This window comes from Schistocerca gregaria, chromosome X (assembly GCF_023897955.1).
Source record: "Schistocerca gregaria isolate iqSchGreg1 chromosome X, iqSchGreg1.2, whole genome shotgun sequence".
NCBI lineage: Eukaryota > Metazoa > Arthropoda > Insecta > Orthoptera > Acrididae > Schistocerca > Schistocerca gregaria.
Window position 1 is genome coordinate 277,145,185 of NC_064931.1, and position 138,926 is coordinate 277,284,110.

The 138,926-nt window shown below is 41.6% G+C and overlaps 1 protein-coding gene across 1 annotated transcript; it reads right to left on the reverse strand.

Moving 5' to 3' along the window:
* Nucleotides 1-27,717: 27,717 nt before the first annotated feature.
* LOC126299053 (RNA-binding protein 12-like) lies at nucleotides 27,718-109,085 on the reverse strand. Its single transcript, XM_049990710.1, has 5 exons — nucleotides 108,940-109,085; nucleotides 53,882-54,000; nucleotides 40,657-40,800; nucleotides 38,858-39,080; nucleotides 27,718-30,129 (listed from the first exon to the last, which is right to left on the reverse strand). The coding sequence occupies exons 3-5, from the start codon at nucleotides 40,787-40,789 to the stop codon at nucleotides 29,763-29,765; spliced, it is 723 nt and encodes a 240-aa protein (XP_049846667.1). The 5' UTR covers nucleotides 40,790-40,800; nucleotides 53,882-54,000; nucleotides 108,940-109,085; the 3' UTR covers nucleotides 27,718-29,762.
* Nucleotides 109,086-138,926: the final 29,841 nt, after the last annotated feature.

Consider the following 138,926-nt stretch of genomic DNA (forward strand, 5'->3'; position numbering starts at 1 on the left):
TCTGTAAAATATCTGGGAGTATGAGTGTGGAACGATTTGAAGTGGAATGATGATATAAAATTAATTGTTGGTAAGGCGGGTACCAGGTTGAGATTCATTGGGAGAGTCCTTAGAAAATGTAGTCCATCAACAAATGAGGTGGCTTACAAAACACTCGTTCGACTTATACTTGAGTATTGCTCATCAGTGTGGGATCCATACCAGATCGGGTTGACGGAGGAGATAGAGAAGATCCAAAGAAGAACGGCGCGTTTCATCACAGGGTTATTTGGTAACCGTGATAGCGTTACGGAGATGTTTAGGAAACTCGAGTGGCAGACTCTGCAAGAGAGGCACTCTGCATCACAGTGTAGCTTGCTCGCCAGGTTTCAAGAGGGTGCGTTTCTGGATGAGGTATCGAATATATTGCTTCCCCCTACTTATACCTCCCGAGAAGATCACAAATGTAAAATTAGAGAGATTAGAGCACTCACGGAGGCTTTCAGACAGTCATTCTTCCCGCGAATCATACGCGACTGGAACAGGAAAGGGAGGTAATGACAGTGGCACGTAAATTTCCCTCCGCTACACACCGTTGGGTGGCTTGCAGAGTATAAATGAAGATGTAGATGTAGATAGATCTTTGGTCTACAACAGGTTTTCGGTCACTTGAGTGTTGGATGTGGTTGAGTGTAGTTGTTTATCTAGTTTTGGCCATAAATATGTGTTTTTGTTACAAATAAACCGTGGAATAATGCTTCATAGTTACGATAGTCCACTGATAATTAAAAAACCCGCACCTTTTCTTGGACCCAGAGCAGCAAAGGAATCATCGCCTAGACAACAAGAAGCCACATGGACAACGCAGACTCAGCAGCATCAACAAAGGAGACATCATGGCCAGCTCTACTAAAGTACTATACACCCATTAGCCACACCGTAACGGGATCCTTATGGAGATAATTTTTCCAGCACAGTAGAGAGGGTTCATGACAAGCGACATGTCCATTCTCTTTGCTGGAGATCAATGCCTTAGGGCCTTTTAGGTGAACACCATCGGGGAATATATTCTGACAATAATAGACCATTTTTTGAGGTATGTGGAGATGGTGGCTGTGCCAAATCAACAGGCAGCAATAGTCATGCAAGCTTTAGTAAAGAACTGAATTTTGAAGTTTGGTGTACTGGAGACAATAATTACTGACCAAGGTACCAAATTCATGTCGGATTTAATGAAGGAACTGTGTAAATTGTTGAACATAAAGAAGTTGAGGATGAGCACATTGTATCCACAGGCCAACAGAAGGATGGAACGGGTACACAGAACAGTCGGGAAGATGCTGAGTTTTTATGTGGATTCTCATCACCGTCAGTGTTTGAAGCATATTGTATGCGCATATAATGCAAAAGTCCATAGAAACACTGGTTTGTCTCCACATGAGATACTGTATGAGTGAAAATTGCCGTCACCTTTTGATTTAGTGGGCTACAGAAAGGAAGGACCAGCGAATCTGTATGTCAATTCGCAACGACAATTCGGGATGTTTGGCGAATACAAAGGCCTTGGAAAGGCAGGAAGATGCAGTAAAGTGGAGAGGAGGCACAATGGGTAATGCTGTCCAGCCCCTATACGCAAAAAGGGAAAACAAAGAAGTTCCTCATGAGGTATCATGAGGATCTTCCCCATCTACAAAAATTTGGTAGTAGTAGCAAGTTGTTTTGAGTGGGGATATTTGCAGAAGCGAAACGTATAGAGCTCGAGGGGAACGGAATTTTAATCAATGGAACTAAGTGTAACATAATAGGACCAACCTTCCACCTGCCAGCATCAATTTCAGGAGTCACACAACTGAATGTTTTGCAGCCAGAGCTGTACTGTCCAGAAGCCACTTTAGAGATTTTTTCAAGGCAGAATCTGACCTTGTTAAATTGAACCTTGTAACCAGGTCTGTTGAGATCAGTAAACCAGTTCATTTTAGAGCAAGAGGGGCACATATCAGCAGAAAAGCTTCTTGAACATGTCGCGCAGTGTAGGGAAAGACTGCAGCAAATAATGATCATTTTGAGCACCTGTGTGCCAAGTGTCATTGCAGCCTTAATTTTGTTGTGTGTTGTTTCCCTTCTGATCAGGTGGAGAACTAATTCCAAAAGGTAACCAAGGGTAGTCCAAGTCTCAGTGGATTGGATACTGAGGGCACGAGACGAGTAGGTAAGGGCTTGATCGAGCAGTGCTCGTCCAGTAAGGAATTTTTACATTTTATTTCATGTCAAGGTTTTAACGGGCACTAGACCATATTTAAGTTTTCTAATAGTAAGGACCCCCCCATGAACCATGGACCTTGCCGTTGGTGGGGAGGCTTGCGTGCCTCAGCGATACAGATGGCCGTACCGTAGGTGCAACCACAACGGAGGGGTATCTGTTGAGAGGCCAGACAAACGTGTGGTTCCTGAAGAGGGGCAGCAGCCTTTTCAGTAGTTGCAGGGGCAACAGTCTGGATGATTGACTGATCTGGCCTTGCAACATTAACCAAAACGGCGTTGCTGTGCCGGTACTGCGAACGGCTGAAAGCAAGGGGAAACTACAGTCGTAATTTTTCCCGAGGACATGCAGCTTTACTGTATGATTAAATGATGATGGCATCCTCTTGGGTAAAATATTCCGGAGGTAAAATAGTCCCCCATTCGGATCTCCGGGCGGGGACTACTCAGGAGGATGTCGTTATCAGGAGAAAGAAAACTGGCGTTCTACGGATCGGAGCGTGGAATGTCATATCCCTTAATCGGGCAGGTAGGTTAGAAAATTTAAAAAGGGAAATGGATAGGTTAAAGTTAGATATAGTGGGAATTAGTGAAGTTCGGTGGCAGGAGGAACAAGACTTCTGGTCAGGTGATTACAGGGTTATAAACACAAAATCAAATAGGGGTAATGCAGGAGTAGGTTTAATAATGAATAGGAAAATAGGAATGCGGGTAAGCTACTACAAACAGCATAGTGAACGCATTATTGTGGCCAAGATAGATACGAAGCCCACACCTACTACAGTAGTGCAAGTTTATATGCCAACTAGCTCTGCAGATGACGAAGAAATTGAAGAAATGTACGATGAAATAAAAGAAATTATTCAGATAGTGAAGGGAGACGAAAATTTAATAGTAATGGGTGACTGGAATTCGAGTGTAGGAAAAGGGAGAGAAGGAAACATAGTAGGTGAATATGGATTGGGGCTAAGGAATGAAAGAGGAAGCCGCCTAGTAGAATTTTGTACAGAGCACAACTTAGTCATAGGTAACACTTGGTTTAAGAATCATGAAAGAAGGTTGTATACGTGGAAGAACCCTGGAGATACTAAAAGGTATCAGATAGATTATATAATGGTAAGACAGAGATTTAGGAACCAGGTTTTAAGTTGTAAGAAATTTCCAGGGGCAGATGTGGACTCTGACCACAATCTATTGGTTATGACCTGTAGATTAAAACTGAAGAAACTGCAAAAATGTGGGAAATTAAGGAGATGGGACCTGGATAAACTGAAAGAACCAGAGGTTGTACAGAGTTTCAGGGAGAGCATAAGGGAACAATTGACAGGAATAGGGGAAAGAAATACAGTAGAAGAAGAATGGGTAGCTTTGAGGGATGAAGTAGTGAAGGCAGCAGAGGATAAGTAGGTAAAAAGACGAGGGCTCCTAGAAATCCTTGGGTAACAGAAGAAATATTGAATTTAATTGATGAAAGGAGAAAATATAAAAATGCAGTAAATGAAGCAGGCAAAAAGGAATACAAACGTCTCAAAAATGAGATCGACAGGAAGTGCAAAATGGCTAAGCAGGGATGGCTTGAGGATAAATGTAAGGATGTAGAAGCTTATCTCACTAGGGGTAAGATAGATACTGCCTACAGGAAAATTAAAGAGACCTTTGGAGAGAAGAGAACCACGTGTATGAATATCAAGAGCTCAGATGGCAACCCAGTTCTAAGCAAAGAAGGGAAGGCAGAAAGGTGGAAAGAGTATATAGAAGGTTTATACAAGGGCGATGTACTTTAGGACAATATTATGGAAATGGAAGAGGATGTAGATGAAGATGAAATGGGAGATAAGATACTGCGTGAAGAGTTTGACAGAGCACTGAAAGACCTGAGTCGAAACAAGGCCCCCGGAGTAGACAACATGCCATTAGAACTACTGACGGCCTTGGGAGAGCCAGTCATGACAAAACTCTACCAGCTGGTGAGCAAGATGTATGAGACAGGCCAAATACCCTCAGACTTCAAGAAGAATATAATAATTCCAATCCCAAAGAAAGCAGGTGCTGACAGATGTGAAAATTACCGAACTATCAGTTTAATAAGTCACAGCTGCAAAATAATAACGCGAATTCTTTACAGACGAATGGAAAAACTGATAGATGCGGACCTCGGGGAGGATCAGTTTGGATTCCGTCGAAATGTTGGAACACGTGAGGCAATACTGACCTTACGACTTATCTTAGAAGAAAGATTAAGAAAAGGCAAACCTACGTTTCTAGCATTTGTAGACTTAGAGAAAGCTTTTGACAATGTTGACTGGAATACTCTCTTTCAAATTCTAAAGGTGGCAGGGGTAAAATACAGGGAGCGAAAGGCTATTTACAATTTGTACAGAAACCAGATGGCAGTCATAAGAGTCGAGGGGCATGAAAGGGAAGCAGTGGTTGGGAAAGGAGTGAGACAGGGTTGTAGCCTCTCCCCGATGTTATTCAATCTGTATATTGAGCAAGCAGTAAAGGAAACAAAAGAAAAATTTGGAGTAGGTATTAAAATTCATGGAGACGAAGTAAAAACTTTGAGGTTCGCCGATGACATTGTAATTCTGTCAGAGACGGCAAAGGACTTGGAAGAGCAGTTGAACGGAATGGACAGCGTCTTGAAAGGAGGATATAAGATGAACATCAACAAAAGCAAAACGAGGATAATGGAATGTAGTCCAATTAAATCGGGTGATGCTGAGGGAATTAGTTTAGGAAATGAGACACTTAAAGTAGTAAAGGAGTTTTGCTATTTAGGAAGTAAAATAACTGATGATGGTCGAAGTAGAGAGGATATAAAATGTAGACTGGCAATGGCAAGGAAAGCGTTTCTGAAGAAGAGAAATTTGTTAACATCGAATATAGATTTAAGTGTCAGGAAGTCATTTCTGAAAATATTTGTTTGGAGTGTAGCCATGTATGGAAGTGAAACATGGACGATAACTAGTTTGGACAAGAAGAGAATAGAAGCTTTCGAAATGTGGTGCTACAGAAGAATACTGAAGATAAGGTGGATAGATCACGTAACTAATGAGGAGGTATTGAATAGGATTGGGGAGAAGAGAAGTTTGTGGCACAACTTGACTAGAAGAAGGGATCGGTTGGTAGGACATGTTTTGAGGCATCAAGGGATCACAAATTTAGCGTTGGAGGGCAGTGTGGAGGGTAAAAATCGTAGAGGGAGACCGAGAGATGAGTACACTAAGCAGATTCAGAAGGATGTAGGTTGCAGTAGGTACTGGGAGATGAAGAAGCTTGCACAGGATAGAGTAGCATGGAGAGCTGCATCAAACCAGTCTCAGGACTGAAGACCACAACAACAACAACAATAGTAAGGAAACATGCGATAGGTGTCGACCCGAACAAATTAAGAACTAGTTAAGGGTCAGCCTGGGGACCGGGTCCTTATGAACTGGGGAATAATTTAGCAGCACCACCGTTTAGGATAAGGAAAGTTAGTTTTGGGCAATATTCTGAGCACACAAGTTACAGCCAGGCACGGGCTGGTTGACAGTAAGTTATGCTGACCAGCCGTTGCGAAGTAGAATGGAAGCCACAGGGTCGTCAAACTGCTGAAAGAGTAAATGCAGCAGTATGCATGGTGCCAGTTACAGGCAGAAGGGGCCCACTGGTGCAACCTAGGTGTGGTGAGTATGTGACTCGGAGTAGCACAGCTGAGTATAAGTAGGTGCCATTTTCTAACGAAAGTCATTCAAGTGTGGCAGCTCTCCTGGACAGCAGGGCATGTCACACCACCAGCTACATGCAGCAGCAGATGGGGTACCCACTTTCCAGCCCACGGTGGGTCGCCGGTTCGACCTTCTGAGGCTGACATGGGGTCCGTAGCCAGGCAGCCAGCGGCGGACCACTCTTCGGCTCGCTTAAACTTTACACTACTTTCAGGAAATGCTAGTTAAATAATGAAGAGGTACGCTATAGTTAAATTGCTGCAGGGAGCAAAAAACAACTTAACAAAATTCTATAGGTTTACTGTGGCAAAATGTAAACAGAAAATATGACTGTACGAACTTTTTTTTTTACGTTGCCAGAAGCTAAGTTTGTTTTGTTTCCAGATGATACAAACATTGCAGTAAGTAACAAGTTAAGTACAGATTTAGAAATAGCTGGTAGTCAAATTTTCACTGACATTAATAAATGGTTTCAAGCCAATTCACCATCATTAAACTTTGAGAAGACCCTCTATATGCAGTTCAGAACCTGTAAGAGATTTCCTTCCAGCATGTGTATAACATATGAAGACATGCAGATTGAATAGGTTCACAGTGTTAAACTTCTGGGATGACAACTCGATAATAAATTCAGTTGGGAAAGGTATACCACAGAATTGCTTAAGTGCCTAAATAAGTCTGTATTTGCAGTGAGAATGATGTCAGATGTAGGAGATATAAATATAAAGAGCTTGCATATTTTTCTTTCATTCTGTTATGTCATACGGGTTCATATTCTGGAGTAACTATCAAACCGAGCAAAAGTTTTTAGTGTGCAAACGCGTGTGATGAGAATTATTTGTGGTGTAAATTCAAGAACATTGTCGAGAAACCTGTTCATGGAACTTGGTATTCTAACCACTGCATCTCAGTATATTTATTCCTTAATGAAATTTGTTGCAAGTAATATATCTTTATTTCCAACCAATAGCTCAATACATAATATAAGTACTATGAATAAGAACTATCTACATAAAGACCTAAAATCACTTACCTTGGTCCAAAAAGGGTTCCAATATTCAGGAACACACATTTTCAATAAATTGTCAGCAATACTTAAAAACTTGGTTTCAGATAATGCATGGTTTAAACAAAGTTTGAAAGACTTTTTGATAGGCAACTCCGTCTACTCTATAGATGAACATCTTAACAGAGACTGTTAAGCCAGCTTAATTGAAAATGTCTGTTAGATTTCAGTTTTGACAGCACTTGGTCACAACAGTCAAGATTAGGTATTTTTTTATGATAAATTTATTAATAGTGCATAACAATGTTTCAGTCTGACTGCTTGTTAAGTCAGTAAATATTAGCTGTTCCAGTTTACCACATTGTGTTCACCTGTTTCGACAATCTCCTGACAAATGACCAGGGTTGTAAGTATTGTAATCAGATGTTTTATGTTATACTTTCTGACATGTTCCACACCCATGAGAATCATGTCATTTTTTGGGTCTATGGAATGAAAACTGAATCTAATCCCAATCAAATTGAATCATATTAGGCTTTGTAATGTGGTGTATTTCATCATGTTTGCCCATCCCTTGTAGTTGTAGTAGGTATATTGGATTATCTCAGAGCAATGGAGTAGATCACTATAAGGCGCAAACTGATTTGAAACTTACTGAATAAGTAGTTCCCATGGGCCTGCATCCCTCCTTAGAGCTAATGGAAACTCACCATCTTATATTTTATTACAAGTATATATATATATATATATATATATATATATATATATGTATATATATATATATATATATATATATATATATATATATATATATATATATAATGATGATGTCAATAAAATAGAAAGAAACTTCCACATGGGAAAAATATATTAAAAACAAAGATTCCAAGACTTACCAAGCAGGAAAGCGCCGGCAGACAGGCACAATGAACAAAACACATAAACACACACACAGAATTACTAGCTTTCGCAACCGATGGTTGCTTCTTCAGGAAGGAGAGGGAAAGACGAAAGGATGTGGGTTTTAAGGGAGAGGGTAAGGAGTCATTCCAATCCCGGGAGTGGAAAGACTTCTCTTAGGGGGGAAAAAAGGACAGGTGTACACTCGCGCACACACACACACACGCACACATATCCATTCGCACATACACAGACACAAGCAGACATAGAGGGAAATATTCCATGTGGGAAAAATATATCTAAAAACAAAGATGATGTAACTTACCAAACAAAAGCGCTGGAAAAGAAAGTGTCTGATTTAGAAGAGAAGCTTTTAAAAGAAAATAGCCAATTGGCTAAGGAATTCTTTAATGAATGTTCAACTATCAGATCGGAACTGAAAGAGACGAAAACCAGTTTGGAGGAGCGAACAGACGAAATTGAAGATAGTGTAGACAATGTGGAAGATAAACTCAATAAAGTCGAATTAACAATCAAACGGGAAGTGGAAGAAACCGCGAAGGATTTTGAATCATTTTCGAATGAGAGCAAAATTAAAGATAGGGAAATGATTACCTGAATTGACTTACATACGAAAAATGTCGATGACAATTTGTCATTGTTCGAAAACAAGGTAACAGAAAAAGTGAAAATTATTGAACATAATGTAGATTCTTGTAACAATGTAATTAAAGACAATGAGCATGAGGTAGTTCGACTACAGAAACAATTAAATGAAATTCGGGATAATTTAGCTATGAAATCGGTAGCGACTTCATTTAATGGATTTTGGCAGGTACAAACGTGCGTAATTTTCCGGGAGACGGAAAATTACACCCAGTTGATTTCATTATGAACTGTCGTGACAATTTTTCATTCGAAATGAGTGACACTGTAAAGGTCAAATTTGTTAAAAAACTCTTAGATGCAGAAGGATTGTCTTGGGCTAATCTAACCGCCAGTTCTGATTTAACCTATAGTCAATTCGAAAAAAGTTTTTTGAACAAATTTTTCTCAACGTCTGTTCAGGCCAAAATCAAAAGCGATTTTCTTATAGGGGCTAATTATAAAGAATGTGATGGTACAATGAGGGAATTTTGCGAGAAACAGCTAAGAAAGTTGGCGCATTTAGACAGACCTTTTGATGAACTAACGCAAATAGACGCTCTAAAAAGGAGGTTACCAAATAGAGTTCAGTGGGACTTGGTATATGGGCCAGATGATTCAGTTGAACAATTTTTGAATTACGTGGAGAAATTGGATCGTGCATTAGAAAGAAGCAAAAGATTTAATGGGCATCATTATGAACAAAATCATGGAGGGTGGAACCAAAATTCTAATAATGGGAATAATGGTAGGCGAAATAATCATAATGGGAATAATCAGCAGGATCGTCAAGGTAATTTTCAGGGAGATTTCAATAGAGGAGAGAATAGCAACTGGCGTCAACATGAGAATAAGGGAGGTAATTATTATGGTGGGAACAGAAATAGACAATGGGAAAATCCAGATAGAAGACAAGATGGGAATGGGCAAGGCCGGTTAAACTAAGAGCCGTCCCAATGAGGGCCTGTCAGTTTGGGACGAACAGATATAATGTTAGAAATCAGGCTAAGTGCAATCAGAATAGGTATGGGCAAAATGATTACAGAAAAAGACATAGTAATAACATGACAAGAGCACCGGAAATTGATAAGAGACCATTTGATAAACAGTTTTGGCAGCAAGTCAGTGAGAAGGCTATGAGCACAGATAATTCTAGACACATTAGTAATGAAGATTCAGAGGTTAGTGGGGAGATAATGAATAATTTGTTTAGGCAGGAAGAAAGTGATGTGAGGGGGGATGTAGGTGGTTGTTCCTATGTTAGTAATAGTTATGATGCCTTCAGAATAAATGCATTAATGTATTCTGATAAAATTGCAGTAAATCAAGATCTGAGTGATGTAAAAACTTCTGTGGGTGAGAATGTCAATCAAGTACTGAATAATAAGGTTGTAGAATTAGAAGAAGTAGAATGTGATGTTGATGTGAGAAGTCGTGCTGAAGTAGCTACGGTTAGGGAAGTTGAGTCAAATGGTGAGATGTTAAATGATGCTGAGGAAGAGGCAGTTGATTATAGTGATGATATGGAATATAGGAGTGAGATAAGAGTATTTGTTGTGATTAAGAATGATGCAGATGTAGTTATGAAGGAGGAGGGTAATAGTGTTAGAGAAAATAATCATTCAGTACAAGAGGATCAGGTTGCAGTCATGTGGGTTAATACATCACCAGTAATCGAGGGGATAGACAGGGATGACATTAATGTTGTGAATGAAGAGAAGGTAATTATTAACTTAGGAAACCAGGGACAAGAGTTCATTTGTAGATTGTGGGACAGCCTTAATGAGGCTAATAAACATAATATGTTTTGGATACAATTGTTATCCATCTGCGAGAAGGTATATCCTATTTGGTGGGAAAAAGCAAAAACAGGTATAAAATGTAAAGAATTGCCTATGATTACTGATAATAATAATGTGTCTAATTATGTTCGTGTTGAGAATCCTAGTTGGCTTCTGCTCAATGTGCAGACTGAAAATAGTTTAGCTTATGTCAAACAAACTGATGATCTGAATTTTAAAAGCGTAGAAGATGACTTGATGCATGAAGATGTTGGTGAGCAGGAGAGTGAAATTGTAGGAAGCTCATACATGCAAATTTGTATTAATGATTGGACAGGTTATTGTCTGATTGATACTGGAAGCCCGATATCAGAAATCAGTGAAAAATTGAGGGATCGGATAAATAAAAACCATGAATTTGCAGAATTACCAGTAGTTGGGGTTAAAATTAGGGGAGCGACAGGAAGATTCAGTAAAACAGTAAAATGTCAAATTCTTTTGTCTTTCAAAGTTGGAGATGTGGTCTTTGATCAGGGTTGTCTTGTCATTCCGAACCTGAGTGAGGACATAATTCTAGGTATGGATTGGATAGTAAAAGTGGATATGGGATTTAATTGGAAAAATAAAACAGTCAAATTTAGGGAACCAACAGATAAAAATAAGTTGTATACAGAGAGCTTCATTGAGAAGAATAGTAGTAGTCATAAGCAGATCAGGGGGGGTGGATTATTTAGATGATGGGAGATGCACTGATCCTTTTGAAAAACAGACTTCTATTGATGACAAAGATTATCAAAGCATAGTAGAAAATAAGATTGCTGAAGTAGAGAGTTTAACTAGGGAACAATAATCTGATCTCATGGAACTTTTATGGGAATATTCTGATGTATTTAGTGACAGACCAGGGAGAGTGAAAGGGTATGAATGTAAACTTGTACTCAAACTGCATGATCCATTTTTCATTAAACCTTATGGGATTCCATTAAGCAGGAGGAAAGCTGTAGTGAGGGAGTTGAAAAAGATGCAGACTTGGGGGGTTATTCAGAGGTGTAATAGCGAATATAATAATCCTATCATAGCCATTGTCAAGAAGGATAATGGTGTAAGACTTGTCCTAGATTCTAGGTTCCTCAATAAATTATTATGTAGGGAAACTGATCATCCTGAAAACATTGATGAATTACTACACAAGTTTTCTTATATAATGGAAAATGTTATACCTTTACTGTAGTACCTTTTGGGCTGAATGTATCTGTTGCAGAGTTTATCAGAGCTTTAGATTATGTGTTGGGAAAGGAATTGTTACACAAATTAACTATATATGTTGATGATATTTTGGTATCCAGTAAAAGTTGGGAAGAACACATAGGGCTACTTAAGGAAATTTGTGAGGAGTTTAGAAAAGGAGGAATGTCACTGAAGTTATCAAAATGTAAATTTGCAGTGAAACAATTAAAATTTTTGGGGCACATTATATCTGACAATTGAATTATGCCAGATGATGAGAAAATTGAAGCAATTGCAAAGTTTCCACCACCTAGGAATAAGAAACAGCTAAAGTCATTTCTCGGACTGTGTGGATTCTATAGGAAGTATTGTGCTACTCAGGCTCTTAATGCACCTTGTTTAGGGAATTTGCTTAAAAAGAATACTATATGGGATTGGAATAAAGATTGTCAGATTGCTTTTGAAGAGATTAAACACCAGTTGGTAAATAGTAAAATCTTATGTAGGCCAGATTTTGGGTTGCCTTTCTGTATTATGACTGACAGTAGTAACTATGGTTTAGGGGCACACCTTTTCCAAGTGAGAAGTCAGAATGGGGTGGAAGAACTTAGATCTATTGCTTTTGCCAGCAGGACATTGCAGAAACACGAGAGGCAGTACACCATTACAGAAAAGGAACTATTAGCCATTCATTGGGCTTTCTCCAAATTTAAGAATTATTTATTGGGTCACGAGGTGATAGTCTTTTCAGATCATAAAGCACTATCCTACTTACAAGAATGTAAATTATACCATAGTAGAATCACAAGATGGGCACTTTTTCTTCAGCAGTTTAACTACACCATCAAATATATTAAAGGTGATGAAAATTGCATAGCAGATGCTCTTTCAAGACATCCTTTGGGAGAATCTATTGGTGACAATGGTGATGAAGGAGGGAATGAATTTTAAATTATGTATTTAAAAGGGATAAATGAGGAGAAAGATGTCGTGAAAATCTGCAGTGACATTAGACGGTTTCAGAATCATGATGAAGAGTGGAAACTGTTGAAAAGTTATATTGGAAAGAAGGGAAAAGAAAAAGTAGGGCAGTATTACAAAGTTCATAGGGGAATATTATTTCGGAGGATGAAGGAAGATAGTGAGGTATGGAACTTATGTTGGCCATATGAATTTGTCAAATTACTTGTAAAATATACCCATGACAGTTATGGTCATTGTGGGGCAGCAAAATATATACAAAAGATTCAAGAAAACATTTACTTTTACAATATGGCGAGGACTGTGAGGAAAATCTTGTCCACTTGTGACTTGTGTCAGAGAGTCAAGGTAACCAATCAAACGAGTAGAGGTCAGATGCAAAGTATACTTCCGAAACAGCAGCTTGATGTTGTAGCAATTGACTTGTATGGACGACTGCCAACCACGAGAGGAGGGTTTATGTATGTTTTTGTAGTGGTGGACTTATTTTCCAAATTTATTAAGTTGTACCCATTGAGGAATGCTACTAGCAAAAACATTATTTCATGTTTTACCCGTGACTATTTTAAATGTGTAGGTGTACCCAAGGCAATTCTTAGTGACAACGGATCACAGTTTACATCCAAAAGTTGGGAAACATTTATATATAGAGAGGAGATCAACCACATACTTATTTCAGCTTATCACCCATCCAGCAACCCAGCCAAAAGATAGATGCGTGAAATTGGGAGATTATTTAGGACTTACTGTCATACTGACCACAACACTTGGATACATTACATTAGCAAACTTGAAGATGTGATGAATAGCTTACAGCACAGTTCAACAGGATTCTCTCCACATGAGATACTTTATGATAAAAAGCCACCAGATCTTATTAGTGAATTGATTGAGTTTCCAGCATGTAACAGCTTGTCAAAAGAAGAAAGAGAGGAGATTGTAAGGAACAACATGAAAAAGCAAGGGGAAATTAGGAAAAGTAGACATGATAAGAGGGGGAAAATGTGCAAGTTTAATGTGGGAGATTTAGTCCTAGTGAAAACAGTAGAAAAGTCAAAATCATTGTGTGGGGAACTTAAGAAATTCTTTGATATTTATATAGGACCATTTGTGATATCTGAGAACCCACATCCAAATGCCTATAGGTTGATCTATCCTGAATCTAGAAAACTTTTTGGTCTACGTAACATCACTGAGTTGAAGCATTATAAAAGTCCAAGCTAAGTTTACAGTGTCACAATTTTGAAAACTTGGGACTCTGTCTTGATCTGTATCTTTGCTGTTTAATCTTGCATTTTGCTTTGTATATATTTATGGTTATTACAATGAATATCTTATGCTCTTGCCTTGCACGATGAGTGCAAAACTTAAATGTTTCTTTATACTCATGTGATTTGAAAATATAAATTTTTAATCTTAGTATCATTGTGTTAGTGTAAGTTGATGAGGCCATATTTCATCTGTTTGAATATGGCTATGTTGTGCTCAAAAGAGCTTATTCATTTAGACATTATGCTTAATATCTTTGTTATTGATATTTATTATACACAGTGTAAACTGTTTGTAACATTTTGTTACTGAAGATCCTTTATGAACCAGACTTTATGAGTAACTGACCAACACACTCTTATGCTAAGTATTTTTGTTGGGGAGAGAAGTTTTCATGTTTCTATTCTTGTTTATGCTTATGGAGTTTTAACTTTTGTATTATCATTTTTATTGCATAACTTTGTCTTGTCCAATAACTATGGACTTTTAACGCAGTATTGGGCCATGTTGCTTCAAGACAGATCACTAGTCTTATCTTGTTTGAAAACATGTGCACTGTGCACATAAATAGATACCTGGACAGGCATTTACTCTTGAACCAGTGAAACAATTATCATTTCTGTGAGAAACTTACCTGAACTATAGTTTTAGAACACTTATATATGCTATACATTGTTTTTCTTGTTGAGGCATAACTCACAAAATATGAGTACTTAAGTATAATAATTTTTACCATTGCCTGTTGTGAGGCTTATCTACAATTACCTCAAGTATATATGGATTTAATAGGATACCATACCCTTTAGAAATGTACATTTTGATTTACTGATACCTAACATAAAAACACAATGATAGGACTGGAGAGAAATAACAGTAGATGAGATTTTTCAGTGGTAAACTTTTATTCGTGAATCCTTTTTATGTAATATTTAAATTTCTTTATGCCTTGCATCATTAATTAGTCAAAATTCCGGAGGTGTGACGTTTGTTCTGTACCACTGAGACATCCCATTCGAAACTTACCTTGCCACTGACAATGTTGTGTCTGTAATACACAAACACTTAGGTAATTCTGTCAAGATTTGATTCTGAGATCTATGAAATAACTGTGAAAGCAGTCTATATATGATAAAACTGTACACTCTAAATGACATTAGAACTCTGGAATTAATCACTTACTGAAGATATACATTGAAACTGCAGATATCAAAATGCCGACTATTTCACTTACTTATGCACAAAGCTATGAAACTTTGGTTTTGTTGTGTGGTCAGCTCAGTAGGGGTTAATGAAATGGGTAGTAGACGTCATGTCTTATGACATAGGCAACTACACTAACCACAAATTTACACGTGTGAAGTGACTTATATGCTACGATATGGATATGTGACTGCGAGAAGTTATGACCAGAGTAACCTGTCTTTACTACAAACTATGTGAGTTGAAGTATGAGGATGAAAAACTGCAATTAATCTTGAGTGAACCAGCGTTCATACTCTAATAGTGATAGTGATCCTGTTTTGCCACAGTTGTGTATACTATGTGGTTCTCATGGAGACACATAGACACCGTGCGCCTTGGTACTGGTTGGACTTCTGCATACTGTTTAGTCTTGCATCCTATGCATATGGCCAAGATTGATTGAAGGCTGAGTATTGGTGGCAGAAGTTGGATGATTCTGCAATATAATTAACTAATCTACATGTTTTATGTGACAAAGGAACTGGGTATGGAGAGAGGACTACACTTTACATGATTACACATTGCCTATGCTATGAGTAGAGGGAATTTTCATATATATGTATTTATATTTTCTTTGAATTTTAGGATTAGAAGTGTGTTTGCTATTTTATTATCTTATATTGAAAAACTGACCTGACCAAGCAATTGCTAGCTTCTGTTCTGATCAGTTGAGAAAACAACAACACTTTTATGTGGATGGAGCTCTGTATCTCCTCAGATTTATGTTTTACTGACTAACTCTGAAAGAAATTGATCTTGTATAGACACAGAATATGAGATCAGGGTAGGTTGGATGAGTGTCAGCATGGAGTGGATTAGGATTAGAGGATAAAGTACATGTAGGAACTGACAAACACAAAACTTTGTGTAGTATTTACAGGTATTCACTTTATTACTATTTAATTTATATTTGTGAGAAAAGTATTTTCCCACTACATTTGACAGGGTTTACAGATTCCCATTGCAATGCCACCTCTGAATTTGTACATTTGAATTATTTTATACATATGTACAAGTGAAGCATGATACCACTGATGATGGTTGGGTTAACATGATCCCATTGCACTGCCATGTCTAAACTCTCACTTTTTAGCTATTTTACATTACATTATGGAAAACTTATTGATATGAGGATGCTGAGATGCTTATTTAACTGAGATTGTTCAAACGATACTCTTTACATAAAAAAAATATATTAGCCACATATTTCTCAGTAGATGTCTGAACTAAATTGAAAATAACCTTTTTAGCTGATGTTAAAACCAAGTCAATATAAGACCACATTTATCTCTTTTATGTCTTACTTTTAGTGTCTAATATATTTGTACAATCATTATATCAATATGTAAGTGAACTCTGGTAATCAAACCCAGTATGGTAGGGGAGAGGCATCCTAGGTGAGATACCAATGTATTTATATGTGACTAATTAGGCGTTGTATGATTTCAGGAAAATTACCATGATATAATTTGACAGATGAGACGATTAAGGGGACAAATTCAAGAGGAGAAGACCAGTAGAAAGAGACGAGAAGACAACTATTGAAGATTTAAAAAAAAAAAAAAAAAAAATAATAATAATAATAATAATAATAATAAAAAAGTGGTTCTTTGCTTTGCGTATCTGTCGAGATCTCTTGCAAAATACTTTTGCATGAAAACTCGAGGGGGGTGTGTAATGTAACGGACTACTGAAGAGTGCGATACCACCCTTATAGTCGCATCTGTCCTTGCAGGGTCAGTGCTCCAATTTCATAACTATGATGTAGTATTTAATTTTGCCCAAATCTTTTTTATTATATTATTCTATAATGTGAACTTTATTTGTTTATTTCTGGAGAATATGTTGGCACCAGTGTGAGCCAAAGACATTCGTGTGTGAAAGGTAGAGAGTCGGACATTGTTAAGGTGACTGTTGGAGTGAGTTAGTTGGACTGTTGTGGGGAGAGTGTGGTTCTGTGAGGTGGACTGTTGATGGGAGTATGGAAGGAAGTCTGTCGTCTTATATAGAGAGTATCTACAAATAGTATGTGATATGAAGATGGAAATTATTGTTAAAAAGTTAAATTAATAAAAAAACAAAAAGCGAGTACCAGTTTTCATTAGCACACAAAGACCCGGACCTACTATTAACAATGTTAGATGGATGGAACGCACCATGGCGAGAATCAAGACAATGAGACCAAATTCAGCATCTAAAGGTAAGGTATTTTAATTAGTTTTTGTATTCTGTGATGTATCATTCTTTTGTCTAAATATTAAGCTTAACATCGTCTGTTGTAGATACAGACCACCCAAGCTGGCGGGGTGTCGTCAATTGATCATCATAATCTCAGGGTTTGAAATAGCATTTAAATGAATTGAAAGTTTGTCGCTTGATATTTGATTTTCACTCCAGACGAAAGAGGGTACATTACACTGTGAACAAACTAAGACTGGCCCCTGGAGCCTTTAGAACAAGCCCCCTACTAAGCTTCTGCTCTGAGCCTTGACCGCAGGTGGTTACTTTTTAGGTGCAGACCTAATAAGATGTCAGACAGACCATCAGCGACGGAGCACCTCATGTTCCTGCTGCCAATAAGGTGAGTACACCATTTGTTTGTTGTATATTTTTACGAGCTTCCAACAGGAGTGACTTATTTACAGATAAACTATGTGATCAAAAGTAATTGGACACCTGGCTGAAAATGAGTTACAAGTTTGTGGCCCCCTCCATCAGTAATGGTGGAATTCAATATGGTGTTGGCCCACCCATAGCCTTGATGACAGCTTCCACTCTCAAAGGCATACGTTCAGTCAGGTGCTGGAAGGTTTCTTGGGGAATGGCAACCCATTCTTCATGGAGTGCTGTACTGAGGAAAGGTATCTATGTTGGTCAGTGAGGCCTGGCACAAAGTTGGTGTTCCAAAACATCCCAAAGGTGTTCTATAGGAGATTCAGGTCAGGACTCTGTGCAGGCCAGTCCATTACAGGGATGTTATTGTCATGTAACCACTCTGACACAGGCCATGCATTATGAACAGGTGCTCAATCATGTTGAAAGATGCAGTAACCATCCTTGAATTGCTCTTCAACAGTGGGAAGCAAGAAGGTGCTTAAAACATCAATGTAGGCCCGTGCTGTGATAGTGCCTCACAAAATAACAAGGGGTGCAAGCCCCCTCCATTAAAAACATGACCGCATCATAACACCTTCACCTCTAAATTTTACTGTTGGCACCACACACGCTGGCACATAACATTCGCCATACCCACACCCTGTCATCGGCTTGCCACATTGTGTACCGTGACTCATCACTCCACACATTGTTTTCCAGTGTTCAGTCATCCAATGTTAACACTTCTTACACCAAGTGAGGTGTCATTTGGCATTTACCGTCATGATGTGTGGCTTATGAGCAGCCGCTGAACCATGAAATCCAAGTTTTCTCACCTCCCGCCTAACTGTCATAGTACTTGCAGTGGATCCTGATGCAGTTTGGAATTCCTGTGTGATGGCCTGCGTAGATGTCTGTCTATTACACATTATGACCTCCTTCAACTGTTGGAGGTCTCTGTCAGTCATCAGACGAGGTCAGTTTGTACGCTTTTGTGCTGTATGTGTTCCTTCACGTTTCCACTTCACTATCACACCAGAAATGGTGGACCTAGGGCTGTTTAGGAATGTGGAAATCTTGTGTACAGACATATGACACAAGTGACACCCAATCACATGACCATGTCTGAAGTCTGTGAGTTCCATAGAGTGCCCCATTCTGCTCTCTCACAATGTGTAATGAGTACTGAGGTTGCCGATATGGAGTGCCTGGCAGAAGGCGGCAGCACAATGCACCTAATATGAAATACGTATGTTTTTCGGGATGTCTGGATACTTTTGATCACATAGTGTACCTGTGTAGTTACTAGTTTATTTTTGTAATTTCTTCCATGTTTGAGTGCTTACTAGGCACAAACTTTTATTTTAATAACAGCGTAACGTACAGTACCACTGTTGTTATCGACCCTTGTATCATACAGGCTTTTGTTTGTGTTGGTTAGTGTATCTCAGTGTTGATTAGGTCACCAGTGAGAGAGCACTTTGAATTCCTGCTGCTAATAAGCTGAGTACGCTATTCATTTGTTACATATTTTTACGAGCTTCAAACAGGAGCAACGTAAGTAATAGATAGGAACAGAGATTGCTATGTACAGATGAGAGCTAAGTTGGTGACCCTTCACTCACAGCTCAAGTCTGTGTTGGCTTCTGTCACACAGCTTGAGGCTGCTGCCAAGGGGCATCAATGTGGGGGGTGGGATGCAGGGATGCGAGAGATGTTGAGCACATCCCACATGTCTCCCAATTGGTCCACTGCTGTGGTTGCCCTGGCTACTGCCTACACTGAAGTTGGTCCCTCACCTGTGGTTGAGTGGGAGATCATTCCGAAGTCTGGCAGGCATTCCAAAGTCTGAAGGATCAATTGTAGGGCCTCCCCAGTTTGTTTGATGAACAGGCTTCAGGTGTTATCTATGGCTGGCAAAGTCTCTAAGCCGGTTGCAGTCATCCACCCTGTTCCAGAGAAAGCTTCTCGGCCCACAAGGTCTGGGCATTCACATAGGGTGGGTTTGCTGGTAATTGGGAGCTCCAACATTAGGCACGTAATGGGGCCTCTTAGGAACATAGCTGCCAAAGAGGAGACGGAAGCCAGTATGCACTCCCTGTGCATACTGGAGGGAGTCATTCCGGATATGGAAAGGGTGCTTTCGGATGCCATGAAGAGTACAAGGAGTAACCAACTGCAGGTGGTGGCTCATGTTGGTACCAATGACATGTGTTGCTTTGGATTGGAGGAGTTCTCTCTGGTTTCGGGTGGCTAGCGGAAATGGTAAAGACTGCCAATCTTGCTTGTGAGATTAAGGTAGATTTCACCATCTGCAGCATCGTTGATAGAACTGACTGTGGTGCAGAGCTGAGTGGAGGGTCTGAATCAGAGGCTCAGGTGGTTCTGCGACCATGTAGGCTGCAGATTCCTTGACTTGTGCCATCAGATGGTGGGTTTCTGGGTTCCGCTTAATAGGTCAGGAGTCCACTACACACAAGAAGTGGCTACACAGGTAGCAGGGGCTGTGTGGAAGGGACTGGGTGGTTTTTTAGGTTAGAAGGTCTCAGGAGACCACAGAAAGGGTGTCATTCTAAAAGGGGGCAGGTAAAACACGGTAAGGTAGTTGTAGAAATGATCGGTATTGTAGTGGTAAATTGTAGTAGCTGTGTCGGGAAAGAACCAGAGCTCCGAGCCCTAATAGAAAGCACTGAAGTTCAAATAGTTATAAGTACAGAAAGCCAGCTAAAGCCAGAAATAAGTTCAGCTGAAATCTTTTCAAATGATCTAACAGTGTTCAGAAAGGATAGATTAAATACAGTTGGTGGTGGAGTATTTATTGCTCTCAGACATAGTTTACTGTAGTGAAATTTAAGTAGGTAGATCCTGCAAAATAGTATGGGTAGAAGTCATACTTGACAATTGGACTAAACTATTAACTGGATCGTTTTACTGAGGCCCTGACTCAGAAGATATAGTTGCTGAACAGTTCAAAGAAAACTTGAGTCTCATTTCAAAAATGTACCCCACTCATAAAATTATAGTCGGTGGTGACTTTAATCTACCCTCGACATGCTGGAAAAATTATATGTTTAAAGCTGGCAGTAGACATAAAACATCATCCAAAATTGTACTGAATGATTTCTCAGAAAATTATTTTGAACAATTAGTTCATGAGCCCACTCAAAGCATAAATGGTTGTGAAAGCATACTTGACCTCTTAGCAAGAAATAATCCTGGACGAATAGGAAGAATCATGATGAATACAGGGATTAGCGGCCACAAGGCAGTTGCTACTAGGCTGAATACGATAACACCTACACCCATCAAAAATAAACACAAAGTATGCCTATTTAAAAAAGCTGATAAAAATTCTCTTAACTCCTTTTTAAGAGACAGCCTTCACTCCTTCCAATCTGATCATGTAAGCATAGAAAAGATGTGGAATGATTTCAAAGAGATAATATTAATGGCAATTGAGAGATATATGCCACATAAATTAATAAGTGATGGAACTGATCCCACATGGTACACAGGTCAGATCACTGTTGCGGAAGCAATGCAAAAAGCATGCCAAACTTAAGAGAAAGCAAAATCCCCAAGATTGGCAAAGTTTTGCAGAAGTTCAAAATATAGCATGTAGTTCCATGTGAGATGCACTTAATAATTTCCACAATGAAACACTGTCTCAGAATCTGGCAGAAAATCCAAAGAGATTCTGGTCATACATAAAGCACACCAGTGGCAAGACACAATCAGTACCTTCACTGTGTGATAACAACGGTGAAGTCACTGATGTGAGTGTCACTAAAGCAGAGTTATTAAACACGGTTTTCAGTAACTCATTCACCAAAGAAGATGAAGTAAGTATTCCTGAATTCCAATGAAGAACAACTGCCGTGTTGAGAAACATAAAAGTGATATCTTTGGTGTAGCAAAGCAGCTTAAATCACTCAATAAAGGCAAGGCCTCTGGTCCAGATTGTATACCAGTCAGGTTCCTTAAGAGTATGCTGATACAATAGCTTCATATTTAGCAATTATATACAACTGCTCGCTCCCAGACAGATCCATACCTAAAGATTGGAAAATTGCTCAAGTCACACCAATACCTAGAAAGGGAAGTAAGAGTAATCTGCTGAATTACAGGCCAATATCACTAACACAATTTGCAGTAGGGTTTTGGATCATATACTGTGTTTGAACATTATGAAGTACCTCGAAGAAAACAATTTATTGACACATAGTCAGCATGGATTCAGAAAGTATTGTTCTTGTGAAACACAACTAGCTCTTTATACTCATGAAATAATGAGTGCTATCAACAGGGAATGTTAAATTGATTCCATATTTTTAGATTTCCAGAAGGGTTACGACACCATTCCTCACAAGTGTCTTCTAACCAAACTGCACGCTTACGAAATATTGCCTCAGCTGTGTGACTAGATTTGTGATTTCCTATTAGAAAGGTCACAGTTCATAGTAATAGATGGAAAGTCATCAAGTAAAACAGAAGTAATATCCAGCGTTTCTCAAGTAAGAGTGATAGGCCCTCCATTGTTCCTGATCTATATTAATGACTTAGGAGACAATCTGAATAGCCATTTTAGATTGTTTGCAGATGATGCTGTCATTTACCACCTTGTAAAGTCACCAGATGACCAAAATGAATTGCAAAATTATTTAGATAATGTATCTGTATGGTCGAAAAATGGCAGTTGACCCTGAATAAAGAAAAGTGTGAAGTTATTCACATGAGTACTAAAAGAAATCTGCTAAATTTCTATTACATCATAAGTCAAACAAATCTGAAGGCTGTAAATTCAACTAAATACTTAGGGATTACAATTACAAATATCCTAAATTGGAATAAAAATATGGCATTTCTGTCTTTTGATCGCTATTTTCTTTTATTATTTTTTTTATTTTTTATTTTCAATGCCCGGTTTCAGGCTAGCTGCCCATCTTCACATAGTTAGCTATGACAAAGAACCGATAGTTCTATAGTGACAGCTTACTATGTAACTGCAATATATGACCTTAAGATGGGCAGCTAGCCTGAAACCGCTCATTGAAAATAAAAAATAGTGATCAAAAGACTGAGATGCCACATTTTTATTTAATGAACGACTGCGAAAATCCCATTAAGACAATCATGTCTAATTTTGACTAAATTGCAATGATCACATGGATAATGCAGTGGGTAGAGCAAACCAAAGACTACAATTCATTTGTAAAAAACTTTGAATGTGCAATAGGTCTGCTAAAGAGACGGCTTACATGACGACACTTGTCTGTCCTATCCTGGAGTATTGCTGTGTGGTGTGGCATCCGCAACAGGTGGGACTGACGGATGACGTCGAAAAAGTTCAAAGAAGGGCAGCTCATTTTGTATTATTGTGAAATAGGGGAGATAGTGCCACAGACATGATATATAAACTGGAGTGGCAATTATTAAAACAAAGGCATTTTTCATTGGGACGGGATCTTGTCATGAAATTTCAATCACCAGTTTTCTCCTCTGGTTGCAAAAACATTCTGTTGACAGCCACCTACATAGGAAGAAATGATCATCATGATAAAATAAGAGAAATAAGGGCTCGCACAGAAAAATTCAAGTGCGCATTTTTCCTGCGTGCCGTTCTAGAGTGGAAAGGTAGAGAGACAGCTTGAAGGTGGTTCATTGAACCCTCTGCCAGGCACTTTATTGTGAATGGCAGAGTAATCATGTATGTGTACATGTAGATGTAGACCTATATTCCACAAACATCTGCAAACAATACTGCTGCTCACCCCCAAATTGAAAGGCTTTTTCCTAGTCAATAGTGAGCATTGAGGTCCTATGGCATTTACATGAAGGGCTGTCTGTAAGAAATGAGTGTGGGCAATTTTATAGTTTTACAGCAAGGCTGAAACAGATTTCCACCTGGATCTTAAAGAAGCCCAGAATTATTTTAGATATGGTAAATTTTAAGAAAGGTTGCACTCCAGATTTAACCTGTACATCTTTGTTCTATAACATTTTAGATAGGTATCATGGTCTTGAAGTTGTGTGCACTGATGACTGAAAACGATGGTTCTCCTTAGGCTGTTCATTTATGTTGCCCAACTATGTCTTCAAGATTTTGTCTTCCTAATGAATATACCATATTTCCTGCAGAGCTGTATGCAATCCTAAAGACACTAGAGCAGTAGGGCCCTCCTCAGAGCAAGACGTTTCTCATGTTGTCTTAGTGTTGCACTGCAGTAAATGTACCCAGCAGAAAAAATGGCACAAAATATATCTGACAACCTACCCCTCCTTAAAGAAGATCGAAACCACATAACATTCTACTGGGTACCAGAGCACTAGGGAATCTGGGGAAATGTGCAAGCAAACAGAACAGTCTAGGAGGCCTGTAGGGAACTTAAAGTGACATTATGCTCCTGCAGGATGTGTTTTCACCATTGAGTCAGACACCCAGCCAACTATGAGAGAAGGAGTGGCTGGCAGTGATGAACAATAAACTATTGTCAATGAAGCCAAATATCTGGCTGCGCTGTACCTTATCTAGTCACTCCAATGGGATGTAGTGAGCCTGACCTGCCTCTGAATAGGGCATGGCTTAATACACTGTCATGAGAACTCCCCCACTCTGTGATGCTTGTGCATTTTATATTGTGATAAAATGCAGAAACAAATTTAGGTGGGGTCAGCCCCCTGTTTTAGGCAATGACGAGACAAATGGAGTAAAGCTTCTAAACTTTTATGAAGTATCTGGAATCCAGCCTAGACTTTTAAGCTGGAGAGTTCGTTGTATTGGAGAGTGACTGGCTCATCCTTTTTATTCCAGTGATCATCCAGCCAAAGCTATATGTTGCATTATTTTAATCCTTTCCAAAGAATTTCAGTTTCTTATTACACGTTTTACCTCTGAATACATGCGTAATATTTTACCAACACTCGTCTCATTAAATTTTTATAAGGGCACTAAAGACCTTTCTGATGTGTGGCCAAACAACACTTTATCATTGTCTGTTCACTTGGTGCCTCTCCCTCACAGCCATCAGCCTCCCTTCCCTTTATCCCTCTGTCTACTCTCCATCTACTTGTTCCTCCCACATTCCACATTCCACTTCCTCATCCCAGTCGGACTGCAGCACCAAGACAGTGTAGACATGCAGGACAACATAGCCATGCATATGTATGTGTGTGTTTTTGTTAGTCAGTTAGTTCTAAGGAAAAACATTGTCTAAAAACTTGGCAACATTTTCAGTCTTTTTTTATGCACCTCAACTGTATAAAGCTTTCTCGGAACAGCGTGATCAGACAAGTGTGTGATATGATTTGCAAACTTTGCTTCCCATTTTTTCCCTCTCTCTATAGAGATCCTGGGATCGTTCAATGAAAGCTATTTGGTCATGTTATTAGCCACTAAATATATAGTTTGCAGAATGCTGGAAGGGTCAGAGAAAGATTTGTCACAACATATTGTATAGATATGCATATTATGTCACATCAGTGTGACTTGATGGTGAATGTTTATCGATGCTAAATATGCCAAGTTACACTGTGGTCTGGAATCTACATTACATTGTAGGTGCCCCAATAACTGGCCAGGTAAGTCAGTTCAAAGGTTGAAGGAAGGCAGTGGCATACCACCTCCAACAGGATCATGCCTAGGGAAGCACTATGGTGTTCAAAACAATCTTTGGATTCATGACTGCTTTACTCTACAAAACCTCTCGACCACTCTTGGGGGGGGGGGGGGGGGGGTGGCCCTGCAGAGAGTAAAAGGAATGTGTGGGAAGGAAGCCTTTCAACTTACATATGAAGAAAAATGAGTTTTATGTGTCAATTTTTTTTTATTTTTCTTGCGAACAAATGCTGGTTGTCACTCCTAAGAGTAGTCAGCCACGTTTTGTTTAGTGTTTCAGAAGATATTTGCAATTTCATTTTTGCAGTGTGTAACTGGAGTCAGTCCAAACACATACCACTCATCATGTCTTTCATGTGATGTCCAGTGTGAACAGAGAGCATCAGTCTGTTGCCTGTTCCAAACAAAATTATTTTTAAAGCATAATTTTACATGTGTATTCACTAGGGTAAGCCCCAAATTGGTTTATTGTAACATTTGTTTTATCAGTGTGTATTAACAAGAACATTAAAACACAATGAATAACAGGTACTCAAGCAATGACTGAAGAGCACTGCTACATGGTAGTAGCAATCAGTGTGAGACACGGCAGCATGCAAGTCACTGCGAGAATACTGTTTATTTGTTACTTTAGCATTCCTGTTAATACATATTGATAAAATGAATTCTGCACTGGACTAATCTGGGACTGCTCTATCAAATGGGTGTGTGAAATTCTGCTTTAAAAACCATTTTCTTTTGTAAATAATAGAGTTCAGCTATCAGTCATCCTTTTTAAATTTTATTGGCAGCTCTAGATTTCAGCTAAAAACTAGCCATTCTTTATGCACTATTGTTTTTGATCAATGCATGTAATGCATTATGATTCTGTAGTTTCCAATGAACTGCAGATGAAGTCCAACCAACAGGCATTACATGCATTGATCAAAAACAATAGTGCATTGAGAATGGCTACTTTCTAGCTGAAATCTAGATCTGCCAATAAAAATTTAAAAAGGATGGCTGATAGCTGAAATCTATTAAATACAATTCAATATAACAGTCACTGCGTGCAACAGCAGTTTGAATGGAAGGTAACCTGATGAATCATTTCGTTTCTAATGGGAAACAAACCAACACTTTCCATTGATGCTCGGCATCCTATGAAAGATGTGATGAGCAATATTTGTTTGGCCTCACTCCAGCCACACACTGCAAAAAACGAAATTGCAAATATCTGCTGAAATACCAGAGAAAATGCACATGATGAATCTTATAAGAGACACCCAATACAAGATGGATCTAAAAACCAGTAAACATCTTTTTGGTGTGAACTCTTGTTTAAACACAAAGAGCCCACTGTGTACAAAAAAAGACTCTCTCACAAATGTGCTGAGTATCCACTCAGTTTAAAAATTGCAGTCACTCACTCCAGACTCAAACTACACCCTTTAATCTAAATGAAAAAAAGGCATTATACAACAGCAATTATTATTGACAGACTTAACAGTAGTGGAAAGGGTTACTGACTGCCCTCATATATGCAGACCAGACAAGATGGTTGATTGGTAAGGCAGTTGCCTCTTATTTGGTAGACCAGTGGTTCAAATCCTCATCCGACAATTCAGATTTAAGTTTTTTATGATTTATGTAAATCTCTTAATGTGAATGGCAGGATAGTTTGTTTCAAAAAGCATGGCTGATTTCTTTCCCCAATCTGAATCTTTAATGATTTCAATGTCAACATGACATTAAATCCTAATGTTTGTTTTCTCGTCTTTCATATATTCAGGTCTAAATTATAAACTTATCCTTGGGCATGATTTTCCTGTTTGGCTTTTTTTCTTTTTTTTTACGGTGGCTAAGTTCCTGTTACTGTAAACTGTGGTACAGACATATTCTGTTATACTCCTTGTAGACGTAAATGCCAAAGCAATTCATTTTACTAATATCCTAACTACAGTATTTTTCTAAGACAGACATAATGTCTGATGGGATGCCACAATCACTGGCTATACAATGTTACTTATAATCTGTCTTGATTGCAGAAATGTTTATTCACATGACCAGTTTCGGTTCCTCTAGAACCATCTTCAGATCTGCAATTTTGGGAGTAACCTGTCCACACACAGCAACCCTCACATGCTCTGTCACATAAAAAAATGTGTGACGTAACATGTGAAGGTTGCTATGTATGGACGGGCTACTCCTGTAACCAAAATTGCAGATGTGAAGATGGTTCTACAGGAACTGAAACCGATCATGTGAATAAACATTTTTGCAATCAAGACAGATTATAAGTAACATTGTAACTACAGTATTATGTACTGATTTATTGAATGGCCATAAATTCCATTTTTTATTCTCTTCAATCCATGGTATCAGGCCCACAGTTAAACACATTGTCTGTCACTTTTTTTTTTTTTTTTTTTACGAAATTCCTATGTACATTAAAACCTAAAGCACATTGGTTTGAATTTATATGCAAATAAATGTGTTACTTCTGAAATAAGTTTCTTATGGAACTATCAGTCTGAATTTAATTTTAATCTTGACATCATAACCTCACAGTACAATGATTTGTAAGTTACATGTAATATGTTGCAGGTAACAAACAATTAATTTCTTTATTATGCTGACAAGTACTCCAAGAGCACAGAAAACAGATCACCAATAAAACTGTTTGCCTACATACTCTCTAACAATTATCAGGGTAAACTACCTGTATTTTAATGACAGAATAAAAGGGTTCATGAAATAAAGTACATTTTGTGACTGCTTCATTGGGTCTTTATTAAAATATATAAATCATAATTTAATAAATCAAATGCCTGTCTTTATGTATCTTCAACAATTTTGCTGCAGATGAAAATTCTTCACTCATCTTTGACAACTGACTTACTTGATCACACAATGCAGGTATTCACAGCTAGTGTTTATATCTTTGTTGGCCTGATTCCCAGAAAACCAATATCACTAAACATCTAAACACCAGCTGTGAAAACCTGCACTGTGCTATTAAAAAAGGCAGTTACAGAAGACGAGTAAAGGCACATGTTTTAGACCATGAACTAGTTCCCAGAAAATCACTGTCACCAAAGATGAATTTTATTTTCTTATTGTACTTATAAACACCAATCCTATGGATGATCTCACTGCTAGTTATTGTTTTCCACAGTCAATGGAAACAACTACTTATTTTAAAGCTGTGAAATACAGAATAACCATTAAATTAAAAAATGCAAAACTTTTCTCTCTCTCAACCATTGATAATACCAAAAACAAAATAAGAAAAAGTTTGATTATCAAGCAAAAGTCAGCTGCAAAATATGAGTGAAGATTTTTATTAGCAAGAAAATGCATTTAATTTGCAATGGAGAATAACTGCCACAAATAGTAACACTCCCACTCTTCTACATTTTGTAGGTCTGCAGATAACAGCACATAAATATGTGTGTTACTTATCACCACCTGGACAACAGAAATTCAAACACAGTCATATCCACAGCTTTCTGGTACTAATTTTGTAAAAAGAATTTAAACTGTAATTCATCAAGTTGGACTGAAGTGCGATAATGTTAATTCACATTTTTACTTAGAACTCCTGAACTACTACAAACTTCTGTATCAGTGGAGTTAACTGTCTAGTTCTTTTACTCTTTCACATCACCTGAGATAAATATTGTCCATTTTAAAGACTGCAATGGTGCTACAGTACTAGAGGTAAAATAACTGACTCTACTGCTAAGATCTTACACACATACAGACACCAGGATGTTATTTATATACAAAGCAGTGTGGCAAATGTGGTGTATCCAGTAATGACTCCTCATACCATAATTTATTTCCCATTGCTTTTCTTCTTATGGACACCCTACATTTGTTAATTTACCACTAACAAAATATACAAACATGATATGGAACATCCATATAAAAATTCTCTTCTCAGTCTCTTCATTAGCTAATACCAAAACTGCAATTTAAAACAGAAATACTTTTAATTACACAAGAAATGACATATAACACTGGAATTAAAGTCTGACTTCATAAACAATTATCTTGTTTTGATGCACAAAGTTATCACTATAATTTATCTTCATGTTTTAAAAGAATATGTCCATAATGTAATAAACAAAAGTTCTCTAAAATGTGACTTGTTTCCTACATTTTCTCATCATACAAACAGTTTGTTTCCAAATAAGCTAAGAGTTCATTTTCTGATAATAAACACAGAAATCCTGGAAGTTTGTTTTCCTGCCACATTGCATAGAAATCAAGTCTAATGTCTTCCACAGCTTCCTGTCACATATGCATTCCAATGAGAAAATTAAATCTTATACTTTTTAAATATCTACTTGCTTTGATTAATCTCATTCTCCATAATGTAACATACTTTCTCGAGGATCACTTTTTCACTTCTGCCTAAAAGCTCTCGGTATTAATCACTCTTATGTATGTGTCAATACTTAACCTTATCTTTTTATCAGGTAAACCAGTAGCCATCTATGGTGTGAAGTTCAACTACTTATTCCCTGCTATTCTGAGATCTTTGAAACAGTTTTGTTCCCCTGCTAAATCCTTACAAATTTCAAGATAATGGCTAAGATTATTCCAACAACCACGACAGCAAACACAATCCACAGTACAATAGCTTTCCCTGCACACTTATGTGAATTCACAGCTGCTTTATTTGTAGGTGCTAATTGAACCGCCGGCAAATGTTCTCGTACGGGCAGTGGAAGCAGGGGAGCAGGGGACGGTGCAGGCGAGGCTGCTTGCAGCATCAAGGGATGTGGCCCGTGTGGAGCGGGCACCAGCACTGCTGGGGGTGGCAGTGGCACTGGCACAGGCACAGGCATAGCAATTGGCAGTGGAGACATCACTCCCAGGCAGTGATGAACGGGACATGGTTCACCATCCCATGTTGCCATTGGCTGCCTATTAGAGCAAGCATGTCATAAAGTTCTCCATTATTCAGTTTTACATAAAAGACAAAAAACACATATATTCAGGACTATTTATGAATTTAAGTACAAATCATGGCAACAGTGCTGGTTATGGATCCAGACATTCGTCAGGGAGTTCATCAGTGCTCTGTTCCATAAATAAATAATAAAGTTTAAAGCATTTCAGAATCTTAGCCTGCACTAATCGTACCCAGCACAGTTATTAAAACTTTCCATTTTTACTTGCCTGTGGACTACATACATTAGATATTTACATGTTAATAAAAACTTAGTCCGGCCGCAGTGGACCAGCGGTTCTAGGCGCTTCAGTCCGGAACCGCGCGACTGCTACGGTTGCAGGTTCGAATCCTGCCTAGGGCATGGATGTGTGTGATGTCCTTAGGTTAGTTAGGTTTATGTAGTTCTAAGTTCTAGGGGACTGATGACCTCAGATGTTAAGTCCCATAGTGCTCAAAGCCATTTGAATAAAAACTTAGGTATAATTGTTTAAAAGATATTAAGAATGTTCAATATGTGTTACAATAATAACACATTTGGCTTGTTAATCATGTAAACTATAGAATAAGCCAACCACCCTGAGACAAATCTAAATCCTCGCCAATCAAACTAGGGAGGAGCCTTGAAATAAGACAACATTTCAGAAGAGGTTTTACATTCATACCATTGTTACCCAAAACTAAAAGGTCATTTGACAATAAGTGAAGTGGGGTATGGGTGAGTGTTCATATGTGAAATTCAGAGTGTTAAAAATTGCTGCATAAAGAATGGTATGTAACAGATACTGTATTCCAATCAGTCTATTTATTAGGGTTGATACATACATGCCTAATGGATACATGTAAAATGGAGTTGTATGAGGACTACTTCATTCCTATGAGGCTAGGAGGAGATGTTCACTGGTCAGAGAGTAAAAAATGTATTCTAGAAAAAGCTTTGTGCAGTGCACAGCTGGCTGAACTCCACCATGTCTGGGATTAGTCTGGGTCACGTGAATTATCAAATGACTTTCTCCAACACTGGATCTTTTGGATCATGAGCAGCAGTGGTAAACTTGGCCTGCAGATAAGCAACAAAAGTACATGGCAGATGATCTGTGCCATTGCATTAGTTATTAGGGTTTCTTTCTGTTCAATTCACATATGGAGTGTGGGAAGAGCAATTGTGTGATTGCTTCTGTGCATTCTGTAATTATTCTAGTCTTGTCCTCACGATCCCTGTGTGATATGTAGGGGCTTGTAGTATGTTCCTAGTCATCATTTAAAGCTGGTTCTTGACACTTTGTTAGTAGGCTTTCTCAAGAGAGTTTACATTTATATTCAAGAGTCCAATACTCCAGTTACTTCAGAATCACTGTAACACTCACCCACAAGTCAAACAAGCCTGTGAATGTTTGTGCCACCCGTTTCCATATACATTCAATATCTCCTGTTAGGCCTATTTGGTACAGGTCCCACACACTTGAACAATATTCTAGAATGGGCACATGAGTCATCTGTAAGCAATGTTCTTTGCATACTGATTGTGCTTCCCCAATATTTTACCAATAAACTGAAGTCTACCACCTGCTTTACCCACAACTGAGCCTTTGTGATCATTCCATTTCATGTGCCTGTGAAATGTTACACCCAGGTATTTGTATGAGTTGGCAGATTGTAACTGTGAGTCACTGATATTATAGTTATAGGATACAACTTTTTTTTCATTTCTGAACATTTCTGAAAATTTAAAGCAAGTTGCCAATCTTTGCATCACTTTGAAATCTTATCATGATCTGACTGAATATTTATGCAGCTTCTTTCACACAGTACTTCATTACAGATAACTGCACCATCTGCAAAAAGCCTGATGTTACTATTAAGATTGTCTGCAAGGTAATTAATACACAACACAAACAGCAATGGTCCCAATACACTTCTGTGGGGTACGTCCAAATTTACTTCTACATATGACGATGACTCTCCTTCCAAGATAACATGCTGTGTCCTCCCTACCAAAAAGTCCTCAGTCCAGTCAGAAATGTCACTTGATACCCCATATGATCAAACTTTTGACAATAAAAGTAGATGTGTTTCTGAGTCAAATGCTTTTTGGAAATCAAGAAATACTGCATCTATCCGACTGCCTTGATCCAAAACTTTCAGTGTGTCATGTGAGAAAAGTGAGAGTCGAGTTTCATGTGATCGATGTTTTCAGACTCCATGCTGGTTAGCATGGAGGAGATTATTTTGTTCAAGATATCTCATTATTCTTTAGCTCAGAATATGTTCTTAGATTCTACAACAAATCAGTGTCAAAGATACTGGACAGTAGTTTTGTGGCTCACTTCTACTACCCTTCTTGTAGACAGATGTTACCTGTGCTTTCTGATCAGCACTGGACATGGTTTTTTGTCTGGGGTTCTACAATAGATTATAGTTAAAAGAGAGGCTAACTTAGCCAAAAATTCAATATAGAACCTGATAGGGATTTCATTAGGTGCTGGAGCTTTGTTCAGTTTTAATGATTTCAGCTGTTTCTGAACACCACTGACCCTAGTACTGATTTCACTCATCTTTTCAGCGGTATGAGTGTTCAATTGGGGCAATACTCCTGGGTTCCTTTGTAAAGGAACATCTGAAAACTGAGTAAAGCATTTCAGCTGTTGCTTTGCTACCCTCAACTTCTGCTCCCATTTCATTCGCAAGGGACTGTACACCAACTCTTGCACCACTAAAAGCCATTGCAAATGACCAGAATTACTTTAGTTTTTGTGAAAGATAATTTGAAAATATTCTGTTATGGTATTCACTGAAGGCTTCATGCATTGCTGACTTGATAGCCAAATCCATTTCATTCAGCATCTCTCTATCCATAGTTCTATGCTTTGTTTTAAACCTGTTATGCAGTAGTTTCTATTTTTTTAGAAGTTTATTTACAGAGGCTGTATTCTATGGAGGGTCCCTCCGATTATGAACCATTCTACTGAATACATATATGTCCAGTGCATGGTCAACTATTCTTTTAAAACTGAGCCATAGTTCCTCTACATGCTCCTGCCCCATGCTGAAAGTTTCAAGTTCCTCACTGACATATGAAACTACCAATTTTTTTTATCTATTTTACTGAACATATATATCTTTCTGCTTGTTTTTGTTGCCCTTTGTACATAGGTATTCAGTGGTACCACAATCACATCATGGTCAGTGGTACCAGTTTCAATGTGGACATCCTCAAAGAGATCAGGTCTATTTGTTGCCATTAGATCCAATATATTTCCATCATGAGTGGTGTTCTAAACTACCTTTTCTAAGCAGTTTTCAAAGAAGGTGTTTAGTAATGTTTCACAGGTTATCTTATCACACCCACCACTAACAAAACTTTAATTTTCCCAGTTGATTGTTGGATTATTAAAGTTCCCACCAATGATTACAGGAACTTACGTCAAGTGAACTGAGGTTTTCTCTGAAATTTTTGGTTACATCTGGAGATGAGTCTGGTGAGTGATAGAAGGATCCAGTTACCATTTTATGATCTCCCCTGTTACTGAGTCTTGCCCAGAATATCTCACACGTCTGCTGTGACAAATACACCACCTTCATTTCCAACTAGGCTATCCTTTCCATATACACTCAAATTTTTCCCAAAAATCTCATTGATATCAAGTTTAGTTTCCAATCAGCTTTCTGCTTGTAGTATTTTTAAGGTTTAACCACTTTTCAGGAGCACTTCAAACTCTGGCACTCTGTTACAAATGCTTCAGCAGTTAACTGGCCTGTGGAGGCATTTCTTTCAATCTTACACTGATATTCGTGGGTTGCTTACAGCTATTACTATGTGGATTGGATGGAGAGTCGCCTAATCTAAAAAACCTTTGTGTGATCCCCACACACAGTGAGCTACATGGGTAGCAGCCTCTGATGTGTTCCAACATGTGCCACAATCTCCAACTGCTTGAACCCTGTACCCTCAATTGCTGCTGGAATAGCCTCTTCAGCATGTTGAATGAGGCCCCCCCCCCCCCCCCCCCCCCTCCAGGTATACATACTGAGAGCACCTGGTGTCCCTTCATATCCCTTGCTGCCATTTCCCTAAGGGTTAGTAGCAGATGGTGGGAGTTACCAGATTCTGTATGCTTCTTGCACCATGAAAGGCTGTATTTGGGTGACAAAAGGGCACTTGACAGCATCAAAATATGAGGGGCATTCAATAAATAATGCAACATTTCTTTTCTAGGCCTGTTTTAGTTCAAAAAATTGTAACTTTAAACATTACTATTTCATCTCATATATTTCCAGAAACTCCTTGTAGATGGCAGCACTATAACCAGTCCAAGCAAAGAGCAGACACTGAATTTCTTTTCACAGAAAACCAGACCATCATTAATAATTACAGACATTTACAGAATGTCTACAGTCACTGCACAGTGGATAAAAGCACAGTGAAGCATATATTGCCAACATAACCAGAAAAAGAAGTCAGTCTGATCCACACACAGACCACTCACACACAGCTGTAATTCCTGCAATGTTTCCTAAGTATGAACACTCTTATTCCAGGTGACTGACAAATAACAATCAAGCAAATCAATGGACATGTTGACATCTCTGTTGGTAGTAGTGACACACTTGTTTGTGTATTCAAAATTTGCACTTGCTTGGTTCCTCAACACCTAACTAAAGAACATGAAGAGAAAAGAAGGAACATCTGTACCATTTTTCTTGCTTGTTATGAGCCTAACAGTGACAATATCTTGCCAAGCATTGTCACAAGTGATTGAAACATGGGTTCACCACTTTTAACCTGAAACTAAACAGCAATCCATGGAGTGGCACCATACAACATTTTCTCTGATGAAGAAGTTCCAAACAGTACCCTCAGCTGATAAAGTCATGGCATCTATCGTGGTGAAATGATTTTGAAGTCTATTTTGAGAAAACTTTGATGGACTGTTTTTCCTCATCTTCCCTACAGCCCACATGTTGCTCCTACTGATTTCCATCTCACTGGTCCACAAAAAATTTACCTGTGGAAAGCACTAAGGCAATGATGGGGAAATTATCACTGTTGCAACAACTTGGCTAAGACACAGACCAGTAGAGTGGTACCATGACACATACAGGCTCTCACATTAAGATGGCATAAGGCCATATAACTGAACAGAGATTATGTTTAACAAAGGGTTTTGTAGCCAAAGAACTGGAGGATATTATGGTGTACTTAAATCATGAATAAAACCATCCTGCTTTGAGATGAAAAATGTGTTGCATTACTTATTGAACAACCATTGTAGGCTAGATACAGGACTTGTTTTGTATGCCTCCCCTTCCCAGTTTGATGACATTGTTGTAGACAGCACCAAGGAACATTAAAAAAAAATGTGCCTATCACTCGTAGAGCAGCTGTAAGTGATTCATTCACAAATAACATGAAAACTGTGTGAAGCAGGACTAGTTTCCAGCCCAGATCCTGTCAGTAAAATATTCATGGCATCTGAGACACTCATTTCACGAATAGGCATTCCACATACTTTTTCTTAAATTAAGAAAGTGTCTTACAGCCCTATTTTAGGAAAATTCAAACAGTTACGAATATTAAAAGTGCATGCACAGGTTTCTCTTATGACCAACTGAAATCTTTCGCCCATGCCCACTCTTCCAGCTTCTTGATCATTAGTTGCTGCTGATATTCAACAGTTGTGGGGCTGGGAACAAAATCAGTACACAAATAATGAACATGGCACACTACTTTCCCAGTTCAAGTGACCTGAGAAAGTTTCTCTATTTTCCCAGTGAAAATATCTTTCAGTGAAGAATAATCAGTAAAATGAATTGGAGATGACTGTTGTAAACCACTTTCATATAGATAGCAATGATGCTGTTCTTAGGAGAGGTAACATAGCCTCTTTATAGGTCAAAAATATTCCAATAAGGTGTTGGGCATTACTTGCATGGGATAGCCTCCTGGACTGATGCTTCTATTTGGTTTAAAATTATGATGGGCATGGCACCATTTGAATCCAGTCTGAATGCAATTAATGAGAATCTCCATTACCATTATATATGTAGGTTGGTAGTTGATCATCATTTCTAGTGTTATTCCTTCATAGCTACTTAGTGACATAGTGTAACACCCATTTCATGAGATCTGACTTTTCTCTGATAATGGAGCAGAATAATCTAGCTATAAACTTCAAGACTATCTTCTTAAGCAGTTATATGAAGATGTCCTTTGACTGGAGGTACTATTGCTTCATAATGTTATAATATTGAAACAGATGCACTCTTGCAGCTGTATTCTTTGGTACTGACACAGCCAATTTTGGTTGTAAGCTTTTGTCAAAATTGAAGCTCACCCTCACACTTTTAAGATTTTATATGAAATATGAATGGAATCTGGGATTCAGACTGGCTGTGCTTGCAAAGTTGGAGACATGCTCTTGATCACCTGGGCTGTTTCTTTTGGCACAGTCACAAAATATCATATCTCAGTAAATAATTCACTGTTTATATGTGCATTTTGAGAAAGATCCCATTAACTCCCATTCCCTTTTGGATGATGTTGCGCAACACACTGAAGTCATTATCTTTTCATGCTTTTATAAATTCCGAGTGGTCCTAAAGATTTGAAATCCACAAAGATTCAAGATATTCTGGGGACCCACACATACTGTTACTGAATTCTTGGTGAAGGAGGCTCTGAACGAAAAGTTACAGAAGGTGCACATAAATTGCACAATTAAAAATTGCAAAGTGCACAAGCTCATGAAGAAGTCTGCATAAGGGGGAACCGACATTAAATACAAACAGTGTATTGGGAGGCCATCAACTGTGATCACTGATATAGTCAATGGAAGGGTTAGTCAATGGTGCACATATATATTCATGATTGATAATATATAAAACAGCTGTGGATGTCTTATCAAGAAAAAAATGAAACAAGTGCATGGCTTCATACAGACGAAGAGTCACTTCAGCTGCTAACATTAGTTTTTCCCATCATCATTTGTGAAAGGAATAGAAGTTGGTGGTCTGGTTTGGGAGAGGGTGGGAAGGTAGTAACATGTAATGTACCATCTGCTACTCATAGTAAGGTGGTTTGTGGAATAAAAATATAGATTCCATTTTCTTCTGGAAACAAGCACTGTAAGATTCACATAGAACATAATGTGCTACAGGTGTGACATCGGTTTAGCTGCCAGGTTTAGGTATTCCTGTTTTGCAACACTAGTTTATACAAAAATGAGGAGAACCCAACAGTCCTCAGTTTTAAAAAAAATTAATACATGAGATCCTAAAAGCTATGAAGCAAGGTAATAATGTAGATGCAGTATTTTTTGACTTCCAGAAAACATTTGACCCAGTACCACACCAATGTTTATTAACAAAAATCACAGTTTTAGGGAGTATAAAATGAAATTTGTAACTGGACTAAAGAACACAGTATTTTTTCTTGGCTGGAGATGCCTTGGCAGATGTAGAAGTACCTGCTGGCATCCCCCAGGGCAGTGTGTTGTGACCCTTGCTGTTCATGTTGTATGTTAATGACCTAGCAGACAATATTAATAGGAACCTCATACTTTTCTGCAGATGTCTCAGTTGTCTACGATGAAGTACTATCTGAAAAAAAAAAAAAAAAAAAAAAAAAAAAAAAAAAAAAAAAAACGCACAAATATTCAGTCACATTTGATACACTATCAAAATGGTTCAAAGATTAGGAACTTCCTTCACATGTTCAGAAATCTAAATATGGGTATTTCACAAGATGCAAAGATGACTACATTATCAATGTGTCACAACTGTCCACCAGCACAAACATCTGGGTGTAACAATTTGTGGGGATATGAAAGGGAATGAGCACATGATCTCAGTTATAAGTAAAGCAGATGGCAGACATCAGTTCACTAGCTGGCTACTGGGAAAAAGCTTACAAAATACTTGTGTGTACCATTTTAGAATATTTCTTAAGTGTGCGGGATCAGTACCAACTAAAACTAACAGGAGATACTGAATGTATACGAAAAAAGTGGAGCACAAATGGTCATTGGTTTGTTTGACCCACAAGAGAGTATCAGAGAAATGCTGGAAAAAGTGATCTGTTGGACACTTGGAAAAAGACATCAATTTTCTGTGGAAGCCAGCTTCCAAAATTTCAAGAACTGGCTCACTGTCCCTCCAGGGACTCCCACAGAAACTCCACAGAGATATTTAAGCAGTCATTCTTGCCACACTCCATATATGAATAGAATGGAAAGAAATTCTAATGTGTGGTACTGTGGGAAGTACTCTCTGATGTGGACTTCACAGTGGTTTGCAGAATATGGATTTAGGTGTATGAATCTATATTTGTTTATTATGGTAGATTTCATGTTTGCCTCATACCAGACATAACCTTAATGAACATAAGTGAATCTAACATGAAATCTTAACTGATGTTTCATCAATATTGTCCACATAGCACTACTCATTAGATTTAATTAATTTTCATCAGTTTTTATTCAGTTTAAGCAATCTTATTATTTTCCATTCTGTATTGAACAACTTACATATTGCAATATCTTTCTGCACTAACAAATAGATAAATATCTTATTGTATGAATTTATTTTTTGTGGTATAATCACTTGAGAAATTCTGACTTGAATTTTAATTATTTCTTACTAATGTTGTTACTCAAAATTACAACACAGAGATGATGATATAGTCCATCAAGGAAACCTACTTACACTGGTACAGTTCCACTGTACTTCTGACATGATTCTGTGTCTGGTTCATCACTGCAAGAGCTGGATGAGCTTATATCTGTGCTTGGAGGAACAGATTTTGACTGCATTTGTGGCTGGACCATGTAGTGTAAATCCTTTGATGCACTGTGTGTTGCTGCAGTTTGAGTGTAAGGATCTAAACTGGGTTCACGGTAAATTCCTGCTACCTCTTTCGCTGAATGAACTGCAATAATAATAGAGCAAGCATGATACATCACAACAGGAAGTTTATTTATTTACTTATTTCATTTATTTTATTTTTTATTTCATATTACCACTGTAACAAGATCATATTATCTTACTAATTTGAGTAATAACAGTAAAATAATAATAATAATAATTATTATTATTATTATTATTATTATTATTATTATTATTATTATATTAATATTAATTATACTAATACATTATTATTATTATTATTATTATTATTACTATTACTATTATTATTATCTTTGGTTGGAATACTGAATGATGGAATTAGTTAACTTGTTAAATCTTTAGTTTCCACAATCTGTACATGACAAAATACTAAAAATAATTTTTAGAAGTGAAAAGCATCTAAATGCTGCAATACAACAGTTTACCCATTATAGTGGAAACATGTACAACATTTCAGTGATCCAAAATTTACACTGTTTATGATTTACACCTTTTCCATGTTGCTAGTAGCTTTGTTTCTTTTTGATTAGCTCTTTTCACTTCCAACGATACCAATATTATTCTTATATGTAACCCAAGTTTTAATTGTTTTTCTAAACATAATAGTCTTTTGCCATTTAGAATTTTATTACAGATTATTCTTAAAGTCTTCTCATATTTCTTTATTTATTTATTTAGCATAATCAGATTAGAGCCTTCAGACCCTATCTTATATCGGATGAGATTCTTCATTTCTGGCAAATATTTATGTTTTTTGGAGTTTTTTTCTAGTTGCTCTAGGTCCATGTGCATTTTTAATTTTCTAGAATGACTTTTTCACTCTGCAGCACACTGAGCACTGATATGAAACTTATGACCTTGGCCTTCAAGTGCTCTACTGACTGGGCTACCCAAGAGCAACTCATGACTCATCCTCACAGCTATATTTCCACCAATACCTGATCTCCTGCCTTCCAAACTTCACAGAAGTCGTCTTGCATAACTTGCAGGATGAGTACTCCTGGAAGAAAGGATATCATGGAGACATGGTTTAGCCACAGCCTGTGGGATATTTCCAGAACAAAATTTTCACTCTGCAGCGGAGTGTGTACTGATATGAAACTTCCCAGCCGATTAAAACTGTGTGCCAGACTGAGACTTTAACTGAACGAACACTTGTCTATGAGAAGTGAAGGTCCCAAGTGTGTCTCTTGGTCTGGCACTTAGTTTTAATTTGGCAGGACGTTTCTTTTTTAATTTTGTTGTTAGTTTTGAATCTGAGTTTTAGTGTCAACTGCACTCTTCTCACTTAAAAAAAGTGCATGTTTGTATTACCTTTTCTGATAAAGCATGTGGCTTTAATTCATGAAACCTAATGAAAAAGTGTGACATGGTGCACCTACTCTGTGATTTACAGACTCCTTTCTGGTGTGAATGATGCAAGATTTCTTTTTTTCAAAATGAAAAGGTTCAGAATACATACAAAGTAATATGCCTGTCTATTCCATTCTCCCAGTCTCCATCATAAAGCTCCTTCTCCATAATTTTCATTAACCTACACATAACACATGTAATAAAAAATTGGAAAACTGTTCATCTGGAGGACAAGTGGTACAAACCTGCTCCTGAGTTATCTGAATATACATTCTGGTGTTGGTAGTTGAGATTCCTATGCTGCCAAGCCATCGGAGTTCTTGGGTCACCAAAGTCAAGAGGCCTTGGTCTCGTACTTGTTCTTCCCTGCCTCATCATTGTAATATGCCCTGAAACAGAATTTAGTAAGGGAAAATAATGGGATCAGTTTCAGCTAAACTTGGTATACATATCAGTTACTGTCTGGAAATAACCACTGTGGGTGTAAAAACCATCTACCTCTCAAAGGGATTGGGGTGGAAGTGAAAAAGTAGTGAAGCCCATGATGCACAAATAGCCAAAGTATATTCATCCAGTATTTGAAAATGAGAGCATTTAGTGACTTGCAGCCAACTTTGAAATTATGTGTAAACTTTTATGAGATTTTTTTTGCTGACACTCCAACCCCACCCCCTATCCCAAAAAAAAAAAGAAAAAAAAATTGGAGGAAAATGTTTATCGCTTCCTACATTTTCACTGTTCAGGCAGTAAAACTGAAGCATCAGGCATGACCTTTTAATTTATTACATCTTTACTACTAACTCTATTTGCAACATATTTTGCAGACAGTATTCTCATATACCATTGCATGCACTGTATGACACATAGTTCAAGAGATATCTGGTCATAAACATTGAGCTGCATGAAAACGAAACTGTAAAGCAAAATTCGCTAGAGATACAAGTGAAATATGTGTGCAACATGTTAAATATATTTTAAACATATGTGACATGTGTGAATATGGGCAAAGTCATGGGTAAAAGCCCCTTCTAAACTCCTGAATTGATTTGATCCAAACTTAGTATACTTACTATCTGAAAGAAATACTGTGGAGGTAAGAGCCAGCAACCACCTATTGGCATGGGTGTGATAACATGTAGAGAGAAGGGGGAGGAGGAGATGGAAAGAGCATGAGGAAGAGGAGATGGACAGAGATATGGGAGGGGGGAAATGGGACAGGAAGGGGGAATGAGGTGATGGACAGAGAGGGGTGCAAGGGAGAAATAAAGGAAAGAGGAGGAGATGTATGGACAGAGAGCAGAGGAGCAGATGGACAGAGAGGGGGGCATGAGGATATGGATGGAGATGGGGACAGAGAGAGCAGAGGATGAGATGGACAGGGTGAGGAGAGAGCAGGAGACAGAGGGAGATATGGGGGGGAGGAGATGGACAGAGAAAGGAGAGGAGGAGATGGGAGGAAGAGATCAGGAGAGAAAGGGGGAGGAGGAGATGAACAGAGAGGGAGAGCAGGAGATGGACAGAGGGGGAGGTGAGGAGGAGGTGGGCAGAGAGATGGGGGAGTTGGAGATGGACAGAGAGAGGGGGAGAAGGAGGATATGGACAGAGAGAGGGTGAGTAGCAGGTGGACACAGAGGGGGGAGGATCAGATAGACAGAGGGGGAGGAGGAGGAGGTGGACAGAGTGAGGGTGGGGGAGGAGATGGACAGAGAGGAGAAGGAGGAGGAGGAGGTGACAGAAATAGAGAGTGGGAGGAGAAGACAGACAATCACAGGGGGAGGAGGAAATGGTCAGAGAGGGTGGGGAGGAGGAGGTGGGCAGAGAGAGGAGAAGAAGACTGGAGCAAACAGATACCTGAGCAACACAGTGTATTCAGCTAGTATTTGATAAAGAAATATATGTTCATTTTTATTACTGCTTATGGTCAGTTGAGCTGCCATTCTGGAAAACATTGGATGATTCACTACATTACATTTCACAATGTAATTCAACATCACAGCTCAGAAAATAATAATCCAGATTACAAGCCCTTATAATATTAATGCTTCTGTCTGCATCCTGTAAACTAATAAAAGTTATCATCTATGAGTTGTGATCAAAAAGCAGCAGGAATTTTTTTAATTTTGCAGGCTTTATACATCTTCTTTTCAAACTTTTTTATCTTGTTGGTACACATATTCCTGATGTATGTTTGTTGTACTGTCAGCTGTTTTGAATATTTAGTTTATTGTTCACAGTCAAAAGATATACATTTTTCGAGTGCTCAATGAATTTGTACTTTTGAAAAAGATTGATCAAAGAATCCACATTGAATTTTGTTTTAAAAATGGAATAAAGTGCAGCACCACATTTAAAATGTTGACTGTGGCTTTTGGTGAACTTACTATGAGTAAGACAAGAGTTTATGAGTGGTATAAATGTTTCAGAGAGAGTCGAGAAGATGCTGAAGACGACGACCACCCTGGATGCCCTAGCACATCAATTACTGACAACTATGTGGGAAAAGTATAGAGAATTTTTCTAAAAAATCGCTGAATCACCATCAAAGAGGTTGCTGTTTATGTTGGTGTATCTTTTGGCTCATGCCAAGCATTTTTTTTCAGATGTTTTGGGCATAAAATGTGTAGCAGCAAAGTATGTTCTGAAATTGTTTAATTCTGACCAGAAATGACATTGCGAAGACGTCAGTCATGAATTGCTGAATGAAGTCAGCAATGATCAAGAACTTCTAAAGAAGGTTATAACAGGTGACAAAACATGTGTATATGGGTACAATGTTGAAACCGAGGCCCAGTTGTCCCAACGGAAACTGCCTGAAAAAACAAGATTGAAAGAAATTCAAGTTCAATAAAATGTGATGGTTTGTCTCACTGTTTTCTTTGATTACAATGGGAAGGTGCATCACAAATCCCTGCCTTATGGTTTTACATTCAGTAAGAAATACTACATGGACGTTATGTGCCATCTGTGTGAAGCAGTTTGAATAAAACGACCAGAATTGTGGCAAAAGCACTTGTGGAAATTGCATCACGATAATGGTCCTACTTACACCACAATGCTTGTTCATGATTTTTTGGCAAAAAACAAAACGTTTAAGATGCCTCGGCCACCATATTCACTGGACATGGCTGCCTATGACTTATTTCTATTCCCGAGAATGAAGAGACGCATAAAAGGACGTCATTGTGCCACCTTTGATGACATAAAAATAGAATTGCTAAAGAAGCTAGAAATCATAATGAAAAGTGAGTTCCAGAAACGGTTCCAAGATTGAAAAAAGCTCTGGTACAAGTGTATTATATCTGAGGGGGTTACTTTGAATCGGAAAAATTTGATATTGATGAACAAACAAAGTTTCTTCAAGAAGAAAAGATCCCATTACTTTTTTATCAAATCTTGTATATATACCTCAAGCATGTTGTCTGTTTTCTTTAATAATCTACACTGCTACAATGTTGTTGTAATTATGGAATGGTACACCACATGATATGAACACTAACACTACCAATCAATCATCATAAATCTTGCTTGTAACTGGTTTTCATCCTATCTAACTAAAAGAATGCAGAGTGTCATGTTACGAAAAGGAGGGAGCATACACAACAAAATAGCATCTTCAGAATATAGAATAATCATTATTGATGTGCCACAATGACTAATACAGGGTGCACTCTTGTTCTGGATATACACATTATCTGACAAAAAAAGTGAAACACCCATGAGACATAGTTGGATGTCAATGTAACTTTGTACACATACACCACCGACAGATATCTGAGTTGTTATTCTACCTATAACTCTTCTGCCATAATGTATGTTTTGACTGCTAATTACCATTTTCCAACACTCTTCTTTCTAGAGGAAAATTATTTGCCACATTTTGTACTGGCTCACATACTTCAGAACCATGATCATAGCTGCAATTCTCTGTGACAGTTAGAACAACTTCTAGAGTGCCTTAGCATTGTCTGTGTTTAGTGCTGTTACTATGCATGGTAGGGTATGTAAGATGCATGAACAGCATCAGATATTGAGTGATCACTGTGAACAACACAGAGATACTGAATACTCATGTAGGACAGCATTATCAGCACCAGACAGAGATTGAAAGGTGCCTCATTATGTTTCTCCATTTGACCAGCTGGTCAAATTAAGAAATATTCAGATATGTGGGGTATTAAGATGTGACTGTGGTCCTATGTTGGACTGCATGTGAGAAGTGAGGGCAAGTATATTTGTCATTTAGGTTCCAGTTGACCACGTCTAATTGCCACAAGGGAGGATTGCCATATTGTACACCGAGCACATCATAAATGCTTCACATCTATGCCTGGTGGAGGCATATATGTGAAGCAGTTATGATGTGCTCGGTGTGCAATATGGCAAGTAATGGATTCCCTGTGGCATTCTCTATCATATCACACCATTGGTCAGAGACTAACAGCAGATGGACTAGGGAACTATCATTCCATGTGTAAGCTGCCAATGACACCACAACACAAACAGCTTCGTTTCAATTGGTGCCGTGACCAGGAAGTGTGGACAGCTGATGAATGATACTGTCTTGTGTTCAGCAATGAATTGCAGTTTCACACCATCATGGATGACCATCTTCAGTAAGTATGGTGGCAATTTGGGGAGAGGTTCCATTATTCTGGTGTTTTGGACAGGCATAGCAGTGTTACTTCTGGCGTCATCATGTGGGGAGCCTTCAGGTATAAGTCCAGCTCACGGCTGGTAGTGACAGGCAGACCTCTGAGACACAACAGTACATCATAGACATCCTCTAATTTACCTCTAATTTGACAGTAGCCAATTTTCAACAGGACAATGCTCGTCCACATATTGCATGTGTATCTATGAACTGTCTGAATGATGTTGAGGTACTTCCATGGCCAGCAAGATTCCTATATCTTTCACTGATAGTATCTACAGGCAGTTAAATACATTAGGGAATATACCATGAAAACAAAGCTATATAACACTTTGAACTGCAACAAAGGTGTTATGTTGTGCAGGAATATTATAGCTATTTCCAAAGAGACACTGAAATATCACTGGGCTCAATACGGTGTTAATAACATGCAAAATATGAAATGGGTTGAGGGAAATTAGTAAAATCACATACCTTTATTCATACATTAAGTAATACAACACTTCCAGAGCATATCAAGGCTGGTTTCATTTGCTGAAACATGAGGCTTTACATCCCCTACCAATGGACTGTTATAAATGCAATTGTTTTGGTACACTACTTTGGCATGTAAGACAGAAGCCACTTGTGCATAGACATGGAAATCACCGCTTCAGTTGTAAGGCTTTTACTTTTAAATTCACGACTGGTTTCATGCTAACAAATGCCCATCATCAGCTGCAATTACTGAGAACAAACACGAGAAGTGTGCTAAAAATGATCTTTACATACACTTGTATGCCCAACAGCAGTTGGGGTAAATACAGTGAAAAGTGAGAAAGGAATATGTTGCAATTCCATGGTGACAAATAATAGTAAAACAGAGAAACCAGCTAGGTGAAGAGGCATAGTATCAGATAAGAACCAGAACACTTATGTTGTATACTTTGATCCTGAGTGTCATGAGTTTGGATAGGGTGGAGGTGACCACCATAAGCAAGTGCAGACCACAGCATGGTGCACACGAAGGAGGAAGCTGAGTTTGTAAGCTTTGGTGTGACGATAGTATGTCTGGTTTTTACTGACACTATGTGGAAGTACAATATTCTATGACAGCTCCACCAGTGGGGCTTCTGTGTCCACCACTGCATATTTCATGTAATCCTTCTTATCAAAATGCTTTTTTAGGCACCAAGTTGGTGACGTGCTGTCAGTTTTGAGCAGTACAATGATATTCCTCCAAGGAAGTGTTTTATGTCTTACCATCTTTGCCACAGCCATAAACAGTACATCTATGGCAAGGGGTTTTATGCAGTGCTCCTCATTTGTGAGTGACTTTGCAGTTTCCTGTTCCTCTTCAAACACTGCAACAGCAACTCATCAGTTACAACTTACAGTGAAGAGGTTGCAAAGACGGGATTTGCATTTTCTGCAGATTAGTGTGTGTGTGTGTGTGTGTGTGTGTGTGTGTGTGTGTGTGGCAACTCCTGAAGGTGCATCAAGCATACAAGATCCTTGCCCTAATTCATCAGTATTCCATACTGTTTCTCATCCACATGAATGGAAATTTGTCGGGACCTGCTGGACCAATAAGAAGATGAAGGTGACAATTTTCTGAATAGGATCATCATCAGAGATGAGACATGGCGTCACCACTATGAGCCAGAATCCAAATGACAGTCGATGGAATGGTGACATGCGAATTATCTGTCAAAGGAGAAATTCAAGACATGACCATCTACAGGTGGAGTGAAGTGCACAATCTTCAGGGATAGCCAGGGTGTTGTTCTTTTGGATGTCCTGGAGCCTGGAGAAACTGTTAATTCAGCATGCTAAAAGATGACACTGACTAAGCTGAAAGTCTGAATTTCCAGGGTAAGGCCAAAGAAGAGGATCAACTTTCACCTGCAACAAGATAATGCCAGGTCCCACACCAGTTTTGCGACCATGCAAAATTCAGTTGGACTGTCTTATTACATCCACTGTACAGACCTGATTTTGCACCTTCAGATTTCCATCTCTTTGGGCCTTTGAAAGATGGACTATGTGCTGAACAGTTTCGACTCAGGTGCTGTTGACAAAGATGTAAGGAAATGGTTAGCCTCAGCTGGTTCCGATTTTTATAAGCGCAGCATGCAGGTTCTGGTTCCCCACTGGCAAAAGACTCATGTCCAGAAATGCATGGTGGTTTCCATGCTAGAGACATTTATTTACTCTTACTTAATTACAAAGACTATGGTCTAATATATGCTGTACCATGCAGCCACAGTTACAGTATGCATGGTTTCCTCCTAGAGGGTGGTACTGTTCCTCATACGTCATGCCCAATGCCCTCTCCTGCCATAGTAATTGGTAATGTTGTGTGCGATTACTTCTCTTGTTGACTTACCTTGTAGTGGTTGTGATACAGTGTTGTACACAATGGTTCCATATTCGAATCAAGAGCTTGCTGACATGGTGTTTGCTTATGGAAAGACAAATGGCAATGGGCAGCAGCAGCAAAGTTGTATCAGGAGACCTATCCCACTGACAACAACCATAGCATTTAACATTTGCAACAGTGTTTCACCATTTTCCTGAGACAGGATCATTTCAGAAAGCAGGAAATCATGAAGGACGTACCTGAAATGTTTGCACATCAGAGTTGGAGGAAAATATGATTGACACTGTGGAAGTTGACTCCTGCATCAGTACCATTCAGTTGACCCAGCAGTACAGGGTAAGACAGAGACAATTGTAGGACATTCTTCACAGCAATTGTTACTATCCTTATCACTTACAGAACATGCAGGGCTTACTAGAGACAGATTTTTTCAGATCGGGAGCAGTTTTGTCACTGGTTTCTTCGCCAGGCAACCATGGTTCCAGGGTTTGTGTCATCAATCCTATTCACAAATGAGGCCACCTTTACGCTGAGTGGTATCTTCAACTTTTATAACAGTCATCTGTGGGATAGTATGCAAAACCCCCATGCTGTGGTGAAGCAAATTATCAGCATCATTGCAGTTAAAATGCATGGACTGTGATAAATGGTGACTGTATTTTGGGACCAGTCTTCCTTGCACAGGCCTAACAGGCCAGAACTATCAGCATTTCTTGCGGGTGACTTTGTCTCCCCTACTGGAAGAAGTGCCATTGATTATTCAAAGAATTACGTGGCTGCTACATGATGGTTCTACAGTCCATTTTGCTGTTAACGTCCAGAAGCATCTCAATTGCATCTTCCCTGGTTGATGGATCAGACGAGGGGATCCAGTGGTATGGCATGCTCATTCACTGAAGCTTTACCTGTACAGTTTCTGGTTATGGGGTCATCCCAAAAGTATCATGTATGGAGGGCCCATTCCAGATGTGGAGACAATGGAGCAGCATATTCATGCTACCTTTGACACTGTTAAGGTGCAGCCAGGCCGATGTTAATGTGTGAGACAGAACATGCTATGGTGCATGCATACTTTGAGGCACAATGAAACGATTTTCAGCACATACTGTAACTGTGACAACATGGTACAGAGCATATTAGACCAAAATCTCTGTAATAATGTATGATTGATTAAATGATCCCTAGCATGTAAACCTCGCATTTCCGTACATAAGTTGATTAAACCATATTTGTTCCATATACTCTCAATTGCTAGACTTTGCACATGGTGGAAAAAAAATTGTGTGTGTGCATGTGTGTGTGTGTGTGTGTGTGTGTGTGTGTGTGTGTGAGAGAGAGAGAGAGAGAGAGAGAGAGAGAGAGAGAGAGAGAAATTTTTACAGGAGGGTCAAGTTTCCCAGATTGCCAGTTTTTTGATACAACTGATTCAGCGAGCTTGAAAAGGTGTTGTGTCCCAAGAACTGAATTTGAAAAGAAGTACACAAAACTTATTGTATGTCTAAAGATTGAAAGTTATCTAGTTAATATTTTTAAAGTAGAATATTTTGTTACCTAAACAATAATCATATTTCTTTGCAAAGTACATATTTTTATGTTATTAACATGAATATAGAGGCCACCTGTTTAATTCAATGGTCTGAAATTACGTCCTCATATGATTAAATTTAGTGAGTTATGAAATAAAGCTAGAAAATATTCCCAAAAATAATTTATTCACATTATGGTAATATTTGGATGAAACTGAAAATAAAAAATCTGAAATAGGGAAAAATCTCAGAATGAATGAGGAAATCCTATTGTATGTCAACAGAAATGTCATATTAATGACCCTCAAAGTGAATAAACAGGAAATAAACATTAAAAAAGGCTTTTTCATATCTGATGTCATATAAAACAGTCTTTTTCACATGTGTTCACATTAATGTATTTTTGCATTACTTTCAAGATTTATATTTTTTAATGTCAACTTGTAGAGTGAGTAAGCATTAAAGGAAACCAAAGAAAAATTTGAAGAAGGAGATTAAGAACAGGGAGAAGAAATAAAAACTTTGAAGTTTGCTGATGACATTATAATTCTGTCAGAGATAGCAAAGGAGCTGGAAGAGCAGCTAAACAGAATGGACAGTGTCTTGATATGTGGATATAAGATGAACACCGGTGAAAGCAAAACATGGAGAATGGAATGTAGTCAAATTAACTTAGGTGAACCAAAAGGAATTAGATTATGAAACGAGACACATAAAGTAGTAGATGAGTTTTGCTATTTGGGCAGTGAAATAACAGGTGGTGGCCAAAGCAGAAAACATATAAAAGGTAGACTGGCAATGGCAAGAAAAGTTTTTCTGAAGAAGAGAAATTTGTTAACATTGAATACAGATTTAAGTGTTAGAAAGTCTTTTCTGCAAGTATTTGTACAGAGTATTTGTACAGAGTGTAGCCATGTGAAAACTGACAATGCACAGTTTAGACAAGAAGAGAATAGAAGCTTTTGAAATGTGGTGACACAGAAGAATGCTAAGATTAGATGCATAGATCACATAACTAATGAGGAGGTACTGAAAAGAATTGGGGAGAAAAGAAACTTGTGGCACAACCTGACTAGGAGAGGGCACATTCTGAGACATCAAAGGATCACCAACTTAGTATTGGAGAGAAGTCTGGAGGGTAAAAATCATAGAGGGAGATCAAGAGATGAATACAAAGGAAGAACAATAGGATTTTATGTCCTGTCAACACTGAGGTCATTAGAGACTGAGCACAAGCTCGGGCTGTGTCAAAGATGGGGAAGGAAATCGGCCGTGCTCTTTCAAAGGAACCATCCTGGCATCTGCCTGGAATGATTTAGGGAAATGGCGGAAAACCTAAATCTGGGTGGTCAGACAGGGTTTGAACCATTGTCCTCCCAAATGTGAGTCCAGTGTGCTAACCACAGTGCCATCTTGCTTAGTAAAAGATGAATACAATAGGCAGGTTCAAAAGGAATGTAAGTTGCAGTAGTTATTCAGAGATGACGAGGCTTTCACAGGATAGAGGAGCATGGGGAGCTGCACCAAACCAGTCTTTGAACTGAAGACCACAACGACAGTGTCAACTGGCGTAACTGAAGTTGAAGAAAATGTTATAGATAGTGTCAGAGGTTTTTTATTATATATTTTTATTAGAAAAACTGTAAAATCTGTGACAGCATTTTAGTGCTGTATTTTCATGACTAATACTGTCCTTAATGCAAAAGTTGGTTTGAAGATCACAGTGCTTTACTAGACATGGTCCTATTGGCAGTGGTACACCCATGCCTTTGTCTAACTTTTGAACTAACTTATTCTTTACAAATATCGTGTATAGTTTGGGCTAATCTTTACTGTAGACTTTAAGCAATGTTGAAACTTAGCATATTTCATATATGCCAGAGGTGAAATAAACAATAAGTGACAGAAAAAAAACCTAGAAAAATCACAGATGGAACCTCCAAGCTTTAGATTTGTTGTCTAACACACATACTGCATTAAATGAGATGTAAAATGCAATGAAGCAGCTTCCTAGGACTCCAGTGATGCATCCAGAAGAAAACTTTTGCCAGGGGGAAGAATAGAAATCCTACAAGCAGTTATATTTCCCTAGTCACATCAGAGCAAAGAAAATTCATTTAATTATTTGTAAACTTATGTGAACTGAATATTAGGATTCACTGTTCTAACAAGAGATACAACATCAAAGTTCTATGAGATTTTATAACAGAGATGGATGGATTTCAAGGCCACCACCTTTAGTTTTTCACTCAAAATATTCCACCAAATTAATAATACCAATGCAGTACCACACCAAAGATCAGACTTGTCTGTCCTTCTATTTGAATCATAATACTTTTTGAAATGTCTCCTAATATCTTACAAATTTCCAAGTACCTAGCCACATTATCGCTTCCAGCTTTCACACAGTAAGTCAGCAACTTCTCAAGTGCATGTTCTGCATATGGATCCCATCTTTAAAATTTTTTTGTGGGGATCTGCTGATTGTCTGTGGCCATTTTTTACATCAACCATTGACTGGTTCTGCTGTTTTATTTTTTATTTAAAACAAAAAGAAGAAAGGTACCAATGATCACTGTACATTTGGATAATATTACTGGTACCTCAGTCACATGCACTGTTTTGCACATATTCAATCAATTAAGTTCTTTGTTTTCCTTAGAGCAAGACTTAGCATCCATCCTTCAACAACTGCTGTTGTGCCAGTGAGTGACAGCTAGTCCACCTTGTCCCATGTGTTACAAAATGGAAAAAAAGTTTAACTAGTTGTCATGCATGCAGTGCTGTTTATGCTTGAGACAAATCCCTGATGAAAGCCACACTACTTCATTTCTATATCATCCAGTGAAGTGAAACGGTGCTTAAGATGCAGAAATGCATTCAAGTGTAGTGCAACTGAAATTAATCGTGAACATCCCTGCACTGTTTGGTTGTGATGCACAAGTGGTGACCATCCATCCTATTTCTACATGTGCTAATGACAATAGCATGTCAGTCAGTTTACGGAGATCATAGGAAACCTAAATTTAGATGGATAGACAGGTATTTGAATCCTATTCAACCAATAATTCCTGATGCTTCCTTCAAGAAAGGAAAGGAAGATTAATGCCTAATATTCAGTCAAGTAGGAGGTCATTACAGATTGAGCATAAATTTGGACTGGAGACAAGGATGGGAAATGGAATTTGCAGTGTCCTTTCAAAGTAACTGTACAGGCCTTTGCCTCAATCAGTTTACAGAGATCATAGGAAACCTAAATTTAGATGGTTAGACAGGTATTCGAATCCTATTTAACCAAATGGAAGTCCAATGTTTTAATGCAATGTCATCTTACTTCATGCAGTTTCACTGATACGTGCCCCAAATGCTGCTGTGCCGTTGCATTCTTCCCTATTCCAAAATGGAACATATCAGCAACTTTCTCAATTAACTTCCTCTCTAAAATGCCATGTTTGCTCCATGTGCCACAGGTGAGCTCATTCTCATACTCGTAGTAGGCAATTGTCATAATGTTCTGGTACATCAGTGTAGGGTGTGCACTAAATAGCTAGGGCCATACCTGCACAGACAGCGCAGTAAGCAAGTGCATAATGGTAGTGGTGGGGGTTCCATTGTGAATGTCCACAGCATGGTAGGGGAGGTGCAGTCTGACAGCTGAAGCCTACGCATATCTCACATAACTTGTAAGCTACAGCTAACATATGTGCAAATGATCCTATTGACAGGTTATGTCAGTACAATCAATAATTCGACAAACATAGATGTTCAAAGCCAGTAGTTTCTCAATGGAGCACTGAAAAAGAAATAGTTACAGAAACAAAGGATCAGCCAAAGAAAAACAAGTCTGACATCACACTCCCAGAAGAAAATTGTGTAAAACAAAAAAGAATAGTAAAAATTTTGTGCAGTTTTAATGAGATTTTTGCTTCCTTGTTTGACTCATCTGATAAAAATTTATTGGCACTGCATACAATCATGTCACATGCCTTACAGCAGTACTGAAAATGTAAAATTAAGAATACGTGCCATGTGAAAATTGTGTGTCAGTCCCCTGACAACCCATTTGCCAATATTACCTAAATGTAAAATTTTCCTCTCCTTTTCCACATCTTCCCAAACTGCTCAAGCCTTGAGAGATACTTGTAATGTTTTTCCGCTCCTTCTTTAATCTCTTCATTGTGTAATAGGAATAGCTAGTGGTTCTTTCAGGCCTCTCAAGCACAGTTTTGATGAGATTTTTGATTCCTTGTTTGACTCATCTGATAAAAATTTATTGGCACTGCATACAATCATGTCACATGCCTGATTAGGAAAGACTTTCCTTTCATCTATGGTGTGTAAAGACAGCAACAAGAATGCTTGAAGCTCACTGGCTGTTAGGTGACAGTCAATTGAGAAGGCCACCCCTCTGGAACAACTGGCTGGAACTGCCCAGCACTCAGGGCGAGAATGTGTTTCTACATGGGAGCCAATTTACTTTGTACTACCTCTACAACAATTTGACAAAAACTAAATATAAGAGCCATCAATAAGCCCTAAAATGCAAATATTTCTGGAATAGATTTGTCCATTGTTGTCAGTTTTACACAACATGCAATCAACCTGAGGTACAACATAATTTCATTCCAAAAGTTAAATACTTTTCAGTGTTCAGTGCTATACATAGAGGTAATCAATTTATGTGTTATAGGCCACAGAATATATTTTGTATAGTTAAATATTAAATCAAAATGGAATTAAATGGGCTACAGCATTTATGTGTCTTAAATCTTACTGTCAGTGAACTACAATTGTTTAGAAAGTGAAATCACATATGAAACTCCCATTACATTGTGATATTAAAGGTCCCATACAGAGTCACATACACATTCCATGTCCAAGGAGCTAGCTAGTGCATTTTTTCCTAGGTGATCTGTTGCAGGCATACTTACAGATTCAATTAGATGAGGAGACAAAGCAGTTTGTGGCAACCATTTCTTCCTTTGGATGGTACATGTGCCAGCATTGTTCCTTTGGAGTTGCTACCCATCCATCAACTTTTGACATATTCCTGTAAGAAGTGACAGAACACATTTCTTACTACAAGCACTACTCACTACTTGCATGAGTCAGCAAGATGTGAAAGGCAATCAGTAGTACACATATCAAAGAAGGAGGAGACTTATGTAATGCAGTTGGTATCCCATTTGCCATGACTGTTTGTTGACTGTTTCTTCCCCTATGGTCAACTATTCAGTTGTAGAGTGGGTGGCATTCTACGTTACATCTGCTATTGACTCTTCTACAAATGTTAGTAACATTGTTGTTTGGTTTTTGCAAGCAAAGGAATATATTTCAACAGCACTTCACCATTGGTTAACTTTTTTTTCAGGAGTAGAATTAGCTGCTCATAGAACTTTAGAAGGATAATAGAAAGAGGATGTCTGATTACTGCCAATCATGAGAGGTAGTCATATCATCTATCAACTGTTTTGTTGCTGTGGAAGAGATTAACAAATAGAAAGATTTACATAGGATAGGTCCATTATTTAGTCACAGCTTCCTGAGTAAGGGTACAATGTGAAAGGGTTGCAGAAAATTTAGACACATCCTTATTGATTTGCATGATGAAGGTGGCTAAGGATGGAAGGCAATGGGGAGCACAGACACCACACAGTGAATTGATCAAGATTTTCTAGACAGGGATTTCTGAACTAAAAAATTATTTCCCAATATTTCTTTGTCACCCTGCAGCACTGTTACAAAGACTCTTGGAGACTGAAAAACTTTGTGTATGATTGACACTCCAGTCCGCCATATCTCAGCAAAACTTTTTCTCAGGAATGTAATTAGCTGCTCGTAGAGCTCTAGAAAGATCATGTCTGATTACTGCTAATAATATGCGGTAATCATATCATCTATCAACTGTTTTGTTATTATGGAAGAGATTTACAAATTTCATTACTCTTTTTTATAGAAGTGTATCTCCTGGTTCAGCTTTTTACTATGATTTTGACACGATGCATGCCATTTGTCTCATGGTTATGCTTTCACTTATTCTGTAAGTGTTATGACATTCTATTGAACAAATATGCTTTCATTTCTTGATTATGTTTAACTTTTGGAAACTAGTGTATTAATCAGAACAGGTGAGGCTAAGGTGGATAAAACTTTGAAATATTAACTCTAAAATAAAGGTCAGTAATTACCATTAAAGTTACAGGTTTTCAAGAATGACACTGTGGTTGGTACTTTTTTTAATGTGAAGTATTGTTTGTCATCATAGGCTGGCTGGTGGTCATTGACACAGATACATGCTAGTCCTGATTCTTCTGACATCTGTTGATTAAAGACAGGGTGCACTGAAGTAAATGAGGAGTGCTACAGTCGATATAACACTACTCAGTGGACTATTAGAAAGAACTTTGCTTTCCTATTAGTGAATGTGTCCTTGGCAGATGATGACTATAACAACTATTGCAAGACATCATCTCAATCATTTTTGGAGTTTTTTTTTCCAGCCCTCAGTAATATAAATTGCTGACTGCTTACTTTTGCATGCATTATCTGAGGTGTTACAAATATCAGAGATGAGTCTGTAAATACATTTTTCAAAAATTAGTAGTTTTAAAGTCATGTTGTTCCTTATTGTTATTTTGTGTTGTTTTGAGTGTTAATGGTGAGGCAGTAATTGATCAGAAGTAATTGGGGTGTCTTTAAAAAATAATTATACAGTGAAACTTCCTGGCAGATTAAAACTGTGTACCAAACTGAGACTTGAACTCAGGACCTTTGCTTTTCGCAGGCAAGTGCTCCACCATCTGAGCTACCCACACACTACTCGAACCCTGTCCTCACAGCTTTACTTCTGCCAGTACCTCGTCTCCTACCTTCCAAGAGCACTTGCCGTGAAAGGCAAAGGTCCTGAGTTTGAGTCTCGGTCTGGCACACAGTTTTAATCTGCCAGAATGATTCATATCAGTGCAAACTCTGCTGCAGAGTGAAAATCTCATTTTGGAAACATCTCCCAGGCTGTGGCTTAGCCATGTCTCCACAGTATCCTTTCTTCCAGGCGTGCTAGTTCTGCAAGGTTTGCAGGAGAGCTTCTGTGAAGTATGGAAGGTAGGAGACAAGGTATTGGTAGAAGTAAAGCAGGGAGGACAGGGTGTGAGTAGTGCTTAGGTAGCTCAGATGGTAGAGCATCTGCTCACGAAAGGCAAAGGTCCTGAGTTCGAGTCTCAGTCAGGCACACAGTTTTAAACTGCCAGGGAGTTTTGTATCAGTGCACACTCTGCTGCACAGTGAAAATCTCATTCTGGTAATTATGTAGTGTTGCATTTAATGAAACAGAAATACAGGTACAATTAAATTACAGTGAAGTCCATTAGCTTATATTGTTGACAATAAGCACTGTGTTCATAATGTCACATTTTTCCACATAATCAAGCTCCTAAAACCATATCAGATTAACTGAAGGAGTAATATAAGTCATTTACACTCATAAGCACTCGAATACTGATAAATACTGTGTTTGAAATGAAGCATTCTGATAACCACTGCAAGTGGAACAGTTCAGCATGATTCATGACTGGAATGTCATCAGACCTTGAACTGGCATGATGTAAAACATGCACAATATCAGTGTCTTAAAACATGGGAAGATTGTGGATGAATATGATGCATGGGTAATCATCTCTGTAATTTGGTATGAACTGAGCTTTTCATGAGCCACTGTGTCAATGATGTACAAGAAGTATCTTTGTTATTTCAAACCACTGACTACTGCTGTGGGCAAAAACATTTTGATGATGGGAATTGCAATTGGGCATTGACTATCCCAGAATGTAACAGGGGACAGACAGCCCAGAGTAAAGCAAATCTCTCACAGATTAAGCACTGTTCAATATAGCAAGAACTTCAACTTTCTACACTATATTTGCAATTTGCAGATGTGGGATGATGGAAAACTAAAAGCCACAGGGATGGTTCTTGAGACTGTGTTAAATGATGATGACATATGTGAGATCAATGGTCAGGAAGTAAAAAATGAAATTTTGATCTTAGCACTCATTTTTCGTGCTGAAAGTTCTCCACAAAGCTCATTATCTTGTACTATAAAAGGCAATTTCATTCCCATTTTCCCAATATCTTTTCCCTGACTTTGCCTACATCTGTAGCTAGTGGCATAAGAAGATTTTCAAAACTCAAAACATACCTTAGGTCAAGCCATTGTCAAGAATGATTACATAAACTGTCGACTTTAGCCATTGAAAACTATACCTTGAAGTCAATCAATTCAGATTCTATTTTGAAAGATTTTGCTATTTTGCAGGTTAGGAAATATATTCTGGAGAAAAGCTCCCAATACATATACTAAAAAACTGTAAGAATTACACATGATTTTATTAATAGAATCACACACATATTTGTGTTTTTCTTTTCAGTTGTATACTGTACATAAAATAATGGCAATGTTTATCTATTTTGCAATATTTTCATGGAAATTTTATAAAATTTAATTAGGTACTTACTGGTGAGTTCTCTTCAAATGTAATGTATAACTTATGCAGTTAAACAGCTTCTTATATTTAACAAGTGAACATACAATTACGTAATTTTTTAAAAATTTCTTTCCCATATTTTCCAGTGGACAGCAAAATAATTTAACGAAATTAAAAAGTTCCATTATTGAACTAAAAAGGCAGAAATTTTAAATTTTAGTTTTTTCTATCATTTTAGCAGACAGAGCAATGTGGTTGGTTTAGTTCTTTCAGTTTTCATTCAAAGATATCAGGAATTACCTCAAATTGCAATTACTGTTTTCTTTTAATAATTACCACAGGAATAAGATTTTGAAATTTATTTTCGTGGTGGGGATGTTTACATATTGTGAAATGAGGCGCCTTATATGCCTGCTATAGCCTCTCATCAACAAATGATAAAGAAGCGTACTTTCTACTCATGTGCATCCCCTTTGTTCACATGTAACATCTCGCATGTGATCAATTCCTTCAGCAAGCCAGTACACTATCCCATCACTCCCATGATGAGTTGAAATGGTTTGAGTAGCACTTCAAGGGCATTAAGAGCTTTTGTGATCACCCACAGCATCTAACCTCAACATTACTGGCTCTATCTGGGACTTCACCGGGTGAGATGTGCGCACTTTTGAGCTAGGTCTGTGTATTTTTTTTTTTTTTTTAATTTAGCGATTGAGCAGTCTAATGAGTTTGCCTATACCCCTTGCTAATTTCCAGGAGAAATGTTTTTGCTCCATTATTAGTAACGACGCCATATATTTTCCTTATACCCTCCTAAAGGTGCCTGCATACCTTCAGGACTTATTGCTAATACTAGTTTGTCAAATCTTCAATATACTGTAACGACCTCACTCCATCAATAATATTGACTGAAATCGTCGGTTGACAACGTGGGCTTAAAAACGCTAAAATGTGGGAATACCCAAAAGAAAGCGTGTGTTGCAATTATATTGGCTATAGTATGCAGGCAACACACGACAGCGAAAACGTGGAAATGGGTCCGACAATGATTGGCCACACGTTAATTTACTGATAATCAGAATCATGCATCCGAAAGATTTCATATTTTTTCCGATAAGTCCTGTACCGTACCAGTAGAACAAGTTATTAATGTTGAAACGAGATAAAACAGGGGAGCTGTCACGTTAATGAGGGAGGCAATCGCAGTCAACGAGAGATTAAGAGTAACTTTGACATTTCTGACGACATGCAGGTCATTCGAATACTCGAAGTCTATTTCTATAATATCAGCAAACACAACTACTAAAATTCTATGGAAATCTGTGAAGCAATTATGTCCGCCTAGCAAGGATATGACCAGGCAACTGACATAGAATTTTTTTACGGTTTGTAATAATTGGTGAAATTTACAAGTTTTCGCAAACCTCATACATATATACGATGTGTTTTTCTAAGCGGAAGCATTATTCCAAACTTTTATGTAATTCACCAACCTATACTATCCTAAAGTAAGCAGTGCCATAGAGAATCCTCCGTTGACCACCTTAAGTGGTATATGCAATGAATACCCTCGCATAAGCCTATTAAAAGTGTGATATGTTAAAAGACCACTTGAAAAATTGAATCTGACGTGTGATATGAACAAAGGCGAATTGAAAACAAACAGTTCACACTGACGTCGTGTGGCTGATGGTGGGATCTGACATCATCTGAATGGGGAATATTGTGAAACTGTCAAATGTTCAAATGTGTGTGAAATCTTATGGGACTTAACAGCTAAGGTCATCAGTCCCTAAGCTTAAACACTACTTAACCTAAATTATCCTAAGGACAACACACACACCCATGCCCGAGGGAGGACTCGAACCTCCGCCGGGACCAGCCACACAGTCCGTGACTGCAGCGAAAACTGTCAATACTTGACCGCATATGTTCAGCATGTACTGCCAATACTGAGAATATTTTGAAAGCCATCAACACTACTCGTCCACATTTCTAGTATTGACAAAACATTTGTGAGGGATCCTTAAGACAAATGTTTTCTGTCAAAACTGAAAATACCGACTCTCACTAAGAACATAAGCTCTTAGACTCGGTTATGACTGTCACGTAGGAATAGTCTGCACTTGGTCAATTACTTTGCCATGTAGGCTCTCCGAGCATGGTTTGCTGTCCAGCGCGTTGCTGGGCCTCTCATTACACCTCCTCATTCACTGTATGACAGTAGCGAATGCGATTTTCGGGAGCGGACAAATATTCAGGCATGCGCATGGAAAACGTGATCCAGTCCATCTTAAACGGGTTATGACTTTGTTCGCGCAAATTCTGAGAACTATATTCAATGAGAATTTTTGCATTATGGACATGGACATGAAGGAGATACAGAGAGACAGAAACTGTCGATAACATGCCTCGCTCAGGCCGCCCAAGGGCTACTACTCCAGTGGATGACCGCTACCTAGGGATTATGGCTCGGGGGAACCCTGACAGCAACGCTACCATGTTGAATGATGCTTTTCGTGCAGCCACAGGACGTCGTGTTCCAACTCAAACTGTGCGCAATAGACTGCATGATGCGCAACTTCACTCCCAACGTCCATGGCGAGGTCCAACTTTGCAACCACGACACCATACAGTGCAGTACAAATGAGCCCAACAACATGCCGAATGGACCACTTAGGATTGGCATCACGCTCTCTTCACCAATGAGTGTCGCATATGCCTTCAACCAGACAATCGTCAGAGACGTGTTTGGATGCAATCCAGTCAGGCTGAACGTCTTACACACACTGTCCAGCGGGTGCAGCAAGGTGGAGGTTCCCTACTGTTTTGGGGTGGCATTATGTGGGGCCGACGTACGCCGCTGGCGCTCATGGAAGCCGCCATAACGGCTGTACAATACATGAATGCCATCGTCCGACCGACAGTGCAACCATATCGGCAGCATATTCGCGAGACGTTCATCTTCATGGACAATAATTCGCGCCCCCATCTTGCACATCTTGTGAATGACTTCCTTCAGGATAACGACATCGCTCGACTAGAATGGCCAGCTTGTTCTCCAGACATGAACCCTATCGAACATGCCTAGGATAGATTGAAAAGGGCTGTTTATGGACAACGTGACCCACCAATTACTCTGAGGGATCTACGCCGAATCGCCGTTGAGGAGTGGGACGATCTGGACCAACATTGCCTTGAACTTGTGGATAGTATGCCACGACAAATACAAGCATGCGTGAATGTAAGAGGACGTGCTTCTGGGTATTAGATGTACCGGTGTGTACAGCAATCTGGACCACCACCTCTAAAGGTCTCGCTGCATGGTGGTACAATATGCAATATGTGGTTTTCATGAGCAATAAAAAGGACGGAAATGATGTTTATGTTGACCTCTATTCCAATTTTCTGTACAGGTTCTGGAACTCTCGGAACCGAGATGATGCAAAACTTTTTTGGTGTGTGTATTTTATCCTGCGACGCCAATTACAATTTTATGTCGACAAGAGCCTCTCTCTACCTGTGGGAATTTACTAGTGAGCGTTCATTCTGAAGTACAATATACACTATGTGATCAAAAGTATCCAGTCACCTGGCTGAAAATGACTTACAAGTTCATGGCGCCCTCCATCGGTAATGCTGGAATTCAATATGAGGTTGGCCCACCCTTAGCCTTGATAACAGCTTCCACTATCGCAGGCACACGTACAATCAGCTACTGGAAGGTTTCTTGGGGAATGGCAGCCCATTCTTCACGGAGTGCTGCTCTGAGGAGAGGTACCGATGTCGGCGTTCCAAAACATCCCAGAGGTGTTGTATAGGATTCAGGTCAAGGACTCTGTGCAGGCCAGTCCATTACAGGGATGCTATTGTCGCGTAACCAGTCCGCCACAGGCCGTGCATTATGAACAGGTGCTCGATCGTGTTGAGAGATGCAATCGCCATCCCCGAATTTCTCTTCAACGGTGGGAAGCAATAAGGTGCTTAAAACATCAATGTAGGCCTGTGCTGTGATAGTGCCACGCAAAGCAACAAGGAGTGCAAGCCCCCTCCATGGAAAACACGACCACACCATAACACCACCGCCTCCGAATTTTACTGTTGTCACTACACACGTTGGCAGATGACGTTCGCCAGGCATTCGCCATACCCGTACCCTGCCATCGGATCGCCACATTGTGTACCGTGATTCGTCAATCCACAAAACGTTTTTCCACTGTTCAGTAATCCAATGTTTACGCTCCTTACACCAAGCGAGGCGTCGTTTGGCATTTACCGGCGTGATGTGTGGCTTATCAGCAGTCGCCCGACCATGAAATCCAAGTTATCTCACCTCCCCCCTAACTGTCATAGTACTTGCAGAGTATCCTGATGCACTTTGGAATATCTGTGTTATGAACTGGATAGATGTCTGTCTATTGCACATTATGTGCCTGTGCAACTGTCGGCAGTCTCTGACAGTTGATAGACGAGGTCGGCCTGTACGCTTTTGTGGTGTACGTGTCCCTTCACGTTTCCACTTCACTGCATAGAATCGTCATATGTCTCTGGATACGCATGCCCTTTCGTGGTCATTCTATGCAAGTCTGATCGTTATTGTTATGTAGAATCCGAACTCGAGTACCAGTTACGAGAGCAGTCGTCAACGAGAAGTAATGCTTCACACTGCAAACACCACCTCAGGGACAATCAAATAAAAACGAGGCAGATAGAAAAAAAGGTAAGTAAAATTTGTTATTTCAAAAGTATTCGCCATAACCGTTAATACATTTGTTCCATTGGGAGACAAGACAGTCTACGCCGTAATGGAAAATTTTTGCGGTTGCCTACGTCATTATGATTGCACCTAGGCGCGCACCTCTTCGTCGGATGCAAATCGACTGCCACGAAAAAACAGGGCTCCAAAATAATGGGAAGAGATCGAAACTGTATGAAGGATGTGTATGGGTTTCTATCGAAACTTCTGCTGCTCAGTCAAAGCAAAATGCCCAACAACATGAAGCCAAGGTTGTTTCGAATACGCTGCATAAATTTCTTTGGGTAGCCCTTACTCATCCTCCGCCATACAGTGTCAATCTCTCTCCATGAGATTTTCATATATTTGGCGTCCTGAAAAAGGTATTCGCGGTTGTCGATTTTCTTCGGACGCAGAGGTGCCTGCCTGGGTACAATCATGTTTCAGCAGACAAACGTGCAGATTTTTCCACGAATACATCGACCATCTTGTCTCACAGTGGGATAAATGTATTAAGAGTTATGGCGGTTACTATTGAAACACTAAACAATTTACTTATTTTTTCCATCTACCTCTTTTCCATTTGACTGCCTTGTCTCACAGTGGGATAAATGTATTAAGAGTTATGGCGGTTACTATTGAAACAATAAACAATTTACTTATTTTTTCCATCTGCCTCGTTTCCATTTGACTGCCTCTTATACAATGACGGAAAGAAATACACTACTGGCCATTAAAATTGCTACAACACGAAGATGACGCGCTATAGACGCGAAATTTAACTGACAGGAAGAAGATGCTGTGATGTGCAAATGATTAGCTTTTCAGAGAATTCACACAAGGTTGGCGCCGGTGGCGACACCTACAACGTGCTGACATGAGGAAAGCTTCCAACCGATTTCTCATACACAAACAGCAGTTGACTGCCGTTGCCTGGTGAAACGTTGTTGTGATGCCTCGTTTAAGGAGGAGAAATGCGTACCATCACGTTTCCGACTTTGATAAAGGTCGGATTGTAGTCTATCGCGATTGCGGTTTATCGTATCGCAATATTGCTGCAGAATACGGAATCGGTGGGTTCAGGAGGGCAATACGGAACGCCGTGCTGGATCCCAGCGGCCTCGTATCACTAGCAGTCGAGATGACAGGCATCTTATCCGCATGGCTGTAACGGATCGTGCTGCCACGTCTCGATGGTGGAGCCACGTCTCGATCTCTAAGTCAACAGATGGGGACGTTTGCAAGACAACAATCATCTGCACGGACAGTTCGACGACGTTTGCAGCAGCATGGACTGTCAGTTCGGAGACCATGACTGCGGTTACCCTTGACGCTGCATCACAGACATGAGCGCCTGCGATGGTGTACTCAACGACGAACCTGGGTGCACGAATGGCAAAATGCCATTTTCTCGGATGAATCCAGGTTCTGTTTACAGCATCACGATGGTCGCATCCGTGTTTCGCGGTGAACGCACATTGGAAGCGTGTATTCGTCATCGCCATACTGGCATATTACCCGGCGTGATGGTATGGGGTGCCATTGGTTACTCATCTCGGTCACCTCTTGTTCGCATTGACAGCACTTTGAATAGTGGACGTTACATTTCAGATGTGTTACGACCCGTGGCTCTGCACTTCATTCGATCCGTGCGAAACCCTACATTTCAGCAGGATAATGCACGACCGCATGTTGCAAGTCCTGTACGGGTCTTTCTGGATACAGAAAATGTTCGACTGCTGCCCTGGCCAGCACATTCTCCAGATCTCTCCCCAATTGAAAACGTCTGGTCAATGGTGGCCGAGCAACTGGATCGTCACAATACGCCAGTCACTACTCTTGATGAACTGTGCTATCGTGTTGAAGCTGCATGGGGAGCTGTACCTGAACATGGCATCCAAGCTCTGTTTGACTCAATGCCCAGGCGTATCAACGCCGTTATTACGGCCAGAGATGGTTGTTCTAGGTACTGATTTCTCAGGATCTATGCACCCAAATTGCGTGAAAATGTAATCACATGTCAGTTCTAGTATAATATATTTGTCCAATGAATACCCGTTTATCATCTGCATTTCTTCTTGGTGTAGCAATTTTAATGGCCGCTAGTATAATTAATGTAGAGTAATGAAATTTTTGGAATACGTTTTTCTAGGTACCATATTTAAGTGATTGACGGTTCAAGCTCACAGATTAATGTAAGCAAGAGCTAAGAAATTGCAAATGTGAAATACTGGTACATTAATAACCGGTGAAATCTCTAGAATGTTGAATGCAAACGTACATGTATAGTGTCGTACAAGCGCCGGATGTTAGTTTGAGGGATGGAGTTCCATGTCTGTTGCGTTTGGTCGGTCAGTACAGGGATGGTTAATGCTGGTTGTGGATGGCGCTGCAGTTGTCGTTCGATGATGCCCCGTATATTCTCGACTAGAGACAGAGCTACTGATCGAGGAGGACAAGGCAACATGTCGACACTCCGTAGTACATGATGGGTTACAACAGAGGTATGTGAGCGAGAGTTATCCTGTTGAAAAACAATCGCTTGAATGCTGCTCAACAATGGCAGCACAACAGGTCCAGTCACCAGACCGACGTACAAATTTGCCGGCAGGGTGCATGGGATAACCACGAGAGTGCTTCTGCTGTCGTACACAATCGCAGCACAGACCGTGTTAGGACACAGACAGGTTGGTTGTGGGCGCTTACCTGGCCTCCTCCTAGCCAACACACGGCCATCACTGGCACTGACGCAGAACTGGGTTTCAATCCGAAAACACAACAGACCTCCATTCCACACTCCGATGAGCTCTCGCTTGATACCGCTGAAGTCGCAAACGGCGTTGGTTTGGGATTACTGGAATGCACGCTACAGGGCGTCTGGTTCGAAGTTGTCCTTTAGGTAACCGATTTGTAACTGTTCGTTGTGTCACTGCGGCTTCAACTGCTGCTCAAATTGCTGCTGCAGACGCAGATCGATGCGCCATAGCCATACGCTCAACACGACGGTCTTCCCTCTCGGTAGTGCCACGCGGCAGTTCTGGAGTTGGGGGGGGAGTCCAAATGGTTCAATGGGCTCTGAGCACTATGGGACTTCGCACCTCTGGTCATCAGTCCCCTAGAACTTAGAACTACTTAAACCTAACTAACCTAAGGACTTCGCACATCCATGCCCGAGGCAGGATTCGAACCTGCGACGTAGCGGTCACGCGGTTCCTGACTGAAGCGCCTAGAACCGCATGGCCACAACGGCCGGCTGTTTTGGGGGAGGGGGGGGGGGAGGTTGGGTTGTTTAGGGGAGGAGACCAAACAGCGAGGTCATAGGTCTCATAAGATTAGGGAAGGAGGGGTAAGGAAAACGGCCGTGCCCTTTCAAAGGAACTATCCCGGCATTTGCCTAGAGCGATTTTTAGGGAAATCATGGTCGTCCGGATCCAGGTCTTCTTGCGACCATACCCTCCTATGACCATCGCTATCAGCAATCATGTATAGTGGTTACATTTCTGCCTTGTCTTTCAGAAATATCGCGGAAGGAACATCCAGTTCTCGTAATCCTATTATACGACCTCGTTCAAATTCAGTGAGCTGTTGATAACAGTGTCTTCTTCTTAAAGTATTTCTCCACTAACATCAACGTACAAGGTCCAGTCTCAAATGTAACTGATTCTAACGGTCGTTACAGCACATATTTAAAGCGGTCGTTACAGCACGTTTTTAAAGCGGTCGTTACAGCATCTGTTTGAAAATCAAATAGCGTAAGGGGTTAACCAATACAGTAATTCATTATTTTTTCTAAGGGAATATTTCAACACGCCTACCAACTTTCATTTATCTCGCACAACTAATTCTTGGTCCTGGGATTTCTTTCCGTTCGCGTATACAAAATTTTCTAATGAATTAACATATTCTGTAAATAATTCCCAGCGTGTTCTGTAAGTCACAAATTTCAAATGATAAATGATAGTAGAAGGCCGGAATGATACCGCTGACCAGTAGTTCACCAGCGAGTGAGTTAACCGCTGCACTACCTTGTGAATGACCGGGAAGAGTCGAGAGCCTGACCCTAAGGAGGACGCGTGCTGACCTACAAGATGGGAGGCCACATTCCATGCACCAGGACCGGCCCTGACGAGGAGGGACTCGTTCGCTGCCTCTCGCGGAAACAGCATATTCGTGACGTAAGGCTCTCGGGGACATCGCCGCCTGCAGACCACGGTATCGCCACCGAGAGCCACGTATAATCTTCTCTGCTGAAAAGCGAGCAGCGCTTGTGATGGTAAAGTGTCCTTTACCGAAAGAACGCTACGACTGCCACACAAGACAATTGGAAATCAGTTTGCAGTCTGGCACAGCAGAACACCGTGCGGTGATTTACGTTGATTCTGTTCGTAAGCGTTCCTTCCGTTTGTTGTATCTGTTACTAATCCTCTATTCGACATAATGTCAACGCATTTTGTGGAAATTAAACCGGAACGGTCGTTCCCACGCACTGCGTCGCCACTGATCCGGAAGGCGCCCTGTGGAAGGCCGGTATGACTTTCTGAAACAGCCTGTAGATGCTTCTTGTCACGTAGCTGCCTGGGGAGAGTGGGTATTGCCCTACTCGCTCTTCAGTTTGAGTACATATCTTAGCATCGTCTGGAACAACGCACGGCCATTCCACAAGCTCATCCTGCACTTAACTCGCGACTTCGCTACCCGAGAGCTTCGCGATATCGAGAGGTCACGACACCCAAGGACAGAATACGATGTACTGCGAGCCATTTCTGCAAACCCTCACTCAGAGACGTGACAGACACTTCGCAACAAGACACTCTAATCACTTATAAGGGAACAAGAAACATTCAAAGAAATCCCTCCGCCGACCGAGGTGGCCGAGCGGTTCTAGGCGCTTCAGTCCGGAACCGCGTGAGTGCTACGGTCGCAGGTTCGAATCTTGCCTCGGACATGGATGTGTGTGATGTCCTTAGGTTAGTTAGGTTTAAGTAGTTCTAAGTTCTAGGGGACTGATGACCTCAGATGTTAAGTCCCATAGTGCTCAGAGCCATTTGAACCATTTTTGAAATCCCTTCCCAAGGAAGTGTTATAGCCCCCCCCCCCCCCCCCCGCCATTGTTCCTGATCTATATTAACGACATAGGAGACAATCTGAGTAGCCCTCTAAGATTGTTTGCACATGAGCTGTCATTTACCGTCTTGTAAAGTCATCCTATGACCAAAACGAATTTCAAAATGATTTAGATAAGATATTTGCATGGTGCGAAAAGTGGCAATTGACCTTGAATAAAGAAAAGTGTGAAGTTGTTCACATGAGTACTAAAAGAAATCCGCTAAATTTCGATTACGCCATAAGGCACACAAACCTGAAGGCTGTACATTCAACTAAATACTTAGGGATTAAGATTACAAATAACATAAATTGGAACGATCATACAGATAATGTCGTGGGTGGAGCAAACCAAAGACTGCAATTCATTTGCAAAAAACTTAGAATGTGCAATAGGTCTGCTAAAGAGACGGCTTACATCCCACTTGTCCGCCCTATTCTGTAGTATTGCTGTGTGGCGTGGGATCCGCAAAAGGTGCGACTGACGGATGACATCGAAAAAGTTCAAAGAAGGGCAGCGCGTTTTGTATTATCGCGAAATAGGGGAGATTGTGCCACAGATATGATACGTGATTTGGAGTAGCAATCATTAAAACAAAGGCGTTTTTCGTTGCGACGAGATCGTCTCATGAAATTTCAATCACCAGTTTTCTCCTCCGATTGCGAAAACATTCTGTTAGCACCCACCTACATAGGGCAAAATGATTATCACGATAAAATAACAAAGATCATGGCTCGCACAGAAAAATTAAAGTGATCGCTTCCTCGCGCGCCGTTCGAGAGTGGAACGGTAGAGAGACAGCTTGAAGGTGGTTCTTTGAACCCTCTGCCAGACACTTTATTGTGAATCGCAGAGTAATAACATAGATGTAGATGAATCCCTAATCTATCTGCCGATGCGGAGGAAGAGTCAAAATGCTTACATATAGCAGTCACTGCACTTTGCCTCAATAATCTGGTAATACGCGTGTTATCACCCAGAACAAGACCGTACATTTAGCCTTCGTCACAAACATCAAATGGAGCAGGCAAAAGGGGACACAGACGTATAAAACATGAGATTCACAGACACTGAAAATCAGGAATGGATTCAGAAGAAATGGAAAGCTTCATCACATTTAGGAAAGTGAAATGCGCTCCACAACTGTGATAATAACTTTCAAAATGGTAAAGAGCAGCAATCAATCGTCGTTTCCGTTCTAGCTTCATTACATGAATTACATGAACTGTGACAAGAGTCTGAACAACTGGTGTAGACGTACTAGGGAATATATAACAATTCCGAAATACTGAATTGATAATGGCTAGTAGGAATTTAAGGAGATGGGACCTGGATAAACTGAAAGAACCAGAGGTTGTACAGAGTTTCAGGGAGAGCATAAGGGAACAATTGACAGGAATGGTGGAAAGAAATACAGTAGAAGAAGAATGGGTGGCCTTGAGAGATGAAGTAGTGAAGGCAGCAGAGGATCAAGTAGGTAAAAAGACGAGGGCTAGTAGAAATCCTTGGGTAACAGAAGAAACATTGAATTTAATTGATGAAAGGAGAAAATATAAAAATGCAGTAAATGAAGCAGGCAAAAAGGAATACAAACGTCTCAAAAATGAGATCGACAGGAAGTGCAAAATGGCTAAGCAGGGATGTCTAGAGGACAAATGTAAGGATGTAGAGGCTTATCTCACTAGGGGTAAGATAGATACTGCCTACAGGAAAATTAAAGAGACCTTTGGAGATAAGAGAACCACTTGTATGAACATCAAGAGCTCAGATAGAAACCCAGTTCTAAGCAAAGAAGGGAAAGCAGAAAGGTGGAAGGAGTATATAGAGGGTCTATACATGGGCGATGTACTTGAGGACAATATTATGGAAAGGGAAGAGGATGTAGATGAAGATGAAATGGGAAATATACCCTTCAAGAAAAATATAATAATTCCCATCCCAAAGAAAGCTGGTGTTGACAGATGTGAAAATTACCGAACAATCAGTTTAATAAGTCACAGCTGCAAAATACTAACACGAATTCTTTACAGACGAATGGAAAAACTAGTAGAAGCCGACCTCGGGGAAGATCAGTTTGGATTCTGTAGAAATACTGGAACACGTGAGGCAATACTGACCTTACGACTTATCTTAGAAGAAAGATTAAGGAAAGGCAAACCTACGTTTCTAGCATTTGTAGACTTAGAGAAAGCTTTTGACAATGTTGACTGGAATACTCTCTTTCAAATTCCGAAGAGAAAGCTTTTGACAATGTTGACTGGAATACTCTCTTTCAAATTCTAAAGGTGGCAGGGGTAAAATACAGGGAGCGAAAGGCTATTTACAATTTGTACAGAAACCAGATGGCAGTTATAAGAGTCGAGGGACATGAAAGGGAAGCAGTGGTTGGGAAGGGAGTAAGACAGGGTTGTAGTCTCTCCCCGATGTTATTCAATCTGTATATTGAGCAAGCAGTAAAGGAAACAAAAGAAAAAAATCCATGGAGAAAAAATAAAAACTTTGAGGTTCGCCGATGACATTGTAATTCTGTCAGAGACAGCAAAGCACTTGAAAGAGCATTTGAATGGAATGGACAGTGTCTTGAAAGGAGGATATAAGATGAACATCAACAAAAGCAAAACGAGGATAATGGGATGCAGTCGGATTAAGTCGGGTGATGCTGAGGGAATTAGATTAGGAAATGAGACACTTAAAGTAGTACAGGAGTTTTGCTATTTGGGGAACAAAATAACTGATGATGGTCGAAGTAGAGAGGACAAAATGTAGACTGGCATTGGCAAGGAAAGCGATTCTGAAGAAGAGAAATTTGTTAACATCGAGTATAGATTTAAGTGCCAGGAAGTCATTTCTGAAAGTGTTTGTATGGAGCGCAGCCATGTATGGAAGTGAAACATGGACGATAAATAGTAGAAGAGAATAGAAGCTTTCGAAATGTGGCGCTACAGAAGAATGCTGAAGATTAGATGGGTAGATCACATAACTAATGAGGAAATATTGAATAGGATTGGAGAGAAGAGAAGTTTGTCGCACAACTTGTCCAGAAGAAGGGATCGGTTGGTAGGACATGTTCTGAGGCATCAAGGGATCACCACTTTAGTATTGGAGGGCAGCGTGGAGGGTAAAAATCGTAGAGGGAGACCAAGAGATGGATACACTAAGCAGATTCAGAAGGATGTAGGTTGCGGTAATTACTGGGAGATGAAGAAGCTTGCACAGGATAGAGTAGCATGGAGAGCTGCATCAAACCAGTCTCAGGACTGAAGACCACAACAACAACAACAATGGCTAGTTACTAACCGAAATCTGGATATGCTCTAATAAAGCTAGAACGGAAACGACAACTGCGTGCTTCTCTTTACCCTTTTGGAAATAGAAAGCTGTTGAAGCATGTATGAGTATGGGAAAGAAAGACATCTTCTACAGGAAAACTGAAGAGACTTTTGGAGAAAATACAAACACCTGTATGAATATTAAGAACTCAGATGGCAAGCCAATGCTAAGCAAAGAAGGGAAAGCTGAAAGGAATGCTTGGAAGAGATGTACAAAGGAAACGAAGCCAGTATTATAGAAGGGGAAGAGGAAGTAGATGTCCATAAGAAGGGAAATATGACACTGCGAGAAGAATTTTACGGAGCACTTAAAAGTCCAAACATGGGTCCTAGAGTAGACGACATTCCTTCAGAGTTTTGAAGATCCTTAGGAGAGCCAGTCATTACAGAACTATTCCATCTGATACGCAAGTCACTTAAGATAAGTGAAATGTCCCCAGATTTCACAAAGAATGTATTAATTCCATTTCCAAATAAGGCAGGCGATGATAGGTGTGCGTACTACCTCACCCTCAATGTAATACGGGGAGCGAAAGGCTATCTACAACTCGTACAGGAACCAGACTGTAGTTAGAAGAATCGGAAAACATGGCAAGGAAGAAGTAGTTATGACTGGGATGAGAGAGAGAGTTGTAGCCTGTTCCCTATATTATTCAGTATGTACATTTAGAAAATCTGAAAAGGGAAATGCAAAGGCTCAATCTAGATATAGTAGGGGTCAATGAAGTGAAGTGGAAGGAAGACAAGGATTTCTGGTCAGATGAGTATCGGGTAATATCAACAGCAGCAAAAAATGGTATAACAGGTGTAGGATTCGTTATGAATAGGAAGGTAGGGCAGAAAGGTGTGTTACTGTGAACAGTTCAGTGACCGGGTTGTTCTAATCAGAATCGACAGCAGACCAACACCGACAACGATAGTTCAGGTATACATGCCGACGCCGCAAGCTGAAGATGAACAGATAGAGAAAGTGTATGAGGATATTGAAAGGGTAATGCAGTATGTAAAGGAGGACGAAAATCTAATAGTCATGGGCGACTGGAATGCAGTTGTAGGGGAAGGAGTAGAAGAAAACGTTACAGGATAATGTGGGCTTGGGACAAGGAATGAAAGAGGAGAAAGACTAATTGAGTTCTGTAACAAGTTTCAGCTAGTAATAGCGAATACTCTGTTCAAGAATCACAAGAGGAGGAGGTATACTTGGAAAAGGCCGGGAGATGCGGGAAGATTTCAATTAGATTACGCCATGGTCAGACAGAGATTCCGAAATCAGATACTGGATTGTAAGGCGTACCCAGTAGCAGATATAGACTCAGATCACAATATAGTAGTGATGAAGAATAGGCTGAAGTTCAAGACATTAGTCAGGAAGAATCAATACGCAAAGAAGTGGGATACGGAAATTCTAAGGAATGACAAGATACGTTTGAAGTTCTCTAACGCTATAGATACAGCAATAAGGAATAGTGCAATAGGCAGCACAGTTGAAGAGGAATGGACATCTCTCAAAAGGGCCATCACAGAAGTTGGGAGGGAAAACATAGGTATAAAGAAGGTAGCTGCGAAGAAACCATGGGTAACAGAAGAAATACTTCAGCTGATTGATGAAAGGAGGAAGTACAAACATGTAACGGGAAAATCAGGAATACAGAAATACAAGTCACTGAGGAATGAAATAAATAGGGAGTGCAGGGAAGCTAAGACGAAATGGCTGCAGGAAAAATGTGAAGACGTCGAAAAAGTTATGATTGTCGGAAGGACAGACTCAGCATACAGGAAAGTCAAAACAACCTTTGGTGACATTAAAAGCAACGGTGGTAACATTAAGAGTGCAACGGGAATTCCACTGTTAAATGCAGAGGAGAGAGCAGATAGGTGGAAAGAATACATTGAAATCCTCTATGAGGGTGAATATTTGTCTGATGTGATAGAAGAAGAAACAGGAGTCGATTTAGAAGAGATAGGGGATCCAGTATTAGAATCGGAATTTAAAAGAGCTTTGGAGGACTTGCGGTCAAATAAGGCAGAAGGGATAGATAACATTCCATCAGAATTTCTAAAATCATTAGGGTAAGTGGCAACAAAACGACTATTCACGTTGGTGTGTAGAATATATGAGCCTGGCGACACACCATCTGACTTTCGGAAAAGCATCATCCACACAATTCCGAAGACGGCAAGAGCTGAGAAGTGCGAGAATTATCGCACAATCAGCTTAACAGCTCATGCATCGAAGCTGCTTACAAGAATAATATACAGAAGAATGGAAAAGAAAATTGATAATGCGCTAGGTGACGATCAGTTTGGCTTAGGAAAAGTAAAGGCACGAGAGAGGCAATTCTGACGTTACGGCTAATAATGGAAGCAAGGCTAAAGAAAAATCGAGACACGTTCATAGGATTTGTCGACCTGGAAAAAGCGTTCGACAATATAAAATGGTGCAAGCTGTTCGAGATTCTGAAAAAAAGTAGGGGTAAGCTATAGGGAGAGAAGGGTCATATACAATATGTACAACAACCGAGAGGGAATAATAAGATTGGACGATCAAGAACGAAGTGCTCGTATTAAGAAGGGTGTAAGACAAGGCTGTAGCCTTTCGCCCCTACTCTTCAATCTGTACGTCGAGGAAGCAATGATGGAAATAAAAGAAATGTTCAGGAGTGGAATTAAAATACAAGGTGAAAGGATATCAATGATATGATTCGCTGATGACATCGCTATCCTGAGTGAAAGTGAAGAAGAATTAAATGATCTGCTGAACGGAATGAGCATTCTAATGAGTGCACAGTATGGTTTGAGAGTAAATCGGAGAAAGACGAAGGTAATGAGAAGTAGTAGAAATGAGAACAGCGAGAAACTTAACATCAGGATTGATGGTCACGAAGTCAATGAAGTTAAGGAATTCTGCTACCTAGGCAGTAAAATAACCAATGACGGACGGAGCAAGGAGGACTTCAAAAGCAGACTCGCTATGGCAAAAAAGGCATTTCTGGCCAAGAGAAGTCTACTAATATCAAATACCGGCCTTAATTTGAGAAAGAAATCCTGAGGATGTACGTCTGGAGTTTTGCCATGCACTGTTGCCAGATTTCTGACAAAGGCCAACTGCCCAATGTATAAAATGGTGGGAAATTAAAATTTTGGCAGGAAATTAAAAAATAGCACAATTGTACTACAGGTTTTCCCCCGTTCCTAGGACATCATTGTGGAAGTAAGGTGTCGTCTAAGTATAAATTGGTGGGCATTGTTATGTTGGAATTCAAGATGGCTGACCTCTCGGAGATGGATCTGATGCAGAAAAAGTCTGCTTGGGTAGTATGCATGTAAAACTCACCACAAAAATATTTATGTGTGGGAGGCATAATGGCTGTGATGGAAGCTATGGTCACTGCCTGCATTGTTGCCAGATTTCCTGGTTTTTTCCCTGAGACAAAGGAAGTTTTTTTTTTTTCCCTGCAGGTCCCTGCCTGCCTGTTAGAAGAACAAAACTGGTCTAAGACTGAAGATGTTTTTCATACTAATAGTAGTACCCAATCTGATGACCTACTTTCAGCTACATGAAAAACAATTGTCTCTGTTTGTACTGCCTCGAACATACTCGCATTCAAAACCCGGAGAACACTGGTTAAGATGTAAGCAATGTAATTTGTGGGTACACACTGAATGTGCTGGAGTAAGCCACATAACCAAAAACTTTATTTGTTCTGTCTTCAAATAGATACGATTTTTACAAAAACGGCACTAATTTTGTTGCTTTGTGGATTCACAGTGGTAGGATCGTGGCCTATTGAAGCTACGGTTCACCTACGTCAACATCAATGCTCCGCAAGCCACCTGGCAGTGTGGCGGAGGGTACTTCTCGAACCACTAACTGAGTCCATTCCCTGTTCCATTCGCAAATGGCACGTGGGAAGAATGACTGTCGGTAAACTGTATTAGCTGCAATTTCTCGAATGCTCTTGTTGTGGTCATTTTTCGAGACGTATGTAGGGGGAAGTAAACCTGGTATGGGTCCCAGAGTGATGAACAATAGCCAAATACTGGCCGAACAAGTGGTTTTTAAGCCGCTTTTTTCCCGAATGTGTTCCATTTCCTTAAGATTCTTACTATGAATCTAATTCTCTCATCTCTTTTTCCTACCATGTGGTTTTTGTGGTCATTCCATTGAATGTCGCTCCAGGTGGTTACTCTCAGATATTTTACGGTAGATACTGTTTCCACGAATTAGTCATGAATGATGTAGTTTTACAGCAGTGTATTTCTACTCCTATGGACGCGCATTATGATACATTTATTTAGGTTCGCGGTCAACTGCCAGTCCCTGCATCATTCATCAATCCTATGCAAGCCCCTTTCCTGATGCTTTCTACTAGACCATTTATATACTTTGTAAACAGTAACAGTCCTATCAAACTTCCTTGGGGACCCACGAAATAACCTTTGCATCTGTCGACTTTGTTCCGGTAAGAGGCACATGTTGACTTCCATCTGCAAGGACGTCTTCAACTAACACCACTTAGACTAGGAGGCTTTGCTTCAACACAGTCGCAATTCTGGTCCGATCCTCAGTACGCTCGTATTTTTTTCATTAAACGGTCGTGTGCGACAGTGTCAAATGCCTTCCTGCAGTCAAGGAACACGGCGTCAACCAGAGCGACGATGTCTACGGTGCTGTGGAAGAGAGCGGGTTGAGTTTCGCAAGATTTCTGTTTGCGGAATCCACGTCAATTGTTATAGAGGAGATTTTAGTTTTCCAAAAACGTCATAACACTTGAGCATAAAACTTGTTCCATACTTCTATAACAAACTGACGTCAGCGATATATACCTATAATTATGTGCATCTGCCCTACTACCCTGCGCTTTTTTCCTGTCACTAGGTATCCTTCGTTGCTCCAGCGACCTACGATAAGTTGCCGCTACTAGGGGAGCAAGTTCAAAAAGAGAACACTTTCAAATCTCAATAAATTATATTCAAAAAACTTGGCAGGTGTGTTGAGGGGAAAAATACTGCAATCCGGATTTATTTTTTGTGCTCAGTTTCACTTTTAAGAGGTAACACACACCCCGAAAGGTAATTTGGCACTTTGGGTTTAGAGGACATATCTTCGAAACGATGATATATAAAAAATGTTTTTCATACAAAAGTTGATATGTAATAAATGTTCTTAAAACTGTATAATAAACTTTTGTAATAATTTGTAATTTTGCAAAGTACCCCACCACCACTCATTAATTTTGAAAAATGACAACTTTTGTTACAACATAAATTAAAGAAGTTTTCAATCCGCATACACGCCTGTGTAATAAAGCTGATTTCTGAAAGATCATTTTTGGAAAATTTACCGTAGACAGTGTGCTGCCGGACTATTTTACACGTACCTAATTGTAATATCTAAATATTTATTACTATTCTAAGTATTTATTTTACTTATATTTGTTTTATGTTTTAAATTGCTATTTTATATTTTACACTCACGTTTTTTAGTTTACTGTTTCACATACGTGTTATTTCACGGACGTAGATATTGGGGGGGGGGGGGGGTGTCTCTCCCCCCACTGAGCCATCAATAATTTTGTTTTCTTTTTTTTTTTCTTTTAATGTAGGTTACAAGTTAACAGTATGTCAAATATTAGATGCAGCGTGTATGGGATCAAATTTTAACTATTGAACTCTTACAGTGATTCTTAGATTGCAAAGTTTTGCAGCAGCAAGAAATGGCATGATGTGTATAAGTTATCCATACTACAGGGTGTATAAACAAAGTTTCAAGACTGGCGTCAGAACCAAAATTATTGAACACTTTCACGCATTGCACTAAAATTCTTCAAAATAGGTGCCTTGAGAATCCACACACCGCTGCCAACGAGATTTCCACTGCTGGCAGGCTCCCTGGAACCCCTTAAACGGATGCCTTTTGAACCGCTGCGATGCTGTCAGACCCTTTCCCTTTCAGGTCTCTCTTTATCCAGGGGAACAAAGAGAAGTCACTGAGGGCGAGGTCGGGGCTATAGGGTGGCTGCGGCAGCGTTTCCACGTTGAACCGGGTCAAAACTTCAGTTACGGCGAAGCAGGTGTGAACGGTCGCATTGTCATGGTAAAGCACCCAGTCGACTTCAAACCCACTTCATCTGCAATCATTCTGATGCTGAGACGTCGGCCACTGTTTAAAACTTGACGCATTTTGGCAAGATTTTCGTCATTTCTGCTCGTTGAAAGTCTTCCAGAGCGTTCACCGTTCCCCAAGTCCTCGCGGCCATCTTTGAACCACTTGGGCCACATGAAAACCATGGCACGTGATATGTCGTATTCTTTATAGGCCTCTTGAATCATTTCGAACGTTTCCGTAGCGGTCTTGTTCAGTTTTACATAAAATTTGATCGAGCACCGCTACTCCAAGAGGCGCTGCATTTTGGACGCTCCGATTTCTCGACGACGTTTCGAAACAGGCCCGCTCTGCACTCGAGATGTTTTCTCTCCAGCGTTTCGCTGGCGATTGCGATGCTTGGCTTGCTTAGCCAACACCCCCTACTACCTGGCGCGTGAGACCGATCAGCGCGCGCACCGCTACTCAGAAAAAAAAAGGATTTGAAACTTTATTTACATGCCCTGTAAGTTGTGCTTCGGCTCCCTACTCGTTATCGCTATTTACTGGTACATTTCGTGATGACTTGTTATGTTTACAACTGCTGCCAATTTCTGTGATGTAACAGCTGTCGTATTACAGTAACGCAGCGAACTCGTGTTGTGTGTCAACTGAAAAATAGTGTAACTGGCGTGTTTGAACATGAGCATGAACATCTCTATGAGATGCCTTCACATAGCTTTATTACTTCCGTGTTTTGCTTTATTTTGTAGCAGACATACAACCCCCCCTCTCATTTCCCTTTCCCTCCTGAACGTAGCGACGAAATTCTCTTTCCTGCTTTTTTTCACACGTTTACATGTGGCTTAAAAAATCGGATTTCGTAAACCGATTTCCCAATACCGCTTCTGAGTGGTCATGTAAACACTTCAAAATAGTTCTGGAAAACCGCTTATGAATAAATCAGTTGTAAACAAACACAAACGCGATGATTGGTCAGAAGCCATTGCACACCTACAATGGTGTTGCTACGCTCTTGGAAGTAGGTCCTACTTAAGTAGTAGCTATACTATTACTTAGTTACGTTAAAAGAAACTTTATGATATTCCAATGTATTAACAGCCATCAACGTTTTTCTTAGTCACGCTTTAGCTATGTAGTTGTCATTTCAAAAATCGTGTATAGTCACTGTCTCTGTATTGTTGTGCTCCGATTGTCGCGCTGTTAATTACGCAGTGTGAAAATGCCTGAAGCTGTTTCCTGTTCGATAATGAAACACGCGCGTGGAACACGGTTAAAGAGCGCTGAGAAATAGATTGTTCTTAATGCTTTTCATAAATTTACAGAAAAAATCGGCTTTGAAGTTTTCCGAAGAACTGTATTTGATACAGTTGAGATACAAATACACATTGGACATATAGCGGGATCGGTAGCGTTTTGAGAACCTAGTGCAGTTCATGGGTCGCTGGTTCAAATCTAGCAGTATTCACTTTTTTCGTTCAATTTGAGATACCTACATCTCGTAATTGTAAAATTCATCGTCATATTTTATGAATAAGGCACGTCTTCTTGTTTTTAATTACATATCGCACTTGAAATTCTTGGTTCCATTTCATATATAAATACTTAATTATCGATAGGTTATGAAATATTGTAAATAAATATTGCTTAAATTAAGAAAACATACTAATGTAATTTTTAGTGCAAGAATGAAAACTTAACACTCTTTATATGGGCTATGCCCATTGTTTCACACCACAGACGTAGTCTCATACGAACCAGAGCGAGAAGTGTCGTAGAAACATGAAAAACAATCGTTTTCACAATATCAAGCACACCATACAAACGCTGCATTTTTACAGTTGCCACTGTTTCAATACAATATGAACCCAACAGAACTGATCTAGAGCCAAGTTAAGAGATTCGGCTCGAGAAATAAAGAGACTGTTAAGCTGCCAGACGTACAGGAACTAGCGCACGCAGCTTTTTTACACGTCTCTGCCAAGCGCTGCCAGTAGTGGTGGTAAGTTCCTATGGGACCAAACTGCTGGGGTCATCGGTCCCTCGGCTAACACACTACTTAATCTAACTTAAAGTAACTTACGCTAAGGACAGCACACACACACCCATGCCCGAGGGTGGACTCGAGCTTCCGAGGGGGGATGAGGCGGGGCGGGGGGGGGGGGGGGGGGGGGGAGAGCCGCGCGAACCGTGGCAAGGCGCCCAAGACCGCGCGGCTACCCCGCGCAGCAGACGCTGGTGGGGATATAGAACGGCACGTCATAAAAGAAGAGGAGAAAATGTGGCGCCTGGGCGGCTTCGTGAATTCTGTTGTTGATAGACTCGTTATCAACGTAGCTCATGACAGTTCCACAACTGAAATGTATTTGTCGGATTCGGATAAGCAAGGAGCTAAGAGATTACCAAACGTGACTGTAATTAATATCTTCAGTAGTTACAGTATTCAATAGTACCGTGAAATCCTTGCAGTATGCATTTGCACCACACATATCTCGCACAGAAAAATTACTCTGTGTTTAAGTGAGGAAGTTTCATCACTATTGTTCGCAATTAGTATACTATGATAGGTGAGAACGAGAGCATTTTATGCTTTCCGTCTGGTCATCTAAGAAGCGTGCGGTAGCGCTGGAGTTTTATATTCTCTTTAAAAATTAAATGACATTCGAAGCTATGTTGTTCCTTTGTTCGTCGCTTTTTACGTCTGAATTGCGACAGCTCACATCATTGCAGGTTCCTTGGACCAGCTGTCTGGCCAGTGCTGTTGAGGTTTACTGCGCCCGTAAAGCTATTGTCCCGCATTATCTCTCAGTCTATGTGCTTGTAACACAGCATAAAACGTATCCTGATGACCTTGCTTGACTGTACTGGACAGAGCTTGGCTTCTGCTGTAATGCTTCAAACTTCAGAGCGTCTCTGAGTTTCTTTTGTAGTGATGTAACAATTATTTACCTAATACATAAGTTGGTCATATTCCCAAATGAATAACAACACCTGATGATTGAGTCTTAAGGTCACTGACCAATAACTCATTGTGTGTTCGTTTGCACTGGGGTTAAACGACGAATAGCTTCCGTGGAAGATTTAAAATGTGTCGTCACACTGACGGAAAGAAGGAAGTTGCTATACTTTGAATGATTGAGCTTGTGTTATTTGTCCAGCTCACCTGAAGTGATTGTATTGTATTGTATGTTAACCGGAGGCCTAGAAACGACGGAGAGGCTCTGTCCCCGCCGCAGCCGGAGAGGTCCACAACCCCACGACGATTACCGCAGTCCACTTCACCCTCCGTCACCCCACACCGAACCACTCTTTTAGGATTATTGTGCGGTGGACCCCCACAGGGAACGTCTCACTAACCCCTATGTTTGCGTGATAGAGTAATGGCGGTGTACACCTACGTGGAGAACTTGTTTGCGCACCAATCGCCGACATAGTAAAGGTGAGGCGGAATAAGGGGAACCAGCCCGCATTCGCCAAGGCATATGGAAAACCGCCTAAAAACCATCCACAGACTGGCCGGCTCACCAGACAACGAGACAAGTGCGCCGGGCGGATTCGTGCCGGTAACCATGCGCTCCTTCCCAATCCGGAAAGCCGGCGTTAGACCGCACGGCTAACCGGTCGGGCCCTGAAGTGATATTAGAGGGTAAGTTCTTTTATTTATATTTTGGAAGAGAGAAGAAATAATTGTGCTAAGTTAATCATACTAGCCTTACATGGCAGTAAATGTAGCTTTCGTATCATCGATTCACCACTTCGGGTGATACCATTTAAATAGACCATAAGTAGCGTGCCAGAATGAATGAATGGTTCTGAGCACTATGGGACTAAAGTTCTGAGGTCATCAGTCCCCTAGAACTTAGAACTATTTAAACCTAACTAACCTAAGGACATCACACACATCCATGCCCGAGGCAGGATTCGAACCTGCGACCGTAGCGGTCCCAGACTGTAGCGTCTAGAACCGCTCAGCCACTCCGGCCGGCGAGCGTGCCAGAAATCCATAAATCGTCTGTTTGCAGTGGCCATTTTAAATGCATTAAAAATAACGGTAATGCTGCAAAAGACAGACCCGTTGGGCGAAAAAACACTTTAAGAGTGGAAATCTTCAGAAGCAAACAGTGTACTAGAGAGAATCCATGGAAGTAGCTGAAGACTACAGTTTTCCACTTATGTGACAAAAGTCATGGAATCATGGGATATCTCTTAACATAGTGTCGGGCATCCTTTTGCCCGGCGTAGTGCAGCAACACGACGTGGCATGGACTCAACAAGTCGCTGGAAGTCACCTGCAGAAATACAGTCGTCCATAATTTAGAAGTGATGCCAGCGCAAGATTTTGAGCACGAACTGACCTCTCGATGATATTTAAATATTCGATGGGATTCATGTCGGGCGATCTGGGTGGCCAAACCATTGGATCGAATTATCCAGAAAGTTCTTCAAACCTACCATCGTAGCCCGATGACATGTCTCATTGTCATCCCTAAAAATTCCATAGTTGTTTGGGAAGATGAAGTCCATGAGTGCCTGCAGATGGTCTCCAAGTAGCCGAACAAAACCATTTCCAGTCAGTGACCGGTTCAGTTGGTCCAGAGGACCCAGTCCATTCCCTGCAAGCTGTGAGGTAACGGGCGTGTTGTGGCGCTCTGGAAATATTATATGTTCGGAGTTGGGGCGGCCACACAGGACGCTCGTCATGGACCGGCAGCAGACACGTGGTGGCAAACGTTAGCCCGACGAGAGGGGTAGCCCCAGCACATGGTCCAGCCGCGTGGCTGGGAATTCCTCTGTGACGAGGATGGTGCTTTGTGTCGATGAAAATGTCTATGTCGGGAGTGCCAAAGATGACGGACTTCGTGAAACCTTAATGGCAGATATTTTACAGTTCGTATAGAAATTAATAGTAGCCAGATGAATCATGATACCTCAAAAAGGAACATGGATATTACTATTATTTGCACGACGATTCTGGTGGTGTAATCAGATTTTCAATATCTTTATTAGTTTAAAGTTTAGTATCTGACGGTAAATTACACAAGTAACACCCAGCAACGAATTTCCAAAATAACGCTTCATCCGATGTTGTCGATCGCCGTGTCTTTAGAAAGCTACTAGTGTAAACCTAAATTGGTATGAATTATAGGCTTGTAACTTGAATAGTACACGAGTTATTGGAGGTCAAATTGGCCGATTACTATCGATCGCGTCAGGCTATAAGTGCTCCACAGTTACACGATAAAACGGTAGCAGCATGATTATAAATATATTTATTCATCTATGTCTTTGTTAATATCAGTTATACGCTGTTCATGAAGAAACTGGTCAAATATTTACTGTGTTTTAGAAAGCACAGAGACATTAGGCTCCTAGCCTACATTTTGCTTCTTTTCTTTTGATATATGTTTATTTAACTGTTTATGTATTTAATAATGTGTCTTAGAGCGTGTTTATGGTCTAGCCGTAGCAATATTTATTTAATTTCAAGTTATTTAATTGTAAATCCAGTATTTCGAAAGTGTTTTATGTTTGTGAGTGTACGTTAGCTTGCAGACGTGAAGGGAGCGCTCTAGCCAATCGCGGCGCTCGTTACTAAGGGAGGCGACTATCTTAGTGAATGGAAGGGAGTTCGTGACAGTACGGCACACGACACAGGAAGTGCTGGACGTGAAGGCGCGACGTACGGGCGCGAGAGGGACTTGGGAGAGTGTGGAGCGGTTTTCGCGTGGTCGCGGTAGATAAAAATATTTCCTACTGCTGACTTATGCACTTGTGAGATTTCCGTGGCTTCTACAGTGAAGATGTAGTATGCGTTTAGAAGTGAATATCTCGCGAGCTTTGTTGTTGTTCATAACTAATTACGTGAAGTAGGAATCTATTGTTTCCCTGTAATTCAACTTATATTTTATTTAGTTGCTCGACCATCGACAGTAATAAACGTTTTGCAGATATATACCGCATTCTCAAAACTATTTCTACTATCGTACTAATCATTTAAAGTCTTTAAGATAGTACCTGCAGATTTTATTTAATTGCAATCTTTTACTTATAAATTTATATTTTACATTCATAATTCACAATTGCCTAGTGGTAGAAACCTTCGATCATTCGATTCATGTGTGTATTCTTATCGTATACTGTAGACTCAGCAGTTTTTGGCACGTAATGCGGCAACTACGTATCCCAGCCCCTAGACAACGAAACCAGCCAAAACTTTTAATATTTCATCTCTGCGTCTGAGGGTATGTGGTTGAGGGCCATTTCATTTCATACATATTTAGTTATTTTGAAAGCCCACAAAGCACAGCCCACAGCATTATGAAGCCACCACAAACTTGCACAGCGCCTTTTCGACAACTTAGGTCCATGCCTTCGGGGGTCTGCACCACACTCGACCCCTACCATCAGCTATTACCAAATCAAATTGGGACTCTCCTGATCAGGCAACGGTTTTCCAGTCGTCTCGGGTCCAACCGATATGTTCACGAGGCTAGGACAGGCGCTACAGGCGATGTTGTCTTGTTAGCAAAGGCACTTGCGTCGGTCGTCTGCTGCCATAGCAGATTAATGCCAAATTTAGCAGCGCTGCCCTAATGGATACGTTCCCCTTAGGTCTCACATTGATTTCTGCTGCTATTTCACGCAGTGTTGCTTGTTTATTAACACTGACGGTCCACGCAAACGCCGCTGCTCTCGGTCGGTAAGTGCAAGCCGTCGGCCAGTGCATTGTCCGTTGTCAGACGTAATGCCTCTAATTTGGTATTCTCAGCACACTCTTGACATCGTGGATCTCGGAATATTGAATTCCCTAACGATTTCCGAAATGGACAGTCCCCTGTGCCTAGCTCCAACTACCATTCCGCGTTCAAAGTCTGTTAATTCTCTTCGTCTGGCCATTATCACGTCGGAAGCCTTTTCACACGAATCATCTGAGTACAAATGATATCTCCGCCAATGCACTGCTCTTTCATACCTTGGACGACAGCACTGGACACAGAAGTCGCAGAAAGTTGTCTTTGCTGACGATTCCATGTTCCGCGCACAGCACCAAGATGGACGTATCCTTGTGGGGAAGCTCCGGGGAAAACAAACATTGTCAGATTGTATTCGTCATCGTCACATAGGTCCAGTACCTGGTGCGATGGTATGCGGTGCCATTGGGTATTTTGGACAGTAGGCGTTACATTTCTGACGTGTTAAGGCCTATGGCCGTGCCCTAGCTTCAAGGTCTCCGTGTCGTTATCATTTAACAACGGCCGCGCGGTGTAGCCGCGTGGTCAGGGGCGCCTTGCACGGTTCGCGCGGCGCCCCCCGTCGGAGGTTCGAGTCCTCCCTCGAACATGGCTGTGCGTTTTGTCCTTAGATTTAGCAGTGTGTAAGCCTAGGGACCGATGACCTCAGCAGTTTGGTTCCATAGGAACTTACCACCACCATTCAACAACAGAAGGCAAGACCACGTGTTGTCTGTGTTGTCCTGACCTACAAGGGCCGTTCAATAAATAATGCAACTCACTTTTTCCTGAAAGCAGGTTGACTTAATTTAGGACCTCAACACAGCATATTATTACCAACTCTTTTGGCTACAAAAACCTATTTTTCAACGTAATCTCCGTTCAGTGCCGTCTTGTGCATCGATAACTTCCCCACCATCCACGTACTGCTTCCTGCGGAGTGTATCCTTCATTGGGCCAAACAGATGTAAGTCGGATGGTGCGCGATTGGACTGTAGCGTGGATGAGGAAGAACAGTCCAATGAGGTTTTTTTAACTCCTCTCGTGTGCGCAGACTTGTGTGAGGCCTTACGTTTTCAAGAAGAAGGAGACGTTCGTTTGCATTTTTGTGACAACGAACACGCTCAAGAGTTTCTTCAGTTTTCCAAGGGTAGCACAGTACATTTCCGAGTTGATAGTTGTACCATGAGGAAAGACATCGAGGAGAATAAGCCCTTCAGAGTTCCTATCTACATCTACATTTATACTCCGCAAGCCACCTAACTGTGTGTGGCGGAGGGCAATTTACGTGCCACTGACATTACCTCCCTTTCCTGTTCCAGTCGCGTATGGTTCGTGAGAAGAACGACTGCCGGAAAGCCTCCGTGTGCGCTCGAATCTCTCTAATTTTACATTCGTGATCTCCTCGGGACGTATAAGTCCTCTCGAAACCTGGACAGCAAGCTACACCGCGATGCAGAGCGCCTCTCTTGCAGAGTCTGCCACTTGAGTTTGCTAAACATCTCCGTAACGCTATCACACTTACCAAATAACCCTGTGACGAAACGCGCCGCTCTTCTTTGGATCTTCCCTATCTCCTCTGTCAACCAGACCTGGCCCCAGAAGACCGTCGCCGAGACTTTACCGGCCGAGAGTGCGGCTTTGAACCTTTTCTTCGGGGGAGATGGGATACGGCGCCTCTCCATGGACTGCCGTTTTCTTTCCGGTTCGAAGTAATGAACTCATGTTTCATCGCCTGTGACGATGTTCGACAAAAAAAATGTCACCTCAGCCTAGTAACGTGCAAGCAATTCCGCACAGATGGTCCTTCGTTGCTCTTTATAGTCTTGTTTTAGGAGGCGAGGAACCCAGTGGCACACACCTTTGAGTACCGTAAGATGTGGTGTTTCAATATTGTAGGAGTCACAGCCGTGTGTAGCCAGCCGGCACGCGGAAGATAGGAGAGGTCTGAGGGACACTATTGCGATAGTGACAGACGCCTAGTCGTGGTTTTGTTCACTGCCTTGGTCTCAGTAGACATTCTGCAAATATATGAATATAGTAACTGTTCTTGAAAGCACAGATACCATTGATGATAGGTGTTATTGACATACCTCGATGGGACAGCTGAAAATGTGTGTCTCGACCTGTCGGCATCTGAGGGTTTCAGTTAATTATCATTTATTACAGAGAAGCTGCACGGTCATCAATGGTATCTGTGCTTTCGAGAACAGTTACTATCTTCACATATAGTTAAATGGCTACCTGGCGAATGCGCACGGGTTGCCCGAACTCTTACGCGAATCGTCACCTTAGTGGGCTCGAGTAATGACTGGATGGGCAAAGTATCTATTAGCAAGATTATGTATGTGGATTGTGGACAGTTGGAAATGTGGGTCTCACGGGAAACGTGCAAGGGATAAGTCCCTGTAGGCACACTATTCACCTGTGCCCTCCGTGGCTCAGATGAATAGAGCGTCTGCCATGTAAGCAGGAGATCCCGGGATCGAGTTCCAGTCGGGGCACACATTTTCAGCTGTCCCCATCGAGTTATGTCAACATCTGTCGGCAGCTGAGGGTTTCAATTAATTATCATTCATTCTGCAAGTGCCTGTGAATATCTTCGATGCTCTGGTTTTGCGTCAAATGAGATTCAATGACAGCTCTCTGCTTAGAACGCACCTCCGTTACGTACGCCATTTTGAAAGCTACATGTAGCGCCGCCACTATAGGAATTTCATGTAACTATAGACGATGAAGCGGAAATACTCCATGATGTCCGACAATAAATTAGGCATTTCTTCAACCAAAATTGACCGAGAAAAGAAATGTGTTGCATCACTTAACTGAACGCCCCTCGTACGTCAATTCAGAGGATATTCCACTGTTGTCCCGGTCACCACATTCTCCAGATCTCTCCACCGACTGAAAACATGGTCCTACTACAGCGACTCCTTGCGATGTTATCAATTACGACTTGAGCAGCGACAGGCTAGTTAGCACCTTTGTGGTAAGCGTCTGGCGCGATCACCTGTGGCACAGCAAGCAGGACAGGGGGCGGCTGAAGAATCTGAATTCACGAGTAAGTCTCAGATCAAAGCGTGTTCTTCATAAGAAGGTGTATGGTGAGGGGTGACATCGCATACGGTTTCAGATCCTCGCAAGTTGTGACGCAGGAAACGTGCTCGGTAGAACAGTAGCCGCCATTACTCGGCAGGCGACTCTCCACTGCCCTTGACCTGGAGCGTTGCCCTGTGGTCTTGCCGGAAGTACGGCGTATTAGTATGTCTCTCTGTCCGCATGCGTACTTGTATCATTGAAATTCGTCGTCTCAGGGGCGATACGTCATTACAAAATTACATTGTAAGTTTTTTACCAGTAAATGTGTTTTCTTAAGTTTGATATTGTAATAAGTTTTTCATGTCGCTGTGATAGATATGTATTAGTGTCTTCTTTTTTTTCTCAACTGAGTGTTACCGTCCGCAGTACATTATAGTCTCTTACTCGGTGACGTCTCCATGAAATAAGGCGGCCAACTACATACGAAAGTATCATGCGGCCTGTTAGAGCGACGTTAAACGCCTGACGATGACGAAAATGAGGTCGTTGAAAAGCTGAGTTTACAAACAGATCTGACGCAACAAGAAAACAGAAATATTTATCGAAGAATGCGTTCTAAAGTTTATAAACTGTTCTCAACCGGCAAGGGCAAATAATAGCCAATTACTTTGACGAGGAAAACAACAAATCGATCAGTAAGGAACGAACCAGATTGTTATACAAGGAGGAGATATTTTCAGCACAGTAAGAGAAGAGTCTGACAGGAGACGTTCATCAACAGACCTTCGTCAACGTAAAAATGGAGCACCTCAGACAATCGCGGACAACACAAGTCCGAATGACACAAAGAGATTTCAATCTCCTTCCCGCCGAATACGAAACCGGCGGCTGTGCCACCTCTCTCGTTTCCTCGTGAACATCTACGTTTCAAATATACAATCACCTACAAATACCCAATAGTGATGCCAGTGCAGTGAGATAATACTCATTAACACAGGTACTTGTCGTCAGAGTCATTTACGTTTTTTGAGAAGCATAAAGCGCTGAACTCGAGTATTTCAGCAATAAATAGCTCTACCAAGACTTCTGGCAAAGAAAGTAATTGAGAGTTCTATTCATGATTATGGAACAAAGACCTACTTGACTTACATTTATCGAGAAAAAATTAACAAAAGCACAAAATACCATTTTGTAACAGAGAATCACATTGCACAATAAATTGCCGAAGGCAATGAAACAGATGACAACAAAAACATGTTTAAAACGCAGTTATCATATGTCTCTTAAAAATACATACTACACAGTAAACGATTACTTCCATATAGCAAAAGGTTGATAGAAAACTTAATGGTTCGTAGAAATTTAAAAAATGAATCATCCCTACCATTTCACAATATACTTTAACAGTATAATGCATGTTACTGGAAAATTAAATGCCGAAGACCTATGACGGAAAATGCTCACCTCCTTTCAATTTCCCGAGCTCAGTATCTCCTTTATTATGGAGGAATGCAGACTCAGTTTTACAGACAGACAGCTGGGGACGTGCAAAGCATGTTATGGAGGGGTAGGGGTATCACCGTTGACCCGATGTCAGCAGAAAGGATGTGTGAGTAGCGTGTTCAGAGCGTGCAATGATGCGCGATGAGATATGTATAAACATGTGTAACATAAATTCAAGTATTAAGTAGGCTCTAAGTAATTCAACCTCTACACTTTTTTTTAAACTTTTAATTCTACTTTATTGCTGATGTAAGCTGGTTTATCTAATATCACTGTAAAGTTATCGATTGATGAATATACAGTGCACAACTTAGAGAAAGCTTTTGACAATGTTGGCTGGAATACGGTCTTTCAAATTCTAAAGGTGGCAGGGGTAAAATACAGGGAGCGAAAGGCTATATACAATTTGTACAGAAACCAGATGGCAGTTATAAGAGTCGAGGGGCATGAAAGACAAGCAGTGGTTGGGAAGGGAGTGAGACAGGGTTGTGGCCTATCCCAGATATTATTCAATCTGTATATTGAGCAAGCAGTAAAGGAAACAAAAGAAAAATTCGGAGTAGGTATTGAAATCCATGGAGAAGAAATAAAAACTTTGAGGTTTGCCGATGACATTGTAATTCTGTCAGAGACAGCAAAGGACTTGGAAGAGCAGTTGAACGAAATGGACAGTATCTTGAAAGGAGGATATAATATGAACGTCAACAAAAGCAAAACGAGGATAATGGAATGTAGTCGAATTAAGTCGGGTGATGCTGAGGGAATTAGATTAGGAAATGAGACACTTAAAGTAGTAATGGAGCAAACTAACTGATGATGGTCGAAGTAGAGAGGATATAAAATCTAGACTGGCAATGGCAAGGAAAGCGTTTCTGAAGAAGAGAAATTTGTTAACATCGAGTATAGAGTTAAGTGTCAGGAAGACGTTTCTGAAAGTATTTGTATGGCGTGTAGCCATGTGTCCCGCGACATCACCATCAGCCTCAATGACGCTTCGAAAAGTTCATGTCAGCTGTAAAGTGGGTTAATGATGTCACGTTGGCATCAAATTACACCACAATTTTCCCCAACGTCACCGTGGACACGTCACACTATGAGAAGGTCGTCACAGTCCCTCTTACCCACGTTTCATACTTCTTTCTGACGTCTGTGCCATGGTGGTCAGAACCGCTACACTCAACGCTGAAATCATTCGGTTTCCTTATGGGTGGACACACAGCTGCTCAGAATCGACAAGAAAAGGCCTCAGGGGGTGACGCAAAGAGCGTCTATGAAACCACCCCTTTGCCTGGGACGTTGATTCCCACACATTTCGCCGTTGAGAATGACAGTTCACAGTGCGATGAGCACCAGGAAGACGATATTGACAATCTTTGACACTGCCGACACCCTCGGCCGTTTTAACTCTTTTCTAAGGTCATAGTGGGGCTTAATCCCCACTGAACGTGGTCGCGTCGCTTTGAAGTGCGGCGCGACCGCTAGTGTACAGGCTGGAACCACTAGGAATCGTTCAAAACCATTCAACGAAATTTGAGCGTGTACTGAATGAGCAAAGGGTTATGCTTTTCAACCCTCGTGTTTTCCGCCCTCCTGTGGCGTGATCACGCGGAAGTGTAACACAAACATGTGCGTGAATAAAACAGCAAAGAGTCCCTGTAAGACCCCCTCCCCCACCCCCTCCCAGTTCGACTACATCCTCGGCGTCACACACGCACCGTCGTTGAGCACGTTAGAAATGTACCTTCACTAATTTCGACACCAATTCAGCCTGGTGGCTGCTCTAGCGCCTGAGGGTTAGGCAACCCCTTCAACACTCCTTGGGTGTGGTTTGCCTACTTTAAAACGCTGGAGAAACGCCAGGCTATACTGGTGCCAAAGTTTCTGACAGGTACAATTGTAACGTGCGCAACAAAGTTTCGTGAGTGGGACCGAGGGTGTTGCCGAACTGGGTGGTCTTAGAGGGACTTTCTGCCGTTTTATTCACGCACATCTTAATGTTACACTCGCGCGTGATCACGTCACAGGAGGGCGGAAAACGCTAGGGTTGAAAAAGCATAAGTATCCTTTGCTCATTCAGGCTCAAATTTCGTTGAATAGTTTTGAACGTTTCCTAGTGTTTCCATCCTGTACACGAGAGCAAAAAGTGGTGTCGCGCTGCATTCCGAAGGCGTGCGATCGCGTTTAGTGGGGATTAAACCCTACTACGTCCTTGAAACGTCCGAGGGTGTCACGATTGTCTTCCTTTTGCTCAGCGCAATGCGAACTGTCGTTTTCAACTGTAAAATTTGGGGGAGTCAACGCCCCACGGGAAGGGGTGTTTCATTGACACGGTTTATGCCGACCACTGAGACCCTTTCGTCGTCGACATCGTGTGACATATCCACGGTGGCGTTGGGAAGAATTGTGGTACAATTTGGCGCTAATGTGACGTCATTAGCCCAGCTTATAGCTCGCAAGAACTTCTGAGCTGCGGCCTTCTCGCATGTGTCGACACCTTGCTGTCTGAAACGTCGCCGAGCCCGAGGGTGACGTCGGAGGCCTCCAGGCTTTTGTATCATTACGGAGGAAGGTTGGAAGCACGATTGGATCAAATTTCTAACTTAGGTGCCGCAATATGAGACAATTACAGGGTTTCGAAAAAGTGATCTTTTAATTATTTTGTGCAGTCTATAACTAAATAACAAATATGTACAGACGTCAAGTGGATCATCATGTTATTGAAAGTTCTAATAAAAGATCTTTACATGTGCTGCCACAAATCAAACCGTGACCAGATTTGTCACGTTAACTAAAGAACTTTTTTGAAGTTAACGAAAAATGTAGGATTTAAGAGATATTTGATGGCCCCCTGGACATTACAAAAGGTGGGACATTGTTCGTTATGGGATGTGTGATCCGCTGCTACTCTCCAGATTGTTAAGAAGTTTTTGTGGTAGGGCGTTCCATTCCTCCAGCAGCGTGCCCGACTGCTACTGGACGGTTGGTTGTTGGTGCATGTGGCCGTGCTTCAATATGTCTCCCCAGCGCAGCCTTCACGTGCTCGATTGTTCCAAGAGCTCCTCCTCTGGCGCTGTTCGTTGCGGTCGCGCATTCTCATCCATAAAAATGAAGTGAGGGTTGAAAATGCAAAACCTGAAAACACGCATATGGGGAAGGACTACAGTGGCACAATTACGTTGACCGGTGAGTGCACCGTGTTCATTGATTTGAACGTGATCGCTTGTTGGTCCGATTGTGGGGAGACATAATGTTGCCTGGCCTCCAACTCAATAAAGACGATGCACTCACTGGTAACGTAACTGTGCCACAGTACTCCTTCCCCATGTGCGTGTTTTCAGGGGTGCATTCCGCGCTGACTTATGGATGACAATGTGCGACCGCGCCGCAAGGAACATCGCAGGTGCAGGAGCTCTTGGAACGAGAGGTTATTCGGCGAATGGACTGGCCTGCCTGTTTCCCATACTTCAATCCCGTCGAGCACGTGTGGGGTGAATTAGGGAGACGTATCGCATTACGTTCACATGCGCCAACTACCATTCAGCAGCTGTGAAGCACACTGTTGGAGGACCTCCTTGCCAATCTTGTGGCCAGCATGAGAGCATGCACTGCATCCATGGTGCTCACACACCCTATTAAGAACCATGCCTGGCCTTTTTTAATGCCAAAGGGACCATCAAAACTGCAGTGACATAATAGTAATTATTATCTTTGAATAAAAGTGTCATTTCTGTTCGTTTCATTTCTTATATCTTTCGGTTATCTTCTGCGCTACACTGTAGCAGTTCTTTTTATCTACGGAGCAAGTTTCATCGAGCTATGTTACGTGGTAGTGAAACATCCTGCGAAAGTTACTTTCGTCCTTAAAATTTTGAACTCTATTGTAATATTGCTTGATGGGGAACTTACGTGCTACTAGGCGTAAGGTTTCTTGGAATGATTCAGTAACTATTAAAGCGGAATTGGGTGGTCAGGAGCTTGAGTTCATCTAGGCCAGTTACTCGTGTCCAGATAACTTCACAGTCAGACTGAATTGACACAATATTTTTGTAAACTGCAATGAACACCGCTGCCCCCCCCCCCCCCCAGGCCCCCTCCTATGACGTTTAACCTGTCTTTTCGATATGCGATCCATACCTCGTTAAATGTTTCGTATCTTTCCACTACTAGGTGCTGCAGTCCACAACCGCGCTGCTCCTACGGTCGCAGGTTCGAATCCTGCCTCGGGCATAGATGTGTGTGATGCCCTTAGGTTAGTTAGGTTTAAGTTGTTCTAAGTCTAGGGGACTGATGACCTCAGATGTTACCTCCCACAGTGCTTAACGCCATTTGAACCATCTTTCTACTACGGATTTCGAGTATAACTTGAGTGCGACAGCTTTCCTAAATCGCGGTTAATTTATTCTCTTTGTTACGAATGCATTGGCAATTTACTGCTGAAATCTTGACATCCGGAGTGTCTTAACTTTTTAAGCGATCAGATTTCGCTCTCTGCGTATCGACTGACCAGTGTTTATCGGAGGACACAATACTCTCGCCGAGCTTTAAAAAGAAGCCATGTGCAGTCGAGGAGTCACGCTATTCTAATAGCTGCTTTCTCTGTGCAGTGCACCCCTGACCTATCAAGGCGAAATCTATAATTCTTCATCCTGTAACGCAGGTACAGCGAGCCAATACCACCACATGGTCGACGTAGCCTCTGGCTGAGACTATCCACTCGGTTCCAGTCCAAAGAACCCCGATAAATTATGGGTACGATACTCTAATATGTAAGCTCTGCTTGCACACTGCTAGTTAGATCATATTTGCCAGCTACCAGTACGAACTGAGAATGGCTTTATAACCCAAGCGATAGGTGTCATTGATGCCGCCATGAGTCACAACTGCAGATGACTGCACCTTGCACCCTCAGTAGCCACAAGCAGGGCCTTCTCCACATCTCCGATGATCTAGCCCCCCCCTCCCCCGGCAGACATACCGCTCCCCAAAGTGTTAATCAGATTTCCGAAAAACACCGCTTCTTCCTCCTACTACGGGATAGTATAAGATGTGCAACGACACATAAATTTTAAAATTTTGCCGCCGTTATCTGATCGTCAGATAAAATACAAACAACCAAGAGCCCGCGCGGCCCACCCCGTCGGAGGTTCGAGTCCTCCCTCGGGCATGGGTGTGTGTGTTGTCCTTAGCGTAAGATAGTTTGAGTTAGATTAAATAGTGGGTAAGCTTAGGGGCCGATGACCTCAGGAGTTTAGTCCCATAAGACCCTACTACAAATTTCCAAATTTCCAACCAACAGTGGTGACGCAGATCCTTCGCGTTAGAGAACAAATACCCATCTGACAATCCAGATTGGTTTTCCGTTATTTCACCCGCCCAGATAGCTATGCATGTTAAAGTTTCCCCTTCCAGGATGGGACGAGCTAGCCCCAGTTCGAATCCGCCTGGCGGGTTTCCGACGCGGCCAACCTGAGTGTGGTTTTGTGGTTTTTAGGCAGTTTTCTACCCCCCACTAAGTGAATACTGGGCTGGTACCAATTTATCGCCTCACATACATGTTACTCAAACATTTAGAAAACTTTCTGACACTTGAACATAGAATTTACTCTATACGCAGACAGATTGGGTACATGGATTCTGTCCTGGTGACTGATGACCTTAGATGTTCAGTCTTCTTAAATCCATAATCTGCAGCAGCTGGTTTTCCATTATTTCCATAATTTACTTAAGGAAGATGCCGAGATTTTACATCCACATAGACACTCCACAAGCCACCGCATGGTGCGTGGCGGAGGGTACCCTATACCACTACTTGTCTTTTCCACTCACAAATAAAGCGAGGGCAAAACGACTGGCTTTACGCCTCCGTATGTGCCCGAATTTCTCGTATCTTATCTTCGTGGTCCTTACGCGCGCTGTATGTTGGCGGCAGTAGAATCGTTCGGCAGTCGGGTTCAAACACCGGTCCTATCAATTTTCTCAATAGTGTTTCTCGAAAAGAACGTCACCTTCCCTCCAGGAATTCCCATTTGAGTTCCCGAAGCATCTCCATAACACTTACGCGTTGTTCGAACCTACCGATAACAAATCAAGCAGCGCGGCTCTTAATTGCTTCGATACCTTCCTTCAGTCTGACCTGGTACGGACTCCAAACACTTGAACAGTACTCAAGAATAAGTCGCACCAGCTTCCTATACGCAGTCTCCTTTACAGGTGAACCACTTTTTCCTAAAATTCTCCCAATAAACCGAGGTCGACCATTCGCCTTCCCTACCATAGTTCTCACATGCTCGTTCCACTTTATATTGCTTTGCAACGTTACGCCCAGGTATTTAAACGCCTTGACTGTGTCAAGTAGGACACTACTAATACTGTATCCGAACATTACAGATTTGCTCTTCCTAGTCATCCGCATTAACTTACATTTTTTCACATTTAGGGCTAGCTGCCATTCGTCACACCAACTAGAAATTTTGTCTAAGTTGTCGTGTATCTTCCTACAGTCATTCAAATTCGACACCTTGCCATACACTATGGCACTATCAGAAAACAACCCCAGATTGCTGCCCATCCCGTCCGCCAAATACTTTATGTATATAGAGAACAACAGCGGTCGTATCGCACTTCCATGGGGCACTCCTGACGATAGCCTTGTCTCTGCTCCTTCGAAACGCACACGCCGATTTTTTCCCCTATACGTCCTCACTCCAAGCTTGTGTTACGTTTCTAACGACCCCGACGGGACGTTGGAACCTTATCTTCCTGCTTTCCTTCGTTCCACACAAAACTGTGCCGCAGTTGAGTGTGTAGCGTCGCAAGTTACTTATGAGGAGGTCCCAGATTCGATTTCAGGTGAACACCTCAGATTTTTCTTAATTGGGAAGATATGGATTGAGCTCCAAAAAGACTCGTAATGCCAAATGGAAAACCACTAGATTTAATCAGGGCAAAAATAACATGCTCGCTGCCGAAGTAGTGTCTAATTGAAAAGATAGCGCCAGGCATGAAGCCCCACAACTTTTATAGGCAAGATACTGCCATGTCCCCAGGCGTGGCATGGCTGGACTCTGTGCAACAAATACAACACACTCAAATAAAACGCTAGCACGCTGTACCAGTAGAGTCGTCTTGTCACAACAGGAATCCCTGAATCACAAGACACTATACTTACGCTCAAGTCGCTTAGGTTTACTTTTTCTCGTTGGCAAGCACGACACATACATAAGGGCCTGGTAGTGTTCCTCTCTTACTGCCATCCCCTCTCCTGCTAAGACGGGGGCTGTTTCTCGGCTGCTGGGGGCAGTCAGCGGAACAACAGAGAGAGTCCCAGCTGTGCTTGGCTGCGGCGTAACACAGCGCAGTTCCTTTCTGTCTATGTGACCTACTAGTTAAAGCACGACAGCTCGGTTCCCTGCTTTTGTAGCCCTCGTAGGGAATCTTGAGGACTCTCAACAACTTTCTCTACCGGCATTAAACAAACTGAAGAGCACTTAGTGAATCAGAGCATAAAATAAAGTACAGCCAACATCAGAACTGCTCCATTGCGTCCAAGGTCGCATTAAACATTACATCAAACACATATAATTTATTAGGGACCCTATTTCTGACGAAGTGTTCTTGGTAGAGGTAGCACCCACCAGTGAAATCGACCGTGCAGCTGCAATAACCGCATAAATTAAGTTAATGTATCAATCCAAAAATACGTTCTCTGATAAGTCTTTCTTGTACACTATTAGATCCAAAATAAGCTTTATCTCACAAATAGATCAAAACGTCAATCGAATCCAGTCCTGGCTGGAGACAATAACCTTAGTCCCACAAAATACCAGTATGTCACGCTTTGAAACAAACGAACAAAAGACTCATCGTTCCCACATCGATAAAAAATTTCGTTATATCATTGGTCGAAGAGCGAATCAGTCTACTGGGGACTGTGAAACAGACAAGAACCTATGCTCCTTCCTCATTACAAAAAGTTGCCATGATATGACTACGAGCAGTTTACGAGCCTTGGCGCAGACGATGAGTAAAATGTTACTTCTGAATGTCTCCGTTGGCTGATCTGTCCCCGCATGGTGGATGCGTCTTGCTTTTTCATATGCGTAGATCTTGCTGATCTGCATATCATGTCATCACAGAACAGTGAAGCAAGGTCTTTTAAGAACTAGAACGAATTCATTCTGTACGCACCCTTGATACATGAAGGAATCTAAGATGTTTAATGCTACGAGGTATACGCTCTTAGTCCACTTTAGCGTGGCAACCATTTCTGATTACCATCAAGTATGAAATCCTGGAAACTCACCAGTTGCTTAAAGAATTGAGAAAGTGTTCCCGATCTGCAGTTTGGACTGTAAAGTAAAAATCAGCACATCAAATCTGCTCAGAGGACGAGAATATGTTATTTCCCTATGTTTATAGAATCCCAACTGTTAGCTAAAACAGATGAATCGTCATGAAAAGGATAGGAGACTAACACAGAAGCGACGATCCGTCCTTTTTTACTAGATAACGAAACAGTCCACGGTCGTGGAAAGGAGGCTGTGCTTGTGAGAGGGGTGAGGCCTATCCCTTATGTTTTTAAATCTGTGCATAGGTAAGGCAGTACAAAAAACTAATGACGACTTAAGGGAGAACAAAAAATAACTTTGAGGTTACCCGGTGACTTTGTGGTTGTGTCAGAGATGGAAAAGGGCATGGAAGATCAGTTGAACAGAATGGATGGTTACACACGGTTATTTACTTCGGTCACAGTTGCGGTTTCGGTTTTTATCGGCCATCTTCAGAAGTTGGCATATTAGTCACAGCATGACGCGTGAAGTACGCCGCTGTGTATGGCTGCCTCAGCGTTCGAATACTCGAGGTGAACATCCAGGTACTTCCATTCCAGAGAATTCTTCTTCCAAAGCGAGAAAAGTGTACCAACAACCTCATTTCACTGAAAGTATTACAGGTGAACTGCTTCTGACGATATAACGAGATGTTCTAATAACCCTTAACAGGGCCTTCGTGTACTACAACTTGTCTCAGGCAATGATAAATATGTGTATGTAGAGAGATGAGTTCTATGAATGGAGATGAAACTGAATTGACTAGCGTCTTTCTTCAGGATAGGCTAATACAATTCTGGAAGAAATTTACACCCTGCCTGGCGTTGCTACGAAAAATCATTGCTTTACTACTGTGTTTCTTGGCAATGTGTCACGACCCAAATCAACCTACAGACCTATTTATTTCGTGAAAAATATTTTATATTGGTTATATTCCAAATTTCTAATAAACTTAAGAAATGATATAATGTATAACGTAAGTTGCTATTAAAAGTATTCTGTATTAAATAAGTATGTTTACTCCCTAGGCCGTTTCCAGGCGAATTTTTATTCCAATGTAAGTTTTGTTCTTCACCCAAGCTGTGATCGAAAATCGTCAAATACCGAAACTGGTCGTTTATTAAACAACACTTCTTGACAGCAGTTTACGGTGTTACACGATGTCATTTCTAAAGTTAATTTTGCCGAGCCTGTGGGACAAAAAATTGAATACAGGAATGATCTTAACGATTCTGGTCTTCTGTTCTCGGTCAAGCAGCGACACTGCACCCCTTACTTCCGAAAGAGTGGAAGTTCCGTCGTAGGTGAACTGTCGCATCTTAGATTCTTAGTTGCTGTAAGGGCTCTCAAACTAATGTCTCGCGTGCTTCGTGCGATGTACATGTGTGATCGACAACATACTGGAGACTATCTCTACGATGGAGACAACCACTGATTGTACAGTAACCTATCAATCTTGCTCGCAATGCATTTTGGCAGCCATCCTTCAGCGTCTTCCTTCCCAAATCTGTGGACCCAGACAAGAAAGTATTTGATAAATTGTTGAGCACTGGTTAGTTTCACAACGAAAAACACCTGACAGTGGCGGGAGACGTAAGGATGAAGGTTTGCGACGAACGTCCAGCCAACGTCGTAGTTCTTGAAGAGGGATTAGCTCGATTATGTGTCTCACTGATCACTTAAACCAAAAACCGTAATGACGATTTATAGCTGACAGTTTTACAACGATAGGGGACGATTTTGGCCGTGGTCTTATTGGGATATCCAACTCGGCATCCGCCTTAAATGATGTAGAAAGGTCAAGGGAAACCTAAATAGGGGTGGCTGGGCGGGGATTTGACTCTCGCTGGTACCGAACACTTCGACCACTATGACACCTCACTCGGAAAGGCAGGTAAAGTGAAACGTGTTGTGAAAATGGGAAGGTCGCGAATTGTGTAGCAAATACTAATGTACTGACACAGGGAATGGTACGCTCTTGTTCAACAACGCTGAAATATTCTTTTCAATGCGCCGCACGTGGTAGTCGCGCAGTCTAGGGCGTCTTGTCACTTTCCGCGCAGCTTCCCCCGTCGGAGGTTCGTGTCCTCCCTCGTGCATGGATGTGTGTGTCGACTTTAGCGTAAGTTAGTTTAAGTTAGATTAAATAGTGTGTAAGTTTAGGGACCGATGACCTCAGCAGTTTGGTCCCAGAAGACCTTACCACAAATTTTCAATTTTTTCCTTTCAGTGAAAAATGCAGATTCTAAGCATTTGGGTACCATGGCATTTAAAATGCGTCATATTAGCAGATGCATGGAGGTCTTTGCCATACTGAAATTTCCGGTTTTTCCACGTGTCCTATACCCTTTTGTATTCCAATATGAACTACTCAGAAAACGTTTTATACCACACCAGAACCCATGAGGGCTTACATGGGAGGATAGCAGAGGATGAAAAAAAAGCCTTACGTAACAATACATATTAACATGAAGGCCTGTCAAAAGTCTGAATAACCACGTTTTGCAGCTTGGATGCGCTGGTAGAGTGACAGTGAGGTCCTTGGAGGTATCGACACCAGTGCCGCGGCCAGCTGTGTTAGGCTTCACTCCTGAGGATCCATGGTGCGAACAGCCCGATCGAAGTAGTCCCATAGATTGTCGATTGGATTTAAATCCGGTGCGTTTAGTGACCAGGGGAGTATGATGAACTCATCTTGGTGCTCCCCAAACCACGCACGTACAGTGCGAGTTGTGTGACACGTTGCGCTGTCCTCCTGATAGATGCAATCGCGTCGAGGGAAAAACAAACTGCACGTATGGATGGACATCTCCCCAAAGCTAGATGCGTACCTGCGCTGATCCACTGTACCTATCAGGATGATGAGATCATCCGGGGAACGCCACAAAAATATTCTCCCGACCATAATGCTTCCTCCTGCCTGGACCATTCCGACGATTGTCGCGCGGCCGTACACGCCAATGCCCATCTGTCCGATGGGGCATAAAACGTGGTTCATCTGAAAAGGTCGCCTGTCGCCAATCAGTGAAAGTTCAATTGCGGTATTGGCGTTTAAATTTCAGCTTCGTCGTCTATGAACAGCAGGCAACATGGGTGCACGAACCAGGTGCCTACTGCAGAGGCAACATTCGCTGAAGGATTGTTGGGGAGACACTGTTCAAAAATGGTTCAAATAGCTCTGAGCACTATGGGACTTAACATCTGAGGTCATCAGTCCCCTAGAACTTAGAACTACTTAAACCTAACTAACCTAAGGACAACACACACATCCATGCCCAAGGCAGGATTCGAACCTACGACCGTAGCGGTCGCGCGGTTCCAGACTGGAGCGCCTAGAATCGCTCGGGCCACACCAGCCAACGAGACACTGTTGGTAGCCCCTTGGTTCATCTGACGGGCAGTTGGTCAACAGTTGCACGTCTATTCGCCTGTACACGTCTCTGCAGCTGTCATCTATGACCGTGGTGCGCCACAGTTGCTTCGGCTTCGATTTTGGATAGCGCCATTTTGCCATTCGCGGTATGCCTTAACCATGGCGGCACGCAAACAGTTTACAAACTTAGCTGTTTCGGCAGTGCTTCCATACTAGCCCCGACCGAACGAGGTGGCGCATTGGCTAGCACACTGGACTCCCATTCGGGAGGACGACGGTTCAATCCCGCATCCGGCCATCCTGATTAAGGTTTTCCGTGATTTCTCTAAATCGCTCCAGGCAAATGCCGGGTTGTTTCCTTTGAAAGGGCACGGCCGACTTCCATCCCCGACCTTCCCTAATCCGATGAGACCAATGACCTTGCTGTCTGGTCTCTTCCCCCCAAAACAACCCAACAACAACAACTTGCCCCGAAAGCCAATGATGATGCCTTTTTGGATGTCAGATATATCGCTTTGTTTCCGCATTACAACATCGACCGCGCTTTTTCCACGTCCTCCCCCCCCCCCCCCCCACCCCACACCACCACCCCCTCCGGCTACACTTTATATATTCTCCACTATTAGTGCTGCCACCTGCAGTCTGTGAGTGATAATTGCACAATGACGTCGAACATAGACGGTGGTCACACTAATGTGACTGGACCGTGAAAAACAAACCTTGCTGAGAGATAACAACAGTAGCCAAAATAAAGACAGCCTATTCAAAAGTGCACATCTTTGTGCATTTGTGAAATTAAAATGTGCTACTGACTGACGCTCAACACTATGTTGCTTCACTTCAACGTCAGTACAAACCACTCTGCTTGCTTCATTCCTTCCTATTGGAGGGAGGCATATATGAGATGGGTGCAGTGTGCTCGTTCATTATCGCCTTGCAAGGTGAATTGATCTCTGATACTTTCGAAAGACGAACCCATCACCGCTATGTTGGCCGTAGGGATGGCAAGAGATTGGAGGATCCTATCTTGGTAGTGCACAGCCCTTACTTATCCTCCACAGCGATGAGAGACGCCCTTCCTCTGTACATGAACTAGCCTACAGTATGACTCATCCACCTGTGCTAAACGCATGGGACTGCATGCCCGAGACGCAAATCGGTAACTTGGTGCCCCCACACTGTACGATGATCACCAGGCGTCAGACAAATCCTGCACTAGTCAGTGAAAATAATCCACCAGGTCCCATTCCAGGTGCTCACTTTCCCACCTTCTTTGCGTATCTCGGTGATGGAAGGTTTTTACTCTTGTTTATAAGAAGGCATAGACTCACCTGTCCGTGTGGTGACTCATGCGTACTGTCAAGCCCTCGCAGTTGCCTCTTAATGTCGCGTTCTACTCGGAGTAGCTACGAGCGGTCATTAGCTGGTATTCTTAAGAGCGGAAGACCACAACGAGGAAAGTCTTCAATGTTTTGTGTTTAAAGATAGCAGCTGAGTCTTGGAATAACGTCGCTGTACGATAATTCGGAGGACAACATCCCCTGCTAACAATTGTTCTCGACGTAGATTGAGAACGCATTCAAATTCGAGGCTTGTGGCATGTTGATAAGCTAAACACCGCACACAAGCCACTGTGTCCCGTTCACGACTGGAGACACAGCGAACTGCACAGAGGATGTAGGTTTATCTTTGCCTCCATTACACAGGTGGTTGGCGCAACGATTTCCTGTGGTAAAATGAATGCTAAAAAGATGTTTGCAACAAAATATGTTCAGACGGCTGTGGTAACTTAGTGACTAGGCGATAGACTCGTTGGGTTTCTCTGATATCAAAATCAATATTTTAAGTTGGCGGTCACCAGGTATCACTAAAATGCGTTACGAATTTGATAATGTTCTGTTGGATTAGCACTACTTGCTTATTGTTCTATACTGAACTTGCGCTCCAAATTTTCATTACAATAGCGATTCACATTTGTTTCTTGCTAAAGAACTGACACTCGTCACTTCAGCATTCATCATTTCTAAGCTCTATGTGACAGCCGTACTATAAAGGAAATTTACCCAACACTACTTGCACGTACTAGTCTTTAACTAGGCATTACTAGTTTGCATCTCACTTTTGAAATTTATATTTTAGTGCCCACGGGCAAAAGACGTAGACTGGAATGGTTTATGCCTTCCTGGCCCTGTTACAGTACATGTACTTCGCGTCACATTCGATCTGAGTTGCAATAACTGTTTCAACAAGGGGAACTCAATTAGAACTCCGTCCGAACAGGCCTTGGAAGATCCAACGGTACCGACCGGCCGCCGAGTCATCAAATATGGTTGAAATGGCTCTAAGCACAATGGGACTTAACATCTGAGGTCATCAATCCCCTAGACTTAGAACTACTTAAACCTAACTAACCTAAGGACATCACACACATCCATGCCCGAGGCAGGATTCGAACCTGCGACCGTAGCAACAGCACAGTTCCGGACTGAAGCGTCTAGAACCGCTCGGCCACAGCGGCCGGCGCCGTGTCATCCTCAACCCACAGATGTCACTGGATGCAGATATGGAGGGGTATGTGGTCTGCCCACCGCTCTACCTGCCGTATGTCAGTTTACGAGACCGGAGCCGTTACTTCTCTGTCAAGTAGCTCCTCAGTTTGCCTCACAAGGAGTGAGTGTACCGCGCTTGCCAACAGCGCTAGGCAGACCGAATGGTCACCCATCCAAGTGCTAGCCCAGCCCGACAGTGCTTAACTTCGGTGATCTGACGGGAAGCCGATGTTACAACTCCGGAAAGACCGTTGGCAACCCAATTACAGACGTACTTTAAATGTTTGAGAGTTTTGCTGCCCATTCTTTGTTCTCGTATACGCAGCAGGTCAACATTGTTGCTAATCTCCTTAGTATTAAAGATGCCCTGGTAATCGTGAAGCGCACTTGATGTCGGACAACAAGCCACATTTACCGTGTGTGGTGCACCTCCGTCAGTTGTGTTCAGAACGTCAGTGCGGGATGTGATGCCTTCTAGCGGCAATATTGTAAGCATGGCGGCTCGTCACACCGAGGTCCAGGCCATCCAGCACCGTTTGTAACGCACTTACTGCTGGGCAAATGCCATCTGGAAGTCAGTACACGTCTGCGGTGGTGCCGTTTGAGTACAGTCCTTGGGCCTGTAGTGCCTCATGCTTGTCCAACACATTCAAGTAAGGAGAACGAGCTGCCTAATCTAGTTGTATGGTGTTCTCGTCCACCAGGTAGGTTACTTTTGTGCATCATATAAGAGCCAGGCCCATATGCCACACACACCTCTGCTCGATTCCATCTCCATAGGCCGCTGAACACATGCTGTAGCGGCCTAATATGGTACTAACCACTACAAAGTACTATCGCAGTAACGCTCACTTACCGTTGGGTGCATTTTAACGTGTACCATGAGAGCACCAGATAAACTGGCGAAGAGAATCTCCCACCGGGATAATCTGCTGTCAGGACGTTATCCACCTGTCATGAGTCCAGTCACGTGGTGCGTTTGGGTGAGGTGAACGCACTTTGTTGGCTGCCGAGCTTACAGAACGATCTCTGGAAGGAGATGGGAAACAGTTTGATGGCGTAAGCGTCAGCCAAGGCTACTACCAGATACCTAGCCAGAATGCACTGGCTCAGTTGTTAGCAGATCAGACTCACAGTCAGGAGGAGCAGGGTTCAAATCCCTGTCTGATCATCTAGATTTAAATTCTCGATGACTTCCCTAAATCGACAACGGCGAATGCTGGATTGGTTCACTTGAAGAGGACATGGCTGATATCCTTATCCATTACTTCTCCTTCTCTAGTCACAGAGAGTGCCGCGCTCGTTGGACGTTCAAGAGCATTTAGCCCTATGGTACACATTCCACTGCGGCGGACAGCTGTTGATGTCGCTTCTTTGGCGTTTTCAATCAGTCCTGAGGGTGCAAATGCACGCAGGGCACAGCACAAGCAGGGAGTACCCACTTGAGTAGACTGTGTACACTTGTAGCCTCCGGACTGATTGAAAACGCCAAAGAAGCGACATTAACAGTTGTCCACTGCAGTGGATATGCGCACCACAGGTCTGAGGTAAGATAATGGTCTTATCCTTGGGTTGTTACATATGCTCGGGCTTGCCTGTACTGCTGTTTAATTTTTCCTCCCTCCTGGAATCATCTCGACTGCCTCTACATACGACGTTCAAGTGCCAGCTCACCTCGCACTGACTGCAGCCAGCCTCTAATGTTTCAAGGCTCTAACCACGTCCAACGCCATCCAAATGTGTCACCCTGCTTCCCTACAACTTGGATATTACGGCATCATAACTGCTATGTCGTAAGACATCTGCCCAAGCAGTACCTTTCCTAACGAAGGCATAATTGATTCACGAGGTGTACAGAGACAGTGAAATATACTCTTTATGAATAAAAATCCGTCTGCTATCTGTATTTTCTTTTTTTCGTTTTTAATTGAGGCTTTTTGTAATGACCTGATCAAGCTGTCGGGCGTGAGAGATGTTACATTATTAGATGAAAGGAAGACACACATGGACGCTAGTGAAAAGCAAACTACTGCATATTCGCTCCGAAAAAGTATAGAAAATAAAAACGAATAAAAAAGGAAGTACAATCAGCCAGTGGACTTTTATCTATAAAATATACACTATAGTATTGGTTAAAAACATTCTTGGTTGCAATTTTTTTTTAATTTTTCAACGACGCGTTTCGCTTTATTTAGGCGTCTTCAGGTTATCTTTTCTAGACGGACGCGAGAGGCACCAAGATCTGCATAACGCGTTCCCGTTCACAGGAGTGAGTAACAGTAAGAAGCCCATGGGCTTCAGTGCTGGCACACGACGCTGTGGCGCATTATGCTTACCACCTGAGCCCCCTTCTTAATGTTACTCACTCCTGTGAACGGGAACGCGTTATGCAGATCTTGGTGCCTCTCGCGTCCATCTAGAAAAGGTAACCTGAAGATGCCTAAATAAGGTGAAACGCGTCGTTGAAAAATAAAAAAAATAAAATAAAAAATTGCAACCAAGACTGTTTTTAACCAATACTGTTAAGCACTGGTTTGCTGTTATGCCACATATGGACTGGAAGATATACACTATACTTCAAATGGTTCAAATGGCTCTGAGCACTATGGGTCTTAAAACCGGAGGTCATCAGTCCCCTAGAACTTAGAAATACTTAAACCTAACTAACCTAAGGACATCACACACATCCATGCCCGAGGTAGGATTCGAACCTGTGACCATAGCGGTCGTGCGGTTCCAGACTGAAGCGCTTAGAACCGCTGGGTCACAGCGGCCGGCTCACTATACTTCGATTAAAATAATTTTATTGCCGACATGTCAAGTGAGTCGAGTAATAGGTGCCAGCCGCAAGCTAATAGAGGATGTTTCTCAAGCATCAAGTGCAATGGCTCTTTTTTTGTTATCGTCAACATCAAATAGCTCGTGGACATGAGTGCATACAGAAGTTCCGCTTCTGGATCATCATTTCTATTGAAGGTTATCATTGAGAACTCGTGTCCACGCCTGCTTCCTATATTTACTGTTAATACTATCTGACAGACGAGTGGTTACCCACAGTTAACAATATTTAGCTTGTTTGAATCTGTCCTGTCGTCACGCACAGACATGACCCCTCTGACGTCGTAGCGTTTTTATACAAGCTTTATGGTGCTATTGGTCGTAAATTAGGTAAGAAACATCGAACCCTACCCTTTGTGACTATCGTAGTGCCTAATGGCAGTAAAACATGCCCATAGCTTACGGTATGTATTGGCAGCCTAGCGGCGATGGCCAGTCCAAGCCGAAGTTGTTGGCGTCGTCAAACCTGTACCTCCGCCAGTAATGGATGAGGTCTTAAAGACTCTACGTCATTCGGCTGTAGCAGTGAACTTAATTAGGAACGGCGCTCCTCCCACGCAGCGAAATGCCTGAGTCATTGGAGGAGCTATTGTGGAATCTCTTTTTACGAGGCATGGTCGTCTTGAATGGCAAGATTTTGGTTCGGTTCTTAATTTAATTGACAATCTTAATTTGCTATTACAACTGCATTAAAATTTCGTGACTTACACGGAACACTTACTAGGAATACTATTACATGTAAAGAGAATGGAAAACACCAATCAAATTGAGCTTATAAGAATTCTATATTTTACATATTTGAATAGCTTACAATTCACATATACCAACGACGGCAGGAAATATTTTGTAATGCTAGTAGACCATGTACTTAACGAGTCACACAAAATATTTGAAACCCAAGAACTTTTTTAAAATAAATTAATTTGAGTTTTATCTTCCTGCTGTGGACAGCTTCTGTAAAGTTACTGGGAAAGCTTTATGTAAATAGCATGTTTTATTAAACAGAAAAAGGCTATTGTTTTCATGGTCCAAGACAGCAAAGATAAATATTTCCATGAAAGATGCCTAATTCGAAAGCAATTGTAGACCTGTCCAGAATAAACCTAGGACCAGTAAATTCAACATAGACCTTCCCTAGTAAATGTGTAATTCTATCAATGAACTAAATATTCATTAGGTTACCAATACTATGTGTGCTTATTAAAAGTAATGTGAAAGAAGCCAGGGTTTGTACTGAGATAATTCCTACAAACCTAGAAAATGTTCTGTATGTGACACTAAAATAACTTAATAGCACCAACGAAAACGCTTTATCACTATAAAATGTCTTTAATTCCGTACATGAATGTTATGAGTACATCTTATCTGTTTACTTTAACATTTTATATATAAAAACGGTTTTTCAAGACTAGATTAACATAATCAAGATAATTTTATATTATATTTGTGAGAAAACAGTTATGGGCAAAAGCCTTTCTTAGTCACTGTGTGAATCACACTATTCTACTAATAAATTGAAGTTTTGTAGGACTGATGATATAGCCAACCAATGGATAATGCCATGCCTAACAAAAGAATGCAGGAAGTTGTACTTATTAATTCAACCAATACAGTCTGCGGGCATAATTTTGAATTGGGAGAAATCATGTATGAGGTTACCCAGAGCCCAATCCTAAGTCCACTATTATTCCTCAAGTATATAAACAATCTTCCATCCAATATACAACAGACAGAATTAGGTTTTTTTGCCGATGATACTACTATTGTAATCCATTCAAACATACACACAAAAACAGAAGAAATGGTAAACAAAGTTCTTGAAAGTATCATGGACTGGTTTTCTACAGTTGGTCTCACCCTCAGTTTTAAAAAGACACAACATATTCAGTTCTGCAGATCTATGGGTACTACACCAACTAAAAGTGTAACATATCATGAGAAATTAATAAATAACTGGGAAACTTCAAAATTCTTAGATGTCCATATCAGTGAGAATTTAAACTGTAAATAGCACATCTTGGAATTCCTAAAACAACACATTTGCACTTAGAACCACTGCAGTTCTTGGGGAGAGAAAAATCAGTAAGTTGACATATTTTGCATGTTTTCATTTAATGATGTCATATGGAATAATGTTCTGGCGAAACTCGTCTTTTAAAAAAAGAGTCTTTATTGGTCAAAAAACGTGCTGCAAGTATAATATGTGGTGCTCACTCACGATCATCTTGTAGACATCTGTTTAAGTAGTTGGGCATTCTGACTACTGCTTCACAGTATATTTATTCCCTCATGAATTTTTATATAAATAATCCACTACTGCTCAAAATGAACAATAACGTACATAATTATAATACCAGCAGGAAAAATTATATTCCTTATTCCACATTAACATTGTCTATAGCACAAAAGGTGTTGCTGCACAATGCTGCAACAAAACTTTTTGATCACTTACCCACTGATATAAAATGTCTGACAGACAGCAAAGTAAAATTTGAAAACAAACTGAAAAAGCTTCTCCTTGACAACTCTTTTTCTATTCCGTAGAAGAATTTCTATCATTGTAATGTGTAAAGGGTGGTTGGTAGGAACTAGTAACGCACATTTGTATATCGTTTTTCTTTTTTCTCGAAGAAAACATAAAAACTTAGAAATGTCCAACATGTAACCATATCTACAAATTCATTTTTGATGTGAATCTAAAATGACTCATTGCACGTCATAACGATTTATCGTGCAAAATGATCCATGGTACTAACTAAGCAAAGAACTGATGTACTGAGAAAGTACGCCACAGACCTACATACCAAAAGTTCCAGAACATATGAAAAATTTGGAAGTATTGTTAGTATTGTTGTTGGAGGTAATGATCCACTACGTTAATCTGAATTGGAAAGCGTTCTGAATGACTAAAGGTCATAAAAAATTCGGTGGTAGTGACGATTAACAAAGCAGAAATTCTGAATTTCTACACGAAAGATCAACGAGGAGTGAGCAGCAAATTGATTTCAGCTCTTATACTCAACCTACGACATGGAAGCACAACATAGGAATTCTGGAAGTGATCTGCTTTTGTATTACTAAACGCAACATGTTTTATCGTAACATCATCAGCAAAATTTTTATTCCAGCAAAACAGAAAGAGAGATACCGATTGCTTAGAATTGAGAAGAAACACGGATATTCCAGGAAATATCGGGAGAACAAAACAAACAAACCTGACACACCTGAACGTTTGGTGACCTGACAAAACTTCCGACTGTAGAAAGTGTTACAAGACTTTAAAAACATTAAGTACTATAATTCTGAGACACTAGTGGGTAGTATTTCGACTATCTACCAGCTACAAACAGCTATAAGTTTGATATGCGAGCAGGTGAGAAAAAGGAACTAATACTGCTATACTGTCGCATATTTGGATGAAAGTGAGTAACAACACCGTATTTATTCCGAATAAAGGATTTGTCTGGGATATTAGAGAACCAAAATGTGAAAAAATTATGACCAGTGCAGACAAAAAAGCAACGATACCTTTCACATCAAAACCACAAAGCATTTGGTTCCAGAAATAATAGATTTTATTATTTAAGAACCACACTGGAGAGCAAAAGATGAAGAAGATGATCTTCGTATCCAAGATGAAAAAGAAGTCCGATGCCTTTGCAAATGACGTTTGGTGTAATAGGATTTTGTAGAGCTGGTGTGGTTTTATCCACAAACTCGATAGAACCGAAACACGGGTACGGAGATCGTAGATATTTAAATGTCACGGTTTTGTAGGTGGTTGAATGAGCAAGGAGAGAAGTCATTGGGGAAATGTCTGCGAACGAAGAGACAGAGTTAGCGGGTTTAGTTAGGCGGTAGGAGTGGCGACTTACCGGCTGCCGTGGCGGCGGGCTTGCACTGGGGCCACGGCGGCAGCGACAGCGGCGGCGGCCGCGGCACCGTTACCCGACCGCCCTCCCCTCTACACATTCCACCAGCGCTCCCAGCCTGCGCTCGCCGCATGAGAGCGGACACTCCGCTCTCCGCTCGACGCCTCGCTTCGCATCCGACGCCGCTCGGGCCATCTGATTTCTCTTTTTTCCGCGGAAGCTGTTCCTCTGCTGCACTCACGAGGTCACATTGCGCGCCACCTTGTCCCGAAAAAGTGTGCCCACAGTTGGGCTTCTGTAATTCAGAGCTACCTTCTTGTACCTCCCTGGACTAGTGCACAGCTGAGACAGACGCGGATTGAAAGAAGGGGCAAGGAGGTCGTGACCCCTCCCCGAACAAAAAAATGTGGAAACGTTTACATTTTTACATACACTACCTATCAAATTAACAGAATCTTCCGTCGGTTCTTGGTAAAACAACATTATAATAAATGGAAAGCACCAGTTTGCTTCTCTTCTACAATATTACTTTTATTGTAAACCGGTTTTCGGCTTACAAGGCCATCTTCAGACATTTACTATTATCACCAAAGAAGTTAAATGTTAGCAGACAACATTGGAAGAGAAGTAACACATCTAGACTGATGTAGAAACATACAGTAAGTAGCATCTTTGCAATGAAAAAGTTAAAACTTAACTGTACATGAATAACAATGGAGTAGAAAGGAAAACCTTTAGCACAAAATAGGAATAGCATGCCTACATAACAGTTTCTATTAATGAACAAAACTAATAAAATAAAATAAAATAAAATTAGTACTCGACAAGGCTTCATCAGGAGGTATGAAACATGGAGAGTGATACACAACAAATTAAAAGAAGAGACAGTTATCAATGTAAATACAGAATACATAAGGAACTTAAGCAATATCAATAAGATAAACAGAAATAAATAAATGCAGGAAAGTGGAGGTGTTTGAGGGAACCTACAGTCTAAGGGTGTGGTGGTACTACATTTTAACATTAACATTATAATCAAAGCAGTGGCTGTGTAACAGTTTTCATTAAATAAATGAGCAAAGTAAAATATGAACAGTATCTGATGAGACAACTACAAGGGGTGTTAAACATGGACAGTAATACAAGTACCAGTAAAAAGAAAGCCTTAACTATTGAAACTGTAGTCTATGTGGAATACAAAGACAACTTCAACAATACAAAACAACTTGATGAATAGAGGAAAATGGGAATATGTAGGAGGAGAGATTGTGGGAAATAATGAACAACAAAGATGATTATATGAAGTTTAGGAGAGGGGAAGTGTTGAGCTGTGTCTGGTCATTTAGGATGAGATCTGGACTGTGAGCAAGATGTTTGTTAATTTCCAGGGCTTCGAGCAGGTTGAGTTTATGGCCTTTGTTTGCTAAGTGAAGTACATGGGACACTGGTTGGTAGTTGTGACCCTCACTCAGTACATGCTCAGCAAATGCAGAGTCTGAATTCTGCAACCTCCTGCTGCGTTCATGCTCAGCCAGCCTAGTTGATATGTCTCTGCCTGACTCAGCTTTGCGCACGTCATTGTTCCAATGTAAGTCGGAACTGAGTAGAAGTTGGAGAAAGATACATCTACCACCTTCAGTAACCCGTGTAGAAACAGGCGAAGCTGAGTTACTGTGTTTGGACCATTCGACGGAAACGAAGCCTGCAACACAAGGTAGTATAAAAAACAGTACGGGTGCTGGGGGAAGGACATGGATTTTGCTACTGCATTGTGGTGCTTCTCCAAACTGCAACCAGGTACTTCAGATCCGCGCCGGCCAGTGTGGCCGAGCGGTTCTAAGCGCTTCAGTCTGGAACCACGCGACCGCCACGGTCGCAGGTTCGAATCCTGCCTCGGGCATGGGTGCGTGTGATGTCCTTAAGTTAGTTAGGCTTAAGTAGTTCTAAGTTCTAGGGGACAGATGACTTCAGAAGTTAAGTCCTATAGTGCTCAGCTAAGCCGCCCCTTCTCTACTTTGCGAGCATCATTGCGCAGTACGTCCATTCAGTGTTAATTCTCAAACACATAAATCATCAAAGTATACCAGAAAGCGCATTACGCATTTCTAACACCTCGAGCACAGTACTTAATTTACGATATATCTCTCTGCGTATGAGAGTCACAGAGCATTCTAGCTGTCTTAGGGTAAAATTAGAGAGTGAAAGACCCTCGTCACACTGTCACTGGCCAACCCACCCTGCAGCACCATTACCGAATTAATCTGCAACCGATCAGAAGTAGACCACTACACTCCACGTCTCGTGAATGACTAGAGCTTTCCGAGGCCTCACCCATAAAAGTGCACGAGATTTCTCCAGATGCGCCCATGTCGAGGAGCTTAGCACTCCTTATCGATGTATAGTAACAGAACAAGAAACGAACGATTTTTATGCGCGATGAAGTTCGACGCATTTTTACGTAAATCGACTCTAAAGTATTGTTCTGGAATCTAGGATCGGTACCTGGAAGGTATTGGTAAGAGAGAACATAAATACATGCACTCCTAAGGCTACAACTTTCTGCACTTGAAACGGGCTATAATGTTAGATCGCTTGCGTTTCCAACCTATCAGTCGTATGGAATGTAACGCTGTAATAATTCCAATGTAAGAAATATATTTCATGTGCAGGACATACATCTTTCTTCCCGTTTCTCTGCGGTAAACTATGTTATCGAGCCGTATAACGAAAAAACTACTTACTTAAAACATCGGCTCTGTGTGATACCAGTACAATACAGCTTTCCAGAGATGTATAGCGCCCACTGTTCACATCCGATCACGGTTTGGAAATTATACTATACCTGCATCAGCCCTATATAAAATGGTCGTTAGAAGTGGCGAATACCTGATACAAGGAAACAGATAAACGCATAGCAGCAGCGTCCGACATGTGAAAATTACAAGTCATTCCGTCACTAACTCTGTGAACAGCACATCTGTCAGGCAAATGTGTACATGGGGATTGCACTGCCTCACAAGCGTCTATCGCTAACTTAGTTATGACGCTGAAGTCTCGATTTTACACCCAAGATGCGACAGGGGGGATGGAGTACATCGCATAAATCAAAGTTCGTTTAGAGTAATGTGCCACATTTCATCACACATGAGATGGAAGTCCTCTGATGACCGACAGGTTTACCGTTAACGATCGCAAGTAGACAGTGCTTTAAACCACATACAGAAGACATGGCTGTATACAAGTAGAACGCAGGCTATGTCACGCGACTGATGCATCCTGACAGAACAGTGGAAAAATAGACTTCAAGCAACTTCTCCTTCTCTAGAATGCATCATCAGTCAACCATTAAATCATACCTCGTTACAGCTCCATCTCAATCGATCACCCCGTCCACTCTCTGTTATCCTTTAACGCAGATGCAAGTAAGTTTAGAGGCGGGTGGTTCTCTGTCTTCCTGAAAAGCATCAAATACAGTAGTCAACTCACGAATATCACTGGTACCTCAATGGATATACAGTATAATGCTGCTTCGACGGAAAAAAATTGACTGCCTCCCTGATTCCCTTCGTTTCGATGTCGACGTTTTCTCGGATTCCTCTTGCTGCCGCATACTTGTTCTCATGTACGAGTTGTTTGGCGCGAACCAGAAGATACGCAAGTACTTCCTCAATTTCCCCGCATTTCGATCTACACTCCTGGAAATGGAAAAAAGAACACATTGACACCGGCGTGTCAGACCCACCATACTTGCTCCGGACACTGCGAGAGGGCTGTACAAGCAATGATCACACGCACGGCACAGCGGACACACCAGGAACCGCGGTGTTGGCCGTCGAATGGCGCTAGCTGCGCACCATTTGTGCACCGCCGCCGTCAGTGTCAGCCAGTTTACCGTGGCATACGGAGCTCCATTGCAGTCTTTAACACTGGTAGCATGCCGCAACAGCGTGGACGTGAACCGTATGTGCAGTTGACGGACTTTGAGCGAGGGCGTATAGTGGGCATGCGGGAGGCCGGGTGGACGTACCGCCGAATTGCTCAACACGTGGGGCGTGAGGTCTCCACAGTACATCGATGTTGTCGCCAGTGGTCGGCGGAAGGTGCACGTGCCCGTCGACCTGGGACCGGACCGCAGCGACGCACGGATGCACGCCAAGACCGTAGGCTCCTACGCAGTGCTGTAGGGGACCGCACCGCCACTTCCCAGCAAATTAGGGACACTGTTGCTCCTGGGGTATCGGCGAGGACCATTCGCAACCGTCTCCATGAAGCTGGGCTACGGTCCCGCACACCGTTAGGCCGTCTTCCGCTCACGCCCCAACATCGTGCAGCCCGCCTCCAGTGGTGTCGCGACAGGCATGAATGGAGGGACGAATGGAGAGTCGCTTCTGCCTTGGTGCCAATGATGGTCGTATGCGTGTTTGGCGCCGTGCAGGTGAGCGCCACAATCAGGACTGCATACGACCGAGGCACACAGGGCCAACACCCGGCATCATGGTGTGGGGAGCGATGTCCTACACTGGCCGTACACCTCTGGTGATCGTCGAGGGGACACTGAATAGTGCACGGTACATCCAAACCGTCATCGAACCCATCGTTCTACCATTCCTAGACCGGCAAGGGAACTTGCTGTTCCAACAGGACTATGCACGTCCGCATGTATCCCGTGCCACCCAACGTGCTCTTGAAGGTGTAAGTCAACTACCCTGCCCAGCAAGATCTCCGGATCTGTCCCCCATTGAGCACGTTTGGGACTGGATGAAGCGTCGTCTCACGCGGTCTGCCCGTCCAGCACGCACGCTGGTCCAACTGAGGCGCCAGGTGGAAATGGCATGGCAAGCCGTTCCACAGGACTACATCCAGCATCTCTACGATCGTCTCCATGGGAGAATAGTAGCCTGCATTGCTGCGAAAGGTGGATATACACTGTACTAGTGCCGACATTGTGCATGCTCTGTTGCCTGTGTCTATGTACCTGTGGTTCTGTCAGTGTGATCATGTGATGTATCTGAGCCCAGGAATGTGTCAATAAAGTTTCCCCTTTTTGGGACAATGAATTCGCGGTGTTCTTATTTCAATTTCCAGGAGTGTATATTCAGTCTTTGTATACCTATTCCCTCGTCGTTTTACGCAATTCTATCGATTTTATGTCAGATCTATACATGCGATCATGACATAACCTCGCGTTCCGTGTTCTAAAATTGCTTGTAAATGTAGCACAGCTGCCAACACCTAGCCCAAATGCACTGAACGGGAGGTGTAATATGGCACTGTACTCGACTGTATCCAGTCACCTCCACATTTGGAGAGCGTTTGCTCTGTTTTCTGCATGTCTGTTTATATGCACATACACGTAAATAGCACACCTGTCACGCAAATGTGTACACGGGGATTGCACTGTCTTACAAGCACCTATGCTTATACACAGAAATACAGAACCTTTAAGAAACGAAATCCACCAAAAAACCACGCATTTTGGGAATATCTTTGTTGGATGGCGATATGTACACTGCAGATTTCGAGCAACGGAAGCATGAATACGAATTCCACCAAATGCAGCATGGTACGTTCCGAAGTACTGAAATCGAGCCTGTGATGCACTTTTACCAGCCAGTCATAGCCCATGTCGCATGATTTTCCCAGCTAGCGTACCCCATGCAGATATTCAGAGCATAAGATATGTGATGATGTTAGCCAATAATAACATCACTGTTAAGTAGTGCAAACACATGAACACAAAAAGTTAATGGTTTAAATTAATATAAATACAGTATAACTACAATTTGTGTGTGTGTGTGTGTGTGTGTGTGTGTGTGTGTGTGTTAGTGGCACAAATGTGTGTGTTAGTGGCACAAATGGCTGGTCTTTTGGAACCCGAAATTTTTCTAAGTGGCTGTTCGTCAAAGCGTTAGGTTTTGAATGAGACTGAAACACGCGGTGATTTAAAGAAATTTATCACACATTCTCACACATAACATAATTCATCTTTCGTGAAAGGATATTTACTTTAAAAGTAACGCTTCGCAGACTAATATTCGCAATTTTTTCCCACGACACGTAAACAGTTGTGACGTCACGCCCATCGAGAGCAATTTATTACGAAGTGTTGCATAGCCTTCGTTCTAAACCTTGTGACACATTTTGCTGTCTGCGAACGGCTGTGTGTACCCTTTGTTTTGTTGTCGTAAATGGCGCATTTTCCTTGCAACTGAAGTTTTATTTTGGTGTTATTTTCTCTTTTATGTTTCATTGTCACAGTGTTATTCTGCAGTAGCGGGGTAAAGTCAAAGAGGACACTTCACGTGCCACTGTCTTTGAGCGAGTATGAAAAATTCCCGGAATTATAAAAAATTCTCGAGTTTTTATCTGATTTCCCGGGGCGTGTACACCCTGCAAGTGTAAGTGCAAATTCAGGAAATCTGTAGAGCAGTTTTCATTTCTTTTTAAAATCGGCGTTCATTCGTCACATTTCAGGAGGGCAGCAAGTTGTATATCCAGATTTCTATCTGCTTTTATTGTTTATTTCCTCACTTAGTTGTGCTAGTGAGGGTGGAATGCGTGCACGGTGTGTGCAGACGGTGGAAGAGCTGGTCACAGATAGCGAACAGCTGAATGGGGTTTGGGCTACGATCAGTTGTCTTCAGGCTGCTGCTTCGGAATGTAACAGTGGCAGAGAATCTGGTACATCACACGTGGCACCTCAAGAGTCGTTTGTTTCACCCAGAGGCTCTGCTGCCAAGGCATCTCCTAGAGTACTCGATCTGTCCTGACAGCCGAGCGAGTGGTGGAAGTTAATACATTTGTGTCACTCGCGGTGGAGAGCCAGTGTGGACACTGGCCATCTGGCCTCGCCTACTCACCCTATGAGTCAACAAGCGGCTGTTCCTTCAGCAGGGCCTGAGCAGGCTCACGTGTGCAGGGGTTTACTAGTTACTGGGAGCTCTAACATTGGGCGCATTATGGATCCACTGAGGGAGATGGTGTAAAGGGCTGGAAGAAAGTACGTCTGCCAGGGGGCCTCATCCAAGATGTGAAGACGGCATTGCCTGTGGCTACCGAGCCTGCAGGGTGCAATCATTTGCAAGTTGTACCTCACGTCGACACCAGCGACACCTGTCGCCTTTGTTCTGAGGCCATCCCCAGTTCACTTAGGCAGGTGGCAGAAGTGGTGAAGGTTGCTGGCCTTACATGTGAGACGCAAACAGAGCTCGCAATCTGCAGCATTGTACCACGAGTTGATCGAGGCCCTTTGGTTTGGAGCTGAGTGGACGGCCTTACCCAAATGCTTCGTCAACTCTATGACAGTCTTGGCGGCAGATTTCTGGGTCTGCGTTATTGTGTGGGGAAATGTAGGACTCCCCTTGATATGCCAAGGGTGCACAACACAAAGGAAGCATCTACTTATGTAGCAGAGTACTTGTGGAGTGCACAAGGGGCCTTTTTAGGCTAGTGTGGTAGTTTGAGGTACTCTGATGAACACTCGCCACTCAGTACACAGATAGCGAAATTAGGCAATGTTAAAAGTAAAGACACTACGACTGTCAAAATTTTGTCAGTAAATTGTCGAAGCATTCGCACACAGTTCCCGAGTTTGCTACCCTGGAGCAAAGGTATCATGCTTAATTATTCTTGGGATTAGCAGCTGGCTAAAACCCAAAATATAAATCTTTGAGTTATTTAGCGAGTCATGTAACTTATATCGAAAAGATAGATTAGACGCCATAGGAATGGGAGTGTTCATTGCAAACTTGACGTCGAAATTGGGTGTGACAGTGAAGTTGTCTGGTCAGTTACAATAGGTCTGAGTAAAAATCTAGTCAATTTTGGATGTTTTTACTGGCTACCTGATTCCGCTGTGACGGTTTTAGAATCATTCAAGGAAAGTCTACGGTCAGTAGTGCGTAAGCATCCAGATCAAGCAATACTAGTTAGACGCGACTATGGGTTACAGTCAGTCATTCTTGCGAAGACTTTCCTAGAAATTATCTTGAGCAGTTAGTTCGTCAGCGTAAACGCAATGGAAGTATTTTAGACCTTCTAGCTGCGAACAGGCCTCACCTTATAGGTGGCATCAGTATAGAGATGAAAATTAGTGGTGATGATATCATAGTGACAATGGTTAGTATAGATAATAACTCCCCAACTGTTTATCTGCAGTTGTTAGCATCTCACTTAGGGAATGAATTGACATCACTTAGTTCCAGTAAGATGGGCGTAGAGGAATTAAAAGCAAAGCTTAAACATATTTAAATCACGCTCTGAAGGAGGAGGAAGAGCTTAGTGTTTAACATCCAATCGACAAAAAAAATCATTCGAGACGGAGCCAAAGTTCTTATTAGGGAAGGAGTGGGAAGGAATTCGGCCATGCTCTTTCAAAGGAACTATATCCGGCATTTGCCTGCAGCGATTCAGGAATATCACGGAATACCTATATCTGGATGGCCGGACATGGTTTTGAACCGTCGTCACCCTGGGTGCGAGTCCAGCGTGCTAACCACTGCCCCACTTCGCTCAGTTTGTGCTCTGGAGAAGTATGTGACAAATAAGCGGATTAAGTACAGAGAAAACCCACCGTGGTTTAATAACGAATTTGACAAATGCTTAGGAATGAAGCGTGTTGCATTCTTGGTTCAACAGATCACGCGTAATTGGCGACAGGCAAAGGTTAGTAGAGTTTCCTTCGTCTTTAGAAAGATATATGTGCGAAGCAGACAACAACTGCCACCGTCAAATCTTAGCAACACATCTGGCAGAGAAACCGAGAAAGTTCTGGTTCAAATGGCTCTGAGCACTATGGGACTTAACATCTATGGTCATCAGTCCCCTAGAACTTAGAACTACTTAAATCTAGCTAACCTAAGGACATCACACAACACCCAGCCATCACGAGGCAGAGAAAATCCCTGACCCCGCCGGGAATCGAACCCGGGAACCCGGAAGTGGGAAGCGAGAACGCTACCGCACGACCACGAGATGCGGGCAAAGTCCTGGTCCTATGTAAAATCTCTAACCAAGTCTAAGGCTTCCATACAGTCACTCGTTGACCAGTATGGTGTGGCAGTACAAGATAGCAAGAGGAAAGACAGAGTTTTAAATTTCGCGTTTAATAGTTATAGGAATATCATAGAAACATACCGTCGTTTGACCATTGAGCAGATTCCCATTTGCATGATGTAGTAAAAGGCACCCATGGAATACAAAAACAACTGAAAGAGTTCAGTTTTACTAAGCGTAAGCTAGGTACGGCATTCGCCTCCTACCTAGCTTGGACCCCCACAAAATTACAGACGAATATCCTTAACACCAGTTTGTTAATATCCTTAACACCAGTTTGCTGCAGAATTATTGAGCATATTCTGAGTTCCAGTATAATAAATTCCCCTGAGACGGAAGATCTTAGAAAGCATCGCCCATGCAAATCTCAGCTTACTATTTTCTCACATGGTGTACTGTTAACTATGGATGAGGGGCAACAGGCACATTTCATATTCCTAGATTTCCGAATATCATATGACATGGTGCTCCACTGCAGACATAACAAAGGTAAGAGCATATGGAATACGTTTCCAGCTATGTGAATCGCTTTAATACACTCCTGGAAATGGAAAAAGAACACATTGACACCGGTGTGTCAGACCCACCATACTTGCTCCGGACACTGCGAGAGGGCTGTACAAGCAATGATCACACGCACGGCACAGCGGACACACCAGGAACCGCGGTGTTGGCCGTCGAATGGCGCTAGCTGCGCACCATTTGTGCACCGCCGCCGTCAGTGTCAGCCAGTTTGCCGTGGCATACGGAGCTCCATCGCAGTCTTTAACACTGGTAGCATGCCGCGACAGCGTGGACGTGAACCGTATGTGCAGTTGACGGACTTTGAGCGAGGGCGTATAGTCGGCATGCGGGAGGCCGGGTGGACGTACCGCCGAATTACTCAACACGTGGGGCGTGAGGTCTCCACAGTACATCGATGTTGTCGCCAGTGGTCGGCGGAAGGTGCACGTGCCCGTCGACCTGGGACCGGACCGCAGTGACGCACGGATGCACGCCAAGACCGTAGGATCCTACGCAGTGCCGTAGGGGACCGCACCGCCACTTCCCAGCAAATTGGGGACACTGTTGCTCCTGGGGTATCGGCGAGGACCATTCGCAACCGTCTCCATGAAGCTGGGCTACGGTCCCGCACACCGTTAGGCCGTCTTCCGCTCACGCCCCAACATCGTGCAGCCCACCTCCAGTGGTGTCGCGACAGGCGTGAATGGAGGGACGAATGGAGACGTGTCGTCTTCAGCGGTGAGAGTCGCTTCTGCCTTAGTGCCAATGATGGTCGTATGCGTGTTTGGCGTTGTGCAGGTGAGCGCCACAATGAGGACTGCATACGACCGAGGCACACAGGGCCAACACCCGGCATCATGGTGTGGGGAGCGATCTCCTACACTGGCCGTACACCTCTGGTGATCGTCGAGGGGACACTGAATAGTGCACGGAACATCCAAACCGTCATCGAACCCATCGTTCTACCATTCCTAGACCGGCAAGGGAACTTGCTGTTCCAACAGGACAATGCACGTCCGCATGTATCCCGTGCCACCCAACGTGCTCTAGAAGGTGTAAGTCAACTACCCTGGCCAGCAAGATCTCCGGATCTGTCCCCCATTGAGCATGTTTGGGACTGGATGAAGCGTCGTCTCACGCGGTCTGCACGTCCAGCACGAACGCTGGTCCAACTGAGGCGCCAGGTGGAAATGGCATGGCAAGCCGTTCCACAGGACTGCATCCAGCATCTCTACGATCGTCTCCATGGGAGAATAGCAGCCTGCATTGCTGCGAAAGGTGGATATACACTGTACTAGTGCCGGCATTGTGCATGCTCTGTTGCCTGTGTCTATGTGCCTGTGGTCCTGTCAGTGTGATCATGTGATGTATCTGACCCCAGGAATGTGTCAATAAAGTTTCCTCTTCCTGGGACAATGAATTCACGGTGTTCTTATTTCAATTTCCAGGAGTGTACTTCTTAAGTAACAGAACACAGTACACTGTCCTCGACAGTGGGTGGTCATCAGAGACAAGAGTATCGTCAGCAGTGCGTCAGAGAATTGTGATAGGACCGCTATTATTTTCTATATACACAAATGATTTTGCAGACCTAGAGGGCAGCAACCTGTGGTTGTTTGATGATGATGCTGTAGTGATGGGAACGTGTCGTCATTGAATGATTGGAGGAGGACACAAGATGAATTAGACAAAGTTTCTAATTGATGTGATGAATGGCACCAAGATCTGAATGTAGAAAAATGTAAGTTAATGCAGACGAAAACTCGTAATGTTCAAATGAAGCATTTTTAGTGTCCCGCTTGACACAGTTACATAGTTTAAATATCTAGGTGTAACACTGAAAAGCGATATGAAATGGAATGAGCGTGTGAGGGTGGTGGTAGGGACGACGAATGGTAGACTTCAGTTTATTTGGATCATTTTGGGAAAGTGTATCTCATCTGTAAAGGAGACCTCACATAAGACGCTGGTGAGCCCTGTTCTCGAGTAGTGTTGAAGTGTGTAGGATCCGTGCCAGGTCACATTAAAGAAAAGCATCGAAGCAATTCAGAGGCGGGCTGCTAGATTTGTTATCGGTAGATTCAAAAAACATACGAGTGTTACAGAGATGCTTTGGGAACTGAAATGGGAATCCCTGGAGGGAAGACGACGTTCTTTTCGAGGAACGCAACTGAGAAAATTTAGAGAACGATTGGTTGAAACTGACTGCAGAACCTTTCTACTACCGCTAAAATACATTTTGCATCACAAGCACAAATGTAAGATACAGGAAATTTGGGTTCATAGAGAGATATATAGATAGCCTTTTTCCCTCGCTCTATTTGCGACTGGAAGAGGAAAGCAAATGAACAGTAGCGGTACAAGGTATTCTCCGCCATGCAACGTATGGTGGCTTGCCGAGTATGATATAATGTAGATGTTGGATTACTGCCAATTAAGAACATCTCGCCGGAGCAACAACGATCGTGACCACCAGTTCTGTAGTCAACTGCAAGTACTCAGTACTTACTACACCTTGCATATAAGTAGGCAAAGCCGGTTCGTTCGTCGAACATGGAACTAACAATGTATACCACTTCTGAACTGCATCGAGGACGGCAAACAACAGGTAGCGAAAAATCATGGAGTCAATGCAGCCTTTCAATCCAAAGAACAGGTGGAAACAGATTCCAGGAGGGGGTACACACTTTGGGGGCATACACGAATTCTCCCTGACAAGAAGCGACAGTGGTGAAGTTGGAGATCAAAGTGGAGACTGTATACTAACTACGATCGTGACTCCAGTTCTTGGGGATTGTTGTGGCGGGTGGATCTGCATAATCGGAAAAAGACAAGGTAATTTAGATGCTTAGGGGAACAGCGAATGTGTATCGTATAACTGAGCAGCAGGTGTTGGCGCCTGATCTGTAGTGGTAGAACGCCAGCCTCTATGAGTACGCTGGTCACAGAGCTGGTCCAAAATGAACCTGTTGCAAGTCGGACCCCACAATGGTGTATGGAATCCAGCATCTGAAAAGCTGAAGGTAATGCCAAGCCATAATCACAATAGGACACAGTCAGAGCTACAAAGGATAGAGATGTCAGCGCTCCTGGCTGGTGTCCTGAGGCAGCAAAGACTATTAAGGTGTGACCAGCACATTTGCTTAATTTGGGGAAGCCACGTCAACCAGGCATCGAAGACGATAAGATCGAGCATGTAGTCATCAGGGTAGAGTTCTGATTGAGGATGGACAGTATGATGGCGACAGAAGTGTGTGGCACGTCTTAGTGGCAGAAAACTGCCATTGTTGAGAGCCCAGGACTGTACCTTTTGTATGGCACCCTTCAGTTGGCATTCAGCAACACTCACAGTTGAGTGGCAATAGTAGATGCAAAAGTCGTCAGCATACAGGGAAGGTGTCACTAGACCCCACAGCTGCAGTAAGACCGTTGATAGACACTAGAAAAAGGGTCACACTCAAGGCAGAGCACTGTGGGACTTCATTCTTCTCTATGTGAGGAGTACTACGGGAAGCATCAACTTGAATGCAGGAAGTATTGTGAGACAAGAAGTTTCAGACAAATATCGGGAGTTTCCCTGGTGATGCAATTCATGGAGGGTAACAAGGATGAGGTGACATCATGTGGTGTTACAAGCCATATGCAAGTCTAAGAAGACAGTGATAAGGGAAACGATGACCGAATAGCAGGTTCCAGGCAGACCAAGTTGTCACCAGTAGAACAGCCTTGGCAAAAACCGCCCTCAGATGGAGCCAAAAGACCCTGAAACTCAATATACCAACACAGCAGTCGGCTCACCGTACATTCAAGCAACTTGCAGGGAACATTAGTTAGGTTTATGGGTGATAGCTCTCCATCTCAAAGGGGTTTCAGTATCGGGACGATCACGCTTTCTTGCAACTGAGACAGGAACTCACCCTCACTCCAGATAAGGCTGAAGGCAAGGATGTGACGTTGGAAATCCACTTATAAATGTTAGAGCATTTCGCTGTGGATGTAGTCTGGCCCTGGGGCCGCGTCAGGGCAAAGGGCTAGGACACTGAGGAATTCACATTTACTGAATGAAGTATTGTATGACTCCAGGTGACATGTAGAGTAAGTTAAATGGATTGGTGCCAGCCGCTGTCTGAGGACACAAAATGTAGGCTGATAATTCACAGATGTAGTGCCTCGAGCATAATGCAGAGCAAAATGTTGGTGACAGCATCTGCATCAACATAGAAAACACCATTCAGGGAGGCATCAGGTACACCTGTGGGGGACTGGGGCCTACAGTGGCATCAAATCTTCGCCCAACCTATGAAGGAGGGGTATGCAGTCTAATGTTTGTAACATACTGTTCCCAGCATTCTTATTTCTGTTGTTTCATTAAGTGTCAGACTTAGGCATGAAACTGTTAAAGATAATTCCTAGTTCCATCGATGGATGTCATTACTGGCATTGGAGAGCATCTGCAGGGATTTCACAAGTCCACCAAGGTATTGTCTTCTGATGGATAGATCTCTAAGAATAGAGGATCGCTAAGTTTGCTGCTGCCAGAACGGCTGTCGTGCGCTCTTCACAGCTGCACTGATACCTCCATGTGGCTTGGTGCTTAGGTAGACAGCAGAGGCGAAGGTTTCCCCATCAGTATTGCTGAGAGCCCACCTACGTGGATGCCCAGACGAGTGATGTGGAGGAACGGACAGGACAACTGGAAAATGATGAATTGTTACAATGGTCATAGTGCCACCCCACTCAGGGTTGTGAGTACTGAAGTCGCCCAAAATGAGGAAATGTGGGGAGAGCTGAGAAATCATTGCAGACAACTTGTTATGAGGAACTTCATCATCAGGAGGGAGATACACGTTACAGATGGTAAAATCCAGAGACATTATCACACAAACAGCCACAGCTTCTAAATTTGTATCGAGTGACACATGTTCATTGTAGAAAAAGATCCAGAATGTGCAGGCTCCACCCGGCATTTTGTGACAGTCAGGTCAGTTCTTAAAATAGCTATGATAGCTGTAAAAAGTAAGTTTTTGCAATACTGGTAAGCAAATTTCCTGGTGGACAATGCAGGAAGCAGAGGCAATGCATAAGGTACAATGTAGCTCAGCCAGGTGCTGGAAAAAACCGCTACAGTTCCACTGGAGGATGCCATTATCGGTATCCTGTGGTGACATGAAGAGAAAAGAGGTAGGTCATGCCCCAGAGACACCTGCTGTCACCAATCATGAGGATGTGGCACCAATACACACCAGTTAAGAAGCAGGTCATGTGAGGGGATGTGGTGTCCTAGGGGCAATCAGGAATTCTGCCTTGGGCACAGAGTCACAAAATGTGTGGTCCAGTGGCATGGGGACCAATGGAGCCGCCTCTGTCTTTGACAAGATCTTCTCATCCTCCTTCTCCCTGTATGGTTTTGATGGCTGTGAGAGCTTGTCTGCCCTAGTTTCAGGGACAGAAGAGGCATGCAAAGCCTCACAACTAGCGACCTGTGGCTCCTTTGACCAATGACTGATATCTGGTTGCATATCACCAGCATCCTGGGAAGGAAGCATCCCGAGGCACCCCTTCCTGTGAGGGATCTGGAAGAGGGTGTTGCCTCTCTGAGTGTTGGAGATCGACATATCCAGGGGGTGGGAAGTCCACAGTCCGAAAGTGAGTGCAAGGGAAACAGTGGGATGGGGCCCTCCAACCACTAGGGGAGTGGGTATACAGGTATACTGCACCTGAGGGCAGTAGTAGGGCCCCAGCGCTGCTGTCGCAGTTTGTTAGTTCAGGTTGTCAACATAAGGGGCAGATATGCACTCAGGGGCAAACATATTGTTCTTTTTTGATTGACAGGTCATTGAACTACTGTTCTTCTATTATTGACAGGACCTTAAACCATTTTCTACTAAAAGGATCCTTCCTTTTGATTAACAGGTCCTTAACCGATTGTTTCCCCTTCCCCTTCCTCAACCTCTGAGGAAACCTCCTACCAACCCGCTTCCCCTCGCTGGTACAGGTACACTTTCAGGTCTAAGTTACTGGTATAGCAACTCTCACTCCTATCAGTTTGATTGACTACTTAATTAAATGGATCAATTAATTGACCTCTAACCCTCTGGTAAATGGCCTTCTCTTCCCCCCCCCCCTTTCCGGAAACTGGCGGGAAAAAGACTCAGTTTAACGGACTTGTGGACGGAATTCGACTGCAGTGTATGGAATATTGTTAAACAATGTAGACAATGTGTGTAATATTGTTTATTTAAACAAATTAGGGGATTCAATGCGATGTATGGAATATAATTTATTTAAAGAATTTTTCAGGAAATCTATCACCCCCCTCCTGCCACCCCACACATCCCTCTCCCACCTCTTTCCCTTCCCTCCTCTAACTAGAAATTGGTGGCTCTGTGGTGCAGAGGAAGGATCTCACGAAGGGAAATTCAAGGATATATTGCTTTTTTATAAAGAAAAATTCAGTCACTGGGGGTTGGATTTCTCTAGCTCATCATTCTCTGCTGTTTGCAAAGATGCAGGTCTTGTACAAAGTAATTAAATCGATCACCTTTTTTCTTCGATCACACAAGAATACTGTCACGAAACACACATGACAGGTAATTACACAGTTAAAAATCTTTCGATCACGGAACAGGCACCGCTCGCCGCCCCTGTCCACTGGACCACACAGAACGGCACTGCACACGCTGCCAGGAGTTGGGGTACACCAGCGGCCCCCACGCAATAAAGACACGTCCATCAGCTGCCGAGACATGCGCAGGTGTCCATTCAGGTCCCGCAAACATGAAGCAGCAACCTATTCATACCTGACACCTGAAAAATTCCAGTTGAAATTGCTGGTGCGATGGCACATAGCCTTTGTACCTGCGGTCCAGCAAGAGCTGTTCGCATAGTGGCTCACCCGCAGCAACAAGTTTGCATAGTGGCTCACCCTTGCAGGTACAGCTGAAAGGTTGTCAGTGTTACACTGACCTCACATGTCTATGTAAATAACAGCCAAGTCTCCCTCTGGATGCACTAGAGAAATCTTTTGCAATGCTCCCAGAATAACGTAGGATGCATTCTTCCTAGCAATCCTAATGGGGCAGCCTGTCCATTACATATTAACCCTACCCGGAAATTGTAAAATTTCGCAGAAATAGTTAATGATTGTTGTTGTAGGAGCATTCACGATGTCTCAGCCTGTCTCCATGGAAATTCTTGCTCTAATGGGACCTGGAATAACACCGAATGCATTCTTCTTGATAGTCTTAACGAGGCATCCCTTGCTACCCTTCCTGGAAATCGTAATGTCCTGCTTTCAACATACGTCTCAGAAACGGTAAATGTTCTCACCGCTAAAAGCCTGCATCATGTATGTGCACACTTGTAAAAATATCGTTAATCATAAAAGCACACTTGTTATTTGGAGAGAGAGCTCTGTCTAAGCACAGACGGGAAAATCAGAACAATTATTCAAACAGAATTCAAAACACTATCATGCAGAAGAGAAGAATGGCTGGTATTTTCAGTGTCCTACAGCTGCTGGTCTGGAGATATCCTAATGCCACAATGGTGAATGAGGGACAGCATATCGCCATACATACCTTGCCTCCATCTTGTTAGAAGCAGTCTGCAGAGGCTCCTAGGTCTCAGCACAAAGGATGTCATATGAATGAATGGAGCATTCTGATGGTCTCTTACTGAATTTTCCTGCCAAAGTACTGATGCTGCCAGTGTGGGAACACTGTCCACTTTTTCTGCAGATGAGACTTTCAGTGGCAAAACTATTTTATACTGATCGGCTTACTGAACTGACAGTTAAACCTGGCAGAAGTGGTCTACAGGTCGTCAAATACGGGAAAACACGTTCTCCATTACACAGCTCTGCCAATGACAATGGAAGCTTGAATATTTAAGCATGAAACTGATCTCCAACCCGACTATGTATCACCACATGCAGTATCGATGTAGTAAACACGCAGTTCGTATCCTAAGCCAGAAAGAATCATTTCTTCTGCATCCTGAATATCGCTAGCGACCATCAGACAATTGTTTATACACCGCGAAGACTGTTCTACAAAGGCTAAGTAGGTTCCCCTCGACACGAAGACGTCACTGTTTCTGGCCACGAACTGCTTGCTGCCTTGCTTGCTCTCTACACCCATCTCCAGACTGTGGGATTACAAGAACACATGTATTTTTACATGGTTTGAAAGAATATTATACCATTTACGCGGTACTTCTCGATATCAACCACATAGCAAAATCTTGCAACGCAGTATCGCTTGCACAGTATAATTCCGAAGATATAGATTGGAAATTATTTCTCCAGAAACACTTTAACGAGGTGCAGCGTGCTGTAAACCACTGTGTAACTAGAAACTTATCCAGTCTGCATAGACCTTTATGTGAAAACTCGAAAAAAATAGAGTAATCTCAGATTTGCAGTCGTGAATACCAATGTCGGTGATATAACAGATTCCAAATCATCACTATAATTTGCAAAGTCACTAAGGTGTTTTTCATGACTAGAGAACCAGCAAACGTGTTTTCCACCCGTCTTTCATCTGCTAGATACACACACCACAATCGATGTTCTCTCAATAAAATAAAGGCGGGAAATCTGCAGAAGCAGTCAATCGGACAATTTACACACCGCGAAGACTGTTCTACAAAGGCTGAGTAGGTTCCCCTCGACACGAAGACACACGCCCATATTGAAGCTTTTCAAATTTCCATAGGGAACACACACGATCACAAAAGCTGTCCAACACATACTGAGTATTAGTTCACTATTCAGCCATCTAGAGGACGACACAGTTGGGTCAGCTACATTCCTGCACCCCATCAGGTCTTTACATTTGGACATATCCTGCTGTTAGCCAGAAACGTGAACCATTCCTGTCACAGGTCACTGCCACTATGCGCCGCGCACCACGCACCCCAGACACAATCGTCCTAGGTAACCAGCTACATATATATTTGATCGCTACAAGTACAATTAAATATTGCGATTGTGCTCTCAATTGGACAACATTCGACAAAAAGCGAAGTATTGGAAATACCCTCTGCTGATGGCTGTGGCTCTGGAAATAGAAATACCTGTACCATTCTTATGACTTGACATACTTTTCCAAGTAAAAAAAAAAATCTTCCATTCCCTTTGATATTGCAGTATTCCTGAACAAATACATACGTTCCTGACCACTGAACATAGACATTTTCTTTGCACATGTCGAATCACACACACATACTTCATAACCCATATGCTCAAGGTGATCCTATCACGCATCCATCCCCTACTAATAAGTATAATACTTCGCCAATAACTGATTGCTGGCTATACGAAACAATATTGAATGAAAATCAGCGATGTGTTGACATGTCTCATAAGTTTTTCCTGCGAGTGACACTACTGTGTCTTAGAAAGAGAGGCGTAATCGTCTTACAAACCTCCAGATGTTAAAAACACGATTGCGACGACCATGTTACTATCATAATTGGTCTTGGTTCTGCAGGTGCTCACAAGTATTGCTTATGAAATCCGTGTTAAAAACTATACAAGTCTTATAAATCGAGGTATGGCATTACCTCTGAATGAAATGGTTTTTACAGGCAAATACCACGACGCTGAATATAGACGGTGATCGCCGGAGTGTATATTATCAGGCCAACAGTGCACTTACACGCCACCAATGGGTTTAAGCTCGTGATAAAATCACCGAATTTAGAAAGTTATTTGGTTGTTGAACGTGCTATGAAGCCAGTATTTGCAACTCCATGATGCCGCTGCCAGATATTTCTCCAGTATTTGTAATGCATTCTGTCTCGTTGCCACGTCAGAGGTTCTGCGATATACCCACTGGATTATAGGTGATGTTTGATTGAGAAGGATCACAAACAGTGGATTGTGAATTGGTTGAGGTCGTAAGAAATGAACACTAACTTTTCAAATCTCTGGTGTTCCACTGTCCGGTAGGAATGCTGTCTGTGATTTGGAATCAAGCCTTCCAATCAACAACATACCTGCGTTGGATCCTATGGAGAAGTCCTTTAACGATTACAGATAGTGAATCATAATCGTGGCACTCTCATATCTCGAAACGTGTCATCTTTTTCGAACTTTTTTGTTAGAGTAAAATTCGACATGGCTTTTCAGGAAGTCCCTGTGCCTCTTGCAACTGCTGCCATTACTGTAGCTTTACGCAGGTGATAGTTCCAATTTAAGTTGGAACTGAGCAGAAGATGGAGAGAGCTATATCTACCAACTTCTGCAATGCGTGTAGAAACAGAATGATCTGAGTTAGTGTAATAAGACCGTGTTTTGACCATTCAGGAGCCTCTACGGACTGCTTCTAACAATATGGCGGCAAGGTATCTATGGCGATATGCTGTCCCTCATTCACCATTGTGGCATTAGGACATCTCCAGACCAGCAGCTGTAGGACACTGAAAATACCAGCCATTCTTCTCTTCTGCATGATAGTGCTTTGAATTCTGTTTACGTAATTGTTCTGATTTTCCCGTCTGTGCTTAGACAGAGCTCTCTTTCCCAATAACAAATGTGCTTTTACGATTAACGATATTTTCACAAGTGTGCACATACATGATGCAGGCTTTTAGCGGTGAGAACATTTACCGTTTCTGAGACGTATGTTGAAAGCAGGACATTGCGATTTCCAGGAAGGGTAGCAAGGGATGCCTCGTTAAGACCATCAGGAAGAATGCATTCGGTGTTATTCCAGGCTTTTTTCGTAAACAGGTCCCGTTAGAGTAAGAATTTCCATGCAGACAGGCTGAGACATCATGAATACTCCTACAACAACAATCATTAACTATTTCTGCGAAATTTCACAATTTCTGGGTAGGGTTCATATGTAATGGACAAGCTGTCCCATTAGGATTGCTAGGAAGAATGCATCCTACGTTATTCATGGGAGCACTGCAAAAGATTTCTCTAGTGCGTCCAGAAGAAGACTTGGCTGTTATTTACATAGACATGTGAGGCCAGTGTAACACTGACAACCTTTCAGCTGCACCTGCAAGGGTGAGCCACTATGCAAACTTGTTGCTGAGGGTAAGCCACTATGCGAACAGCTCTTGCTGGACTGCAGGTACAAAGGCTATGTGCCATCGCACCAGCAATTTCAACTGGAATTTTTCAGGTGTCAAATATGAATAGGTTGCTGCCTCATGTTTGCGGGTCCTGAATGGACACCTGCGCATGTCTCGGCAGCTGATGGACGTGTCATTATTTCGTGGGGGCCGCTGGTGCACCCCAACTCCTGGCAGCGTGTGCAGTGCCGTCCTGTGTGGTCCAGTGGACAGGGGCGGCGAGCGGTGCCTGCTTTGCAATCGAAAGATTTTTAACTGTGTAATTACTTGTCATGTGTGTTTCGTGACAGTATTCTTGTGTGATCGGAAAAAAGGTGATCGATTTAATTACTTTGTACAAGACCTGCTTCTTTGCAAACAGCAGAGAATGATGAGCTAGAGGCATCCAACCCCCAACCCCCCCAAACTTAACTTTTTTAAAAATAGAAAACCGGTATATCCTTGAATTTCCCTTCATGAGATCCTTCCTCTGCACCACAGAGCCGCCAATTTCCAGGTAGAGGAGGGAAGGGGGAGAGGGTGGGAGAGGGGGGGGGGGTGGCAGGAGGGGGGGGTGATCGATTTCCTGAAAAACTCGTTAAATAAATTATATTCCATACATGGCATTGAATCCCCTAAATTGTTTAAATAAACAATACTACACACATTGCCTAAATTGTTTAAACAATATTTCATACACGACAATCAATTTCCTGACAAATTCATCAACTAAATAAGCTATATTCCATACACTGCCATGTCACAGGGCCTACATATAGTGTTACTAAAGAGCATCAAATCTTCATAGCTGTAGCAATCACCACCACCACCACTACCCATACAGGATGCAAAAGAACCTCTTTCTTCTTGGCCTCCTGATACACAATTTGGTCAAGAGTGCATGGGGGCAGTCAACATGTTGAGAGATCTGCCAGTGTGTCCCCACATAAAATTTGTCACAGCCACCACGTTTGAGTCTGGACACCTGTGTCCTCATATTTGTCATGCTTCATCTCAATTCAGTACTGTAATTTTTTCACAGTTTACCATTACTTTTTAATCCCAAACCAAAATTATGTTTTCTAAATATGTTTATTTTACATTCAATGAAAGCTCCATTGTGTCAGGCTCATTATTTTTTGTTGCTTTTTTTGGTTGCTAGGTATTTCTACTATATATAAGTTTACTGTAAAGGTGTCTAATTTGTTTTACTGTTTTATTCATTGGACCTTGCTATATGTCCTAAAACTGTTTTCCAAGTAATTCATGAAAAGCTCAGCAATTTTGCCCGATAAATTATTTCACATAGCTAAGCCTTCTGGCTGATGATAGAGCTCACCATTAATGGAAAAATAGTCAAAAGATAAAGCAACCTCTAACATGTCCACTATTTCTATGATCTCACCCTTGCAAATCATGTTATGTTTTAATAAATTAGGACTAATGTCAGTGGTTCTGTCTGGTAAGATTAAATAATTTGTCTTGTCTAAAAAGTGGTATGAGCTCCTGAAGGAAGAAGATTTTTTCATAGTCTAAGCTTCTTTAAGTTCTTTATTGAGATCCCTATTCAACTAATATGTAAGTGCAGCCCGACTCTGTACTGTTGGATGAAATGGATGTGACTCCTCCTGCAACTTCATCTGTGATTAGAACACAGGTATCCATATTGATTACTGTTATTCACCTATTTCTGTACATTGGACACAGAAAAAAATATGACTTTAATTTTGTTATAAAGGTGCATTAAACTTTTGTACTGCGTTACATTTCAATTTCAGTAGTACCACTAATTACAAAAAATTCCATAGTTTTGTTGATGTAATCGGAATCGAAATTCTTTTGCCTGCTTTTTCAGTACAACTTTATAATACAAGTTTTTATTCGATTGTTTTACAGTTTTTAGGAGTAATGGCATTTTTTGTGGGTCTTGTTTGGCTTTTCCTATTGCCCTGTTTAGACTAATGGCAATATCTGCCCGTTGACTTCCACAAGGTGTCTCAAACCTTCTAGGTCAAATTTAAGCAGGTGATAGTGGGGCCATAACCGATTACATTGAGATGGGAACCACAAGTCCAATGCGTGTACTGCAACACTGTTGTACACCGGAACAGGCAGCAGCTGATAAACAGTATACAGCCCTGACCACAAGACAGACATACTGCACGCTACTTGGATCGCAGCACGTGAGCCATGTTACAGTCACATGTATCACACTGGTACATTAACCTGTGCTGTGTGCACACCACTATCCCTCTTGTCATTTGTCCATTGCATCAAACAGCTTGTGATCTGACCATTGTGAGGCATGTTACTGTGTACAGTGCATGCCACGTGGTCAACATTTGAATGTTACTCGTCATGAGAGTTGGCAAAGAGGCATTTAATGTATGGTGCAGCAGGATGTAATGCCCATAAAGCAGCACAAATGTACAGAGAATGCTTTCCCAACATGTGTTTTCCTTATTGGAAGAAGTTTATCTCCATCGATACTAACTCAAAAGGGGACTGATGACCATAGCTGTTAAGTCCCATAGTGCTCAGAGCCATTTGAACCAACTAACTCAAGAGAGGCAGGTTCATTCACACCACAGAGAGCCAGCCAAGATCCCCATTAAAAATGTATCCAAAACACTTTGAGGAGATGGTGTTGGATCATGTGGCCGGCCAACCAACAATAAGCACCCATCAACTTGCCTGTGAAATGTATACTTTGAAGGAGACAGTGTGGGGAGTACTGGTGGAACAGGCATTACACCCTTATCATACAGAACACGTGCAAGCTCTTGGGGCTAACAGACTTTGAGCCCTACAGCCACTTCTGTCAATGGATTATCCACTGCAGTGCAATGCCAAACATCATACCATTTGTATTCTTCACAGATGACATTTCATTTACCTGTGACAATGTTTTCAACAGCTGCACTACCCATGTCTGGAGTGAGGGCAATCCAGACACCACCCACATCAGTGGCCACCAGCAACAATTCTGTCAGTGTGTGGGTGAGCACTGTCCAGGGTCACCTAATAGACACTTGTTTGCTGCCTCTTTGACTGGTCAATGTTCCCTGGTGTTCCTCTGTGATATGTTGACACAGTTCTTGGATACTCTTTCCCTTGCCCATGAAAGCATGTGGTTTCAACACAACAGTGCATCAGCCCACTTTCATGTCAATGTCCACTAGCACTTGAACAACATGTATTCTCAACGTTCTATTGAAAAGGGAGGTCCTGTCCCACGGCCAGAGCAATTGCCAGATCTCACACCTCTAGACTTTTTCCTCTGGGGTTACGTAAAGATGTTAGTTTACAACCTCGGTAGACAACAATTGAGACCTGCTAGCTAGGGTCCAAGCAACCTCTCTCCTGATACAACAGACATCATGGATCTTTGGAACAATGCAGCAGAACTTCATACGCTGTTACCATGCATGCATAGAGACTGGCAGTCATCACTTTGAACAATTACTATCAGCTACATTGTTGTTATGCAGTGTACACTGTGTACATCCATAACACTATAAATACGGATTTCTGACCATTGATTCCCTGTCTCAATGTACCTGGTCATGGATGCACTATCATCTGTTTCAATTTGACTCAAAAGGTTCCAAACACACTGCATATAGTTCTGATAGTTTATTATCAGCTTTTGGTGGAATGTTATATTTTAAACCATTATGCGACAGACTTAGTTCCTCACTATTTAAACCAATATTACTCAAATTAGATACCCTATTCACAAAAACATGGCTGGCTCCAGTGTTATTTCCAACATAAAGTGCTTGGTCAGCTCTGAAATTTGCTTTTCATGCCTATGAGAAATACATTGCTATTCATAAGGCACTTAGCTTTGAAAACATAGCACACGGGAATACATGCAATTGTTCTTAGAAATGTTTCTACATGGAGAAGTTCTCTCCTGTAAATGTCTCTTAATCTATATGCATTTTTTATTTCACTTCTTACCAATGCACCTTCACAGTGTTTAATCTTGGATGCTGTCGTAAAGCTCTTGAAGGTTTTTAATCTTGCACATTTTGGAGTAAATTCATGGGATAAACATGTTTTATTGAAGTATATTCTTCTACTGTTGTTCACGATACCTTGTTTTAACTTGCATAGTTCATTGACATGTGAGGGCCCGAATAGGTATAGTATAAGCTATAATTTGTATAAAAGCACTGTGAGATATCTTGACCACAATTTTTATTCCAGTATGTCTCATGGAAACATACAATTTTATTATTCCAATATGCAAATTATGGTCAAGACACCTCAAACGGTTACAACACACACATAAACATATACATTCCCCCCCCCCCCCCCCCCCCCCACACACACACACCAATCAATATAATTTCAGAATCAATCCTTAATATTTATCTGTAGAAAGTGCTATATAATTAATCAACAATAGAAACATCAAGATGCTGTAATGACAGAAAAAGCCAAAGGGGACATCCACGAATCTGTTTGAACACAAAATTATGAAAGTGCTGTAGACATTTAACCACCAAAACACCCAGACAAAATCACCATCAGAATCAAGGGTATTGTCAGGATTTCCCCAGGGATGTGTGATAGGGCCGCTGTTATTTTCTGTATACATCAATGATCTGACAGAGTAAGCAGCAAAATTCAGCTGTTTGTTAATGACGTTGTGGTGTATTGGGAGGTATTGTCATTGAATGACTGTTGGAGGATACTAAATTTTTAGTTGGTGTGATGAATGGCAGCTAGATCTCAATATAGAAAAATGTAAGTTAATGTAGATAAGTAGTGAAAACAAACCAATAATGGTCAAATACACTGTTAATAGATGCATTGATTAAATATCTTGGCATAATGTTGAAAAGAAATATGAAATGGAATGACAACCTAAGGACTGTAGTAGAGAGAACAAATGACAGGCTTCAGTTTATTGGGAGAATTTCAGGAAACTGTTGCTCATCTGTAAAGGAGACTTCATATAGCGCACCAGTGTGACCCATTGTTGAGTACCATTCAAGTGTTTGGGATCTGCACCATATCAGATTAAAAGGAGACATTGAAGCAATACAGAGGCATGCTGCAAGATTTGTTAAGGAGGAGGACGAGGAGATTACTGTTTAACGTCCCGTCGACAATGAGGTCATTAGATATGGAGCACAACCTCGGATTAGGGGAGGATGAGGAATGAAATCGGCTGTGCCCTTTCTAAGGAACCATCCCGGCATTTTCCTGAAGCAATTTAGGGAAATAACGGAAAACCTAAATCAGGATGGTCGGACCCGGGATTGAACCATTGTCCTCCTGAATAGATTTGTTAACAGTAGGTTTGAACAATATGCAAGTATTATGGAGATGCTTCGGAAACTCAAATGGGGACTGCTGTAGGGAAGGCAACATCCATTTCAAGGAGCACTATTGAGGAAATTTAAAGTGAGGCTGACTGCAGAACAATTCTACTGCTGCTAATGTACACTTCATGTGCAGACCATGGGGATATGATAAGGACATAAGATAAGTCATATAGACAGTCCTTTTTACCTTGCTCTATTTCTGAGTGGAAAGGAAAAGGAAAGGACTTGCAGTGGTACAGGGTGCCCTCCGCCACACACCATACTGTGGCTTGTGGAGTATGTATGTAGATCATCTCAAAATGTTAACATGCAGCCAAATTGCTATTTCAAAAAGATGTTCACATATTGGAATTGTTATTTTCAAGCTAACAGCTCATTATTGGCTGCCACCAACTTGACAAGCACAATCATTGCCAACATCTCAAGAGCAATGCATAGACAGTCCATAGTACAGTTCAGCAGAATATTCTTTGAGTTTTGGCAGAGGCATGATTATTTATTAATGACTCTGAGAAAGCATGAAAAGTCACGACTCTGTGTTTGTCTGGAAAAGATAACCATTCACAGTTAACAAAAGGAGATACTAAAATATTACATCAAGACACATGACCTGCACGGCGCAAGTTACACGCAGAAGTGGTAATATAAGTACATAACTCAGAGTGGCGCTTTAGTGAAACAGAGGTGCACAGCCCCATATAAATAGGTGCCGTTTTTCTAACAAGGAGGATTCAAGAGTGGCAGCTCTCCTGAACAGTGGGACAAGTCACACTACCGGCTACATTCAGCAGCAGATGGGGCTCCAGCGTTCCAGTCCACAGCGGGTCACTCGTTCGACACTCTGAGGCCAACGTGGGGTCTATAGCCAGCCAGCTGCGGGCCACTTGACAGCTCGCTACTGCGGGCAATCTTGTTGGCTCCCAACACACACCAGAGGTATCCCAAGGCAAAAGCCACTGAGTCAACTGCTGGTGCATCCTGACATCGTCAAAACAACGCCACTATAAACGGCCGGCACGCTGCAGTACATTGCATGGGTCGCTGAGGTAGCCCTTCCGCACCAAGCTGTTTTGCAGACAGCAAAGTGGCATCCTCAGCATCGCGGGACCCTGTGACGCAGACAGAGAGGAACGCGGCACTGTAGCTGGGAATAATAAAACACTTGAAGATTACAGCTGAGTTTGAATACAGCACATCCTGACAGTTTCCACCCATGTCCAACATTCCTCCACCGTATGCCAACATCTACATTTGGCAGTGATGGCTACATTCGGTGTCAGAATAGCGGGCGTCATCTGTACAGTGTGACGTTTCAGCCCACCGCCTGCATTACAGTCACAAAATGTGATGAGTGTTGACCAATTTTTCTTTTTGAGTGTTGGATGTTTCCTTTCTTTGTGTTTTCAGAGTAAGTGTTAGTGTGTTTGGAGCAGTAAGATTTTTTCTATCGTGGTGTTTAATTACATTTGTATTGGGTTAAGTAAGATCTTTTATTTATCTCCTAAAACGTAAGATGAGATACTGAGCTCTAGGAAGTCAGTTTATTTTTTTGAGTGTTTTGTTTTTGTGGGCGTTTACAGGTTGAAATGGGGCTAACTGGGAATGAAAGCAACACAATGGCAGAATCAAAGACACAAGGTGTGTCAGAGCCAGAAGCAGTATGGAATTTGTTGGAAAAGGTAGCACAATTAATAGCAGACAATACGCAGTTGAGAAGTGAATTATCTAGGAGTGAGCGGGAAACTGCATCTAATCAGTCATTGTAGCCTAGGCTGCCACAGCAGGAGATTGATTCAGCTGCCACGTGTTTGATTATTCCGTTTTCTGGCCAGGCATCTGAGCATGTGCATTCGTTTGTGGAGGACTTGGGAACTTCAGCTGTAATGAATGGTTGGTCTGATGAACAGTTGTTACATGTAGCCAAGATTAGATTAACAGGTGAAGGGAAGACATATGTAAGGTGTTCTCGGCCTTAAGGAAGTACAAGAAAGAGAATAGTGCTCGGTACTTTAGGGACAGGTTGAGTACAATGACGAAGAGACAGAGGGAGATGGTAGAGAAATTTGCGTAAGAGAAAGTGATGAGTATACTTAAGAGTTGGGTAAGAGCGATGAAGCAAATGGTGTTCTGTTGCAGGAGGCCGAGCAAGACGCACTTGTATTTTTGAGGGGGTTACCGGTGCATATGGTGCAGAAAGTGCATGAAGGGACTCTGAAAGATTTGTGTTCGGCCATTCAGCTAGCAATCCAATGTGAGGAAATAGACATGACAACTGTTTACAGTGGGTATAAAATGATATGAGTGTGGTCCTACGGGACATGTGCAGAGGCAATGTACCCAGTCATTGAGAAATAGAGGAAGGGGTGGAAATCAGCAGCATGGAGGATGGATAAGTGGAGTTAGTAGAGGTGGACAATTGTTGAACGGCATAGGGGGCCCAAGACCCACCTCAACATCTACATTTGGCAGTGACGGATACATTGGCCGGAAGTTGAAAACAGTATGCAACATAACTCATCTGACCAAATTACTTTTCTCCATTGCTCCAGTGTCAAGGTTTTATGACTTCAGCACCACATTTTCTTGTTAAAAGAACTTTCATCACTGATGAGTGGTTCTGAAATTCCACCTTGACCCTTAATTCCTTGCTCATAGAGGTCACTTTGTTTTGGTGGTGACAGGGTTCACGAGTGCCATGTTCATTTCTGCAGTGACTTTTGCAGCTGTCGTCCTTTTATTTTTCTTCACAATCCACTTCAATAACAGTGTGTCCTATCAGTCACACACACTTCTGTCCATAATGTGATATAGTGAATGACCGTTTGCGCTTTCCCTGCATGCGGTATAACTCTTTGCTATGGTGTCTCTTGAAATGTCAAACACTTTGGCTTCCTTGGTTATATGAGCACCAATAATTTGCCCATCTTCGAATTCACTTAGCTCCAACATAATGCACACACAACTACACAAAACACTGCTCTGACCATGACTGCCACTTCCAATGTATTGAGGCCAGGCACAGGTGCCTTTTGTGGTCAAATACAACAGCGCAACCTGCAGGCTCGGCTAGCATCTAAATTTATGTTGAAGCACGCATTTCTCATGGGGTTTCCATATTTTTGCCCAACCCCTGTATATTGCACTTTGGCACTTCTTATGTTTGTATAGTATATCAACTGACGTTAAAAACTGAAACTCATGAGGAGTAACAGGTAACAGAATGAACCGTGGCCTAGTAGCCTAGCCCAAGGTCTAGTCTGGGTGGAAATTATCCATTGGTTGAGTGTCGGAATATGAAATGTAGGTTCAGGGGATCAAATAATGTGTAGTCCCCCCAAAGAAAATAATGTATGGAAAGTTCTAGTTGAGAATTACAAATTATTTAGGAATAAAGGAGATGGCTCACTGAAAGGCAGAGGTGCTGCATTGTCGACAGCTATATAAACAAAAGGTACAGAGCTTGACTCGTTTACGGAACAAACTTCCTTTTTCAGGCTTTTTCGAAAACCTGTAATTTCTGAGTGCTTCACTCCCTATTTGTTCTTGAACGATGAAAACTTTACACACTTGACAATCACACACGTTCAAGGATCCCAAAACGGATACACATACAATCAGTATTGGTTGGCCATAAGGAGAGCAATGCAAGAGCTTCAACAGAGTATGAAAATTTTCGACAGGTACTTGAGCATATGTGGTGGAGAACATAAGAGTTAAGAAGGAAGATTTGCCCCTGCACTTCATCAAATCTGCACCAAAATTATACTAGCTGCAATATAACCAAATATTGTTTTCAACAAAAGCATAGTGTTTAATCATTTATTATGTGTTTGTTTACTCCCAAAATACACACATTTCAAGGCAAGAAGGTGGACAGTCCTTTGTAAAGTTTTAGTGAACATTCCACAGGTTTGAAGGAGACAGTAATATATTCTTTAAAAAATATGTAAAACACCCTCCGAGGGTGGTTATATTTTTTTAGTGCACTTCACTATCAGTGTTTGGCAGTCTGCCATCCTT

Coding starts and splice junctions, on each gene's coding strand:
- LOC126299053 (XM_049990710.1), bottom strand. CDS start 40,789: ATGATGAGGCAGGGAAGAACAAGTACGAGACCAAGGCCTCTTGACTTT. Junction 39,081..40,656: donor TTCAGATAACTCAGGAGCAG/GTTTGTACCACT, acceptor TTATTATTGCAG/TTCATTCAGCGAAAGAGGTA. Junction 30,130..38,857: donor TACAGTGGAACTGTACCAGT/GTAAGTAGGTTT, acceptor TTGCTCTAATAG/GCAGCCAATGGCAACATGGG.